Consider the following 142,206-nt stretch of genomic DNA (forward strand, 5'->3'; position numbering starts at 1 on the left):
CTCCTTATCACTTTGAAGGCTGTTAGGCCTCCAGATTGGAAAACAATTCCCTTAAGGAGAATTTTAACTACCTCAGAGTTTCTTTGTCGAGGTGAAATATGCTTTCATCCATCCTGCAAAAGTGTCCACAAACACTAAGAAGCATCTGAAGTTTCCCGCAGCCCCTCTGCTTGCCAGTCCTCAGTGGGGCAGGTTCCTCTCTAGGACTGAGTTCCCAAGGGGCAAGGGGGTGTCTAGAGAAGGCTTTGGATTATTTTTTAGCACAAATCATGCAATTCTGAGTGACTCGCTGGATGGTCCTTTGCAGATTAGGGCCCATTATATGCTTTGGAATCCTTGGTAAGGTGGCATCTCTCCCATCATGGGTTTTATTATGAAGGTGCCTCCGGAGAGTATCCAAGCCTCAGGGATCAAAACAATTCCTTCTGCACTGTATTTCCAGCCTGGCGAGATGTGATCAAGAGTGAATTCCTTTCTTCAACCCCTCCCTGGTCCTTTTCTAGTACACTGGCTGGAATTTTGACAGAGCTGAGGAAGATGTGACCCTCTCAGGGCGCGATGACTGCCTTCTTTGCAGCGTGGTCAGCTGTCTGCCTTTTACTGCATGAGTTTCGCCTCTTTGGTGTCCTGGGAGGGGCATTACGGCCACTTGTGAGGGCTTATGGGCTGCCTCTGACAGTGACAGGATTTCAGCAGTGTGATGTCTTTAGTATTTGAAGTAAGGAAGCCCCTCTCTTTCTAGATTGCCTCATGTACATATACTGCAAAGAATGCAGAGTGAGGGTCTGGTATATGTTTACCCACTTCCCTTCAGCAGCAGAGACAGTTCTTGTTAGAGCAATGATATCTGCCTTCTGGGCTGAGCTCCCTGGGGACAGGTTTCACCTCAACAGTCCTCTCTGGGGTATTTCTGCGTACCCAGTGCATCACCTGCCTGGTCCATGAAGTTGCTCCCATCAGTGAATACCTCCAACTCCGGCTCAGTCCAGGGTTGGTCTGTTAAGTCCGGTCTGCTAGAGGACACCAGCTCCGTGTTGTGTGGGCAGTGATGCTCTGGGGGTTGTGTGGCTCCCATCAGGAGCGATGTGGCTGGATTCAGGGCTGAAGGGACCTGCCGTCTTACACTGGGATTGTCTAAAGAGAACGGCTTGGTACTTTCCCATTTTCCTGGAGGTCAGCCAATAGCCCCCTTTTCATTTCAGTAAAGAAAGCACATGGTGAGGGACGTACATAGTGAGGGGCTGCCCCAGGGTAAATTTCTCAGCTTCCTGAAGTCTATCACAAGTAGCACCTACAGCTTGAAGGCAAAGGGACCACCCTTTACCAGGATGATCTAGCTGCTTTGAGAAGTAGGCAACAGGCTGAGGGATGTTTCCCAGAACCTGAACTAACACCCGAGACTTACCCTGGTCTTTCACAGACACATAACCTGAAAATTTTCTTCAGATGTGGTAGTCCAAAAGCGTGGGCTGAGATTAACTTCGTTTTTATTGTTTCAAAGGCTCTCTTGTACTCTTCATCCCCAGTAAGGGGTTAAAGATTGTGTCCTCTATGTGAATGGGAAAACATTATACATTGGAAGATCGGAGTCTTAAGAATGGGCTCTTGGGTATATTCCAGGCTACAGTCAATATTCTTTTACCAAAAGTGCAGAGCCCACAAGACTAAGCCCCAACAGTAGAGAACGAAACTTAGAGCTGAAGGAATTGATCCAATATGGAGTCAGGTCTGTTCTCTTTTACAATAGCTTTGGCCCAAATCCAGAGAACGACCGATCACAACCATGTGACTCGTTGGTTCATCTGGATAAGGCTCTGAGTGATATGGGTGTTCCTGCTGCTCCACCCTCTGCTTCCTGCTCCCATTTGATTTCGGCTGACTCCCACTGCTTCATTAATTTCAAACTTGTGTCATCTGGCTTTCCTTCTCACCCTGTAGATACCATCCTTCTCTTCATCTGTCTACATCTCTTTGTTTGGATACCAATATGTTCCTTTGCATCTCTTACACCTCGGCTCAAGCATATTAATTCATGAACATGGATGTCAAGACAGGTCTTCACACCCAAGCCCCCATGGCTGAGCCGAGATACTTTCCGGCTAAGGCTCCATCTCTCTCTCTGCCATCCTGGCTACCAGCAGCTCTTTGAGGGCGGAGCCAATGATATCAATGCTGTTCATTCTCCAAAGACCATCACCGCCAGAGGATTGTCCCAGAGACCAACCTTCCACGCTTCTCCAGGCTGCTCTAAACCCCAAAGGGCTGGGCCTCCAGGGTTGCATCACCTATCTTCCATGTCCTCTGATTTCCTGTGCAGTTTGGCAAACAGGAGTCACCAGCAGGAGGTCAGGGAGACTCCTTTCCTACCTCCCTCTTCTCCAACCATGACCCCCACCTGTTTCTGCCAGTTCCTGGGTCCCTCACCATGCTTGGTGGATTGATACCCTTAACCCTGCCCAGAACTCTAGAAGTTGTCCCTTGATTAAATCCTCTCTAGCTAGACTGTTTGTGCCATTATTTCCTGCTAGATAGAGAAGAACCCTGATATCTCATTCATCAACTAGTAGAGCTTCTGATTCAAAGTAGGTGTCTGATAAAAACCAGTTAAAGAGCAAATGAATCTTAGATAGAAACTGGACATGAAAGACACATTTTTTGCATGTTGGGAGGTTCATGTTGAAAAGCTTAAAATGGGAAAGCTGAGTATTGCTGGGTATTCAACAATGAAGCACGAAGCTCTGACCAACAGCTGGACCTAAGGCCTGGCCCTTTCACCCCACATTTGCTGATGGGGCTGTTTCAAAGGCTGTTTCAAAGTCAGATTTAGTAGCAGCTCTCCCCTGTGATGGTTCTGTTCAAACTTTCATCTCAGGAAATACACAAGGACAAAACAAAAATACATTACTTGTGGAAGAAAACAGTGCACCAGTCAGCAGAATGACTGCAGTTACAAGACACATTCAAAGGAAAAATTAATTCCTTGGAAAAGAGCTTTCTATTTTAAGAGGATGAAAAAAAGAAGAGATGTCCTCAAGTGATACATAATGAAGACACTTCCCAGGCTCCTCCAAGGCTGTGGCTTTTCAGATGTAGACTTGAAACAAAACCCATCACCAAGGGTGGCATCCAGGCCACATTCCGGTTACTTATTTTGTTCTGCGGTCAGTCTCTGCTGAACACGGCAGTTTAAACTCCAGCCACAGAGCTGCCGGCTGCCCTGGTCTCTAACATGCCTTGGACTGTCCTTGATGACCCTAACTTGGGTCGCAGTCCTCCCAGGGCACATTGCTTTTTTCCAGGCAACCTGAGTTTAAAGGGAACACACACATAGTGGACCTGAAGATGCCACTTTGCCAGGATTTGCTACGTGAAGTCGAGAGACCTCTAAGACCAATTCCAGGACACCTCAGAGCTAACAAGCCAGTGGTCCCAAGCATGCATTTGAGGCTGCCTCTTAAGAGCTAATAAGACCCAACTGTCAGATTTTCAGGAATTTGAGGAGCAGGGGGACACCTCATTAGTAGATTGAAATTAGCCATATGGGAGTGTTTACACCACAGTGTGGAACCCTATACCAAGGTCACGGGTGTAAAGCCTTGTATCAAGGTCAACTCTGGACTGAGCCCCATAGCAACTGTTGCCATGAATCCCTCCCCACCTAAATCAGTCAGCTCCCTGATTCCATCCTAGGTAAAAATACCCATCTTATTACCCACCTATAGCATCCTAACCAGTCACCTAATGCCACCCTTCCAGCAGGAATTTTGTCTTGAGGCTGTAAAAATTGGTTACCAACCCATAAAAGTCGTTGGCTCTCGCTTAAGCCAGCCAGCTGTACTAACAGCGTCTCTCACTCTAATAAACTCTATTCTGAAATACTCTGTGTCTGGAAATTCTTTTCCAACCCACTCACAGACCATGATGCACAGGAACTGACCAACACCATAAAGACACTCAAGGCACGTGCCCCCTGAGAGTCAGGTGTTCAACATTTACTCTATCACATTACCTGTGAAATAATACAGACCCAGCTCTCCAGTGACAGAAATTCATGGGGAGAAATTTTTAATGTCCTTTCTTCTGGCTCTGCCAACTCAAAGAAGAGAATCAGTCTTCCCAAGTATGTAAAGTGGTACCCTAACTTGAAATGCTCAGTTTAAGAAACAATTAGACCAGAGTATATAGCCTGAGAAAATGGCTTGTTTTCATGTCAAGTTGGCTCAAGAAGTTTCTGAAAATTAATTTACAATAAATTGCCTTACAGAGTTAAAACAGCTTCCAAAATGTTATGGGGCCATTTAAAAAAACTGGGGGAGTCAGCCAGTAAATTAAAGTGTAGCTCTATAAAGGAAGAAAAAGATAATCTCAAAAATAATGCAGGCCCAGCTGGAGGAATTAGTCTCTATTTTAATGGAATGGTAGATAGCGATCCTTAGCTAATCTCAGGATTTTTTTTTCCCCCTGAAATAATGGCTGACCATTGACTCTGTTGTTTTTGGCCAGATTTTCTAACCAAACAAGAATTTTGCAGCTGCAATGACCTAACTTGGGAAACAATTTGATAACATTTTCTAGAAAACACACAACATTTGTTTTACTCTTTCTGAAGACCAACAGAGGGACTGAGAAGAGAGCATAGTATTTTGCCTTGAAACAAAGAAAAACGTTAATAAGATCAGTGGCTGGAAGAATATTTCAGTTCAAATAAAGGTCATCCGAAGCCTGTGAAACGTTGTCTTTCAAACCAGTAATGAACATGCCTCACACAACCAGCTAATATCCTGGGTCCATTGAACTGGTTATTAGGGCATAAATGGAAAACCCTTATCATATGATAAATTGTAAGCTTGGTAGCTAGCTTCCACAAAAACAGCAGGAATGGTGATTAGCTAAAAAAACAGACATGTTTTAGAAAAACCAGGAGAAAAGTTATTGCTGTGGTTGGGGGAAAAAAAAAAGCAGCTTGCAGTGACTCAGATTTCAGTTGGATGGTAAGAGAGTGTAAAAACACAAACTGTATCAGCTCATCTATCAGCAAAATGCCCTCCCAAAGCTGATTGAGTACTCACGTGCTTCATCCCTAAGCTGGAAATGATATTAGCTCCCAAAAGATGTTGTTAGGGTTAAGTGATATGCTTACAATTGTTGTTACTGTTTAGTGGCTAGGTCATGCCCACCTCTTTGCAACCCACATGGACTGCAGCCTGCCAGTCTTCTCTGTTCATGGGATTCCCCAGGCAAGAATACTGGAGTAGGTTGCCACTTCCTCCTCCAGGAGATATTCCCAACCCAGGGATTGAACCTGTATCTCCTATGTTGCAGGTAGATTCTTTGCCACTGACCCACTAGGGAAGCCCTTTTGTGCTTACAATGGTAAGTTCTTAATAAATATTAGCCATTATTGTTTGCATGTAGCCGACTTACTTTAAGCATTTGTCTTGGCTTCAGTTCAGTTCAGTTCAGTTGCTCAGTTGTGTCTGACTCTTTGCAACCCCATGAATCGCAGCACGCCAGGCCTCCCTGTCCATCACCAACTCCCGGAGTTCACTCAGACTCACGTCCATCAAGTCAGTGATGCCATCCAGCCATCTCATCCTCTGTTGTCCCTTCTCCTCCTGCCCCCAATCCCTCCCAGCATCAAAGTCTTTTCCAATGAGTCAACTCTTCGCATGAGGTGGCCAAAGTACTGGAGTTTCAGCTTTAGCAGCATTCCTTCCAAAGAAATCCCAGGACTGACCTCCTTTAGAATGGACTGGTTGGATCTCCTTGCAGTCCAAGGGACTCTCAAGAGTCTTCTCCAACACCACAGTTCAAAAGCATCAATTTTTCGGCGCTCAGCCTTCTTCACAGTCCAACTCTCGCATCCATACATGACCACTGGAAAAACCATAGCCTTGACTAGACAGACCTTAGTCGGCAAAGTAATGTCTCTGCTTTTGAGTATGCTATCTAGGTTGGTTATAACTTTTCTTCCAAGGAGTAAGCGTCTTTTTATTTCATGGCTGCAGTCACCATCTGCAGTGATTTTGGAGCCCCAAAAAATAAAGTCTGACACTGTTTCCACTGTTTCCCCATCTTGGAGCCCCCCAGAAGCAGACCCTGAGGCAAGGATTCAAATATAAGTATCATTGGCATTCTGCGTCCGCGGGCTCCACCAACTGCAAATTAAAAATATTTGGGGGAAAAATTGGAGGGAATTCCCTGGTGGTCCAAGTGGTTAATATTTTGTGCTTTCACTATTGCAGGGGGCCGGCTCAATCCCTGGTTGGGGAACTAAGATCCTGCAAGCCTTGCCACGTATATCATGAAAAATTATACATATTTATATAGAAAAATTTTACATATATATGAAAAAAATTCCAGAAAGTTCCAAAGAGCAAATCTTGAATTTGTCCACGTTCAGGCAACTATTTACATAGCATTTATATTGCATTTACCACTATTTACATAGCATTCTATTAGCTATTATAAGTAATCTGGGGATGATAGAGAATGTAAGAGAGAATGTGCATAGCTTGTATGCAAATACGACACCATTTTATAAAGACTTGAGTGTTTGGGGAAGGGGGTCCTGGAACTGCCCCCACCATGTATATTGAGGGGTGACTGTAGTATACTGGGGAGAGGGTCCTGAGGCACCAATAGATGCTTCTGAAGAAGGGGGATAAAGAGAGAAGGCAGCAAGTTACAGGGATGTTCCCACAATGACCACGGAGGACAACTGGAGCTCACTGTGACTGTGTGCTCCAGGAGACTGAGCAGGACCCCCAGAAAGACACCCCACCGAGGGGTGAGGGGGCTGGGTTCTTATCCTCCAACTCCCTGTCTCTGGTTGAAGGCTGCTCCCGAGGGCAGCCTTCAGGTTTAGAGGAACAAGTTTAGGAACACGCGAGGCAGGGGTGGGGGCGGGTGGGTGCTGGCAGAGCTTCTGGAATCCGCATCCTTGTTTTCTGATCATTAAATGAGCTGAAGTTCCTCTACATATTCAGTGGGTCAACCCTATAGCGATAAGAATGCAACAAAACAACTGTGTTCATTCTCTGCTGGTTTTAATGGAGATTCTAAATAGGAAATAAATTATGTAACTTAAAAATATGTATAAGTTTCCATCAAGTCAATGCAGCATTGAGAATAATGTGTGGAGTTTAAACTCCAACTCTGCCTTGAATCGCTTAACATTTCCTCAGTACTTATCACCTGAAGCTAGAAAGTGTGGCTAATATTTTTTCACATTGCTGGGGAATAGCTAAGTTTTCATGAAAAAGAAAAAAAAAAAATCCGTCTTTTCCCCCCAAATCACCAAGCTTTGCTGCTGCTGCTTTAACAGATGCAATAACATGCTTCCCCAGTAACTGAAACCACTCAAGTTTTTAGGAAAAAGAACATATTAAGTTTCCAGGACCTCCCTGGTGTCCTAGCGGTTAAGACTTTGCCTTCCAATGCAAGGGGTGAGGGTTCAATCCCCGTTCAGGGAGCTAGGATCCCACATGCCTAGGGGGGCCAAAAAACCCAAAACATAAAACAGAGGTAATTTTGTAACAAATTCAATAGAAACTTTAAAAATGGTCCAAAAAATCTTAAAAAAAAAAACAAAAAACTTTCCCATGCATCCAGGAAAAGGTTCAGATACTAGAGTGATAATTAACACTTATGAACTCCATTCCTAAACTGAGAAATTTATGTTACATAATCTGATCATCTGTGTCTTTTTCATGTGAAAAGAGGAAAGTAGCTGACATTTCCAAAATAAATAACTGCCTCAGAGAAAAAGAATGAATGATTTGGCCACATAAAATACACTCTTTTGTGCTACAAAAAAACCCAAAAACACCCAAACAAAAAACCTAATGGCAACAACCCCAAAACAATGTTTAGGGGCTAATCAAAAACAGGGGGTAAGTTTGCATAGTAGATAAATGACCAAGTATTATATAAAGATTACAAATCAATTGAAAAGGACAAATATCTAATAGAAAAGTAGACAAAGATCAAAAGCAGTTGAGAATTTTTTCTGTTACAGAGTCTGACCATTTGTGATATTTTCGAATGAAAAGGAAAATCATATATAAATGGCCTAGGTTTCTAAAGGAAATAAGTATAGAGTTTGATATGGAATGTTAAAGTATAAGGAGGAAGGTGCATGCTCAAAAATATGAAAAGATGTTCAAGCTCATTATTCATCAAATATTGCAAATTTAAAATGAGAAAGTAGCACCTCCCAACAAATTGGTGAAGGTTAGAAAGATCATTGAGACCTACCTAACACTGAAGTGGGGCCAGGGACCCAGACATCCTTACACTGTTCCTAGGAATGTAACAGTTCTAGATGGCAAACTGACAGCATGCTTCATATTTCTTTAGATAGCTCAGGAATTTCAACCTAGCAAATTCTACTCACAGGAATTCAGCCTAAGGAAATAATTGGACAAATGTCTGAACATATTCTCAACAGATGCTGTGTCAGTCAGGGCTTTTCAGAGAAACAGAACTAATATTATATATATATATGTTTAGAGAGAGAGAGATGGATCTATTTTAAGGAACTGGCTTATGCCATTGTGAGGGCTGGAAGGCTGGCAATTCACCTAAGAGTTGAAGTGCAGTCTTGAGTTTGAAATCCATCAAGGCAGGTCAGTAGGCTGGCAATTCAGGAAGGATTGCTACCGTTACAGCCTTGAGGCGAATTCCTTCTCCAGAAATCTCAGTTTTTGATGTTATAGCCTTTAGCTGATTGGATGAGGTCCATCCAAATCAGTAATCAGCTTTACTCAGAGCCAACTGATTACAAGTGTTAACCACATTATTTTATTATATGTTATATCTACAAAATACCTTCACATCTACACCTTCAATACACGAGTATTGAACAAGCAACTGGGCACCACAGCCGAGCCTCAGAGACACATAAAGTTAACCATCGCAGATGGTCAAGACTGACTTCACAGATTAATAGGGGTCAACAAAAGACGCTCTTAGTTCAACACCCCATTTTCCCTTCTTGTGTCTCCTCACTAAAATTTGGGTGTTGACCACATGCCCTTACTTTTTTTCTTTCTAATTTTTAATGGAGTATAGTTGACTTACAACGTTGTGTTATTAATAGTCTCAGGTATACAGTACAGCGAATCAGTTACACATGTACATTTATCTACTCTTTTTTAGGTCATTACAGAGTATTGAGTAGAGTTCCCTGTGCTATACAGTAGGTCCTTATTAGTTATCTATCGTATATATAGTAGTGTGTATACGCCAGTCCAATATCCCAGTTTATCTCTTCCCCCTTACCCCCTGGAAACCATAAGTTTGTTTTCTACATCTGCAACTCTATTTCTGCTTTGTAGAGAAGTTCATTTGTACCCTTTTAATAGAGTCCGCAAAAGTGATATCACATGATATCTGTCTTTGTCTTCACTCAGTATGATAATTTCTAGGTCCATTCATCTTGCTGTAAATGGTGTTATTGCATTCTTTTTCATGGCTGAGTAGTATTCCACTGTCTATATGTGCCACATTTTCTTCATCCATTCCTCTGTCCATGGACATCTAGCTTGCTTCATGAACCACTCTTTCTTGGGTCCAAGATACCACATGCTTCTGGACTTCCCATTTCTTTACTCCTTCTTAGCCTCTTGAAGATATCCTCTTCAAATTCACATCTTTGAATTACTGGAGCTCTTGCATCCGGATACATGGAACAGGCACCCAACAATAGCTTAACCAAATACAGTGGGGTGTAGAAGCAGGCAGTTTAGGGCTGGCTTGGTAGACCCCAATTCCCTCCCACTCTCATTGTGCTGACCTGGGTTTGTGGCTCTGGTGCCCATGCTCACAAGATACTGCTGCCCTCTAGCAGTGTCTGCACCCACAGGGTCTACACCAGCAGTGTCTCCCCACCAACTCTTTGGAATCAGATTCATTTATTTACTCAACAGGTGTTCTTCACAACCTACGATGTGCCAACACTCTCCTGGCACTGAGATGACAGAAGTGAAAAAATATATAATGATCTTCGTTCTTGGGGAGCTTATATTCAAATGAGGGAAACAGAAAGTAAAGAAGATAAACAGATGAAACCTGCCCTGTGTCAGATGGGGGTAGGTAATATGGAGAAAAATAAAACAGGGAACTACGGCTTCTTGCTGTGCATTTTCACCTGTCACACACAGGTTTAGGGGTGGAGTGGACCCAACATTTTTGGGGGAACCTATTTAGCCATATTGGGTCTCTTTTAGCCTTGCTCAATGGCACCCCACTCCAGTACTCTTGCCTGGAAAATCCCGTGGATGGAGGAGCCTGGAAGGCTGCAGTCCATGGGGTCGCTGAGGGTCGGACACGACTGACCGACTTCACTTTTCAGTTTCATGCAATGGAGAAGGAAATGGCAACCCATTCCAGTGTTCTTGCCTGGAGAATCCCAGGGACGGGGGGAGCCTGGTGGGCTGCCGTCTATGGGGTCACACAGAGTAGGACACGACTGAAGTGACTTAGCAGCTAAAGCCTTCAGTACTCTCTACTCTTTTTATATGTATATATTTTTATCTCTGAATTTATAAAAGCCCCCCAAAGTGGGTAAAACCACTCCCAGTGAATGGTTTAGAAGGTGTGTTAAGAAATGGAGATGCTCAGAGTTCAACCTCATTGTTTAAGCAGCAAGACCCATCTCCCTACAATCCTCTGAAGGTTTTTACCTGAGTCCTTTTGCCTCTCCAGAGCTCTTTCCCTTCACATGGACCTTGGACATAATTTCTTGGACGTGACTAGAGAGACTCCCAGGCAGTTAGATCAGTATTAACCAGCTCTCACAGAGGTGTGCGGACATGCTTCTCGTACAGTTTTCCCCCATTTTAAAAAAGGAATATAAAATGTGTTTTTTCTGTAGAATTAAATAACATTAAAATGGAAAAAAACATTAAAAAGCAGAGGGGACAGGAAGGCTGGGGTATGGGTGGTAACTTCAGACAGGGTAGTCAGGGAAGGCCTTTCGGAGGAGGTGACATCTTAGCTGAGAACTGAGAGAAGTGATAGGCAAGGATCGGGGTTCTCCCCTGTACTGGGGTACTCGCTGATGATAGAATATGATGCTGGTCATGGTTTTGAAAAATCATAGGAATGCAAAACTATATCTATCGAAAGATCAGTCGTGTGTGTGTGTGTGTGTGTGTGGTTGTGTAAGTGTATAAACTGGAAGATACATTCCAAACCAATGCAAGGGCCTCATCTTGGTAAGGGGCAAAGAACTGCAGGAGAGAGAAATTGAAATTTTCTGTGTTTTTTTTTTTTTAAATGAGAGAAACTACTCCAGGTAATTTGTATAATTAAATTTTTTTAAAAATCACCTTCTAAAATGACTGGCTTAAGGCAATGGGGCAATGAGTGGGGAACATTTTCTAATACATTTTCAGAACTAAAAAAGTAAGCCTGCATTTTTAAACAATCAGGAAAAAAAAAGCAACAAGGTGATTTCTGACCTGTAATTATTTTTACAGTCCTTTGGCCCAGCCAGCAGATGACCCAGGGGAGCTCTTATCAGACTGCCTCCCTCCCACAACGTCTGGCTCTGTGCGGCCAGCATCACCATGGCTAGCTACGGGCACTCCTGCCACAGCCTCAAGGGTGGAAAGAGCTTCCCCCCAGCAGGTGACAACACTTCTTAATATAAGATGATGGAGACACAAAGGGAGAAAGAATGCAACAGGCTGGGCCTCCGGAAGGCAAAGTCCCAGATCTTCAGCACCCATACCCAGCCCGGGGCTCATGTGCCTGATAACCTGGTTCTCACAGCTTCCCTCCCTCCGGGAAACTGGAGATAAGCTTCCTGGACACCGGGGCAAAGGGCAGTCAGATGCAGTGTTTGGCTGCCCTCTCGCCATGGTCCAGGCTGGTTAATGGCTTCCCTACCGGAGCACAGATAAAGTCACTTCATCGTCTCTCTGCCCTCTGACCTCCCTTACAAACTGCTCCAGGTTCTCTGTCCTGCAGGTCCGCATCAATCCCACCATGGTCTACTCTTCCCAAGAAAGCCTTCGTGCTGGCCTCGCAGATGGACAGAGACATCTTTTCAGATCTGTGGCCTTGTCCTGGGTCCCTGGCTCAGGACCCTCACATGCTTGACAGTTGTTAGTCCATTTTCTCGGAGGCATGGAAATGTAGCCTGAGCTTTTTCTCACTGTTTTTAATTTTGGCAGCACCACATGGCTTCACTTTATTTCTTCATGCTATGCTATGCTATGCTATGCTAAGTCACTTCAGTCATGTCTGACTCTGTGCAACCCCATAGACGGCAGCCCACCGGGTTCCCCCGTCCCTGGGATTCTCCAGGCAAGAACATAGCTCCTCCTTATTATGGATTTATGATGACTCCAGACTGTAAAGTGTTTGTGTATGTGGAAAGCCAGTCCTGCATAACGCTGTTGTTGTTCTTGTTTTAAGTCTCTAAATTGTGTCCGACTCTGTGTGATCCCATAGACGGCAGCCCACCAGGCTCCTCTGTCCATGGGATTTCCCAGGCAAGTATACTGGAGTGGGTTGCCATTTTCTTCTCCGGGGATATTCCTAACCCAGGGGTCAAACCTGAGGCTCCTGCATGTCCTGCACTGCAGGCAGATTGTTTACCACTGAACCACCAGAGAAGCCTCCCTGAAGAACACTATTAGTAAGTAAAGCTGCTCTGTTAATAAACTTACTTTGGTCCCATAGGATAAAGCAGCTGAAAGGAAGATTTAGGCTACTTATTACCAGGTTTTGGTAAGCTGTGACATCAGCCTATGCACTGGGTATGAATATTTGTATATTTTCTTTAGAAAATATGGAGAAGGGAATTACTACCCGCTCCAGTGTTCTTGCCTGAAGAATCCCACGGACAGAGGAGCCTGGTGGGCTTCAGTCCACAGGATCGCACAGAGTCCGACACAACTGAGGGACTAACGCTGTAGATCCAATCAGCTGATGGAAGTTACATAATGCTGACTGTTTCACGAGAAATGAAAATCCTTCTCAGGGGGAGTCCAACCGTTATTTATGGCTCAGACTTTCTAAGTTTTCCCTGAAACGAGTTGGTATTCTGGATTCCCAACATTCTTCCCAGAATGCTTCGCTGCTTCTACACTGAGAGATGGAGGAATTTTTACTCAGGAAGGAAAATATTTTTCTTTTTTTTCTGAGAGGAAAATATTTCCAACTGTACCCACATCAATTTTTATGGTTGGTAAAGTATTTTCTTTTCGTTTTTTTTTTAGTATTTTCATTATACTAGTCAGAAACAGTCAGGCCTAAAGTACAAAACCAAAGGTATCTGAAATGGCTTCCTAGTCAGGAAGGTCTCGCAACAGCTCAGTTTCTGGACTCAGGAAAAACACACGAGGTCGTGGCTGGCCAAGAAGGCCACCTCACAAGAGGGCTGACTCTTTTTTTTCTCTGAAAGCTTGGAAGAGAAGTCCCAGTTTATTTGTTGACTACACTGTTCTTATTTCCTGTAACCATAGAGTCCGGTTTGGTTGAGTGTTTCTTCTGTCAAGGCTCCTGCCGAGCCAATATTTATCATTTTAGAAATTTCCGTGAGTCATAAAATAAACCCAAACTCCACTGTACCTTCTATGGGTACTTCTTTGCTAGAATTATTTAAAATAAAAAGAAAATGCTGGAATCCAGCACAGCATTTACCAGACCACATACACAATTTCTTCTACATTGAGGGTTCTCCTCTGAGACGCCACAGCCGTTTAAGGTGTGCGGCCTGCTGCCTGGACCCTTCCTGCTCACCAGTTCAGAGCCCTGGCTGGGGGTTGGCGGGGAGAGATTGGTGGGAGGGAAGAGGGGCAGGCTGGGGCTGGGAAACAGAGGAAGCTGAAGTTTGAAGCCAGGAAGTGACTCACTGGCTCACAGCACGAGAAATACAAATGAGCAAGTGATTCCTTCCAGCTCCAGGGTGGAAAACCTTGCCAGGGGACCACCTCTCAATGACTGAGCCTGAATTTACTGACCAAAAAAATAAAAATAAACAAATGACTGTATGATGTGACATGTCAGCCTCTCACTGACATGGATGAGTACGTGAACATTAATGCTATTTTCTCCCTTCGTGCCAATCAGCTCCTTCCCGCCAGGTGTGGCTGCCTGAGAGAGGCCCATGAGCCTGGACAATTATAACAATTTATTGATTTTGCTGTAAAAATAGGCCCTGTGTCAAGAGCCCAAGGCCCAGAGTTTCTCAACCAAAATTCAAGGGTCTGCCTTAGTAACACTAGAACAGGATGCTCTACAAATGGCTGATACTCAACACCAGATGCTCAATAAATCTTCTGTTTAGTGCAGGTATCACATTTTTGAGCTAAATAAGTTAAACTAATCAATACCTTCAGTTTGCAGGTGAGGACAAGGAGGCCCGGAGAGGGGCACTGTGCAAGGGGTTACACGGCTGGTCACAGCTGGAGCTGGTGACAATGGTATCAAACACCTCATTGAGAGACTGATGGCAGAAATACCGGTGTCTTACAGTAAAAGGCCCTCGAATTTCACATCACAACCACGGTCCCTCGGCTGTTGCCCGTGTGGGAGCTGTCATAGAGCCTGCCGCAAGCTCCTCGTTGGGCAGACCTGGATATCTTAGGCTGAATTATCATCTGGCATCCTTCCTCCCATCCCCAAAGGAAGGGAAAACTAGGAAGCACAGCAGAGCATCCCCTCAGAGGGGGAAAAAAGTCACATTTATATCTATCTAGGTATCTTGGTCTGTGGAATCTAACATTTTGGTAGAAAGGCTTGGTGTTCTTTCCTTCCAAACATCAATCTCTGAGCGTCCCCTCTGGACTCGTGTTCCCTAACCTCAGTAAGAAATCATGTTGGGAACAAATGCTTTCTTCATCTGTCTCCTGATGCCTCGCTCATTAAGCTCCAGTAACATCTCCCTGCTATGATCTGCCCCATCAGTGGGAGCTTGAGAATTCCCAAGAGATCTTGGGCAGAGTTTATCTTGGCATCGATCGGTTCACACTCGTGATCTCCTTGTGGCAGGGCCCATGACTTATTCATCTTCTTGTTCCTGGTGGCAACACGGCCACAGCTGGCAAAGAGTAGGATCCCAGTTGTCAAATCTAACTGAAAAAAAAAATTGCAAAGTAGTGTCCTGCTGTGAATGCAATGTTTTGCTTCCAAACACAAACTTTCATTTTTTAACACCTCTTTTTCATATGAGAAATTCGGGTGGTGAAAACAGATGGGATGGTGCAAACATCCTTTCAAAAGGCCAGGCTGCTAGGACTCCTATTTGGTTGGTGTGTATTAGACTGAACCATAAGAAAGTCCTGTTTTTGTAAGTCAGGGGTAGTTGAGTGTTGCCCATTTTCTTTGTTTAGATTAACAGAAGTAAAAAGAATATAACTGCAGATACATTGCTTTTTACTTTTCACCAGACTCTTGAACGGAGAAGGCAATGGCACCCTACTCTAGTACTCTTGCCTGGAAAATCCCATGGATGGAGGAGCCTGGTAGGCTGCAGTCCATGGGGTCGCTAAGAGTCTGACGTGACTGAGCGACTTCACTTTCACTTTTCAGTTTCATGAACTAGGGAAGGAAATGGCAACCCACTCCAGTGTTCTTGCCTGGAGAATCCCAGGGACGGGGAACCTGGCGGGCTGCCGTCTATGGGGTCACACAGAGTCGGATATGACTGAAATGACTTAGCAGCAGCAGCAGCAGCAGACTCTTGAAGGGAATGTATAGGCCAAGAGGGATGAAAACTCACTGGTCAGAATAATTGTGTGACATTCTACCCCATTTTCTCTAGTAGTACACTATCACCTGAAAAACACATGCCATAGGTGTTCAAATTTTATGTTATATAGCAGTATATGACTTTAAGGATTAACAGCAAAATTGATAGTGTTACCCTGTGGGACTATTCTGTTCCCATGAATATACTACAATATATTTAGCGCTTTTCTAAAATAGGCCCTTGGGGCTGCCTGGACCCGCAGAACTAGGCTACGGTAAAGGAATGCCCAGAATGCCATTTGCCTTGGTTTGTATACCTACCACCCGCTGGGATATTTCAGTTCAGTCGCTTAATCATGTCTGACTCTTTGCGACCCCATGAGTTGCAGCACACCAGGCCTCCCTGTCCATCACCAACTCCGGGAGTTCACTCAAACTCACATCCATCGAGTCCGTGATGCCATCCAGCCATCTCATCCTCTGTTGTCCCCTTCTCCTCCTGCCCCCAATCCCTCCCAGCATCAGAGTCTTTTCCAATGAGTCAACTCTTCGCATGAGGTGGCCAAAGTATGGAGTTTCAGCTTTAGCATCATTCCTTCCAAAGAACACCCAGGGCTGATCTCCTTCAGAATGGACTTGTTGGATCTCCTTGCAGCAGCAAAGGGTCCCCAGTTCTCTTGCTGGCACCACTGTGAGTGATGTCATGTGGCCTGATGATAATAAGCAGACGACTTACTCCTCTGGGCTCCTAAAGACCATCTCCTTCCCTCACCACATCGGTAGAACAGGACTAACAATTGTTTCTACCTGTGCCCATCACCACTGTCACCTCCCAATAGCCATGTTCCCTTCTTCCTCAGGAAAGGAATCCCAGGTTCTTACCCGAGCGCATTGCTGCTAAAAGAAAGACCACACTTCCAGACTCCCTTGTAGCCATACGACTGAGTTCTTGTTGGTGAGATAAAAGGAGAAGCCCCGCCTGGCACTTCTGGGAAGTTTCTTTAGAAGGCAGAGGTAGATGTCACATTTCTACTACTTCTGCCCTTAAGGAGCCTGGAGGCTGCCACTCTGTCCTAACCACAAGTCAGAAGCTGAACAGACTACTCTCCTTGGATCCATAACAGAGAGAACTCAGGGCAAACCGCTGCCCCTCAAAGTGGAGACAGACAGAAAACACAGGGAGCTGTGGCTTCCAGATCAGAAACTCACAAGGGGAAACCACCGTGGGAACCAGTGCCTGGTGGGAAACTCTGAACTGTGATGGCCACGTTGCTGGAGGCTCAGGGTGGACAAGTCTGACAGTGAAACGCTCCAAAGAGACAGTCGCAGGGGGACTTCCGCACCCTCTGTTTACCTCCTGGAGCTCCACCAGATTCCCACAATAAATACCAGAGAGAAATTCCCTCCTGCTTGCAGTTGGGGATGGGGAAAGGAGCCACTCTGAAATCCTTCAGAGCAGCGGTCTCCGACCTTTTGGGCACCAGGGACCAGTTTCATGAGAGGCAATTTTTTTCCATGGACTGGGGAGATTTGAGGATGCTTCAGCACACTACATTTATCGTGTGATAAATTTATTTATTTCTATTATTATTACATCAGCTCCACCTCAGATCATCAGGCATTAGATTCCCCAAGGTTGGAGCAGACCCTTGCTCCAGAGCATTTTGTTCTTCTTTTTTAAAATATCTATTTATTTGGCTGCACTGGGTCTTATTTGCAGCATGCAGCGCAGGGGCTTCTCTCTAGTTGCCTTGTGGCATGTGGGATTCCAGTTCCCTGACCAGGGATCGAATCCAAGTCCCCTGCACTGGAAGATAGATTTCTAACCAATGGACCACCAGGGAAGTCCCACTTTGTTTTTCTTAACAAGGCCTACCCTCAGGGTAAACTAGTTAACCAGAGCCCAACCAATCAGGATTGTACTGAAGCCTAACTCCTCTGGGTTAGGGAAATACCTAACTGGACACAGTTAAGCTAGAGAACATAGCAACAAAATCCTCAAAAACAAAAAGGAAAAAGAACTAAGACTGAAAAATACAGAACAGATAATTCAAGGACAGAGGGACAACAGCAAAAGGTGACATACAGGTAATGGGAAAAACCAGAAGAAAAAGAGAAAGGAATAGAAGAAAGAATAGAGACTGAGAATTTCCCCTAAGTATTTTCACCAAACCACAGACCCAGAAAGCTAAGAAAACACCAAGTGGGATGAATAACAACAACAAAACACAAAAACCTACATCTAGGTCTATCATTTTCAACTTACAGAATATCAAAGACCAAAAAAAAAAAAAAAACAACAACAAACACTGAAAGAAGCAAGGAGGATAAATCTTATCTATAGAGGAAGAAAGATAAGAATTACTTTTTCCACAAAACTCATTCAGGCAAGAAGAGGGTAAAGAGAAATATGTAAGTGTTGAGAGAAAAAAGCCCACCAACCTCAAATTCTGTACCTTGCAAAATCATCCTTCAAAAGGGAAAGAGAAGGGATTCCCTGGCAGTCCAGTGGTTAAGATTCTGCACTTTTTCACTGCTGAGGGTCTGGGTTCAATCCCTGGTTAGAGAACTAAGCCTGCAAGCCATGCTGCTGCTGCTAAGTCACTTCAGTCGTGTCCGACTCTGTGTGATCCCATAGACGCCAGCCCACCAGGCTCCTCTGTCCCTGGGATTCTCCAGGCAAGAACACTGAAGTGGGTTGCCATTCATTTCCTTCTCCAATCCATGGAAGTGAAAAGTGAAAGTGAAGTCGTTCAGTTATGCCTGACTCTTAGCGACCCCATGGACTGCAGCCTACCAGGCTCCTCCATCCATGAGATTTTCCAGGCAAGAGTACTGGAGTGGGTTGCCATTGCCTTCTCCTTGCAAGCCATGAGACACAGCCAAAAAAAAGAAAGAAAAAAAGTTGAGGAGAAATAGACTTTCTCAGGCTAACAGAATTTAAGAGAACCTGTTGCCAGTAGACCTGCCTTGAAAGAAATGTTACAAGAAATTCTTTAAAGAGAAGGAATAGAATAGAGGTCAGAAACTTGGATCTATATGAAAAAAGAACATCAGAGAAGTAAGTGAAGGGAAAAATAAAAGGTTTTATTTTTCTTATTCTTAATTTGATCTAACGATCGTCTGAAATAATAGCAACAATGTATTCAATTAAACATGCTTTTGTATATATTATACGCATGCCTATCTGTGAGTATATACAGATGAGATGAATCACAGGAACAATATAAGAGGCAAAGGGCAGCAGGGTTGTTAGTGCCAGGTGCTCCCACTATCTGTCAAGGGGTGTGGCTTTACTTGAAAGAAGACCTCACTGTGTGTCTTCTGAGGACCAGTTCCGTGTGAATCACCTGGGGCATGAGACCCCACTTCTAAACACCTGAACTTGCATTTTAACAATATCTTCAGGTGGTCTGGATGCTTATCAAGATTTGAGAAGTGATGAACGGTGGTACTAAGGAAGGACCCTCTTTTTAAAAATTTTAATCTTTTAACACCAAAAAATATTTTGTGTTGGGGCATAGCCAATTAAGAATGTTTCAGGCAAATAGCGAAGGGACTCTGCAATATGTATGTGTATCCTTTCTCCCCCAAACCCCCCACCCATCCAGGCAGGCACATCATCACACTGAGCAGAGTTCTCTGTGCTATACAGTAGGTCTTTGCTGGTTATCCATTTTAAATATAGCCGTATGTCCATGACCGTCCCCAAATCCCTAACTATCCCTTCCCACTGGCAACCATAAGTTCATTTTCTAAGTCTGTGAGTCTCTTTCTGTTTTGTAAGTAAGTTCATTTGTATCACTTAAGAAGGACCCACTCTTGATCCCTTGGAAAGTGGTCAGAGATCTCCAGACTCCTAGAAACATTCCAGGATGAGACTGGCAGGCCCGTGATCATGACAGAATAAGAAGAGTTCTGGAATGAGAAGTTTAGTGGGGAAGGAAATCGGGAACTTTGCAAGGTGTGGGAGACAGGACAGAAAAGGTAGGCTGAAGCCAGAGGCAGGAGGGCCGGACTGACCTGCTGAGATTTCTGGAGGAAGTCATAGAAAAATTTTAAGCACTAAAGAAACAGGATCAGATTCTTATTTCTGGACCGAACTCTGGTGGCAGCGTGGAGGACAAAAGACGTAAGAGAGGCCGAAGCAGGCCTGACTTGTGTCCTTAAATGATTCCGTTTGGGACTAGAAAGGAAGTCTTTGAGGACTCAAAGGTGGAGGGTGACTACAAGTCCCAGGCCAACACAGGCTCCAGTTGCAGGTGGATACAGGTGGGTTCTTTCATCTCAAAGTGCTAATACCCAACAGCCACATCAGCATCACCCAAGAATCCTTAGAAATTCCTGGGTCTCACCTGAGATATACTATCAAGAAACTCTGGGGTAGGGCACACAAATCTGATTTTAAGTTCTCGTTCACGTTGAAAACCACTGCTCTAACCTGCCAAAAATTCTGCAGTCGATGCTAAGGCTTAAAAATTGCCACTTTTAAAAACTTTTCCTTAAAAACAAAACAAAGAAAAAAACAGAACAGTAATGAGAAATGGGTTTCTATGCCGAGTGGCCAGAATAAAAAACCACATATAATCTAGACCTTATATAGTGCCCAGGAAAAACAAAAAGCGTATTGATTATCTCGTCCAAAAGCCTAACATTGGGAGAATTAAAATAGTTCCTGCTGGGGCTTCTCTTGTAGCTCAATGATAAAGAATCTGCATGCCAATGCAAGACGTGCGGGAGCCTCGGGTTGGTACGACTAAGCATAGCACAGCACATAGCTTCCCTGGTGGCTTAGATGGTGAAGACTACGCCTGCAACGCAGGAGACCTGGGTTCAATCCCTGGGTCAGGAAGATCCCCTGGCGATGGCAATGGCTACCCCCTCCAGTATTCTTGCCTGGAGAATCCCATGGACAGAAGAGGCTGTTGGGCTACAGTCCATGGGGTCGCAAACAGTCGGTGGCGACTGAGCACAAAGCACAAAGGATAGGCGTGTTATGCTCTGGGGAGCCTAAATTAAGTAAAACGTCATCATGCCGGTTGTAAATTCTCTGTTCCCTTTATCCTCCACTGAAACGCCCTCAGAAAAAAACGCTGGGATTCCTGCTGGCCCTCTGAAAAGTGTGTTTCTGATGCAACCGCCCATGAAACAAACGCAATCCCAAATTAAAAACCCCCAAAGCCGGGCAGCGGGGCCGGCGCCACCCTCCCTAGGCGAGCAGGCCGTTTCCAGCCGCACCCTGAGGGCGGCAAGGCCTTCCTTCCCCGCGCTGTTCCCGAAGATAAATAAATCTCTCCTTGTTTTTATTTTTTCCAGACCTGAAATTAGCGGTGACTCAGAGCACTCAGGGCTGCCACAGTCGCCTTGGGAAGGAGGAAAAATGCGCAGACTTTTCCCCTCGCCCGAGGGCCTGACATGCAGAGGCTGGGCCAATCACTGGAGGTTGGCGGGAATCGCACCAAAGTAGGTAAAAAAATGTGGCATGCGCCCCCCGCGAGGCTGGCGCCGGGCTCCAGCCGGCCCTCCCTGCAGTCTCCTCTGCCGCGGGCCCGCGGGTCCCCGGGCCCCGCCCCTCTGCCTTCCTCCGCCCTCAGGCCCCGCCCCTCGGCCCTCCTCGGCACCCCCCCGGCCCCGGCCCTCGCCGCGGCGCACACCTGGCCAGGTGGCTACTTCCATGTAAGGACAACGGCAGCGCAGTGGGCGGGGCGCCACGTGCCCCGCCCCTCGCTCAAGCTCCGCCTCCTCGTCCGAGCTTGGGGAGGACCTGGTCCGCGCCCCTAACTGATGAGGGGCACTGGGTCCACTTCCCCGTCTCCGGAAACTGAGGAGGACCCCGCCTGCCCGGAGTCAGAGGAGGGTGGGGGATGGAGGTGGGGGAGTGGGGCGGGTCCGCGGGGTCGGGGCGTTGCCAGGCAGTCTGGTTGCCTAGCAACAGTGGGCAGCGCGTGACGTGCGCAGCCGCGTAGGGGCCCGCGGCGCCCGCCCACCCCCGGGAGGCTCGCCCCGGCTGCGGTGAAGAGGACGCTCCGTAGACTCGGCGCCAGCCGGCTCCCTTTCCGCGCTCTGCGACCGCCGCGGCGAACATGGTGAGCGGGGTTCTGGGGCGCCGCCAGGTCAGGGCGGCAGCGAAAGGAAGAAGGGACCCCGGCTTCCACCGCCGCGACCCACTGGGCCGCGCCCCGGGGCGAGTCGCCGGCCGCCACATTCTCGCTGTCGCCGCCGCCGCGAGGCCTCCCTCGCGGCCTCGGCAGCGCAGCCGGGGCCGATCCCCCGGCGCCCCGGCTTCGCCGCCAGGGCCCTCCTGCCCTCCCTCCAGTGGGGGCCTCGTCGGCGCTGATTTGGCCGAGGCCGGGCGCGGGCGGTCAGCGACTCGGGTGGTTTCGGCCCGGTAGGTCTGTGCACCTAGGGAAAGGAATGAGGCCTTGATTGAGCCATCTGGGGCCGGGGAGGGGGGCGCGGGATGACCACCCGGCCTGACCCGGGCGATTCCGAACCTGGCCTGTGGCACTTGACTGCCGCCCCCGGCGGTTCGGTCCGCGTCTCTCCCGTCCTGCCGGGCGGTGGCCTGTCTGGCCTCCCCGTGTAGTCACAGATTTTCTTTTACCTGCAGACAGGTTGGCTCTGCCAGCCCTTGGCGTACAGCAGGGTGGCCCTGACGCTGGGATGCTAATAAAAATAAACGAAAAAGCTTTGTCCAGTCTGTCAAGTTATCCGAGTTGCTTCAGAGTAAACAGATGTTCCGCATATTCTAGATGTTGGACCTTTTGCTTAAAGTACCTATTTTCCCCTCCAAAGTAGCATTCTAGTTTGCTGTAGAACCGTGGTATTAACTGGACAACCAAGTAGAACATTTAGTCAATTTCTTTAGTCCGCTCACACTGTTACCATTTTTGGTCAGTGATTTGCAGGCGAAGGCTTACAAGACTTTGCTAGAAATATTACACTGTTATTGCATCTGTCTGCCTGAAAGCTGCTAGTACCAGTTCATCTGCATACAGATGTTTTCACTGAGTAACAGTTTGGGTTTTCTTAAGGTATTCTTTCATAGTTATGCCGACTGGCTCATTAGTGGAAGAAAAAAGATTAATCTGTAGTTTCATGATGACTGAGAATACGGAGTAAGAATTTGCTGTTCGATTTTTGAATCTTCTTTGGTTTAATTCTGTGAGCTACAGAGAGGATCAGCATCTTGCAACTTTTTAACTGCTTTAAGATTATACTACTTTATATATTACTCTACACTAAGACTTCATCCAACGGCTTTGAGCTTTCATCAATTTAAGACCATCCACTCCAGTGAAAGTGCTTTGAATCAGATTGGAGCCTGCTTTGGTGCCTTTTGATGTGACATAATTTCATTTTCTGTTTGAAAAAAGAATCAAGCCTTTTTACTTTAGTTAAATGCTTGAATTTTAAAGCTTAACTTCTTTATTTCTGTACATTCAAATAAAATGAACGGTCGGTTTTATTTATGGCTCAGGAGGAGGAGAAATAAAAATCAATCAAGATGGGTGGAGTCTGAATACATTTCAAACTTAGGAAGAATTTATGAACTACTCTTGTTTTGATGCTTTCAATGTGAGTTCAGAATGCAGATGACCATTTGTTTTTTTAATTAATGTGTAGTTGATTTACAGTGTGTTAATTTCTGCTGCCCAGAAAAGTGTTTCAGTTGTACCTATATATGTATATACATACACACATGTACATTCTCTTTTTAAATATTCTTTTCCATTGTGGTTTGTCACAGGATATTTGAATATGATTTCTTTTGCTATACAGTAGGACCTAGTTGGTTATACATTCTCTATATAGTAGTTTCCATCTGCTAGTCCCAAACTCCCACTCCATCCCTCCCCTAACCCTCTCCCGCTTCACAACCACGAATTGAATTTGTTCTCTGTGGCTGAGACTCTTCTGTAGATAAGTTCATTTGTGTAGATGACTATTTTTAAAGGTTACTCTTCTGTTTAGCCTTATGAGCACAAGAGCATCCTCCCTGTTAAAGAATATAGTGAAGATTGAAAAGACTGCAAGTTATTCCAGACTATAGCACTTTACCTCTGTGTTTGAAACTATTTAGATCTGTTGATTAGATGCTTGCTTCCAAGTTTCTTAGCTTTTTTTTTTTTTTAAGGATTAAATATTAACTGCTGATGAGTTTGTTCTACATTAACAAAATCACTTCCTGGTACTCACTAACTTCTAGGAGCACTTGGGAATAAAGTAACTTGAAATCAACTCCAGAAATCACCCTGGGCACTTTAAAATGAGATTTCATGTTTGCATAGTCTCACTTTACAGTGCCAAAAAAAGAAAAAAACAAAAAACACCCCATAAGCCTACCCTTCACAGGAACCATATACACACCCCCAAAAAAACTTTGGTGTGCGTGTGTACTGGGTGTGCCAGCTTCCTCATACGAAGATTATTTACCCGCCTACCATCAAATTCCTAGGGTTATCTGCTGAGTAGTTCTTCCTGTTGGGTATGGATCGACACATCACAGGAGACTGGCCTAGCTACTCTTACGATAGTGTAAATGCATTTGCAGCATAGCTGTGTGGCTCTCTGGGGAGTCAGTGTAGTCTTGCCTCCGAAACAGTAAAGGTCTGCGTGATAATCGCACCCTTCAGTCGCTCAGTTGTGTCTCACTCTTTGCGACCCCATGGACTGCATGCAGCTCGCCAAGCCTCCCTGTCCATCACCGCCTCCCGGAGTTGACTCAAACTCATGTCCATTGAGTCCGCGATGCCATCCAACCATCTCATCCTCTGTCGTCCCCTTCTCCTGCCATCCCCTTCTCCTCCTGCCTTCAATCTTTCCCAGCATCAGGGTCTTTTCAAATGAGTCAGTTCTTCACGTCAGGTGGCCCCAAAGTATTGGAGTTTCAGCTGCAGCATCAGTCCTTTCAGTGAATATTCGGGACTGATTTCCTTTAGGATGGACTGGTTGGATCTCCTTACAGTCCAAAGGGACTCTCTAGAGTCTTCTCCAAAACCACAGTTCAGAAGCATCAGTTCTTCCTTAACCTCACCCTGATCAGAACTCGGCTCTAACAAACTGAGCTGTTGGCTCAGAATGAATTATAAGTGTATCCTGCCACCTGATGATTAGCAAAAACGTTTTTACTTACAGCCGTCCAGTAGAAAAGGCTGGTCATGTATTATTCCTATGCCTATTTAACATATTTGAAAACAGTCTGTAAAGGATTAATTGACTTGGGGCCTTTTCTGCTCCATATCTGGTTTTAAAATAATTTAAAAATTAATTTGGAAACATTTTAAGCAGGAAGGTACACAGAATTAACAGGTTCCCTTGTACAAAAAAAGATTAACTTTTTGCCATATTTCAGGTTTTTATGTTAGGTAAATTATGCATCTTCTTCATCCCATTTCCTTCCCTCCCTAGAGGTAACGTCTCCTTGTCAAAGAAGTAATACACTTACTGGCCAATTAAGGAGATGATTTTTGCAGGCTATTGCAATTGAGAACATTAATTAAAATGAGGAACGTCTGCAAAAAGAAAGAAACCTGGGGCTGATAAACTGAGGAGTCTTGAGAAAGCCTGGGGGTGGGTCTTAATCTCAGGGTAAGCAAGGGCAGGGTCATTTTGTTACCCTGAACACAAAATGATGGGAGTGGATTTCTTAATCGTCTCTGCTTTCCAGGAGCACAGAGCTCAGGTACAGTTCAACATAGTCCCCTGCAGCTGATTCATTTGATTCTCATTGATGTTCCACACTTTGAGCTGTACATGTGTGTATCCGTATTATGTTTCCTTGATGTTATTTTTAGTTTTTATATAAATGTTACCATGCTTCACGCATCCTTTTGCAACTTTGAGAAAAAGAGCTTTGTGAGGTTTAGTTCTAGTTTGCATCCCATCAGCCAGTTTCTCTATTTCTTTTCATTACTTGGCATTATGTGACTTTGAAAACCAATCCAATAGGTGTGAAATGGGTTCTCAATCTTTTAATTTGCATTTCTCTCATTAGCAATTGTTGAGTTGAGTATATTTTCCTTTTTTTACATGCATACATTCTCAGTGAGGCTGACATTGTTTAAATACTCCTCATGTCTTCATCTCAGCTCATTTGTGGATCCATAAAGTAAATCCAACCTTAAAAGAATATTAATGAGAGAGTGTCAGAACCAGACCTGCGTAATGAAGACTGATGTCCCTCATTTCTGGCACCTGCTTTTCTTTAAGCTCAATACTCTTAATTCTAGCCAGCTGCCCTTGTGAGGCTCTGGTAGTGGTAGAGTGATCTAGAAGAGAGTTCCATGTTTGACTGGATGTGGAGATTAACATCCTTTGCTTTATCCGTATCCTTTTCTTTCTTTTTTCCTAAGCAGTATATTTAGCCAAGATATTTTAAAAAGAAGAAAGAAAACAGACACGGGAATAGATGGAAAATCTGTACTTTCTGCTCAATTTTACTGTGAACCTAAAATGTCTCTTAAAAAGTTTATTAAAAACAAGTAAAGCAAAAATAACCATTATCGTTTTTCACAAATAGAACTGGTTTAAGTCAAAATGATGTTTTTAGTATATAGGAAGGCTAAACATTTGTGTTTTTGTGACAGTGTAGCTATTTTCTTTCAGTAATAATTGAGCTGAACTCAATTTGAAATTTGAAAAAAAAGTTGAAACTCCTTAAAAACTGTTGTTTTAAAATGTACATTGTTTTTATCTACAGAGTAAGGCTCTAGTCTGAATAGCCAGGTCTAGTCTCTGCTGGACTCTTTGGTATTTGCATACCTAAATAATGCTTATCATTTCAGCATCTTGAGCTTCCTACCCACATAGCATAATATTCCTCTCCAGGTTGTCCATGAGAGACATACCCAAAGATGTGTATTATACGTCGCACTCAGAAATGTTTTAATTCGTTTTTCTTCTGTCCCTACCTCCTTGCCTCAGTGTTACAAGTGAGTTTTCACTTGGAATTGTCCTTCTAAAAGCTGTCCCCTATTCATCTTGCTTGAAATTTTACATTGGGAGAAGCATAGAAGAAGAGACGTCAGATTGGTCCATCTCAGTAATGCTTTGACAAACTTGTTGCTTAATTCATCATGGACTCTTCTGTACAAGGGACCCCATAGAGTTAACTCTTTTAAGATTGCCTTCTAGTAGCTGACATTGTAACGCTTATGTGCTCTTTACCCTATTTCACGATGTGTCTGCTGTGTTAAAATTGAAGAATCTATTTTTTGGTAGATCTTCAAAAAATAGCTGATTTCAGTAAAAATGCAATCAAAATTCTTAAAATTCATATTTTAGTTTGTATTGTGAAATAATGAGACTTTGGCTTTATTTATTTTTGACTTGACAAGGGACCATCAAAGAACTCTTACACTGTTACAACAAGGTTGAGGATGAGTGCTTGAAAGGTAGAAACTTCAGTGCATACTATAGCAGGAAACCTAATTTAAAACTAATTTATCTTTGTGTTTGTGCTTTTGGATCACGTTAAGGGAAGACTGTTTACTCCTTTCAACATTTTTGCGTTACTTTATGAGTTGTTGCTCCTCTTTGTCTTATCACAGGAAAGAAAGATGAATTTTCTACCCATATTCCTATCTTGATCTGCTTTCAGGAGATTGCCAACTTGTAAATGTAATTAGTGTTTATTTTTAAATTGTTTCATGTGGCCCATTTTTGCTCATAGTTGTTTTTTTTGGTAGTAATAGAGCTGAAAGTAAAGCATAGGCAAATATGGGTAAAACTTCTCTAGGTTGCTAGGGAGCAATCATGCAAGTCAGTTGTCGAAGCTCTGAGGAATTCTCAAATCACTGTGTTGAGAATGTTTTAAGTCATCTTTAGACCAGTGTTGTTGAATAGAAATAAAATGTGAATTACTTACGTAAATAAAATGTGAATTTAAATTTTCCAGTACCTCCATTAGAAAAATAAAAGGGAAGATGAAATATATCTGAAATATGTCAACATTTAATCAATGTAAAAATGAGACATTTTACATTCTTTTCTCATACAAATTGTTTGAAATCCAGTATATATTTTTATACTCAACACATCTCAGTTCAGACCCTCAGTTTTCATTGGACACATTTGTTATATATTTAGATATAAACTTTACAGTTGAAAAAGTAGATTCACATACCTAAGTTGCCCCAAGCATATTTAATTTTCCAGTAATGGAATGGATAATTGATTTTAAATTTTAAGTTAAAGAAAGTAAAAGTGAAGTCACTCTTTGTTGTCTGACTCTTTGCGACCCCATGGACTGTAGCCTGCCACGCTCCTCTGTCCATGGAATTTTCCAGGCAAGAGTACTGGAGTAGGTTGCCATTTCCTTCTCCAGGGGGTCTTCACGACCCAGGTATCGAACCCAGGTCTCCTGCATTGCAGGCAGACTTCTTAAAGTCTGAACCACCAGGGAAGTCCCTAAGTTAATTAAAGTGAAATACGATTAGAAATGCAGTTCCTTACCACACTGGCCAGATTTAATGGACTGAATAAACCACATATGGTTAGCGGCTACCTTGATGGACCAGGGTCAGACTTTGTGGATTGGCCTATTTAATTTGTAAGGGGAAGTTAATGTGGATACCAGCACTTTTGTTAATTCTCTGCATGTTTGCATATGCCTGTGCTGAGATAGCACTGTTAGTGATTGCACTGTTTTATGGGACTTGTTAAGATTTTTTGTGGAACCGGACTGTTGAGCTCCATAAGATAGGATTTGTGTATTTCAATAGCATGAAGTCTTTGCTAGTAGGCCCGCAACAGATGTTGCTGAATGAAAGTGAACAAGAGGAATTCTTCGTTATGATGGGGCAGGTTCCCATAGAGATGGATTGCTTTAATTTTTATACTTTATATTCTTCCTTACCTTTTTAAAAAAAATACAGTCGAAATTGAGTTTTAAGTACCTTCTCTTTGTTTAGTGTTATAATGTAATTTGAGTCTAAAGTGAAAATCCTTTGAGATAAGGCAAGTATTGTCAGAGTGGCAGCTTTGAAATAATTCTGGCATACAGAAACCCCCTCAGCAGTGCCAGTTCCCTTCTCTTAAAAATAATGATATTTGGTGCTCACTGAGGCATCTGGAACCATAGAAAAGCACTTGAAAGCTTACCAAATGAAAGAACAAGAAGTAATGCCGTCTCAGATAACTTACAAGTATTTACTGTGTGTCGGGCATTGTGTTACTGTATCTCACTCATCCTTACAGCAGCCCAGGGAAGGGGTATTGTATCATAGCTGTGAGACTACACCAGGTCTGGCTGTCTAGGTGTTTTGACTCTTGCCACTTATTAACTATATGACCTTAGACACATGACTGACTGTGCTGTGTCTCCAGTTCATCATGCTCCCAGATGGGGATGGTAATAGTACCTGCCATCACAGCATTCTGGGTGAGGTGTGTATGTAATAAACTAAAGCATACCTGGCACATGGTTAAGTGCTGCTTATCAGCATTGGCTATAATAGTCACATTAAACCACCTTTGATTCAAATACACGGATAGTCTCATTTCTTTATATTCTGATTACACTAGTGCATACTTAAGTAATTGTAGATAAAATGCAAACAGTGGGTGAGTGCATTAAAACATAGTCTTTTTAATTATTTAAATTCATGTTATTTTACTTGGAATCATTATACATGATCATTTTTTTATAATCAACTTTTTTATTTGACTTTTCAGGTGACTTTGATTCCAAATATAAAAAATCTTGTCTTCCACTCATATTTTTCCTGAAGTAATTAATGGAGATTGAAACACAGTTCTTCTTGGCCCTCAAGGTTTACAATGGAAGTGACAGTGTTCGTTGCACAGTCATACCCAGCTGTTAGCAATCCTGTGGACTGTAGCCCACCAGGCTCCTCTGTCTGTGGGATTCTCCAGGCAAGAATACTGGAGTGGGTTGCCCTGCCCTCCTCCAGGAGATCTTCCCGACCCAGGGATTGAACCCAGGTGTCCCGCATACCAGGCAGACTCTACCATCTGAGCCATCAGGGAAACCCCAAGGTTTACAACGTCAACAGTTTATTCAGTAAATACTTGAGAAATTATATGCCAAGAACTGACCTCAGCACTTAGGATACCGTCCTGGGTAGAGGGGGATTTTGTTAGGCAGAGGACATTGACAGAAATACCAGAGTTAAGGTGGTGTGTCATTGTGGTTTTGTTTCCCTGATGTTGAACATCTGTTCATGTGCCTCTTGGCCATTTGTATGTCTTTGGAAAAAACGTGTATTCAGAGCCTCTGCCCATTTTTTAATTGAATTTTTTGTTGTTCCTGAATTGTATGAGTGAGTTCTTTCCATATTTTAGATACTAACCCTTTATCAGGTACATGATTTGCAAATGTTTTCTCCCAAGAGTTCAGTTGGATGGTTTCCTTTGTTGTGCAGAAGTCTCTTCATTGATATAGTTCCACTATTTTTTGCTTTTGTTGCTTTTGTTCTTGTAGTCAGATCCAAATAATCATCACCAAGACCTTTGTCAAAGAGTTCGCCATCTGTGTGTTCGTTTAGGAGAGTCACCATTTCACATCTAACATTCAAGTCTTTAATCCATTTTTTGAGTTACTTTCCTTATGGTGTAAGATTCTTTTGCACATGACTGTCTGCTTTTCCCAGCACCATTTGTTAAAGCACTGTCCTTTCCCGTTGTACAGGTGACCCTTGAATAACACCAGTTTGGGTCCACTTAGCCACAGGTGTTTTTCAATAGATTTGTGCTGCCGTACTACACAATGTGTGGTTGGTTGCATCCACCAATGTGAAACAACGGATTCAGAGGGCTGACTGCAAAATTATATGCTGCTTTTCAGCTGCACCGAGGGTCGGGCCCCCTAACTCCCAAGGTATTCAAGGGTCAAGTGTATATTCTTGGTTCTTTTGAGGTAAATTAATTGACCATATATACATTAGAATATCAATTATAAGAAAAAATGTTAATAACAAATGTTGGTGAGAATGTGAAGAAAAGGGAACCCTTGTGTATTGTTGCTGGGAATACAAATTGGTGCAATCATTATGGAAATCAGGCTTCCCTAGTAGCTCAGACAGTAAAGCATCTGCCTGCCATGCGGGTTAGGTCCCTGGGTCAGGAAGATCCCCTCAAGAAGGAGATGGCAAACCACTCCAGTATTCTTGCCTGGAGAATCCCATGGACGGAGGAGCCTGGGAGGTTATAGTCCATGGGGTTGCAAAGAGTTGGACACGACTGAGAGACTTCACTTTCTTTCTTTCTTTTATTTTTTTCATTATGGAAATCAATGTGGAGATTCCTCCAAAAGTTCAAAAAGAACTACCATGAGATCCACTTCTGGGTATTTATCCAGAGGAATAAAAGATGTATACAAGCCCTTGTTCATTGCAGCATTCTTTACAATAGACAAGACATAGAAGCTGCCTGTGTTCATTGATGGATGAGTGGATAAAGAAAATGTGGCATATATATGTGCACTTATAAATACATAAGTGTAATATTATTTAGCCATAAAAAAGATGTTTTACCACTTGTAACAACATGGATGGAGCTTGAAGGCAACAAGCTAAGTGAAGTAAGTCAAACAGAGAAAGACAAATACCATATGATCTCAATTATGTAAGGAGTCTAAAGAAAAAACGCACACTCACAGATAAGAGAGCAAGCTGATGGTTGCCAGAGAGGATGGTGAGCAAAATGGATGAAGGTGATCTAAAGACACAAACCTCCAGTGTCCCTGGGATGTCATGGACAGCTTGGTGACTGTAATTAATAATACTTATTGAATATTTGAAAGTTGCTAAAAGAATAAATCCTTAAAAGTTCTTATCACAAGACAGAAGATGGTAAGTTTATGTTGATGGAAGTTAACCAGACTTACGGTGACTGTTTCACAGTGTATACAAATACTGAATCATTACATTGTACTGTACACCTGAAATTAACAAGTTTATCTATTATAGTGCAAAAAATATCTTTCAGTTTCACCATCTTTACAAGTACTTTCATGGATCCTTGATGTGATACGCAGTGAGTTGTCACTTATAAAATGAAGTAATGTGAAATTTTTCCTTCTTTAAAACTTTTTTTTTTGTCAATCAGTTATGAGGAACCTCAAAAACAAACATAAAATTTTGCAAACAGCATTCAGAGGACTGAAGTTTTGTGTCTTTAGGAAAAAGGCAAGAATAGCATGTCTCATCGGGAAAAAAACAGTCTAAGGGAGATGAACAGAAATTGCTAGAAGTGTTCTTAAAGTGAAAGTGAAGTCGCTTAGTCGTCTTCGACTCTTTGCAACCCCAGGGACTGTAGCCCGCCAGGCTCCCCCAGCCATGGGATTTTCCAGACAAGAATACTGGAGTAGGTTGCCATTTCCTTCTCCAGGAGATCTTCCCAACCCAGGGATCGAACCCGGGTCTCCCACACTGCGAGCACACTTTTTACCATCTGAGCCACCAGGGAAAAGGAAATTTAGAAAGGAAATTCCTTTTTTAAAAGGAAATTTAAAACAAAAATTATTTATTTGGCTGCTCTGGGTCCAAGGTGCGGCATGTAGGCTCTAGTTCCCTGACCGGGCATGGAACCCAGACTCCCTGCGTTGGGAGTGAAGAGTCTCAGCCTCTGGACCCCTGAAGTTCTGCTTACAACTTTTTTGCTTTTCTTTTTTCCTTCAGGAGACCCTAAAGTTTTGAGATACAATCTTTTCCTTGGTGTAAGAATTGTACTATAAAGGATGGGGAAAAATATCTTGAAGGGCATTTCATGAAAATGGAATAATCATATTCCAGAACCTAATCAAGTAGATGATACTGCTTCGGTAGAATAGTTAGTCCTTCCCCTTAAGGAGCGCAGTCTGGAGATAGTTGATCCCGTCCTTGGTGATGCTGTGCTAGGAATGATAATCCTCTGCGTTGGCACATGGAAGCCTTGAGTCACTCAGGTTCAGATGGTGGTTGAGGGACCAGGTAAGCCTTAACTTCCCAGAGGAGATGCCTGAGCTGAGCCCTGCGGGCTTTGCCAGAGGAGAGGAGGAAAGTGAAGCACCACTGGTGCCTGTGATGCGTCCAGGGAGTCACAGTTGTGCCCGACTGCAATTATGGGGTAGGCGTCGGGAAGAAGTGGGAAAGGAGACTGGAAAGATGCGGCAGAGGACTTGGCGTGGCGTGGGCTTATCCTGACGGAAATCAGACGCTTGAAAGAGAGCAGGAAAGCCCCAGGACTGTTTGCCCGTGTGCTCCCGCTCACCTGTCTACATTTGGGGAGTGGGTAGGAGGGGGAATGGGGACTTTTATTTTCTCTGTCAGGTTTATTGTTACTGTTTTTTAGTGTTGTTTTTATTTAAAGTTTTTGTTAATTATATTTATTTTATTATTGTTAGGTTTTATTTCTCTGTCTGGTTTGTTATTGTTCTCCCCACCCTTTCTGACTCCCTGCCTCCCAGGTGGGGTGAGGAACCTGTTAAACCTAGTCAGATTGTCTGTATGAGTGCAGGCAATCGGAGTAAGAGAGACTGTCTTTTAGCAGCTGGGCTTTTATTATGATTAGTCTACTTTGGATGTTGAAATAATTTTCCTGTAAGATTTGTTTTTCTTCTGGTGGGGTTATGGCTGGTGGTTCAGAAAATTTAGGTTTTTGAAGGAGAGGTGTTTTTTTTTTCCCCCAACAAAGTAAGGTGTATCCATAAAATCATTTTTGTGCACCTCTGAACTTTACCATATAGCTGGTAGAATTGCTGTTTGATCTCCATAGACTGTCTCAAGGACATGGTTTGTGTTTTGCTATAAGGTGAAGAAGGGCTTCTACAGGTAGTAATCAATTTAACGCTGTTTGGTTGCCCTGGTTTGGGAGAATGAAGCAGTGAGTTAGGGCAGGGAGTTAACTTGGAACGTTTTCTGGATCACTGATAGTTTGTGTAGTGACTGTTTAAATGACAGAATGGCCATCCCTTGGGGTGGGGTGGCCTTGGGAGACAGGCTCTCCCACATCGAGGTCCTGTGGGCACCTACCTATCTTGGCTAGTGGGGCAGGAACTTAATTAGCTCCTTCTTGCGCCCTTGGTCAGGTCCCCTTGAGCAAGGCACAATATATAAAAGCATCCTCAGCAGCTCTGGACAGTTTGGACTTAACAAGGGATCAAGGGATAGAGGATGCTGTGTGTTTGCTGGTCTGATCTATACTTACTGGGCAGGGACAGACTGTAGGACAGAAACTGTTAGCTCACCCCACAGGTCCAAGTTTTCACCATTGTGAATTGTGGTTTATTGCTGTAGGTCAGGTTTGTAAGTTTTAAACTATCTGGTGGTTTTGACTTTTTCCAAATTAACACAAAGAATACACCCCTCTCAGAGAGTCTATTATCTAAATTCCGCCCCCGCCCCTGAGATTGCCACCTCACCTCCAGCAGTAGTTGGCTATAATTATTGAACTCCAGTTGAAATCCTGACCTTTGGAGGCATTATTTTACTGCCTAGTAGAGTAACTGAGGTTCCCGATGACACAAGGCATCTGTAAAGCTAAATAGTTTTTCCAAGACAGAAAATGACATAATAGGCTTTATAAATTTGTTTACCCGAAGTGTACTGTTTTAGTACATATTGAGTTAATTTTTGTATGTTGTTTTATATTAAGCTATTTAAAGTCCTCAGTTGCATTAGCCGTAGTTCACATGCTCAGTCACCCCGTGTGGTAGTGGCTGCTGCGTTGAACAGTGCAGATGGAGAACATTTGTGTCATCACAGAAGGTGCTGTGGCTCAGCACGGCTCTCTGGAACAGTGGACTGCAGAGTTAGAGATGCGTGGTCAGGCTTCAGGGCCTGGTGGTAGAGTGACACCTACACACGGCCACCTGTTTTCCTGTTTTCAGCGTGATAACTGAGCCAGAAAGACTCTTCTGTTGACCTCTTCTGTTGACCCTCGCCAGAATTCCTGGAATGTGGGGTGGCGGCAGAGTGGCGTTCAGGAGGAGACCTGGGGACCTAAGTGCTTCTCAGACTTTCATTCATATTTATTTGAACATTCAGTGGCATTTTGGTAGGGAGATAGATGTATGTGTTCAGCACCCTTCTTGACCCAGAATCTGTGAGGCTTTTAAACCTTACATGTAAAAATGTCCCTGACATACTTGTCACTCTCATTTGTTATCTCAACATTATTGCTCTGAGGCACTGGTTGTAGTAGGCAGACGCCTAAATATTTTGTAGTCAGTAATTTTCTGTTTCTCCTGGCCCTTGTGCAAGGATAGTGTAGGTAAAGGATATTCATGAACTCATTTTAAAACTCCCCAATTCCTTTGATTAGCATTTATGCTGGGTGTTAAGAGTTGGCAGGTTGAGAAAGGATGTAATTAATGCCTTTTTTTCTGCCAGGTTTTTGTAAATTTGAAATTGTATTTGTCTTCTATGCAGTATCCTACTTTCAAATATTTCAGACTCTCAGCTTAGAGAAATAATTTTTTTTAAATATAATAATTTTCGGAGGTAGGAAGTAGCTCTCATTCCTGTTTTCTCCAGTGAGTGAGGGCTCTGTTAGGCACAGCTGACATCAAGTTTGGAGCCAGTCAGCCACCTCCTTGCGTTTGGTGGTGTAGGCATAGACCACTGTGATATTTTGGGGAAAGATGGGCTGCTGTGAACCATCACATTTTAGCTGGTTCAATTGTTTACAGTAATTGAATCAGAAACTTGAGCTTCTTTCGACGCTTACCACCCCTCCACTAGAATGGAGAGAATTGATGTTTTAAATGTGTTCACTCATCTGCAACTTTAAAATACCCAGTGTTTCACAGTCTTTGTAAAGCTTTTCCTTCCCTCTCTGTTAGTAAAGATTAGTTTTTAAAAAGAAGTGTACACTGAGTGAATGTTGAGTATAAAAGGCCGTGCCTCCATGTATTCATCTAGTCTCTGAATCAGTGTTTTACAGAAGCTCTTCTAGAGATGACTCAGGTTTGAGATCCATTTCAGTTGGTAAAGAATCCACCTGCAATGCAGGAGACCTGGGTTCAATCCCTGGATTGGGAAGATCCTCTGGAGGAGGGCATGGCAAGTCACTCCAATATCCTTGCCTGGAGAATCCCTATGTACAGAGGAGCTTGGCAGGCTAAGCACTCCCATGCTTCAAGAACAAGTTAAAACTGGTAGCCACGTGAGATAAAATACAGTGAAGTTAATCACTTAACAGCAACTATTTTGACATGGGGGTGGAGTTCTAAGAGCAACTGCTAATTCTCCAGTGGTCACTGATACAGAACAGAGAGAAACTCAAATCGTGGATAACATATCTTTTTAAGGTAATCACAAGGCTGTTGTAATAGCAGATCTATTTTTGCTCTCAAGATTTTCTTTCCTAACTGCAGCAGATTTTGGTCCTATTTCAGAGTATCCTTTAAAGGTCTTTATTGTTAAAACTTTGCAGTTGAATAAAAATAACTCTAGAAATAAATTTCCTTTTTTTTTTTTTTGGCCTTGCTGGACATCATGTGGAATCTTAGTTCCCCAACCAGGGATTGAACCGGTACTCCCTGCAGGGGAAGCACGGAGTCTTAACCCCTGGACCACCAGAGAAATTAATTTAGAATCCCAACTGAGCTTGGTTTTCCTTTAAAAAAAAAAATAGACTTTGGATTTTTTTTTGACAGCTGAGCAGTTAATATGTTAATAATTAACATTTTAGAAAAGTACTGAAAACTGGTACTTATGGGAGAGTATCTTTTCTGTTAGATAAAAACACAGTAAACAAGAGATTGTGTGTATCAGGGTTACACCTGTTTTGAAAATTCCTTGTAATGTCTTTTTGTGGTACCAGATCCACAGAACTTACTAGTTACAGAAATTCTTAATCATTATGATAGATGAGCCATATTTTAGAATAACTGGCTTCTTTACTGCTGTGTCTTCTGTTTGCAACACCATGTTGAGAAGAGACCCCTTTAGGCTTTACAAAGAGACTGTGTTCCCAAAAATGCTTTGACTTTGGGCCTATTAGTTTTTGTAATGTACTCTTATCGCTACTGCTTCATTATAAAAATTAAACTTGTAGGCAGAGAAGTAAAATAGCAACGAGTGCTAAGATTTTATCATGTTTCTTGAAACTTAAAGCAACAGTGTAGCGATCTTGGCCTGGAGTTTATTGGACATGTAAGAATCTCAGAGTCTGCCCCAGATACTCTGAATCAGAATCTGCACAATCTGCATTTTAACAGGACCCCCAGGTAATGATACTGATCTAGTGCTCGCCCCTGAATAAGTCAGCTGAGGGACTCATTTACTTTGGGGATGTTGAATGGGACGCCCGAGGAACACAGCTGGTTCGTGGGGAAGCTTGGGTGGGCCTGTTGCTCTCATGGTTCTGGTACTTTAACTTCAAGTTAGCTTCTTTTGGCCTCTAAAAAGTTAGTAAACTATAGTTACTTAAGGATTAGTTTTCCTTTTTTCCATCCCACCAGTCTTTACCCCAGCTTTGCAGTTGGCTCCCTGTTGCCTGCTGATGGAAGGCGGAAGAAGAGCCCTGCTGGTGCCCCGAGGCCGTGGGGGGTGCAAGTGGAGGGCGCGGGCAGAGTTGGTTGGGCTGGAGGAGTGGTTCCCTTGCCTTCTCAGTTGGCCCTTGTGGCTTTTGTTTTAGTTCAGCTTCATAAGAGTCATTATCAGGGGTCTAGGGACCAGTTGTTTAATCTTCCATACCAAATATATTGCAAGTATATGCTAAGTAAACCAAAGTCTAACACACTGAAGCATATTTTATTCATTACGATTGAATCTAATAAACACGTTGCCTTGTGCATTTTTTAAATTACTTTCAAGGGCAGAAGTTGGTGTTACAGCATCACAAAGAGATTGTAAGGCGATGGCATCCCACTCCAGTACTCTTGCCTGGAAAATCCCATGGACAGAGGAGCCTGGTAGGCTGCAGTCCATGGGATCGCAGAGTCAGACAGGACTGAGCGTCTTCACTTTGACTTTTCACTTTCATGCATTGGAGAAGGAAATGGCAACCCACTCCAGTGTTCTTGCCTGGAGAATCCCAGGGACGGGGAAGCCTGGTGGGCTGCCGTCTACGGGGTCGCACAGAGTCGGACACGACTGAAGTGACTTAGCAGCAGCAGCAGCAGCAATGTCAGGTTAGAGAAGATGAGTGTTCCGTGATGTTAGTCAGCCTCCTGCTGACTGAACACTTGATCCTGACTCACTCCTTCCGACCCTCCCTTCCCAGCCAGGGTGTGGTGCACAGGTGACTGTCCCCCTCTGTGTGCGCTTCCCCTCTTCCTGATGAGGTCTTCATCAGCTCTTGCCTTGCTGACGGAATCTGCCTTGCAGGTGACGGTCTTGCCACAGTTCTCTTCCTGCTTGGTTGTCTTATGCGTCATTTCATTATTTTCCAAAAGCACAACTCTGGTCACCTTTACTTTATGTTGAAAATATCCAGTGCCTCTCCCCTCCCCCCCGCCCATCCCCATTTCAGTCCCCTCTTCTCGTGTTGTGCACGCTGGGTCCTGTTAGTCAGGAACTGTCTTTTCATCCTTCCAGTCCCTCAGAAAGAGTGACTCGAAAGAGTGGAAACGCTCTGTGACTTTCCTGTGTGCCCACCTCGCCCCCAGTTGGCCTTCTATAAACGCCCTTCTGTTGGAGTTTATCAAGGAATAATGAGTGTTTTACCCCTGTCTTCGTCTTCTCCATCAGTGCATGTCCTTGAGAATCTGAATCATCTTTCAATTCAAGGGAATATAAAAGTGAACAAGACTTAAGAGTGTTAAGGCACTTACCACCCCTTTGGGGAGACAGTCAAATAATCTTACAGACAAGACTTGAAACTGTAGTGAGTGTCATGGGTTAGAGACACATGGAAGTATGTGGTAGTGGTTTTAACTCAGCTTGGTTTGAGAGAATTGATCTGAGGTATAAAGAGTGAATGAGGCAGAGAAGGATAAAAAATCAAAATAAAGATTCTCAACTTGCTTTACATAGATGACTGTGACTACTGGAACAATATTTCTCCTAAAGCAGTAACAGAAGGTTTAAGAAAGTAGTTTTTAGAAGTGGGAAAGTGATACTGTGCAACTTTTGAGGTAGTTTTCTGGGCTTAATTTTCTGTATCTATGTGGATCAGATTAGTTAGGATTGAAGTGAGTATGGTTAGATTTGGGTTAGATCAGGTGAGATTGGAGGTGAATTATGGCTTCCCAGGTGGCTCAGACAGTAAAGAATCCGCCTGTGATGCAGGAGACCTGGGTTTGATCCCTAAATTGGGAAGATCCCCTTGGAGAGGGGAATGGCTACTTACTCCAGTATTCTTACTGGAAGAATCTCATGGACAAAAGAGCTTGGTGGGCTACAGTCCATGGGGCCACAAAGCGTGGGACACAACTGAGCGACTGACACGTTAACTTTAGTGATTGGATATGGATTAGATTAGGTGGGATTGTGGTTCAGTCGCTCAGCCATGTCCGACTCTTATAATGAATGAATGATTAAATGGCCCAGTTACCTTTAACTGCTAGGATCTTTGTGTGTTTTAACCCCCAGCATTCTTACATGCAGTTTTAAGTAACAGCTTTATTGAGATTCAGTGCATAGATCGTAAAGTGCAATTCACAGATTTTCAGTTTATCTCCAGAGTTGTGCGCCCATCACCACTGTCAAATTCCAGAACATTCTGTCTCTACAGAAGGAGGCTCCGTAGTCACTCTCCATTCCCTCTCCAACCGCTCATCTACTGTCCATGGATTTGCCTGCTCTGAACATTTTATGAAAATAGAATTGTGAGATGTGTGGCCTCTTACATCTGGTCTTTCACTTGTTCAGTTGCTTAAGTCGTGTCTGATGATTTGCAACCCCATGGACTGCATCATGCCTGGCTTCCCTGTCCTTCACTATCTCCCGGAATTTGCTCAGACTCATGTCTATGGAGTGATGTCATCCAACCACCTCATCCTCTGTCGACCCCTTCTCCTCCTGCCCTCATTTTTCCCAGCATCAGAGTCTTTTCCAACGAGTCGACTCGACTCTTCACGTCAGGGGGCCAAAGTATTGGAGCTTTAACGTCAGTCCTTCCAGTGAATATTCAGGGTTGATTTCCTTTAGGACTGATTAGTTTGATCTCCTTGGTGTCCAAGGGACTCTCAAGAGTCTTCTTCAGCACCGCTGTTCAGTCTTTCACTTAGCAGAATGGTTTTCAAGGTACAGTGTGAGGCGTAGCAGGTGTCAGCATCTCATTGTTACAGTGAGTGATATTGCATTGTATGGATTTGCCACGCTTGGTTATCTGTTCACCAGTTGATAAACATTGGGTTCTTTCTACTTTTTGGCTGTTAGGAATAATGCTGCCATGAACTTTCAGGTACAGATTTTTGTATGGACATTCATTTCCTTTGTATATACAACTAAGAGTGGCATTGCTGGGTGTTAACTCCATGTTTAATGTTTTGAGGAACTGCAAGATGGTTTCCTGAAGCATCTGTGCTGTTTGACAGGTTCTTTCAGCAATGTTTAAGGGCCCTGTTTTCTCAACAGCCTCACGAAAATTTGTCGTTGTCATCTTTTTTGTTAACAGCCATCCTAGTGTGTGTGCAGTGTTTTTTCATTATGGTTTTGATATGCACTTTCCCAATGACTAGTAATGTTGAACATTTTTTCCAAGTGCTTCTTGGCCATTTTTAAATTTTCTTTAAAGAAATGTCTATTCAGATCACTTGCCTATTTTTAAATTGGGCTGTCTTTTTTTTTTTCTTTTTTTTTTTACTGTGGTTATAAGGTTTCTTTTTATATTCTACATACAAATTTCTTATTGGATGTATCATTTGCAACTATTTTTTCGTAGTGTGCAGGTTATTTTTTCATCTCACATGCATTTTAACTTCTTAAAAAACTTCATGTTAATTTTGGGTATCATTAACAATTGGTATTGTTCAGTAGTTAAACTCCATTAAGTTTACAGTTCTTGTTTTAGAAAAGCTAACATGCAAACCAAAGTAGTTAATGAAGCATGAAAAATTGTAAATAAAGTTAATGAGAATAGCACATCCCTTAAGATGAAAAGGTCAAAACCTAGTTTTAGATCTTCTGTCACCAACATCTTGTGTGACCACTTCTTCATTTGGGGATGGCAAGTATATAATATGATAAAAGGTTCTGTGTGCGTTTTTATTTTATTCTGGTCAGTAGAACCCCGAATTAAGCTAGCCTCTTTGTTATAGCAGTGAATGTCTACTTTTGATTAAGATAGCATTGGCATGTACCATGCCAGCTTAGGACCTCCAGGGTGTTGGTTTGGATGTGTTTGTGTGCTGCGATACAGTCATCACTGTCAGCCAGCTGAGGCCTGTGCCACGTCACGTAAATACCTCTTTACTCGCGGTGTGAGTAACTGAGGTCTAGTCTCCTAGCAGTCTCACTCACTCTGATTCTAATTTAAAGCTTGGTGATTTTTTAAGTGAAATTTTAAAGGTATGTGACTGATACATTACTGGATATTAATCATAATTCTGACATGTGAATGGAACAAAAACCTTTAAAATATTCTTATATTAGCAAAGGGTGTGCTGTAGAAGTGGAGTTTTCCCAACCCAGCCACTCTGACCATCTGCTATTCGTTATGAAAAGAATTTGGGAGGGGGTGTTAACACCTGACCTGGAGAGAGAACTCCCCACAGTCTGGGCTCTGAGCAGCCTCTGTGAGAAGAAGCTAGTCTAGCACCCCAGGAAGCTCCGTCTCCAGGTTCTGGGGTGAGAGGAGCCGCTGTGGCCACATCTTCCCTTACTCCCACGTAATGTGATGAACGGCTTTGTACATGTTATCTTTTTAAAGTTTAATGACTGAGAGTGTTCGCAGCTCAGATTTTCTAGTCTTCCTAGTAGGTGACATGTAAGTGCATACCAGTCTATAACCAGAAGCCATAGTGTTTTTTATTTGGCATGATAAAAGTTGTGCCCCTTTATGGCATTCTTCTCTTCTCACTCTAGGCCTCAGGAGTGCAAGTTGCCGATGAAGTATGTCGCATTTTTTATGACATGAAAGTTCGGAAGTGCTCCACGCCAGAAGAAATCAAGAAAAGAAAGAAGGCTGTCATCTTCTGTCTCAGTGCAGATAAAAAGTGCATCATCGTGGAGGAAGGCAAGGAGATCTTGGTGGGAGATGTTGGTGTCACCATAACTGATCCTTTCAAGCATTTTGTGGGGATGCTTCCTGAAAAAGATTGTCGCTATGCTCTGTATGATGCAAGCTTTGAAACAAAGGAATCCAGAAAAGAGGAGTTGATGTTTTTCCTGTGGTAAGCATTGTTAAAAATATCAAGCTTTCATAAACTCAGAGTTAATCTCTTGTTGTCAGCTTAGCTCCTCTCCCAAGTCTTCAACACACTGTGCCCAGAGCCAGCCCTCTTCCAGTTGATTTGTGCTTTTGAAGCGGGTGCGGTCGTCTTCTCCGATTGGGATTTCTTCTTTGTCCGCAACTCTCCAGGAGGGTAGCTGCTGGCCTCTTGGGGCTATTGACATGAGACAAAATCAGAAGTTCGGCTTTAGTTTGAGTTGCCACATTTCAGATGCCCAGTAGTCACATGTGATGAGTGGTCGCCTTGTTAGGCAGCACTGAGACAGAACATTCCTGTCACTGCAGAAAGCTCTGTCAACAGTGCTGCTTTACACAGTGGAAAAGAACTGTAAAGCCATTTACATGGCCTTTTTCCTGAAAGGCTGTTTAAATTATTCTGGTCTTTTCAAGTAAGTTCATACTTGAGATTAAGTTTGACTTGAACATCACCCTGATCCTCACTTAATCATATTACTGTACATCCCATGATATGGAATTGCCACATAGTGAGAATCTCTCTAGCTTCTAAAGGGGCAGGTGGTAATGGCCTGTGATTTGAGGAGCAGGGGTGGGCCCTGTGGGTCCTCTTGATCCTTTGGCCGGAGCTGGGCAAGGCAAGCAGGGGTTTAGCTCTTAGCTGTGCGCCAGGGAACTGGGAGATCAGAGCATTCTGGTTTCAAGGAATGTGACTCTAGGCCACCCCTAGTCCCCTGCGGCCCTTGGCTGCACCTGGGGGAACAAAGATGCCATGGGGTTGCAGAGATGCCTTGGGGTTACAGATGTGAGGTCATATTGGACTCTTACTGTGGAGCAGGCCTGGTAGCCACAGACACATGCTTAAAGATAATACTAAGTCTTAAACCGAGCATGTTGAATGAAAGTGCATCTGTTAAACTTTTATTTCTGCTACATGCCAGGTGTTGTGTTAGGGCTGGGAAAGTAGTTGTGAAAAAAGCAGGGTGAGCCCTGGCCTCTCTGGAATTTACTCTGAGCCGCAGATACAGCAGGTAAAAATTTAAGCTTTTATATTGGTGAATATTTCCTTTATTTGCACTATTTTTATCCTGGTTTTTTATCCCTTCTTTTCCCCACTAAGAAAATGATACATCCTCATTAAAGAACATTTGGGAAATGAATGAAGAGAAAATTCCAGTGTTAGTGCTGTGTTTTATTTTGCATTGTTACTTTTTAAAAGATAAAACCTTATCTTAGGAGTTTCTTATAAAAGACTCTGTTTAGGGCCCAGGGAATGGCTCTTCAAGTATTTTAAAGATCTGGTTAGAGTAAAATGAGAACAGCTAAAGCTTTTTTTGTCCCTGACCTATTTTGCATAAGAAAAGTACCCACTTAATTTTGTCACTTGTGTATCTGAGGTGCACGTTGTGGCTTTGCCACCCTCCTTGGACCCTAGAGTTGGGAGGAATGCACATTTTGTTCCCAAGAATAGACTTCGCCTGCTGTTGGCAGGCATCAGACTAGGTGAGGGCCACACAGGTCCATGGTGTTCATGACTGTTGATGTCCTGGAAATGTGGCCACTAAATGGAGTTGTTAAGTGCTTAAAAGTGTTTACCCTCCTTTTACCCTTTGGTGTCGTGTGGTGTAGAATGCAGGCGGGCCTGAGGTTCGGTGGTGCAGTGAGAAATAATGCATGTGTGGATGTGCAGTTTGAGGAGATGAGATTTTTCTGTGCGTTGTTAATATATCTGTTTTTCAGTATTGCTGCTAACAAATGTGGTAAAGTGTATGCCGTATTTTTTCAAGAGGGGGTGGCACTGAAAAGTTTGTGAATGTAACATAATAGTAATATTAGCAAGACGTCATTATCACTGAACTTCCATTAAGCTTAGAACAAGAAATTTTTGTGCTGTGTCTTGTGATGCTAGACCGAGATGGAAAACAGGTGCACATGGTCAGAGTTTGCTGCTGGAGTGGGCCTGGGTGCGAGGCTGGCCGGGAGGGCAGTGCGGGGGCTTGGGCTTCACTGACATTCTTCTCCTGAAAACAACCTGAAACAAAAATTGGGAGCATTTCTTAATTCTGGGTGGCAGATTCTTGATTTACAGATTATTCTCTATACTTTCCTGTACTTTGAAAGTTTTTCCCACCAGAAATTATTAAAAAACCTCTCACAAAGATGGTGGTTATTAAGCCTAAACTCAATCCTTAATTGCTACAAGTGATAAAAAGTTATTTTCAAGAAGACAGTTGATAATACAGTGAATTATCCGGTATTGTTTATTTTTGCCCCATTTACTGAATCTGATCATTGGTCCCTGACTTTTTTCCTTGGTCAACGCAAGTTGCTCTATGTATGCACGTCCAGCACAGTCTCAGAGGAGCGGAACTGGAAAACTGCAGTTAGAAAAGTTCTCCCAGAAGGTTGAGGGCCCTCCCCCACCTAATGCAGATGCGTAACACGATGTTAGCTGTGCTTTCTCTAAACTGGTTTTCTTCTTTTTGGGCCCCTCTCCTCTCCAGGGCACCAGAACTAGCTCCTCTGAAGAGTAAAATGATCTATGCGAGCTCCAAGGATGCCATCAAAAAGAAGTTCCAAGGTAAAGTCTAGCCTTCGCCAGGTGTCAGGGGTGTGGCAAGCCAAGGAGCCGGGGCTTCGTTTCAGAGCGGCGCCTCATCTCCTTGGCAAACCTCCACACAGAGCGAAGGGCACTGCTTGTTCTGAGGAAACCTGGAGGCAGAGCCGGCTCTCAGCACGTCTCTGCCTCCTGCAGGTCCTTGGGCCGGGAGGCCTGTACCTGATACTGCCCTCTCAACATTGTGTGTGGGTGTGTGGCTTGTTCCGTCTGATTTGAAACTAGTTTCAGACGTTGCCAAGTTTCTCTCAGGGCAGGTGGAGACAAATTGGTTTACATCAGTCGTAGTAAGTGATAAATCTGCTGTTGCCTCTGAACGTAGCCAAGTAGCAAAAAGGACGTGTTCATAAATGGGAAGAGATGCTCTTATTGCTGGCTTTTCTTTGGAATGGTATGATTTTTAGGTTATTGACTCACCTGTGTCCAAACGAGACTGGCCAGGGCTGGCCTGTTATATGTGACTTGCCGCTGGGTCACAGGGATCCTGAGAAGATGGCCTGGACCTGCTTACTGTCTTCAACCAGGTGGAGATGCTGGTATGATGGACAGAGCATGGGGCCAGTGCCCATAGCCCACTGAGGGCTAAGCTTGTCATCTAACTGCTGTGTGGCTCGGCCCAGACCGCATAACCTCTGTGGGCCTGGGTCCTCCCAGCTGAGAGTGGGAAGGCGCCTGCCTTCCTGCTGTGACTGGCTCCAAACCAAACCGCTGGGAGAGCCAAGGTCACAAGGGCTTGGCCTAGGGTCATGTTCATTTGGTTTCACTGTGACTGGTTTTATATTCTTGCAGTAGAGCAGATTTGCCTTAGCTTGTTTTACGTGGGGAAACAAAATTCTCGCTTCCTTCCCTGAAACCTGGTGCCGCCTCATTGCGTCTCTGCCTGGCTCCACACGTGCTTGTTTGGCGTGGGGTGTGTCCCAGCTCCGTGTCGCCGTCCCCCCCAGAGAGGAGCTGCTCTGTGGACGCGCTCTGGTGACTTGCGAGGCGTCCCCCTCCTGCCCTTCTCCCCAGCGAAAGCCAGTCCCCCTCCTGCCCTTCTCCCCAGCGAAAGCATCGCTGGCTTTCTCCCGGCAGTCCCGCGTGGTCTCGAAGCTGCCCCACTGTGCTGAAAGCAGCTCAAGAAATGGTCTCAAAACTATGGAAAACCAGAAAGCAAGGCAGCTGTTCGGAAGCGAGCAGCTGTTTCCAGAGCCTCTCTGTACACGGGACTCACGGTGCCGTGCGCTGTCCTCCTGAGAAGGCCGTCACTAGGCCGTCTCTGAGAGGGCTGCCCGGGCATGGGGTGTGCAGCCACCAGAGGGCCGCGTTCTGGGCAGAATGATCCCCTTTGTGCTCTTACTCCTCAATCCAGCAGACTGAATCAAAGTATCAAATTCATGTATTTCTGTATGTTTCCAAAACCAAGAAAAAGGATTCCTACTCCTGCTTTTAAACTTTTTTGTTGAAAACAGCGTACCTATAGAAAGCATAGGTGAAGCGAGGTTGTCTCCTGATCTGATGCCCAGCACCCCAGCCTCACTGCTGCCCCTAACAGCATAGAGTAATTCTGGCTGGTTTTGTTATGTGAGTGGAAGCGTCTAGAATGTGCACTACTAGGTCTGGTGCCTCTTCGTCAGCACTAGTTCGTGCGAGTCTCTCTCGCCGGTGCCCATGCTTTCAGATGACTCGTCACTGTGTACTCGTCCGCGGTTTGCTCTGCCACAGCTGTCCCACCCCTGTTTGAACCGGCCTTTTAAAACGGTTTGCTATGTTAAAGAAATAGGTAAACTCTGCCATAACTAAACATAATTGTTTTCTTTCCTCCCTAGGCATAAAACACGAATGTCAAGCAAATGGGCCAGAAGACCTCAATCGGGCTTGTATTGCTGAAAAGCTAGGTGGATCCCTAATTGTAGCTTTTGAAGGATGCCCTGTGTAGACCATCATCTGGTGCCACAAATCGAAAGCTTCCGTGTTTAATGTTATCCTCTTGCTATGTATAAGTAAAGCAGATAATGTTTAGGCTAGGGACTCACTGAAGGGGAGCTGTCTTGTCATTTGTGGGGGTAAACTATTCTATGAACATGTGCAAATGGCCCTAAATAAATCTACACTCTAAAACTTTATTGGTGTGAAATTAACTTCTTACTGGCCAAATGCCTGTTTGGATGAGTTGGCTTGTTATAAACATTTTTGTTAAAGCTCATGATTTTTAATATTTAATAGTGCAGTTCACAAACCAGTAGAAGGCCACATGAAGAGAATTACTGCATCTTTGTTAACCCCAGCAGGTATTTACTTTTTTCTTTTTTGCTTAGAGATTTGGTCATAATCTGGTTGTAATTTTGGCCCAAATGTCTTTATTCCTTTGAGATAAATTGAATCATGGAAAGTAGTTCTCCTCACAACATGTAACAACACTGAAGTACTAACTTGGTGATTCTACTGGATGCATGGTGGAGACCGCCTTGAAGGGTGTAGGCTTCGAACCAGCGCTGGCCTTGCAGAGCACTGTTGCAGCCCATAGTTGGCAGAGGAAGCCGCTCCCGAGCCTGGGGCCGCTCACTCACAGGTCTGGTCAGGAGGCTGTTCTGAGAGCGGCCTCGCACCCTGGATTCAGGAGAGTGTGCACCATCATATAACAGCAAATTGTAGCGAACCCACTTTGTTAATGAAAACGGTGAGGGTGATGTATTGACAGGCTGCGACTCTGTACTGTCTTTAACTAATTATGTCTCCTTCAGAACTTTGTTGCTTCTGGTATAATAAAGTATGGAAGAATGTTTTTTACTCTAGGGCCCGGGAGAACTTCTTCCTCTCCTAGAGTAGCTTGCAGCTGTACATGCAGTGGGGAGCAGGTATGATGGACAACACAGGAGGCCACGCTGAGCACCCCTAGAAGTGACCGTCCTTCACATCACAGGCATAACACTGAACAACCTAGAGATGCACAAACAGTGGAATTTAGAAGTAGCAGTACTGGCTTTATGTAATAAAGGGAGCATTTGTAACTTCTCTCCTGTGTAATTATTCATGCGTGACTTGGGAATAAAGGACTTTGCCTTCCACATGTGTGGTTAGGTGGGGAGGCTTGGCTATTTCAGACAATTACAGTTAAGATCACAGCTCCCTCCTCCTCTGATTGAATGAAAAGGTTGGTGTATATTTGGAAGCTGTTCTCTTATTCCAAATGTTTATCTAAATGCCAGGCTGTTATCTCTTGTTTGGGAGCCAAAAAAAGGTTATGCTTTGATCAAAATACTTCTTTGCAGATTATCTAGAAAACGGTGCTGGCTATTGGTTACATACAGGCTGCTTGTCATTCTTTCATCCTGAATTTCTCTGCTGCAGAGCAGTGCTCTCAGTATTGACAGGCGCCCGAGAAGCACTGCAGGCCCCAGACAGCCCTGGTGAAGAGTCAGCCTTGCAGGCAGAGCCAGGAGGTTCAGGAGGAGACCGTCTTCTTGGTGGTTTCACCTTGTGACGTATGGAGCCACTGGTACGAGCACCTGCCTCCGTGCAGGTGTGTGTGGGGTGCTGTGGGGAAGGTTTCGCGCAGTGCCCAGGGGTGTGGCATGTAAATAGCTCCTGGCACTCAGCTCCAGAAATTGGGAAATGCTAACAGTCACTTATCTTTCTGCCGGGGAGCTTCTGGATTCCTGAGGTTGGGGCCCTAGATTCTCGCTCACGGACACTACAGGTAACTCTTGCAAAATGAGAGCCTTAGACCTCAGCTGACCCTGGTGAGGAATAAAACTGCAGGTATTCTCTGCTTCCAGCACATATTACACTTTTACAGGTGTTCACACATTGCTGAAGAGTGGGTGGAAAGCTGACTCAGGGTTCATTGAATGACTGCTCTTCTGCCCCGAGGAAGCGGCAGCAGATACCACCACTGACGTTTAGAGCTAACAGACATTTAGAGCTGGGCTGTGAAGTTAGTTATTCTGAGAATATTAATCTCGGAGAAAACCATGAACACAGTGACTCGGGTGGAAAGATGGGGCTTGGTCGAGTGGGTTCCTTTCCTGGAGACCTTCACCCCTCAGAGTACGGCTGGTCCACGCGCACGTGTGGCTTCCGTTCTTTACCAGCTTGTCCTTGGACTCAGAGCCTGAATGGGCCTGAGGACAGACATGTTGATTTGTCATGATTTGGGGTATTTTCAAAACGTGGAAGCCACCTCCAGACCAAGTTCCAGCTGGGCTGGGGCTGGAAGGTCACTACATGGTTGGGGAGGGGCATTGGAAGGGGACTTACTGAGCCAGTGCCTCAGCCAATCCAGGAAGGTAAAGTAACTTGTCCAAGCTCACACAGCACTCGGGTCTCTCCCCCCCACCCCCCCAAGCTACTCCCATCACACCCCTGGTGAGTTATTTGTAAAATCTGGAATTCTGAGTTAGATTTTGTTCCATTTGAGGCAGGAAGGAAAACAACTCTTCTTTGGGGCTCTGAGTCCTGTTAGGCATTTGTGGGGAGTGTCTGGTGGTTTCACTGCCTGAAGGCCAGGCATCCCAGGGTTGTGCGTTTTATTGACCCCCCCACGCAAGTGACCAGAGGTGATCCAAAAAACTGCAATGGGGCTTCCAGATCTAGAGGGGCTGCTAATGGGCGGTGAAACCCTGAGCTTCAGGTCAATCCTGGGAACCTCTGAGTGTGGATGTTTTCAGAGCTCCCAGCTCTCCTGTCACCTGGGGTCTGGGGTAGGTGGCTGCCTCTCCATGACCCCATCTACCGCCCCCCCGCCCCCCATCCCCATCTTCCTGGGCCTGAGGGTGGACCTGGCCCCTGGACAGCAAGGTCCACAGGCTCCCCCTGCTGGCCGGGAGCTGCCGCTGCCAGGCCTCTGGCTGCTGTGCCCTTGGGCGGAGGCCCTCAACCTGCCCATCCCCAGACGTGGATGCTGAAGCCCTCCAGGCGGTCTGAGGATGGAGCCCACAGGCAGCAGCTTGGCACCCCCAGGGTCTTTTGAGCCTGCCTTCCCCAGAGGAGACCCCATTCCTTTGCCTTCAAGGGGCTTCTGCCCAGCTTGTTTATTCAGTCACATCCAGCTCTTTGTGACTCCACAGGCTGTATGTAGCCTGCCAAGCTCCTCTGTCCATGGGATTCTCCAGGCAAGAATACTGGAGTGGGTTGCCATTCCCTTCTCCAGGGGATTTTCCCGATCCAGGGACTGAACACAGGTCTCACCCGTTGCAGGCAGAATCTTTACTGCTGGAGCCACCAGGGGACCCCTGCCTAAGGGTCCCCAGCTTTTCAGCTGCGTGGTTGGGGAGGGGAGCTTAGTGGAAACAGACTATGTAGGGCCTGCAGGAGGTCCTGCAGGTGACCTGTTCAGGACACAAGGCCGGCTGTTCACCAGAAAACGGCCCTGAACCACTGCCCTTGGGTGAAGGTTCCTGTGTGTGGATAAGTGGTGAGCCCTGCCCCGAGTTGGGAGCTCACAGGGTTGTGGGGTGAGGGGCTGCTGGTCACGGCTTCCACAGTCGCAAGCCTCCCTTCCAGCCAAGGCAAGGGCCCAGGCCTCCAGACTCAACAGGTATTACAGGTGGCCAGAAGCTTGCCCTGCCTTTCACCAGGTAAGCTCCTCCCACTTCCTGGGGATTCTTTGCAGGATGGGGGAGGTGCCCCTTCCACGGGCACTTGAGATGTCACATGAGAACCTAGCCTGTGGCCTGTCAGGCATCGTCAGTAGCTTTTTCCCACTGAGGCTTCTGCCCAGAACCCATGGCCTGTGTCCCCCGGCCCTGGGCTTGCTTTCTCCACTTAAGCCACCTGCAGGGGTCTGGAACAGGTAGGTCTCATCTCCTCTCCTGGGAAACCTCAGTGGCTCTGGTGCCCTGGCCGTCCAGACCCCTTGCCTTCATGACCCAGCTCCACGGGGCCCTCTCACCCACCCTCCTGGCCCCTCATCCCGTTTCTCTGCACCCCTGTCCCCTTGGCCCTGACCCCTCCCTCCTGGCAAACTCCAGGTCCTGCTCTGTCTCTGGAAAACCATCCCAAAATTTCCAGCACCATGATCCCAACATAGTCACCACACGTTAAGTGCCACTCAGCAGTCAGGTGGCCTATGGACCAAGTGCCCTCTGCAAGCCAGCACCTGGTTTTGGTTGTGCAGCCTGAGGTCAGCACTGCCCAGCCCCTGGCCGCTACCTGTGCATGGTGCCGAAGGCAGCTAGAACCTTCCCTCCCCGAGGTCTTCAGGTGCTGGTGACAACCATCCTGGAGGGCAGTCAAACCCAGCCTGGAGGTATGGGATGCTGAGGCTCTCAGGCAGGGGTGAGACCCCCACTCCCTCCCATCTGGGTGCACCTGCCATCCAGATGCTTGTCTTCCCCCAGCCACACTCAGTCCATCAGACCCCTCTCCCAGGTTTGAGTCTTGAGACTGAGCTGGAAGTACCACCGAGACCCCTGGGGGCTGCTTCAGTTCACCGTTTCCAGGTTGATGTGACCACTCCCGTGACCATGCCTCTAAATACACTTTTGGCTTAAACCCCAGGTTCCTTATGAAGCCCCCAACTCACCTCTTGACCAAAGACTCAGATCCTCGAAACATGAGGGTCTAACAATCATGGCAAGTTAAGCTGGCCGCCCTGTCTCCAGCCCTCCTGAGGAGTGGATGTTTGCCCAGGTCCGGCCAGGACAGAGAGTCCCTTGTTCATTCCTGGAACTTACTTCACACCACGGCCTGGGCCACCTGCAGCCCTGTTCCTCAGGGTGGGGACCAGTCCATGCATCCATCAGGCCCCCAGGTATCTCAGGCCCTGCTCCCTCACCCTGCCCAGTGGGCACTGGGGACCAGAAACCACACTCATTCTCTCCCAGAAGGAGCCCCCAAGGAAGATGGGACGAGACCACAGTGCCGGGCGACACGCGGGTTTTAATGGCATTAACACCCAGGAGTCACACGTCGGTTCTGGGGGCAGCATCTTCCGGGGACTGGGGCTGCTGCCTCGCTGGCTGTGACCTTCCAGTCTGCTCTGCAGCCTTAGGGACTCAGCACCAGAACCACCTGACCCCCAACCCCGCGAAAGATACAATTGCACTGATTGACATACAGACCCCGGGCCCGCCTCCCAGAACAAGCCCTGGGTCTGTGGCACGGCTGACGAGGGCTTTGGCGTCTGCTGGCTGGTGGTCCAGGGCCGGGCCAGGGCGATAGTGTTTCTCGAATGTGACAAAGGTTCTTCTTGTACAAACTGGGTCTGGAAGATCTACTTCTGGTGCTAAGAAACTCTTGTCTTTATGGCTTCTCAGAGCTACCGAAGTTGGGCCCGGATAACGCTGTCGGTTGGTTTATTTGTAAGGAATGTGTAAGGCATTTTGGTAAGTTGAACAGTAACTTCTTTTTCTGCAGGAGACTCAGACAGAAGTGCCTTCTTTTGAGCTGCCGTCCTCCTGTGGACAGAGGGTGAAGGGGAGAGGCTGGCCAGGGAGTGGGGGTGGGGCACTCACCCCCGGCTCCTAACCCACCCTAACTACGGCCTGCAGCCCAACACCAGAGTGGCCTGGGGCTGGAGAAGACACGGAGGGCTTGGCAGGGGACCAAGGGCAGCTTTCAGGAATCTCTGTTCTCACCCCTCCAGCCCGAGTCCACGTCTCCTCCTCGCTGTCCTTCTCCAGGGTCCTGGGCACCCCTACCCCCTGCCCCATGGGGTTGGCACTCACTGGTCTATCCAGCCGTTCCTGCAGCTTCTGCACCGTGTCCTTCTCTTTCGCTAGCTGCTCCTGGGTCGTCTTCAGAAGCTCCTGCAGCTTGGTGGCCGCACGTCCCAGGTCACCGGTTAACTTCTTCTCTTTCTCTAGCCTCTCCTGTGGTTGGAGGGTTGAAGGGGATCAGCCCACGCATGACATGCAGCAGGACTGCCCCCCTGGTTGTGCCTGTGGGGCCACACCAGGCCCAGGAGGACACGGTCTCCTGGCCACAATCAGGAGCATTTCTACAGGGCTGTTCGAAGCTGTAGCCCCAAGGGTCATGTGCTGGCTGCTGAACACTGGCCTTAAGTTCTACTTGATCCAGTTGTCTGTGATACTGGAGGCTCAGGAATACTCCCCCACCTCACCCACCCCTAAACTAGGGTGGACTATGCCCAAGGGGCCTCCAGGGATGACAGGGAGCGTGGGGTGATGGTGCCCCAGTACCTTCAGCTGCGCAGCCTCCTCCACCTCCGAAGACCCAAGGGCGCTGGTGCAACGGAGCTTCTCCAACTCCGCCTGCAGCTGACTTGCCGCGAGCTGAGCCTGGGGGGTTGGGTGGGGGGGGGCGGTGCATCAGGACCCATACAGAAAGCGAGTGACAGTCCCCCAGGTGGATTGCAGCTGGCCCAGCCCTGCCACCCTGACCCACGAGGGCCCTGATGGACAACTATCAGCTGAGCAGCACCCTGACCTCCTCAAACTCGGCTGTGAGCTTCTGCCGCCGCGTCTGCTCGTCCCCCAGCAGGGCTTCCGTCCGCTCCAGCTGCGTCTTCAGCTGCAGGCAAACACGTTTGGAATCTGGGGCAGGCGGGACCCTCTTAAGCACTCAGGGCAACCCCACCCTGCCCTTGCCATGGACACACAGGGTGGCCTGGGCTCTATAGCCGGTCCGATGCTCCCCTGGGGGAGGCAGGGCCCAGCCGCTGGGGAAGGGAGCTGGGTGATGGGGGAGAGATGCCAATGGGACGTGGGGTCCTCTGGTGAGACCCCAGGACAGAGAAGCCTCAGCCCCATGTGAGCCCCGGCCCAGGAGGCCACCCCACCCTAAGGCTGCCACCACCACGGAGAGGCTGTTGATAGCTGGCTGGATCAGGGGTCTGGAGGGCGAGTGCCCCACCAGACACACCAGCCCTCGCCCTTCCTTCTACTCTGCGTCTCTTCAGAAGCGGCGTGTCTGGGCAGAGCGGGGCTGGCGATCATCAGGCGTCGGGGCTGCTGTCCCCGGCCTGCACTGGGTGGAGGAGCCCGCGCAGTGTCAGTGGCCAACACCCGGCTCGCCCCTCTAACCTCGGCAGGGTCCTGCTCTGCTCGGGGGGCCTCAGCCACATCGCCGTCCTCCACGTGGCTCTTCATCTCACTCAGCTGCTGCCTGACCTGGAACGGGGAAACTGGGTCTGTGTTGAGGCATGGCTGGACACATGCAGCTCCCCAGGACCGCAGGCATTCTCGGCAGCCACGGCCCCTTGGAGGACCTGCTCTGATGAGCGTGGCCTGTGTGGGCTCCCCTGCAGGTTCTTGGGGGGGCAGGAAGCCAGCACCAAGACCCTTTGCCCAAGTCAAACTGCAGCTGAGGGACACCCAAGGGGCCCAGACTGGCCTTGTGCACACACTCCACTCACTGCAAGGCCAGCGGCATGGAGCCCAGCAACTCCCGGGGAATGTGGTACATGTGGCACTGAGGTGCACAAAGCAAGGGAGGGGACCTTCCGGCCCACACTGTGGTCCCAGCAGCCATAGGCCCAGGGTCGAGCAAACGTGCCAGCAGCCCCTTCAGCACCCCACCCACACCCCCTCTGACTGGGCGTGGGAACATGCATACCCGGCCCCCATAGCACAAGCGGTCACACCATGGCCACTCACCAGGGCGAGCTCGTCGCTTTGTTTCTGGGCTTCGCTTTTGGCTGCATCCAGCTGAGACTGAGATTCTAATAACAGCTGCCTCAACTGAGAAAATGGAGCCAGGTGGTGGGAGAAAGAAGAGAGGACCAGTTCTTGTGAGCACCTCTCAGGGAACCCAACACATGCAAGCACCCGCCCCGGGAACCTGCAAGGGAGGGCGGGGGGAGGCAGCCTCCGGCAGCTTCTGCTCTTTTTAAGACTTGGGAAGCAGGGCGTTCAGGACATGGCTTCTCCCAGGCCTTCACAAGTTTACGGAGTGTCTTACAAAGCAAAGGCAGAAGTCTTAGATCACATCAGAATTGGGGTGCTGAGCTTGTCCTCTCTGCTGCCTGAATGTCACGTTTCAATGCCTGCCCATGAGGATGGTGTCGCTGCACCAGGTGGAGGAATTCCCGTGCTGCCAGGCTGGCCGGCCTCACCCAGCCCTGCCTTCGGGGCTGCCGGGGACGGGACTCACCCCCGCCACCTCCTGGGCATAGCTCTGGCACTCGGCGCTGGCAGCCGCCACGTGCTTCTCCAGCTCGGCCTCCAGGCGCCAGGTGTGCTCCCTCACCTGGACAGGACATGCATCAGAGGGCACAAACGGGTGGGATGAGAACGGGACGACCACAGGGACCAGGGCTGGCCGGGCCGGGGACAGGGGCTGAGGGGGGGCGCCTCTGTGGCCCGACGGTTCCAGGAGGCACCCAGGCTCCTCGGCACCTCAGCGACACGCAAGGAGGCACACGCAGGCACCCCGGGACAGGATGAGCTCTCAGGCCTCGAGATTTACTTGCAAGGTGGGTGCCGGGGGACCTGCTCCAAGGTCAGGGTGGATGGACAAGCATGGCAGGGCTACCCCGCACCCTCCCCCCACAGTTCCTGAGGCCACGGCAGAAGCCACGGTGCACCATGCCGGGCATGCTGCCGCCGGGCATGCTGCCTCCAGCCACCCCGAGGCCGCAACCGCTCAATAAGGAAAAGCAGGGACATGTGGACCAGGAAAGGAAACAACCACAGGAGCCTCCGTCAGAGGACGGCGCACTCTGCCCAGAGCCCCCACGCACCTGATCAGAACTTTCGAGTTCCCCTTTGAGCTTCTCGACAACCTCTTCGAGTTGTTTCACGGTGACCCGTGACTACAAAGCACAAGGAAGGGGCAGTCAAGCATGAGCCCTGGGGGATCTGACCGGGGACGCGCTGCCGCGGCTCCTCACAACTGTCCTAGGATCCATCCCAGGAAGCCCATGGTGCCCCTGCCCCGAGTGACCAGCCCCTCTTCCTGGGGGTGGGGTCTCCTGGAGACCAGGATTCAGCTGTCGAGTCTTTCTGCAACCACACTTCATGTGGCGTCACCAAAACTTGACCTCCCCAAGTGACCCAGATGACCCTGTGGGCGTCCCCCCGGCACTGAAGGCATTCCGCCCTGGCAGCCTGGCGCGGGCAGGCGGACCCTGGGTGCCTCAGGCAGCGTACCTCCCGGAGCTCCTCCTCCGCGGCGCTCACCCGGGCCTTCCACACCTGTTCCTCCTCCTCCACGCTCCTCTGCAGGGCCTTGAGCATGGCCTCCTGTTGGGGCAGCCATGAGCACGGCCTGCAGACCCCACATACATCCCCCAGCTCCCTCCCCACCCCGGTGGCCACTCTGTTCAGATCCCAGCCTTGCCGGCCATGCAGCGGGGAAAGGGCGGCCCTGGAGAGCTCCCCCCAGCCCCCGCCGCCCGGCCAGCATGCAGAAGACAAAGCCGTCGGGACTCTCATCTCTGATGGGTCTGCAGCAGGTGGGCCTGAGCAGCCCAGGAAGAACCGGCCTCAGGGCAAGGGCTGGGCTCCTGGTGTCATAGAAGAGCCAACCACTCCCCTCCCGCCTTGGACTCGCCCCAGACCTTCACCCTGAGCACCCCTCTTCACCATTCAGCCACAGGAACAGGGCCCAGAGCGGGGCCATGCCCACCCAAGGTCACAGAGCCAGCAACCCGGTCGGGACCCCCAACCACTAGGCTTCCCTGCCGGGCCTCACCGTCTCAGCCAGGATGCTGCGGTACTGGTCGCACTCGGCCTGCAGGCCGCTCTGTGTCTCCTCTGCCTCCCTCAGCTTGGCAGCCAAGTCCTAAGGGTGGAGGCAGACGGGGAGGGGTGGGGGAGGCTGGTGAGCCAAAGCCTGATGACCGGCTCCAGGCACCCCCGGGGGACAGTGCAGGCTGTGAGGCTGGATGGCTGTCCGTGCTCACCAAGGGCTCTGGGCTCGCCTGCGGCTGCTTCAACAACTCCATGCAAGCGTTCTCTTTGAGCTCCTGCAACCACTCAGCGTAACTCTGCAACAGAAATGTTTTGCTGTTGGATGGGATACACCTCTCCATGGGCGGGAGGCACCCAGAGAAGGCACCCCGCCTCCTACCTGGTTGGTGGGGGTGGGAAGCCCCGGGAGCAGGGCCAGCAGGGCCTCCTTGGTCTGGGCCTCCGTCAGGCTGAGTTGCTTCTCCGACTCCTCCTGTGGGGAGTCCGGGCAGGGTTAAGAGGGGAGTGCGGTGGTCAGCCCGGGCGCTCAGGGGGACCGTTCAGACAAGATGTCAGGGCAGAATAGCAACACCAACAAAGTCCAAGCAGACAGACCAAGCCTGGCGCCCCTGTGGCCTTGGAGGGCAAGGCCCAGCTGAGAAGCAGCACAAAGGACTCACTGCTCCCCACTTCTCCAGGGGAAACAGGCGGGAGGGTGGGCAGAGGGCACACAAGAAGAGGCAGGGTTGGGCCCCGGGTGGACTCTGGAGCTGCTCTGAGCCCAGGGCTGCCCTGCACACGGCTGCAAGCTCTGCTGACCAGCTTGACCAAGGCCAGCCTGGAGCCCACACTGACCTTGGCCTGGGTCAGGGACCGCAGCTTCTCCTCGCAGCTCTTCTCAGCCGAGGCCAGAGCCTCCATGGCCTTCCAGTTCTTCTCTCGGAGGTCCTGGGAGGAGAGGGGCATGGTCAACAGCTAGGCTGGTCTCTGCAGGGCAGGCGAACCTCCCTGACCTGCCTCCAGACCCCACAGGGCATGCTGGGCAGCACTGGCGCCAGACGGCTTGGGGTGACCCAGTGCCTTTTAGGGAGACTTGTCTGCAGAGCTGGGGGAGGGGAGAGGAGGGCAGTCACTGGCTCCTCAGAGAAGAGCTTCCCGCCACCCGGAGGCCGACTCTGGCCCAGCCAGGCCTCGGGAGGCACAGGCAGAGGCTCTGGGAGATGGCCTGGGCCAGGGATGCGGCCAAGGTCCCTGCAGACGCACCCTGTCTACACAGCAGGCGCCCCAGCCCCATACTCACGTTGTTCTTTGCCTTCTGCTGCTCCACCGTCTCCCTGAGCTCCGTGGCCTCCTTCTCCAGGCACCACACCTGTGACTCCAGCTCCATGAGGCTGGGGACAGATGGCAGGTCACCTTCTGGCTCTCCAGGCCTGCAGCCCCCACAGGGCCTGTCTTGGGGCCCCTCCTTGTCGCAGGCACCCAGCGGCACACACGGGGTCTGGGACAAGGGTCAGGCCCCTCCCTCACAAGGCACAGGTTTCAGAGGAGCCTGGGCAACTGCCTAGGCCCCTTCCCTGAGAGCCCAGAGGCCACCAGAGTCCCACTTGGGGACAGAGCTGCTTGGACAAGAGAGGTCAGAGCAGACGCCTGGCCAGTGCCAGTACAGGCCCTGGACCGTTGCTTTTTGGGGTGCTCTTTCTTCTGCTAAGGGCTTCCCTAATAGTTGGTAAAGAATCCACCTGCAATGCCGGACACCCCAGTTCTATTCCTGGGTCGGGAAGATCCCCTGGAGAAAGGAAAGGCTACCCACTCCAGTATTCTGGTCTGGAGAATTCCATGGACTGTACAGTTCAAGAAGTCGCAAAGAGTCAGACACGACTGAACGACTTTCATTTCACTCCTTCCACTGCCTGGTCCCATTCTGTCCCACAGCCTGCGGCCCTGGCCCTTCCCTAGGACCTCGCTGCCCTTGAGAGACGCGGCTGGGCCTCCTCGGAGGACACTAGGCAGCACCGTCGCCTGCAGCCCATCAGGAACATTCCCGCTCTTGGCGGTGCCCGGCAGGCCCTGGCTTCCTGCCGCGACCACCCTGTGTCCAAAACCTGGCTCTGCCGGGACCCGAAGGCTCCCCCTCAGTCCTGCACCCGGGCTCTGAGACGTTGGCCCAAGAAGACCCCAGACACCAGGGGAGCTAGCAGGACTCAGCCCCACTTCCTCACGCTTCTCTCCAGACTCAAGGCCGCGTAGTTCTGTCTGCCCCCATCACCCAGACGGCTCGGGGTGGACGCTCTAGAACGTATCTGGCTGTCCTGAGAAAGAGGCTGCAAATGGACACTTTAACATGTCATCTTTTGAGTCTCAACTTAGAACAGTACAGGAAGCCACTAGCGCTGACCTGAAGTAGCACAGCCAGGATGGCTCAGGGTCAGGAAGGAAGTCCCTCCGAGGACGCCCCTGGTGGGAACACATGTTCTGATTTTCTCACCAGGGGCCACAGTGAACAGCTTAGGACCGCCAGCCTAAGGAAGTGTGTGAAGACTCAACACCCTCGGGAGGGCTGCGTGCTGCCTGCCCTGACCCTCACCTTCATTCTAAGTACAGTTTGCACCCAGCCTTGAAGATGGCTGGTGTGGACTTCTAAGATGCTAGTTTCAGGCCACAGAACCTGACCCCACCCTCAGAGCACCACTGGGACCCCTCAGAGCTTCTCCATCAAGGCGCCAGCCTTCTGCAGCAGGTGGCCCCCTGTAAATCCCTGCAAGAGTGCCCCCAAGGAAGAAGACACAGCCAGCGGGTGACGAGGACACGCTGACAGTCACCCCGCTTGGTGGCCACTGCCTGAGGTATGTTTTAGAATGTATGGGGTTGGATCACTCACCTCCACCCCAGAATAGGATGGCCTGGCCTAGTCACAACTTCCAGATAAACAGTCTGAGAAGAAAATTTTTAAAAACCCCTCATTCTGTCAAACATCTGCAGGATGGAAAATACTAGAATCGACCCTATTTGCCACATGACCCAAGTACCTATAAATTAGCTGTGTGGTCCAAGAACCTGATCCTGAAATACAAGAACAAAACGCTAAATAAACACAACCTCTCTACCCCCACAAATGCCAAGAGGAACAAAGTTGCCCTGAGCTGTCTGGAAAGCCGCATGGAGAGGGTTTGCTTCTGAGTCTCCAACAAGGCGTCGTGGGGCCTCTGAGAGGCCAGCTTCCTTCCCCAGCCTTCAGATCTGAAGCCGGGAATGCGGGCCGTGGCCTGGAGGCACCAGGGAGGTGACCCACCAGCAGTAGCAGCCAGAACAAGGGAGCCTGGTCAGCAGACAGCCCAGGACAAGGCCGACCACCTGCACAGGGATGGACGACATTGCCAGGCCTCACCCCACGTGGCTGCCCTGAGGGCCCCCAGCTACAGCAGCCAGGACCACCCCGTGAGCCCGCAGGTACCTGTTGAGGGACACACACTCCAAGGTGACGGTCGCTCCAAGGGATCCAGCCCCCTGGCCTGGGGCGCCTCCCCCAGGTCTCAGTAGCCTGGGGCTGCCCGCCGACATCACCCAGCACCAGCCCCTGCATCTGGTCAGCTGGGACCCTGCACCACGGCCAGAGCTGTGCCGAGGTTTGGGCAACCTCCCAGGTTCTCCACTCGGGGTGCGTGACCCATTTTCTGTTTGAGTTATGACTTCAAGCCCTAAAATCCCTCCTCCCGTAGACATGGAGAGAAACCCCCGACCAGCCAGTCCTTCCCATCCAGAGATGGATGGAAGGATGAACGGATAGATAGCCGGAGGCCCGGCCACTCTCCCCATGGGCTGGGTCCTGCCCTCTTTCCTGCTCCCCACAGGCACTGGAGGAGGGGTGGGGAAGACAGGGCTTCTCATGGGTCCTCCCTGGATCCTACACCCAGGCTGGGCCCCTGCCCCCTCTTACCGGGCCTGCTGCTGGTCAGCCTCCACTCGACTGGCCTGGAATGAGAGAAGAGCCCCGTGGATACCAGGACACACGCCTCGGACAGTAGGTCGTCGGGCGGGGGGCCCCGTGGGGTGGGTGGAGGGCCCCCAGGAGAGGGGTGCTGACCTGGGCATCCTGGGCCTGGCTGGCCTCCAACAGGGCCTCGATGGAGCGGATTCTCTCCGTGAGCTGCGAGTTCTGTGCCCGGGCCTCATCTAGCTGCCCATGGAGACCACGCAGCTCCTCACACTTGCCCCTCACCTCGGCCTCGGAGGACTGCAGCTTGCCGTGCAGCTCTGTAGAAGGGGCGGCCGGTGGGTCAGGGGTGGGGGGTCGCCGGCACAGATGCTCCCAGGCTGCCCAGCACACACCCGTGGGCTCGAGACACACATTGCACCCGGGGCAGCCCACCAGCTAGCTGGTGGAGAGTCACCACCAGGCTTCTGCACACCGGGGAACAACAAAGCGCCCCCGCCACTTGGCAATGATGGGATCTGAACGGGTGTCTGCTACAGAGTCTAAACCCTGCTCCTGGGAGACCAGCTCACGTTGCTGAGACAAGGGCGGGGGCTCCTAGCATGTCCTCTTGCCTTGGCGACTTCCACAACATCCCACCACGGCTCAGAATGCTGGCCACGTTCTTCTGACTCTGCACAGCCCCTAGCCCGGGGCTTGCCCCACACGTATGGGGCTCTACTGAGGGCTTCCTCCTCCTGCCCACCCCTCACTCATCTCTGAGGCCTGGGGATCCATGCCCACTGCTGGTCCAATCCCCCAGGGCACCTCTGTGGCTGCCTGGCCCAGCCCTGGTCCCCGGGCCACTCTGCCCCTCGGTCCTCTCCTGGGCCAGAGCGGGAGCATCCGGAAGGGCAAGTGGGGTCGGTCCCGCCACCCCCACCCATGCTCCCAGCCCTCATCACTCCACTGACAGTCACCCAGGCCCACCTGTCTGCCCCCACACTGGCCACTGATGCCACCTCCAGCCTTGAGCGCCGACCTGCTCGGTCTTTCTTGTACAGTCCAAGTTCAAGTTTGTCCCCATTTCTCAGGGGCTCCGTGCCGGCCACTTCTGCCCTTTCCTGGCCTTTGTGAGGCAGGCCTCTTCCCGTCATCCAGACCTTTCTCCCCAGAGGCCTCCCCTGACCACCTGAAGCCACACCAGGCCCATCACAGCAGGGGGCAGCAGCCTAGAACCCTGAGCCATCCCGACCCATAGCCTGTTTTTGTCAATAGAGCTTTCCTGGCCCACGGCCAAGCCTGTCTGTCCTGGGCTGTGTGGGCACTGTGGCAGCAGAGCTGAGCAGCTGTGACAAACACCATCTGCCCTACAAAGCCGAAATCACTACTGCGTGGCCCTTCACAGACGCTGCTGGCCACTTCTAGGACCTGCTCCAGGTCACAGCGGCCACTTGGAAGTCTGTCGAGCACAAGGCTGTGCGACCTGGTCAATGGACTGCCTGCCCTGCCTCTCCAGGGGCCCGCAGTGCCCTGGGCGTCTCACCACCTCCTGAGGGGGCAGGTGCCCTGAGCACGGGGGACCATGGCCCACTTCTAGACCTGGCTCTGGGCCTTACTGAGGAAGGAGAAGGCCAGCAGCGGCCCTCGTGGCAGTGTCTTCTACCCGAGCCCACCTCCCACATCCAGCCCCCACGGCCAGTCCTCCAGACCCCAGGCCTGACCCCAAGCACCCCCGTGCGTCCCCCAGCAGGTGCAGGAGTCCAGGGTCCTGGGTGCTCTTGCCCCGCGGGGCCGGCCCCTCACCGCCCTCACCGGCCATCTGCTGCTGCTGCTCCCGGGCCTTCTCGGCATCTGCCCGGAGGCTGGCGTGGCTGCTCTGCGCGCGGCACAGCTCCCGGCTGACCTCGTCCAGGCGCTTCTGCAGGGCCTCCTCGCTCTCCTTGTGAGATGCCTGGGGACCAGCCGAGGGAAGGGGGCCGTGAGGGTGTGGGCGGGACGCTGGGCTCTCTTGGCTCTGCCATCCAGAGCTCTTCACTCCCTGCCACCCCACACTGACGAAGCAGAGAAGCTGCCTGGATATCCGGGTCAGTTCACCCCCTAGACAAGGCCAGGCGGCCATCCTGAGCCCTGAAGAGTGGGCACCCAGGGAAGACGCTGCAGGTGAGACCAACAGTCACCCCATTTTCACTTGAGTGGGACCTGGAAATGGTCACAGCTGCTGAGCACTTCTGGGCAAGGCGCTGTCGAGGCGCCCACGTGTCAGCGTGGTGAGTCCCGGCCACCCCAAGACACAGGCACCACCATCACACCCACGTTACAGCTGGAAAAACCAGGGCCTCAGGGTCAACACTGTGGGGACTCTGTGTGACCGAGGATGGCAAGACTGAGTGGGAGGAGATGCGCAGAGCCTGGGGCTTCCTGATGAGAGTGATGATGACAACTTGGTACGGGAGTGGTGGCTCCAGCCCTGGAAGCATCGGGGCACACGCACCAGGCCCTCCCCAGAGGGCCTAGTCCCATCTCACTGCTCAGGCCAGACCCACTTTGCATCAAACTATCTGCCTCAGTTCCACCCAAACAATCCCCCTGTTTATCTGTGCCTGTCCTGGGTCCCCTGTGCACACAGCAGTCTCAAAAGACTTCTGGTCCTTTCCGTGACATGGTACAATGTGCTGCAGCTGAGCTTCAGTGACTGAGCAGAAACAGGAGCCAAGCCGTGTGGGTCTCCTGGGTTCATGTATTTTCCCGAGAAGTCACACACACAGCGGGTGACAACTGCCCTGAGACAGGCCGGCTGGGGGGTGTGAGGCTCGTTCTGCCAACGGGGAGCTGCCCAGTGCCCTGTGGGGGTTCCTCCCTTCGGGGCACGGGTGTCCCCCTGGGTAACTATGAGCTCCCAGGCCACACTCAGGGCTGAGAAGGAAGAAGCCCCACCAGGTGCTGAAGCCAGAGGCTGTGTGGGGACCTGTGATGACACAGGGTGGGTGATGCCTGGGGGCTTGTGTCCTGGCTCCGAGTGAACTGGGGGGCCTTGCTTAACTCTGTGCCTCCTGCTCCCTTCTGGAGAAATGGCACATAATACCAGTATCTACCCCTTGGGGTTACAAGGGAAATTAGCTGAGAATTAACGCTGGTGCGTGTTTAGAACAAATGCCAAGCACACAGATGGCGCCCACTTGATGCTGACCAGGCATCACCAGTAACAAGACTAAGGCTAAGGGTTCCAGTCCCAGCCCTGCCTGGGTCTCCGGCGGCCACAGTCACAGCTGAGGACAGACGACCCCGGGTGGCCGGATGGGCCAGGCGGAACGGCCTGGTGGGCGGGGTGCACGGGCATGAGGGGGCCGCCGCCCCTCACCTGCAACTGCAGGACCTGTTTCTCCACAGCGGCCGCCTTGGCTTCCAGGGCCTTGCGCTGCTGCTCCTCCTGCCGCGCAGCCTCCGACTTCTCCACCAGCTCCTTGCTGACCTTGCCCAGCTCCTGCCGGAGCTTGGCCAGCTCTGCATTCTGCCTGTAAGACAGTCACCAGCCCCCGGAATGATGGACAGGAGAGGGCTGAGTCGGCTCCCATGTACCCTGAGAGCTGCCTGGGGTGATGGGGACAGGCGGCCCTGAGCCCGTCCTCCGGGGGCCCAGCTCTTTCTTAAGTCGTTGCCCGAGTCTTGGACCCCACCCCGCTGAAGCCCCTCTGTATCATTAGCCACGTGGGGTGGGATGTGTTTTGTTGAAAATGGTATTTCACGAGCAGGGTGGGTGGCTCAGTGAGAGCAAAGAGCAACACAGGCCTGAAAGCAGCCCACAGAGCCGACAGCAGCAACTGATTCTTCACGGTTGATCTGGGCCCAGACGAGCCCTGGGAGACAGGGGGACAGGCCTCTCCACCCCGAGGGCAGGGCTGCTGGCAGGCTTGAGTCCACACACAGGACTCACCGGCCAGCGGGACCACGACCAGGCTGGGAGGCCACATAAAGTGGGAGGCTGTGCCATTTTACAGAAGAGACCCCCTCAGTGCTGCACAGAAGCTGGGTCTCGGGACCAGGCAGGCAGTCCAGGGGGGGCAGGAGAGCTGAGGGGGCAGGTCCAGGCCCACCTTTTCCAGTGCGAGGAGGTTGTCAGCCTGCCACCTCCTTCCCTGGCACAAGAGACACTTCCTCATGGCAGAACTGACTGTCCAGCCAAGCAACAGTACCAGACCAGGTGAAGTAGACAGACAAAACTGTCCCCCAACCCTGGGAGGCAAGAAACCTGGCCAAGACCAGCTCTGCTCTGCTTCCCCGGGGGGCACAGACACGGCCCCCAGCCCCTGGGCCTGGGGTGGGAGGCTGGCTGGCGGGCCCTGGGAGCCAAGTGCAGCTTGGGGCGCACGCAGGGCTTACTTGCTCTCCACCTGGCTCGTGGCCTGGTTCAAGGCGTCCCTCAGGATGGAGTTCTCCTGCTGCAAGCGGGCCAGCTGCGCACTGGGGCCGTTCTCTAGCTGCTCCTGCAGCGTCCGGATCTAAAAGGGCATCCGAGGGGCATCAGAACCTCGCAAGGACAGCCACTTCGGGAGCAAGGTCGGCAAGCTCACAGCTCACGGACAAAAGCCCCAAGCAGAGCGCTCAGCCCAAAGCCCAGGCGTGCTGGTTCGCTCGGCTGCTGACCAAGGTCCTGAGACAGCACAGAGCCCACAGCCACCCCAAGGACACCTGTTTCCTGCTCTCTGACCCCTTGGCACAGCCCCTGCCACCCCGGGGGGGTAGAGGAGAGACAGCAAGGCTCCAAGTCCTCAGGCCAGAGCTGGCCAGGCACTTCACTGGGACCGTGCAGATTTCAGGCCCCTTGTTTTGCTGGGTCCTCCCAATCTCGTAGGGAGAAGGCAGAGCTAGCAGGACTCCAGGGGCATGGAGAGGCTGCGAACTTGACCGACAGGCCCCTAGAATAAGGGATGGTCATGTCCCAACGTGACCACTTGGGACTGGAGTATTTTCAGAAAGTGCTCTTTAAACACATGCACATCTCGCCAGCCAGACAGAACAGCCCCTCGCCCCGCCCCCACCCCGCCCCGTGACCGTGCCCACCTTGCCCTGCAGCTGCTGCACCTCCTTCACATGCTCCCGGTAGCTGGCCTGCATGCGCGCCTGCACGGCCGTGATCTCCTGCTCCCGGGCTACCAGCTGCTTCTTCACTTTGGCCTCCCCAGCGGCTGCCTTGGCCTTTTCCGCTGCCAGCTCCTGGAGAAAGCAGAGGGCAGGGAGGTAGGATTGCATCAGGTGAAACCAAGGCCAGCACCACCCAGAGCATTTGATAAGCCCCCCACTCCAGCTGTCTGTCTGTCCATCCCCCACCAAACACACCATCCCCCCTGGCTTGGAGCCAAGGCCCTAACTCAGGACAGAAACCCAGACTGCTCGTGAATCAAAGGATCCAGGGCTCAGGGCCAGGGGTGTCCTGAGGCCCCGGCCACGTCCCTGCACCTGCTGCCCCGCAGAGAGGCCAGGCACAGAGAGGAGGCGACAGGCACACACAGCGCTTTGTTGGGAAAGCACGGCTGTCTCAAGACAAGGGATGTCGCCAGCCCCTCAGAGACCCGGGCTTCCTCCCCAGGAGAGACGAGGGCAAAAAAACCCCAGATGAGCTGTGACAGGAGCGGCATGTGCCAACTGCCCCTGAGCAAGACCCCCCCTCAATGTCGGGGTGGCCCGGACCCCCAAGACGGAAGCTCATGGGCACAGCCCAGGCTCCTGGAGTCCTGGGTCTTCACTGGGCCCAGACCCCGGCCCCACCTTGTTGAGCTCCCGCAGCTTGCTCTTGGCGACGGCTGCGTCCTCCTGCTCCGTGGCCAGCAGCTTCTCCTTCTCTTCCAGCTGGCGTTTCAGAATCACCACAGGGTCGCCCTTCTGAGTGGCCTGGAGAGGCCCACAGAGCCACATTTAACAGGAGGTGAGCAGACACAGGATTTGAGCCCCAGTCCAGCCCTCAAACCCTGATCCACGAGCAAAGCCCTGGCTGGATAGTGCGGGAGTGGTTCCTTGCCGACTGCACACACACGCGGAGGCGAGGCCCCACCTCAGCTGCCCGGCCCATCAGGCCTCGGGCCCGCGGGTGCAGGAGCTGCCTGAACCCAAAGCTCTGGACCCCGGGGGCAGTTGTGGGGAGCATGGTGTTTCCCTAACCCAGGTTGATGGTGGTCAGGGCCTCTCCTTGGCCTGCTGGGGGCCATTGGCCATCATTCCCGGCTCAGTGCCCAGCCCTGAGCGGCTGTGTGGGGCCAGCTGAAGAGTGGAGGCCGGGCTGGGGGTGGGGGAGGGTGTATTCTGGGTGTACTGGCCTGAGGCCAGGCCTCTCTTGTGGAAGGGTGTGGTTAGCATGACCTCCAGCCACTCAAGCCCAGGAGACGGACAGAAGCTCACTGAGCAAAGAGCTCCTGAGACCCCAGGGCCCGTCCCCCTTCAGCAGGGGCCAGGGCTGAAAGAACCCAGTGGCCTTGGGACAGGGGCCACCAGGCTGGCTCACAGGACACTCCCCAGACATCTCTCACCTCTGAGGCACCACAAAATCCTCTGGCAAAATTACCTATGATGCAGGCTCTGTGTAAGGAATAAATGTGCCCCACAGCACTTCCTGGGGGCAGCTCATGGCCCTGCACCAGAGGCGGGAAATCCAGACAGGCAAGCACCTTCCCTCCTGCCCCAAGCCCTGGCCACAAACCAGCGGGCCAGCTCCTGCGCCCACCTTGATGCCCCTCCTATAGTGGCAGCCGGGCTGATTTACCCAGCTATCCCAGGAAGGGGTGGCGAGGAGGCAGGTGGAGGGGTTTCAAGGACCTTCTGTGCAGCTGGGCAAGCCCCAGGGAGGCCGGGGCCCTGGGACCAGGTGGGGTACGGGGGTGGCCCCTGGCCAGCTACCCGCAGCCGCAGTGGCACCAAACATGGCGGGGGGGCCCACCTTGTGCCATGTGTCCTGCATGATGCCCGCCTTGTCGGCCAGGATCTCCATGAGCCGCTGGGCTTCTCCCTCACTGAGCACCATGCTTCCAACAGCAGAGACCAGCGTCTTGTAGGGCAGGTGTAGAGTGCCATTGGCATCTGGGGGCCCTGTGCATGAAGGGGAGGGTGGGTGTCACACACGGGCACAACAGCCAAGCCCAGCATCTCCCGGAGCGGGAGCCAATTGGGGTCCTGCCCAGACAGTGCAGAGATGGTCCCCAGTAGAGAAACATTGAGTGTCCCTGGGCTGGAGGAGACAACCCCTGACCTTTTCATCATCAGGAGCAGACGTGGCAAGGTACACTCTCCCTAGCCAACAGCCCGGTCCAGCTCTGGCTCGCACCACCCAGAGAGGCTCATGGCCCTGCCAAGACCCAGCCCCGTGGCTCTCGGGTCCACACTGACCAGCGAGCCCATCAGCCCGATGGCTGCAGCCCCACATTGAGGAGGGGGAGGCCACCTCCCACGTGTCCCGGTCTAGACCCTCTATTTGCAGCTCTCCCTGGATGCAGAGTAAGGCAGGTTCCAGGAGGGATGGCTGGGCCAGTCTCATCCAGGCCTGGCCACCTGCTGGGCCAGGAGCACCTAACCTGCTAGAGGACACAGCGCCAGGTGCCAACAGCCAGCTGTCACCCCTGGATACCCCCAACATCCCCACAAGAGCTCCGCTCTCTCACAGGCCCTCATGCAGCCCCAAAGGCAAGACGGGGTGAACAGGGACGCCCCTGTTCTCAAGCCGTGGCTCCAACCTGCCCTCAGCAGAAAACAGGGCCCCAAACAAGCCAAAACAAAGCAGAGCAGCTGCCCACAGCGGCACCTGCCACCAAGCCCACCTCGCCGAGGATGAGCGAGGGGGAGGTTTCCATGGCAACACGAAATTCTCTGCCTGTCACAATATTTTCATCACACGTGAAAACACTTGGCAGGATGCCCTTGTAAAGGGGACGAGGGAGTTGGGGGTGTGTGGTTGCTACAAGCACCTTCACTCCGAACTCCTCGACCCGCAAAGCTCGGGAATGAAAGATAACCAGGCTAACGTTCAGGCCTAGAGCTCAAGGTGTCATGAAAACTGGGGGTGGAGGGTAGGGGGGGAGGCAGGGTAGCGCCCTTCAGTCTTCACAGTTGTCACTGAAATATGTATATTAAATAATTTTAATGGAGAACTTCTGCACCCAAGGGGCTTCCGTTGTGGCTCAGCTGGTAAAGAATCCGCCTGCAATGTGGAGACCTGGGTTTGATCCCTGGGTTGGGAAGATCTCCTGGAGAAGGGAAAGACTACCCACCCCAGTATTCTGCCTGGAGAATCCCATGAACAGTATAGTAGTCCATGGGGTAGCAAAGAGTCGGGCACGACTGAGCACCTTTCACTCACTCACTCTGCACCCAAGAGACAGCTCAAGGACAGCTAAGCCCAGAGAGAAGGAACCAGTCGGATGAAGACCCCACAGTCAGCGCCTTGGTCTCTGGGCTTCCTCTCATCCAGTCAGCTGGAAGCCCGATGTTCCTGCCTGGTTTCTCCAGAAGAGGGCGCCCGCTGGGTCAGACCTGCCAGAAAGGCCTGGCTGAGGCCAGCCACTCAGACCTCCTTCCTGCTCTCTGGACTCAGAGAGGCAGGCCTGCCCCCGCGCTGCCCACACGCAGCCACCAGCCTCGTGGGCACCTGCCAGGGGGCTGGTGGTGGGAACAGGAGTGGTTCCTGGAGGGGCACACACCAGATTCTGAAACCTGGTATGAAAAGAATGTCAAGGATCTGCAATAATTTTTCATACCGATTGCAAGCTGATGTGATACAGCATTTGGGGTAAACCAGGTTACATGAAATATATTATTAAAGCAAATTCCACTTGTCTTTCGTTCGCCTTTCTTAACGTGGCTCGCTGTATTTCTACTGGGCAGACTAGCTACTCTGTTTCAGCCCTGCGGACCCCAAGCACTGCCTGCCCCAGAGTGCCTGTCCTCCCAGGCCCGGGAGTGGTCTGGGGAAGGGGACTCAGCAGCTGGACGATGCAGCTATGTGTCCATAGGGAACACCCCTCCCTTCACAGTGTCACCCCATGGGTCTCACACGTGCGTCTCTTCTGGAGGGCCTGCTGCACAGACCATTCCTCAGAGTATTCTGGGAGAGTGTCATCCTAATACATGTCTATTAAAACCATCTCACATAATTACACTAAATTGTATCAGACTTCCTAATCAAACAAAGTAACATAAAACTTGTAAAGCTATGCAGTAGTGAAGTTTACTTCCTCTTGCCCACCCCAACAGAAAATTTCACAGCCTTCTCCACCACCATATAAATACTTCAAAATTATCTTCAGAGACGTCACGTTATATTTCTCCATTAAGGTTAAGGACGATACCATCTTTAGTCTCCCCACATCAGGGGAAGTAAAACTGAAAGAAAAGAACTGAGAAGCAGGAACCTGAGCCCCACATAAGTGGCATTTATTTCTGGGTGTCAAGGTCTTCTGCCCAAACCCCCAGCCCTAAGCTCAAGCCCACAGGGGCCGGGGACCAGGTATAGGGGGCGGGCAGTGGGCAGCACGCTGACCCACTCATGGGACTAACATTCCTCCAGCAAACACTCCAAGGCTAGAAAGAATCCTTGGGGCTGGGAAATCTTAAGGCCCTGAGATAAATCTCTCGAAGACTCAACATCTGTTCTGTGAAGCCACGGGCCTCACCAAGACCATGTGGCCGTGAACTCCCTGAAGACAGGAGCAACCAAGGCTTTGTGCACGACGGTCCGTCTGAAATTCCAGGTGTGGACAGGCCGGGAGGCCTAGGGGAGGGAGCCGGTGGCAGGAGGGCACGGTGGCCAGGCAGGGCCAGTGTCTCACGGCGTCAGCTCAAGGCTGAGCCTGTCCACGGGCCGGTTTCAGTCTGCAGGCCTGCAGGCAGTGGGCACCCTGTCAGAGCAAGGACCCTGGAGCCCTGGGCTTGAATTCCGGCTCAAATCCGTGCCAGCTGGGCATCCTAGGGCCAGCAGCTTCACCTCTCTGTGCCGATTTCCTCATCCATGAGGCAGGGTGACAATCACTCCTCCCCCACACAACAGGTTAAATGGCAACACGCTGGGCACAGGGCAAGCACCACAGGGTCCATGAGCAGGGCCAGGCACACCCCAGACCCAGCCCCTCCCTGAGCAGACAGCACCCCAGCAGGGAACTTATTGGAAGGGGTCCCCTTCCTCTGTCCCCCCACGATCACCACAGACAAATCATGCCAAGCCAGCGCCAGGCACCTTCCCGAGGACAGAGCCCCATGGCCTGTGCCCCTTTAGCCCCTGCCTTGCACACAAGGTCACGGGGGCAGCACGTTTAGAAAAGCTAGGAACCTGTGTCTCCTTGGGCCCTCAGCCCCAAAGCACACACTGTTCAGATAACATGCGCTAGCCTCAAATTCCAGAACTGCACTCCCGTCTGTGACCACGCTTGGAGGCTTAATCACCCAACATCACGCCAGTCCTGCAAAGAGGGCACGGGAGTTTCCCTCTCGGGGTCCCTTGGGGAGAAGCCCGTGAATGGTCTCAGCCAGTGGGCGCTCGGCGGGCTCCCCGTGCTGCTTCAGTCCCTGGAAGCTCTGCCCTGCTCATGCTCGGCTCAGCCCATGACAGGGTGACGTCGGAGCTGCTCCAGGAACCACGCTTGCAACAGACAGCTGGGATCCAGCCGGGATCGTCGCCAGGCCCCAGGATGGGCATCAGGAGGTTCCAGCTCCACGCCAGCCGCTGCTGCAGGTTCCCTAAGCCCTGCCTAAGGGGTCTCCCGACCGCAAGTAGGCACCAACTATGTACCCTGCAGTCTGCAAAATGCAGGTGGGAGGGACTCCCAGGCAGGAGAAGGAAGGAGACCCCAGACACGGAATCAACAGAGCCCCACGGACCCCCGGGAGCGGCCATGGCAGCAACACTGGGAGGGCCTTCATTGCAGGAGATGCTCATGCCAAATGCTCTGGGCAGAGAGCAGTGAGGGCTGGGGCTCCAGGAAGGGAGGAAGCAGCAAAGACAGGCACCAAAGCTGGCAGAGCAGAGGCAGGCAGGGCTACAGTGGGTCCCAGGCGTCACAGGCCCTGCGGGTCCGGGTGTCACCTTGTGGGCAAGGGAGCATCACTTGGGAGTGAGCCGGGTCTGCACCTGAGGACCCCGGGGGACCAGGCCGGTCAGGGACGAATCCAGGCCAGGGGTTGAGCGTGCTTAGGGAACTGGGCGGTGACAGAGACCCCATGTCAACCCTGGGGCTTGGAGGGCAGGACACAGGGTGCAGTCTCGGGGCGAGGGGACATCCAGACCAGCTCCCAATGCCTCTGCACAGGTGTCACCCCAACTGTGTGGTGGGGGGCCGCACATGGTCCCCTGGACAGGGGCAGAGTCCAGCCTCGGGAAGCCCTCCAGGACATCCCCAGTCACCTGAGCCACACGCAGGCCACAGGCCCAGGACCCCAGGAAGGGCCCCCTGCCCTCCCGGAAGCCAGCACTTCTCGAGCAATCGTCAGACTCAGAGACAAGACAAGCTCCTGACTCCCGCTGACCCCAAGGGCAAAGGGCGGCTCCCGAATCAGAGTGGCCGGCAGGCCACCCGTCTCCAGAAACAGGAACCTGAGCCAGCACCACCACGGCCCCCAACCCCCAGGAGCACGGACAGTGGCCGTGAAGGATTCTCCTGAGCCTTCGGGAAAGGGGTCCCCCCAAGGCCCTCGATGGAAGAGCCCCCAGATGTGGCAGAGGCGCAGCTGTGGCTCCAGCCAGGTCGCGACTACAGCAGTGGAGGGCCCCGGGCAGCACACAGATGGTCGACCGCAAGGCCATCTCAGGCCGGAGCCCAGCACCGCCCGGGCCGTCTGCCCCCCGACAGGGTGAGGGCCCTGCACGGTGGTGCGCTGGCCCCAGGCAACTGGCATCTTGAGGGCACTGGAGCAAAGCACAAGCAATGTCGAGAGCAATCCTACCGGGGCCCCTGAGTCGGGCCTTCTCATCTGGTTAGAGACAAAAGTCGTCTGCTGACAGACTGGGAGCTTGCCCATATAATGATGCCTCATGGAATTTTTTTTTTAATTCTACAAATTGAATGACTTTATTTTTCTCTTTATATACTTTTGCTCCCCCACACCAATTTTAATAAAATCCATTTTAGATCTGAAAAAAAAAAAAAGAACACATCACATTATTTCTTAAAGAAATGCAACCCTGGAGGGCCTCTGGGCAAGATCCTTCCTCGGGCCTGAGACAGCCATGAGGTCTGACCTACAGCCGGCAGAAAGGACGGGGGACGACAGCCTTGGGCCCCTGTCCCGGCAGCGACGGGAGACCCGGTGCTGCCACGTGTGAGAGGGCTGACCAGGAGTGACCGGGAAGTTCTGGAAGAATGTCTTCCAGCAGCTTCTCTAGCCACGACAGTGCTGCACTGACTCAAGACTCGCTTCCCCAGGGGATGTTTTGTTCTTTTGAAAAAGAAGAAAAGGAAAAGCTGGGTTTGAAAAACTTACACAGAAAGTGAATTAAATAAAGGCTCATGAGCCAGTAGTTTTCTTCAGAGCTTCCAACCCTGAGAAACTGAGTTTAGTTTGAAAGAGAGGATAAAGCATGGTCTCACCAGCCCCCCTGTCTCCTGGGGAGAGGGACGGGCGCAGACGGAGACCCAGGCCCAGGGTGCCCCACGCCCCCACCCCTTCTGGGAAATCTCAAAACAGAGCTGAACTCTAGTTACTGCTGTCAGAGAACAGGCAGAGATACAAGCCCACCTTAGAGAACGCTGGGGGGTAAACGCATAGAAGGACCCCTGCCCTCACCCCAGGCTGGGGTGCAGCAGGACCCTGGGGTGCAATTCCCGTCCAGTCATACAGCCTGAGATGGGGCCCTGCAGACTACACACACCCGGCGTGATGTTCTGGCCACTCGGGGTCACAGAACACGGCTCCACTCCTGCGTTTCCCGGGGTCTGGCAGTGGCAGGAGGCCTCTCACAACACGGAGTTGACAGCCCCAGGATGCAGAAACCTCCTTTCTCTCTCATCCGACCTCAGTGCCCACCATCAGCTGGGTGCCCAGGGGTGGGGACACATTGAGAAGGACACACTGCTTCCTTCCTCACCCTGGGCCCCCAAAGAAGCAGGAGGCCCTCTCACTGCTCAGAGGCCACTCGGGGTCCTGAGGTCAGGGCTGGGCTGCCTCCTGACACGCAAAGGGGTGCAAGCTCCACTGTGGTCCAATGAGGGCCTGTTTCCTCAACTCAAGAGACAAATGCGGAGTTTTTCTCTCCCACTAACAAGAATACATGTTATAGAAAAACTAGAAAGTGCAGAAGGGTGAAGGGAAGAAAATAAAAGTCACCCACAGACCTCCCCCCAAAGACAGCCTTTCTCCCACGTAGACCTGTGCACATCTGACTCAGCCGTCATGGGGCCTAAGGGTACCTCCACCTCCCAGAGGCTGGCGGGGCCCAGCTGGGATGGTCTCTGGCCCAAGGTTTAGGCCCAAGTCTGCAGGATGGATGGCATTTGGCATAAAGCCAGGACACCGAGTCTAAGAGGAGGGCCGCCCAGTCGCCCTCCTGCCCCGCTCCCCGCCTCAGTGACACCCACAAACCAAGACCCCTGGCAGCATAAGGACTCGGGCCCAACTCAGAAGGTGCCTCCTGTTGAGCCCAAGCCCACATGTCCGGTTCAGGGGGCCTGGCCTGCGCCACATTCACGTGGACGCAAGTCCAGGAGCTGGAGAGACAGCCCTGTTAAGAGGGCCCCAAAGCACCCCCACGGGCACACACTTCCTGGGCAAGAAGCTGCTTTAATGCAGACGCTGGCTGCAGTGACTCTCAAGACAGCAAACCAGGGGAGGCCTGGATAGTGCCGCCAATGCTCGGGAGCTTCAATTCCAGAAATTTCTACTTCGCAAGGATTCCATGAATTCCCTCTTCTCCAGACACTGGGAAGAGAACCCAATCTTCTGTTTCATAACCAAGTGTTTTCCCCTCGTCCACAGCTGGGTTCCTAACAGCCTCCAACGTCACCGCCATCTCCATACAGCCATGTGAGATGCTCGCGTGGGCTCATCACCGAGGGGACCGTCTGCCGCGCCAGGCCTTTGGTGGGCAAGGTGGACGGGGCTGTCTCCCTGAGTTAGAAACGCACCTGCCTTCTGACGAAGCAGCAACACATCTAGGGCCTGACGCTATGGAGGCCCTCACCTGGTGGGACACGGGCGTCACTGCAGCAGTTAATTTTAGCAGCAACAGAAGGGCCCTCTGCTTCAGAGCATTTAAACACATTACGTTATGCTCAGGCCAAGGACGACAACGCAGCCTACTCAGGACCAGCCTTCTTCCCGACCTGCTGGCCTCGGGCCAGCACCCTATTGTCATTCTAACAGTTTGGGAAAGTGTTCACATATCAGACAGACCCCGCCTTCCAACAGTCACTTAAAAATCTATTCAGTATTCTTACTTATTTTTCCCTCGAGAGGTGACTTTCAAGCTCATTGAAACTTTGGCAGGAAGAATAATAAACTACTAAGTTAACCAGGGAGTGATAATCATTCTATCACGTATAATCTTTCTTGTCCTGAACTGTGGTATTTTTTTCCTGTTCAAATTTCCTCTTATCCTACACCTCAGGTGAGCGGCTTTGTGGGTTCACACAGGTCGGAAGTTAGGTCTTCCTCCCAACAACGCTTTTTGTTACCTGCCAATTTAGTCTTCCTTTCTAATGTGAAGTTTCTGTTTCATACCTTATTTCAAATGTCCAAGGCCTTATAGGGTCATGACGATCCCAGAAAGCTCTGATGCGGGAGAAGCCAGAGAACAGACCGGCTCTCACCTACATCCCTGCCGTCTGCCTCCAGGGCCCTTGGCCCTGGGTCAGGTAGAGCATTGCCTTGAAGACAGGGAGGTGTGCTCCCTCCACCCGTGGGGCCGGGGCCAAGGCTGAGTGTCTGGGTTTTCAAAGGCCTGAGAGGTTGTCATGACCCGTGGGGCAAACATAGCTGGTCCCTGAACCTCACACAGAGCACAGTGTGGTCTGAGAGAATGTCCCCCCAGCAGAAAAGCGGATACAGCTTCAGAAAAAGACAAGAAAGGGGAGCCAGCTACAAACAGAGGGCCTGTCTACTTGGCAGAGGCCCCACTATTTCAGGCCCCTAAGATGCCTCACCAAGACAAATGCAATTAATCTTCCGAGTCGACTAATGGCTAACCTAAGAAAGAAAGAAATCTAGCAAGAGAAAAAGAGAGAAAGGGACGGAGGGAGCAAGGAAACACTGGACTACTCTATCAAGTGAGGGGTGGACATGAAACAGGAACTCACAGGTCGAGTTTCTACAGTGATCTGCTCTGAAAAGATAATGGGAAATCCATGTTCTGTGCATTATCTAACAACATGTGTATCTGATACATAATATCTATTTTAATGTTCTATAATGCTTCCTTCCACAACTGGGGTGGGAAGTAGCAAAGAGGGAAACCTGGGAGGCAGGGGGTGTGGACACCACTGCTTCTTAGGAATAGCATCCTGCTGTTATTCACTCAATAAACATCGAGAAAAGAACAAAGCTATGCTAAAGCACCGTGGGAGGCAAGAATGCAGAACAGGTTGACAGAACGCGGCCAGACATTCAAGAGAGACTGCAAGACACAGAACCGTTCTCGACTGTGTGTTGGAAGGAATCGTCACCTCTTCTGAACTCACACCTTTCCCCACTGGACTTCCTCTTGTTGACTCAGCCTCAGTCTCACAACTTGCTCTGGGCAACAGGACCCTGGTTTGAGAAGTGCCTTTTTACAGCTCTGCCACAACCATGAGAAGGTCCTCTGCCCTCGAGAGTCACTGATGCCTTGGCCTGGGCCCCAGAATGAATACATGGAAGTTGACCCAAGAGTCAACCTCTGGCAGGAGCCAAACCAGTTAGAGGTAACACAGACCAGTCAACCTCCACCCAAATCAACAGAAACATGAGCAAGATCTTGAATGACTGATGCTGCAGGACCCTCAGTTCTGGGATGTTTGTTATGCAGCCTTGTTGTGGCAATAGCTGACTAATACAGATGGCTTCCCCAAAGGGAATCTACAAGCCACTTAGAGACAGCTCGTCTCTCCACATTCATAAAGAAACCAAAGCTACTTACCAGGCTCACCCTTCTTCTTTGACCCAGACTTCTTCTTTGCAGGAGCCTCTTGCTTTGGTGCTTCCTGGCTCTGGACCATGTCTGCATTTTTGCCCTGGGTAGCTGACTCTGCCTTTTTACCCTGATTGGCAGATGCATCCACCTTCTTGCCCTGGTTGGGGGACCCTTCTGACTTTTTGCCTTGGTTCAAGGTTCCCTCTGCCTTTTTCCCTTGATTGGGGGTCCCATCCGCTTTTTTCCCCTGGTTCGCAACACCCTCCACCTTTGTGCCCTGATTAGCAACTGAATCTGCCTTTTTGCCCTGATTCTGGCCTGCCTCCGCTTTTCTGCCCTGGTTCTGGGCCCCCTCTGCCTTCTTGCCCTGGTTCTGGGCCCCCTCTGCCTTCTTGCCCTGAGTGGGGGTCCCTTCTGCCTTCCTGCCCTGGTTCTGGGCCCCCTCTGCCTTCTTGCCCTGGTTGGGGGTCCCGTCTGCTTTTTTACTCTGGTTTTGAACCACTTCTACCATTTTGCCCTGGTCCAGGGTACTCTGTTCTTTCCTGCCCTGATTCTGGTTCCCCTCTGCCTTTTTGCCCTGGTTCTGGGCCCCCTCTGCTTTCTTGCCTTGGTTCTGGGCCCCCTCTGCCTTTTTGCTCTGGTTCTGGGACCCCTCTGATTTCTTCCCTTGGTTCTGGGCCCCCTCTGCCTTCTTGCCCTGGTTGGGGGTTCCCTCTGATTTCTTTCCCTGGTTCTGGGCCCCTTCTGCTTTCTTGCCCTGGTTTTGGGCCCCCTCTGCCTTCTTGCCCTGGTTCTGGGCCCCCTCTACCTTCTTGCCCTGGTTCTGGGCCCCCTCTACCTTCTTGCCCTGGTTCTGAGCCCCCTCTACCTTCTTGCCCTGGTTCTGGGCCCCCTCTGCCTTCTTGCCCTGGTTTTGGACCCCCTCTGCCTTCTTGCCCTGGTTGGGGGTTCCTTCTGCCTTCTTGCCTTGGTTCTGGGACCCCTCTGATTTCTTGCCCTGGTTCTGGGCCCCCTCTGCCTTCTTGCCCTGATTCTGGGCCCCCTCTGCCTTCTTGCCCTGATTCTGGGCCCCCTCTGCCTTCTTGCCCTGATTCTGGGCCCCCTCTGCTTTCTTGCCTTGGTTCTGGGTCCCCTCTGCCTTCTTGCCTTGGTTCTGGGACCCCTCTGCCTTCTTGCCTTGGTTCTGGGCCCCCTCTGCCTTCTTGCCTTGGTTCTGGGACCCCTCTGCTTTCTTGCCCTGGTTCTGGGCCCCCTCTGATTTCTTGCCCTGGTTCTGGGCCCCCTCTGCCTTCTTGCCCTGGTTCTGGGCCCCCTCTGCCTTCTTGCCTTGGTTCTGGGCCCCCTCTGCTTTTTTGCCTTGGTTCTGGGCGCCCTCTGCTTTTTTGCCTTGGTTCTGGGCGCCCTCTGCTTTTTTGCCTTGGTTCTGGGCCCCCTCTGATTTCCTGCCTTGGTTCTGGGCCCCCTCTGCTTTCTTGCCTTGGTTCTGGGCCCCCTCTGCCTTCTTGCCTTGGTTCTGGGCCCCCTCTCCCTTCTTGCCTTGGTTCTGGGCCCCCTCTGCCTTCTTGCCTTGGTTCTGGGACCCCTCTGCCTTCTTGCCTTGGTTCTGGGCCCCCTCTGCCTTCTTGCCTTGGTTCTGGGCCCCCTCTGCCTTCTTGCCTTGGTTCTGGGCCCCCTCTGCCTTCTTGCCCTGTGTAGAGCTAGTGGCAGGGGCACTACCTTTGGCGCCCACTGGGGACACCACCACCATAGGCACCTCCTTGGGAGCAGCTTCCAAGATGGCAGCCTTTGAGGCAAGAACCTGGATGGAGTTCACTACAGAGCTGACTGCTGGTTCCACCTTTGCCACTTTTTTCTCCTTCTTCTTTTTGTCCTTTGGGGAAGAAGCCAGCTTCTCTTGGGGAATGGCTGGTACTGTGGCCACAGGGGCAGTGGCCACAGGGGACTGGACTGGGGTTGGAGCCACCGCCACTGCCGGTGCCCACACTGGGTCCTTGGGGAGGATGGTCACGCCAGGGGTGGGCTCGTGGTCAGGTATTTTCCCGTTGGGCTTCTCCTCCTTTTTCTTGGTCTTTCCTTTCTTCTCCACTGTCTTCTCCTTCTTCTTCTTCTCCACTTTCTGGTGGCTGGTCTTCGCCATTTCCTTGCGCTGGTTGGCCAGAGCTTCTTCATATGACGTCTCCTTCATGGAGAAGGTTGAGACCAGGAAGATGCCGATGGCAGAAACCACCATGAATCCACCAAAGACCACAACCCCCAAGGTCTGAGTGTCGTAAATATCCATCCTGGCTGGTTTTCCTTTCACCTGCCAAATACATACATGGCAATTACTTTCTACAGAAACTGAGGCATTTGACAGTCACCGTCCCCACTCGCAACACCTAACATATGGTTCCACTAATCCTTCAGACTGATAAAATCAAAGAAGAAACAAACCAGGCAATCTCTGCTGTCACCTGTTCTCCCTGCCCCCTCAGAAGCGAGCAACTTTTACACAAGCTGGGACACACGAAGCCACAGGGAGACGGCAGCAGGCAGCTCCATGACCAGGGCATGTGGCACCCATGCAACTCAGAAGCCTGACCCCAGGTAAAGATGTTCCCCACCGCAGGGTCAAAGATGCACGTGAACACAAGCACAGGCCAGTGTTAGATAACTGGAAGTGGCAAGGACGGGGTCAAAGTGCCAACCACATCAGGAGCAGGAGTCCCCCGGTCATAGGGGATGACTGTAGAAATGGGAGCACTAGGCTGATGTATCTTTTGCTTTCTCATATCAGGACAGATTCCCCCGCCGCCACCCCAACTCAAGTTGGCTGATATTAAGAATACCATGTGAGTCAACTCAAACACAGCTGCTGGCTCTCAACTCAGTGTGCGGGCCAGTGGGTCTCATGAGCACTCTTTCTCTGCTGCCCCCTCTTCCCCAGGGCTGATAAACACAAGTACCCACCTAGAGGCAGAGATGAGAACCTACAAATTACAATCCCAAAGGTGATCAACATGTGGTGAGGAAAAATGGAGCCTGTGAATCTGCACATGAGGAAACAGGACCTATCAGCTCTGGGAGGCTGACCAAGTAAGGCCTCAGGTCTGAATTCCACAACCAGAGGCTGCAATGAGGGAGGGGGACAGCGCCACCAGGCCCACTCCTCACCCTGGGGAGAGGACCCTTTGTCTGATGACACACTCCCAACCACGAGGATGAACCACCCCTCTCGCTGGCTGGGGACCAAAGTCCACAGGGTTGGAGGTGGCCAGGTCCACACCCAACAGCTGTCAGCCGGGCTACACTTGACTTCAGCAAGGAACTCAAGGGGTCCATTTCTTGGATACACTCAACGCTTACCAACTAATTTTGCTGCTGCTATCACAGTTCCAGTCCCCTGACCTCGGGAGTGACAGGCAGAGCCCAGCTCCCCCAGGAGGACCAGCAGTGCAGCAGCTATGGGAACGCGTGTGTGAGAGGCTGGGGGAGGGCATGGGGAAAGGAGGAGAGCTAAGTGGTCCCCCAAATCTCTGGAGCTGGGATAGGCCAGGCCCAGGCTTCTCAGTGGCTTAAAACTTGAGATTTCTCTTCCTACACGAGTGGGGGCTTCTAAACAGCCATGGAATCCAAATTTTGACATTAGGGGGTTTGAGAGGAGGGACTGAGCTCAGCATCCTATTCTAAGGAAAATCACTCTGATCATAGGAAAAACGTATGACTTTGCTGTCTTTCTACAAAACCCCTGCAGGAGGAGGGCGGACTATGCCCTGCTCTCCAGGGCAGCACCTTCCTCAGGGGCAGCTGGACACTTACTTCTCCCAGATTGTTGCCGGGGGCTGCAACTCTGGGCCAAACTCCACATCCTGGTCCGCAAGCCCGAGGGGGCTCATGGAGCCTCCAGGTCTTGGGGCAGCGAGTTCTGACCTCTGGCCGTGGATGCCACACACACAGAAGTCAGGAGCCTTCAGGACCACACTCACAGTTGAGTGCAAAAAGCCTGGAGGGAGGGGTCCAGGAGGCAGGAGGGTGGGGGACAAGAAGCTGGAAGGTTCCACCATCCCCTTCTAATCCCTGCTGCTCGGTGGGCATCCACAACTGAAATGCTGGGTCCTCACAAGGACCCCTCAGAACTCTGTCAACACAGACACGTTTCAGGTACGAGGCGATAGCATAATCATGACATCCATCCTATTCAGGTGACAAAATCCTCCGACCTACTCTGCAGCACAGGAAACTCTACTCAATATCCAGGAAAAGAACCTGAGAAAGAGTAGATACAAAAACCCTCTGCAATGCCCTTCTCCAGAGGCAGCACCTGGCCAGGGGCCCGGGTCACCCAGCTGCAGGTCTGCAAGCCCTGGGTCCCCAACGTGCCCTGGAGGGCAGGTCCCATGGAGGCCCTGGGCCCCCAGCCCCCAGAACAGGCATTGCCCTGCCCCATCTCAGCTCCTTCCCCACACCCCCAACTTCATCCCCTTTCTAGCACCATGGATTCTGCAGCCGAGTGGTTTGGGCAGAAGAGCCATGGATGGAAAGCTGGCTTTGGCTCTCAAGTCAGGCAAACACAGGATGCAAGATATTCTCTGTCGGGGGCAGAGTGGAGAGAAGTCAGCTGCGAGAGCGTTTCCCTCTGCACGGGCAGACGGACATCTGAGGCCATCACCTCCTAAGCCTCCAAATACGCTCAAGGTCAGTCTTCAAGGTTAGCCTGCCAGGTGCTCCACACACAGTCAAAGGCCTGGCAGAAACCTCCCACAAGGTTTTAAGACTGTGCTGTGTGCCACTGCATCCTGAGTGGGCTGACCACGAAGAATCTGTGCTGTCGATCCCAGAAACTTCTATGAAATGTACACGTTTATTTACAACAGCGGATCTGCTTAGAGTGTGAAGCAGAAGGCCAGCCAGCACAGGGAGCAGATGGCCGGCCCGAGGCTCAGGAACCACTCCCAGGCTCTGTGGCTGAAACTCTGGGCCCACCTTGGAGGTGCTGAGGGCATGGCTTTCTTCTGCTCCTGGGAGTAAGGACTGGGGAACAGAGGTTGTGTGGACACCCCAAGCATGGACTACTGCTGCTGAGTCACTCGGTCTGACCAGGCTAGTGCAGTTTGGCGAGGTCAGTCCAATCTGGCAACAGGGATTTGGGTTGGTTTTGCAAAAGGACTCTCAACAGCACTCCTCGGGCTGGGTCGTGTCAACACCCAGCTGCGCCGTGGGGGGCCATGTGAGGGCACTCTGAGAAACTACAGCAGGGGGTGGGGAGGGGGGTGTCAAAGAGACCCAGCCCCATTTCCTGGGTGTAAGGTGACTTACCAGGAAGGCACAAAACTAAAACAGAATGACAACAGAATAAGGACATTAGCAGATATGACTGCATCATCAAATATTTCAAATATAAAGAAGATTAAGAAAACCATTCTGAGCAGCCATTTATCCACCACCCAGGTTTAGGAAATCAAAAAGTCTCCCCCATTTACTTTAGATAAACATTCAGTGTCTCATCTTTCCTTCCACAGAGGACCAACACCCAGTGTGCCCCCATGCTCAGCCATGAGTGCCCACCAGACAAGCCCAGGACCACCCTGGCAAGGGCTACATGGGACCAGCCCTGCGAGTGTCACTGGGCAATGTTTTATCCTCCAGAACACACCACTGGCCCAGGGTGGGCACTGTGCCACCAGATGCTGCCAACTGCTCCCTGGGGCAGCACGAGGCCACATCCTCTACTCACCCTCTGGACATGTCCCCACCAGATGCCAGCGATGCTGGGCCTCCCACAGAGATGAGCACTTCACGCTTCTCCTATGATGTAGCCTGCTCACATGCTTGGCCTGTCTTCTGAAGGGTTGCCTTTTTCTTTGATTTACAGTTGTCCTTTACATAGCTTGGATACGAACCATTTGTTGTTTTCAATGTATCCAAGTCTATGGAGCTGACTCCTTGGGAAACACCCTGATGCTAGGAAAGACTGAGAGCAAGAAGAGACGGCGGTGACAGAGGATGAGATGGTTGGATGGCGTAACTGACTCAACAGACATGAGTTTGAGCAAACTCCAGGAGATGGTGAAGGACAGGGAAGCCTGGTATGCTGCAGTCCATGGGGTTGTGCCAAGAGTTGAACACAACTTAGCAACTGAGTAACAAGTCTCTGGTTTCATTTCCAACCATCTTGTTTGTTTTTACAGTGTTTTCTTGTATCACAGCTATTGCCCCAGAGTCTGGGACTGCCCAGGTGGCACTAGTGGTAAAGAACCCATCTGCCAGTGCAGGAGATGTAACAGACTCAGGTTCGATTCCTGGGTCGGGAAGATCCCCTGGAGGAGGGCATGGCAACCCACTCTAGTGTTCTTGCCTGGAGAATCCCATGGACAGGGGAGCCTGGTGGGCTACAGTCCATGGGGTCACAAAGAGTCGTACACGACTGAAGCAACTAAGCACACAAGCCACAGAGTCAAAGGTAATCTGTTTCCTTTTTCTTTTAAGGAAAAGACTTTTGCTCTCCTTTCAATCTAAATAATCACTCAGTCCTGTAAAGAGGCAACGCAGTCCTAGGGGTCAAAACTTAAAAGGCATAAAACGGCTGATACAGAGTAAAAACCTCCCTATACCCCTGCCTTAGCCACCCAGGTCCCAGCCACTGGGAGAGAAGTCCTTTACTGTTTATTTTCTTCCACACACTTCAGAAAGCTTTTCGCAGTTCGGTTTAACCACCTGGGATTTACTCTGGCATATGACAGGAAACACTGTCAGCTTCTCTCACGGCTTAAATTACCTGGCACCCCTTCTGAACTGGTCCACCCTCCTCCCTTCTCCTCCCTGCAGTTGCCTCTGCGCCACCAGGTTTGATGAACTTACACTCTGTCCCACCTGCATATTTATCTGTGCCCAGCATCAATACCATATTTTGGCCCACGCATCCCCTCCAAATCCCAATTCCATCGGGATTTTTGGAACAGACTAAATTTACAGATGAAGGTGGGGACAGCTGACTGTACACCATGGGAACTGTCACTGAACAGAGTGTGGTTGTACGGCACTCCATTTATTTAAATGTCCTTTTATATTATACTTGCAAAGAGCTTTAATGATCTCTATAGAAAGTCTTACACGTCTTTTTTTTGTTGTGAAGGTTACTGCTATTTTTAGGTGTAGAAGAAAAAGATACCTTTTTCTATTTCTAGCTACAGGCATCCAGCAAAGTTATTCATATTTACACGTGTTGTTTACCCAGATAATTACGCTAAACTTTCCTCAAATACAGGAGTTTGTGGATTCTCTTCAAGAAAAAAAAAATCACCTATGAAAAAAGCCAGCTGTTTCTTGCTTCCTAAGCCATATCATCGCATCTCTTTTTCTCATGTCCCTGAGCCAGGCAAGAACTCTGAACAGGCTTGCTGGTCTTGTCGCTGAGTCTCCATTTCTGATGTGTCACTATTAGATGCTGTGTTGGTAGAAAACTTTTTATGGGTATCAGGTTAAGCTGTCTTATATTCCTAGTTACCTTTCCTTTTTAATAACTGTGTATTAAGTTTGAGCAAGTGCTTTTTCTTTATCAGTTGACATTTTCTCTAGTCTGAAATGGGTTGAACTAAAATAACATACATTCTAGTGTTAACTCACAGATGGTTGTGAGTGTGCAGACACTTCTTGATGGTGGGTCTTTTCCTTCTTAATCTCTCACTGGATTTGGCCTGTTGACATTTTCCTGGGGGATTCGGGGCTGTGAGCTCTCACGTGAGGGGAGGCAGAATCATCCTCACACTGTGCTTCCACAGTCTCGGCAGCAAGGTCGCCTCAGTTTCATAAGCTAAGGGTCACCCCCTTCCCTCTGTTCTTTGCAGATTCAGAAGAAATGGCCTGTAAAACCATCAGAGTCTGGTTTTTCGCGATCTGTTCCTGGAGGGGGAGGAGTGGGTATAGAGCTGCTTTTTTTAAAAAGTTGAAATATAGGTGCTGTATAAGATTATATAAGTTACAGATGTACAACATAGTGATTCTCAATTTTTAAAGGTTTTTTAAGTATAAAACTGCTCTGTCCATAGTTATTATAAAATATTGGTTATGCTCCCCATGTTGTACAATATACTCTTAGGGCTTGTTTTATTTCATTTTATTTTTGTAGTTAAGGCAATGGCACCCCACTCCAATACTCTTGCCTAGAAAATCCCATGGATGGAGGAGCCTGGAAGGCTGCAGTCCATGGGGTCGCTGAGGGTCGGACACGACTGAGCGACTTCACTTTCACTTTGCACTTTCATGCATTGGAGAAGGACATGGCAACCCACTCCAGTGTTCTTTCCTGGAGAATCTCAGGGACGGGGGAGCCTGGTGGGCTGCCGTCTATGGGGTCGCACAGAGTTGGACAGGACTGAAGTGACATAGCAGTAGCAGTTATACCTCTTAATCCCTTTCCCCTGTCCAGCCCCTCCCCCTTCCCATCCCCCCACTGGTAAACACTAATTTATTTCCTATTATTTGTGAATCTGCTTCTTTTTTGTTATATTCACTAGTTTGTTGTATTTTTTAGATTCCACACGTAAGTGATATCGCGCAGTATTTTTCTTTCTCTGACTTATCTCACTTCACACAATACCCTCTAGGTCCCCCCATGTTGTCACAAATGGCAAAATTTCATTCTTTTTTTAATGGCTAAGAAGTATTCTATTAGTATTTCACTATATTCATATTATATATGCATCTGACGTCGTCTTTATCCATTCATCTGTCTGTGGACATTCATGTTGTTTCCACGTCTTGACTACTGTAGCTAGTGTTGCTATGAACACTGGGGTGCATGGATCTTTTTGAACTAGTGCTTTTGTTTTCCTTCTGATACATACCCAGGAGCAGAACTTCTGGGTCATATGGTTGTTCTATTTTTAGTTTTTTGAGGAACCTCCATACTGTTCTTTTCCACAGTGGCTGCACCAATTGACATTACTACCAACTGTGTATGAAGGTTCCCTTTGGTAGAGAGCTGACTTTAACTGCTATTTCAATTTCAATGATGATTCCAGGACCCGTTCATGGGTTTGTGATTCAATCTACATAATTAATTTTCATCACTCCTTCTTCTAACTTTCATTGGGTCATTCTGTTCTTTCTAACTGCTTAACATGAACATTTATAAACCTTCAGGCCTTTTTTTCTTTTTTCTTGTAGCAAATACTTAAGGTAATAAGTTTTCCTGTAAAGTACTACTGCAGCTTCATCCTCCAAGCTACAACGCACTATTTTCATCGGTGCTCAGTTTGAAGTATCTTCCAGTTCCCAAAAGACCTGACTCACAATGTGGCAGCGTTAACTTAACATTCCTAACATTCTTAACATTCCTAACATGTGAGGGTTTTGAATTACCATCAACAATCCTAATTCAACTGCACTGTCCATCAGAGGATCTATTCTGTGTGATACAGGTCGAAGCTTTTACACTTGTAACCATGAACCAGGAAGATAACTTGACCCAGGACACATACATGCACCCTCTTATATGCACAGTATGTATGAACGTCAAAGTGAAGTCGCTCAGTTGTGTCCTACTCGTTGCAACCCCAAGGACTGTAGCCTGCTAGGTTCCTCTGTCCATGGGGTTCTCCAGGCAAGAATACTGGAGTGCACTGCCATTTCCTTCTCCAACAGTATGTATATGAACATGTAAATAATAAGACTTTCATGAAACAGTAACTCAGTATTAGCATGTGTCCTGCACTGGTATCTTCTAAGCCATCAACATTTTTTTGAAGTTTTTCACAACAAATTAAATTGACTTGGAGGGTCACGGCATGCTGGGCCTGCAGTCTGACAAAGCACTGGCTTGGATTATAACGTTGGGGTGTTTTGCTAGATAGTGGTCAGCTTTTACAAACATGTACTATGGGAGAGATTGCAGGCAGGAGAAGAAGGTGGCAGAGGATGAGATGGCTGGATGGCACCACCGATTCAATGGATGTGAACTTGGGCAAACTCCAGGAGATGGTGAGGGGCAGGGAGGTCTGGCATGCTGCAGTCCATGGGGTTGCAAAGAGTCGGACACGACTGAGAGCGACTGAACAACCACAATGTACCCTGTGGACTGAAGACTGCATGTTCCAGTGCATAACCTTCTGTAGAACCCCATTCATTTTCTGTCTATTTAACCTAACAGCTATTGAGAGCTTTAAGAATCTCCCTCTATGAGCATGGATTTCAGTTTCTCCTGGGAATCTGTCAATCTGTGCCCTATCAGGAGGGCATCTTATTAGAATATAAAATCAGAACTGCGACATCTTCCTGATAAAGTGCCTACTATTTTATCCTCTATTATAAAGTGATCCTCTTTATCCCTAATGATTTTCTTTCACTTCATTGTCTGATTATTTTAAAAGTTACATCAATTTCTGGGGGGGTTAATATTGGCCCAGAATCATTTTCTGTTCTTCACCTGCAACCTTTCTGGGGTCATGTTTTAAGTGGAACTCTTAAAAATAGCATATAGCTGGATTTTCTTTTAAGACTAGCATGGCAATTTGTCTTTGTAACTGGTGGGTCCAGTTCATCAACATCTACTGTGATTCCCTATGTATTTGGACTCATTTACACCTCATCTTGTTATTCTTGTTTACAGTACTTTTCCTTTGCTTATTCCTCATTTTCTTATTTTATTTTGCATTCCACTAGACATCTTGTCCTCTGCGTGTGAAAGTTACACTCTTCTGTTTTTGTGTGTGTCTATGTGCAAGTGCTCTTTTAAAAAATGGTGATTAATCAAAAAAAAAGTGTGATTAAAATGCCTTTTCCCGTCACATTCTCTTAACACACACACCTGACAGCAGACACTTCCCAACAAAGGAAGAGCCACAGAAGCCTTGGGTCTGGGGCCTCCATGAAGGGGGGTTCCTTTCCTCCCCACCTGCTTCTCCCTCACACACACCTGGACCACCTGCAGGTACTCTGCAGTTCCAGACACTCATGCTTATATTTCCCAAATGGTCCCCCGTCTGTCTGCCAGTCACTGCTTCCTGCGTTGAAGGCCTCCTGCGTCTCTGAGTCTCTCCAAAGTACATGCTTGATCACTTACTGTTTCAGCAAGAATCTCCTCTTAGCAACATTCTCAGTCCTTGCAGCCCTGAAAGGACTTCTTTTCTTCACTGTCATGCAGCATGAATGGTTAGCTGAGTACAGAATTCCATGCTGAGAGCTACTTACTCTCACCACTTTGAAGATACTGTTTTATTTCTCTGGCTTTGTTTTTTTTTTTTTTTTTTTTGGTGGGGGGAGGGGCGGGAGTGCTTAGTATTAAAAGGCATGTTGTCAATTTATCATTTGTAAGACCTTTAAAAAAAAGATCTCATTACTTTTAAGATTCATCTTTTGGGTTCTGAGGATTCAACAAAACCTTTAGGTGTGTAGTTATTTTTATCATCTAATTCAGGCTCACCATGCTTTCTCACATGTTTCATGGGTTCTGGGAAGCAATGTTCCTGCTTTTCTGCAGTAACTCCTAACTGCACCTCAACCTCTGCCACCACTCAGGAGAGATCCTCAGACCTGTGTTCCACTTCACCGACTGTCTCTTCAGCTGAATCTAACCAGCTCTGTAATCAATCAGTCCTTTGAGGTTCTTTTGCTTTTTTTTTCCAGGTTTGCCTTGTTTTTTCCCTGGTGCTATTTTTTCCCCATTATTGGTTTTCAGTACTTTTATACCTCTTAATAGTGACTCTGGGGGGATTTTATCAGTGGCAATCCTGTCTGGTCTGAATTTCAGGCTTGTCTCCAAAGAGCTATTTTATCTCTGCTTCAACAAGGCCTTAGGAGAAAGCAACAGTGAGGACAAATTTTTAGAGGCAGTATCATCTCCAGTCAAACATTCCCAGCCTCTCCTGCCTCAGGACAAATAGTCTTATCATCTCCACGCCCCTCAACTAGCAGCCCTTTTAGCGCAGGTTTTACATGGGAATATGGAGGGGGATTCCATTCCCTTCACACAGCTCCCACCTGGACATAAAAGCCAAAGACCCAAGACCCAGACTGGATGGTGACACCCACTCCACAGGGCCAGCTTACATCTGTGTCCCTGCCACTTACCCTCCTCCCCAGGGGCTTATGGCCTCTGGCAATCTCTTTTCCTACCCTGCAAGCCCAGCTATATTTTTTAGAGAATGCTTATTTGGGCTTCCCTTGTGGCTCAGCTGGTAAAGAATCTGTCTGCAAAGCGGGAGACCTGGGTTCCATCCCTGGGCTGGGAAGATCCCCTAGAGAAGGGAAAAGCTACCCGCTCAAGTATTCCGGTCTGGAGAATTCCATGGACTGCACAGTCCATGGGGTCGTGAAGAGTCGGACACAGCTGAGCGACTTTCACTTTTGGAGAAGGAAATGGCAACCCACTCCTGTGTGGAAAACTCCATGGACGAAGGAGCCTGGTAGGCTACAGTCAATATGATCGCAAAGAGTCATACATGACTAAGCAACTTCACTTCCCTTATTAACTCCGATCTAACATGAAATCTTCAGATCACCTCATCTTAAATTTTAAGGGTAACCTCTAATTCTTTTTTTTTAAACTAGAAAAACTAAGAGAAAAATTGGTAACTGAAAGATATGTTCAGAAATAATATATTTCATGTTCTAAGAGGATGGAAATAACTGACTTCCTATTTTCAAGAAACAATGCTATTCATTTTAAAGAAAGCTAAAACACCAAAAATAGAAATGTACTCTATTCCAAGCCTTGGCTTATTCATTGGCCATTTCAGATTCAATTTCTTTGCCTAAGGAAAAAGAAATAAATAAATAAACCACTGACATGTTTTTGTGTTTCTCCAAAATAATAGTCTTTGGAAAAGTTAGGTACATAAATAGATCTAAATTTTCTTGCCTCATCAGTGAAGACCATACCCCACAAGGTAGGAATCAGGAACCCCGACTCCTCAAGACACACACAGGCCATTCAGACATGCAGAGTTCTTCCTGCAATGGACACGGGGCTCCCAGGGAGTGGGATCAATGCTTTCCCACTGCGTTCAGTCTGACCCCAGCACATCCATGCTCCTGAGCATCTCTGAATGCAGGTTCTGTTAGGGGAAGCCCACTGACTGAAGCCGCCCACCCTGGCCAGGCCCTTCAGTAACTATTCGCATGAGTTGTTTTATGACAGGAGATCCTGGTAAGGAATATGGAACTAATAAGCCACCATCATCCGAAAGAGTTCAGGAAAGGTCAAAAGGAGACACCGCCTGTCTGTCCACTTCCCAGAATCCCTCTCGCTAGCATCCATCTTGGCTGAGTGATGCGAGTGCCACCAGGAAAGACTCTGAATTACAATGATTGGCCAAAGACCACCCGGAAACTAATCCCATCACCATAAAACCCAAGACTGCGAGCCATGTGGCAGAGCTGTTCTCCTGGGTTCCCTTACCCTACTGCTCTCCACCCGGGTGCCCTTTCCCAATAAAATCTCTTGCTTTGTCAGCACGTCTCCTCGGACAATTCTTTTCTGAGTGTCAGACAAGAGCCGGCTCTTGGGGCCCTGAAGGGGGGCCTCCCCCTTCCTACAACAGTTCTGCTAAACATCGGTCAGGTGGGAACCATTGATACCACATCGCAAAAGCACAGGAACCTTGGTGGAGGAAGAAAACGCATGCCACGCAGTCTTACTGGGGAAAGGTATTTTTCTTGGTTTTTCCATTTTTACACTATTGCAAACATTGCCTCTCTTAAGTTTCATTCTCTGTTGCTGGTGACACCGACAAGTAATTGATCTTTGTTTGGTGATTCTTGCCCACCCCCCCACCGCGGGCAACCTTGCCTGTTTCTACTAACAGTGTAGATTAAAACATTTTTTCTATACATGTAAGCATATTGCCTGTAGATCCTGTTCCTTTCTTTCCCATCTTTCTATCTTCAGCTTCACTTTTCTTGAGTGTTGGCACAGGGCAGGACCGCCAACACCGTGCATGAGGAGTGTCAGCAAGCACCCCATTCTTTCTCATCTCAAAGTGAAATACCTGAGTGTCTTGCTATTTAGTATGATGCTCAGTATAGAGCTCCTGAAGTCACCCCTTTCGTCAGGTTCTTGGTTGTCTTCTTAGCTCAGTGTTGTTAAATTACATTTTCCTAGAAATTGACTTATGTTGCTAAAAGTTGCAAAACCGTTGCCACGTTGGGATGAAAAAAGATGTCTAGTACCTACAGTGCGGTGCAGCCTCCTCCCCTGGATCCTCCAGGTTCTAATAAACACTTAGGACACTGGTAGACTCTTATTGAGCACAAGTAGTTCATGAAAACCACTCATCTTTTCAATGTCACCACATCTGTAGTGAAGTCCCATTTGACACTCAATATTATTTTCCCTTTCCATGACCAATTTTGCTTGATACGTGTCACCATGACTTATCTTTTTTAAAAATGAAGCTCTGGCTTTGTTGAACTCCTCTGCGAGCTTCTCCCACATTTACAGCGAGGGGCTTCCTCTGCTGGGACAGCATTTGCTTGTGGGCAGAAATGCCATGGACAGCGGAGCCTCGTAGGCTACAGTCCCGGAGGTTGCAAGAGTCAGACCAGACTTAGCAACTAAAACACCACCACTGGTAAAATCTGACCCTTCCACAAGCCTTTTGCAAAGGCTCATATTTGATGAAGAACTCTGCAGCCAAGGACTGCCACCTCTAGGACAGGGCGAGGGTGGCGCGAGAAGTGGTAACTCAGCCTCACCTGGTTCCTTTCTACAGTCAGCCACTGTGGACTACAGTCCAGGCTCTACAACGCTGGCGGGGGTACAACAGAGGATCAGCGCTGGGGGGAGAAGTCCGCGCTGTCAGTCATCAAAGTCAGGGGCAAGACTACACTTTATAATGTAATTTATTATATATCGTAACAGAAGCCCCAAGTTGGAAACTACCTGAGTGCCCCTCCAGAGCGACACGTGGAGAACACAGAACGCAGGGATGACCCACCACAGCCCCAGAGCACGGACAGACCTCACGTTCACATGCAATGTCAAGTGGAGACCCAAAGAGCAACACGCGTGTGAGTCCACTCCCCCCGAGTTCACCTGGGGTCGGAGGGACCCGCAAGCTAAAGGTCAGGAGGGCAGTGACCCTCCAGGAGGGGCAACAGCTGAGGGGCACCAGATGAACTGCTGGGGGATCACATTTCTTGGTCTGCTGGTTAAACAGGGTGCTATCCCCATGGACCTTTACCAAGCTGTAGACACAATGGTACATTTTGCGATATTTGTATTTTACTTTAGTAAAGAGTTTTACTTTAGTAAGGACTTTCTGGTAGCTCAGACAGTAAAGCGTCTGCCTACAGTGCTGGAGACCCAGGTTCAATCCCTGGGTCGGGAAGATCTCCTGGAGAAGGAAATGGCAACCCACTCCAGTATTCTTGCCTAGAAAATCCCATGGACGGAGGAATCTGGTAGGCTACAGTCCACGGGGTTGCAAAGAATCGGACATGACTGAGCGACTTCAATTTAGTAAAGAGTTAATGCATATAAATATACGTACGCCAAACGTATGCCAACTTGGTAGGAAAGTAAGTCCAGGTGGCTCTGGAAGGAGCATCTCTGATGCCTGGCGGGTCTGTACCGGCTCAGCCACTCCTATACCACTCAGGTTGCTCACATGCTCTGACCACGCGGCTCCCATGAGAGGGGAAGCGGAGACCAAGGTCCTGCGGGCGGGCACTTCCTGCCTTAACTCCCCACAGCCCACACTGTCCCTGGTGGCTTGTGACACCAGGCTGTTCAGAGCAAGGCTTGGGGTTTCCAACCTAAGAGGGAAGAAGTGGCTGGGCCTGGCCATGGGTACTGCCGCCCCGTCCACGCCCGACATGTTGCTGAGACTGCCGGTTCGGCGTTGGTCACCCAGTCACTCTCCTGTACTGATTCCCTCCCCCGATCACTGTGGTTACTACAAAATTCCCCACAGCATTATCTTTCTTTCTTATGACTACAACTGGTCTAGAATTCCCAGGAAACGAAAACATACTCAACAGAAACAAAGTTACCTTTAATTCCTATGCAGGGTGAGTCTTAATTAAAAAGGAAATCGGTTTTGCTACAGTTGAGTTGAACCTTTTAACCACTGAATGAAAAGTGCCAGGAAAAGGTACCACCTGGGCTGAGGGCCAGAACCTGATCTCTCACGTTCTTCCTGAAATGAGTGGGCCAGTTCCTCCCATCAGAAGGGGTTGGAGTGTAGGATCGACTGTTCCTCTGCCTAAAAGCAAAGGCAGGAAGAGACGAGGGCTGTGGACTCAGCCTGGAAGGGGCTATGACCAGCCAGACCCCCTGCTCAAGCACCCCCCTCTCAGCTCCCATGCCCCTGCCTCAAGGACGCACGGTCGGGGAGGCAGGAGGTTAGCTTCATCAAGCCCTCTTGCTCCTCGGCCCCACAGAGTCTGGCTAAAAGGAGCAGGGATGGAATGCCAGCTACCTTCCTGCCACTAAGGAACGCTCTTGCTCACAAAGCACCAAATCCACCTCTTTTCGGAGGCAGCACATTGTTCAAACCAAAGAGAGTGTTTTGGCTCCTGGTAAGGGCGCGTCACCAATATGCTCAGCTGCCCCAGGAGCCAGTCTAACTCCTCAGCTTGGCCGGGAGGTAAGGATACTCATGGCAAATTCTCCTCCCAGAACAGGCCGGTCCAGCGAGGCCCCACGTGGGTGACAGACAGCAGAGAACAGGTGGCATTGAGGCCAATCTAACGGCCTGCGGGTGAGGGTGCTGGGGGGAAAGCAGATGCCCGAGCCCACTGCCGAGGATCACTCCAGAGCCCTGGGCTCTGCTGACCAGAGGACAGCCCACATGCGGCAGCGTGGCCACGAGGAACTATCAGCTCCCGGCGGGAGCCAGGCTGAAGGGAACCCCACCGTCCCTTGGCTTTGGAATTTTATTTTTCGTGTTTATATTTGACACTCGAGGAATCCAGGCTACTTGAGACAGAATCATAATACACTCACAGAACTCACGCACTAGAAAATCACCTCTCCATTAGCCCGGCAGGACAGGCATCTACCGTGCGCTGCTGTTCTAGGCGCCAGGGCTGCCTGGGGAAACCGAGCAGACACGTCCCTGCACTGGGAGAGCTTATGCTCCGGGGACAGAAGTGACAAAGTCAGTCACACACGCGACACATCGGGTGGTGATTGTGCAGAGAAGGGGGACGGCTCATGGGGCTGTCACTGCACAGACCTGAGGACAGTAGGCGGAGTGGCCACGTGGCCGTCGGGGAACCAGTTCCCCTGGGAGAACCACAGCGCATGCAAAGGCCCAGCGGCCAGAGCACGCCCAGGAAACAAGAGGGCAGCGGTGTGACCGGAGTGGAGCGGAGGGTGGGGCCAGCAGTGAAGCAGAGGGAAGGCAGGGCTTTGGAGCGTCTTAATGCAGGGTGGCACGACCTGCCCTGGGAACAGACCAGAAGGCGAGGGTGAGGACAGAGCAGGACCACCCAGAGCCAGTGAAATACACCAGGGGATGAGGGTTCCACACCCAGCCAGCCTGGGGGGACGGGGTGAGTGGACGGAGCTGGTAGGTTTGCCAGCATGAAGGATACACATATGAGAAAGCACGGAGTGAAGGATAAACCAAGGTGTGTGGCCTGGAAGATGGAGCCACCTGGCCCAGTTTCATTTTACATGAGGAGGAAACTGAAGCCCTGGGAAGGCAAAGTCATGTCCAAGGTCATACCACTTACTCTGGGGATTAGAGTGGTAAGCTGCAGCTCGGGGGAGACCCTGGTGGACTACTCAGGTCACAGGCAGATGAGTAGCTCTCAGAGGTGGGGGCAGACAGTGCCCCCAGGGACCCAAGCAAGGTATAGTGAGGGGTGGGGGCTGGGAAGAGAGCACAGGCCCTGCTCAGGGAGGCGACTGCAGTCCACGGCTGCCACCAAGAAACAGATCCAGTGGGCCCAGAAATCCCCATTGTCCCCAAGAAAGCTTCAAAATCTAGATTTTTAACAACAGCTTCTCCAATTTTAAAAGGTGGCTCAGTGGTTTAGCAACATGGGGCTGGACAAACCTCATGCGCTGGCCAAGTGCCCTCCATGCAGGTGTGGCCCCAGCCAGGAACCAGTCTCAAGTCAGCCCGAAACACACCTGGTTCACTCACACCTCAGCCAGGGTCAGGGCACAGCATTAAAGCCCTGAGTCTAAGATGGTCTTTTATTCCAACTTTGAGGCCAGCAGACGATGCTCACGATCACAGTAGCTAGCTGATCACTTCCAGCATGGCCTCTCCGACCAACACGAAGGCAGCTGCCAGTCACTCTGGGATCTGTCTCGGTTAACTGGGTTGATGCTGCTCTACGTGCAGGCCTGACATGAGGCCACTCACTCAGAAAAATTCTCTCCAAATACTAACCAATGATCCTTTCGAAGTCACATGGAGTATAACGAAGTGCTGCCAATAGCCAGGGCACACCTGATGCCAGCCAAGCAGGCAAACACCAGGACACTGGACCAGGCAGGGTTCGGAGACCGGCTGCTAGCGCAGCCTTGCTAAAATAATCCAACGTAGAAATTGCAAAACCTTCTTTATAAATTACAGTTGCTCTGAGTTGCTGAGCGGGTGGGAGAGACACATCACCCATGGCACTTAAAGGAAACAGGCCATATGTGCCTGGCCTTTGGCCATGGGAGTCAGCCTGCCAGTCTCAGGAAACTCACCTGAACTTTTGAGCCTAAGGAAACAGCCTCCAAGAAGTCCCCAGGTTAATTTTCGGTAATGTCAAATGGCACTGAACTCTTGCCCAGGTTCTCTGACTTAGAATGAAATATTTACTTTCCCATATGCTTTCTGCCCAATATCGATTTTCCATGTCTGTTACACTGGGCCATTTTGATGGTGCTGCTTTTAGGCAGGAATCTCTCCAGAGCAGGACCCTGCTTCCTGCTTCTTGCCCTGAACATGCAATTTGTAAGGTGCACCCTAGTCAGTCCAAAAGTACTTTCTAAGGTGACATGTCAGTAGATGGACATGCATGAACTGCCATTAGTCAACTGTTCCTGACCTACAGAATGGGCACTTCACAGGGTTCAACACAACACTGTCTCTAAATGATCAGGAAAAACAGAGGCATCAATGTTCAGGGGGAGAAGGCACTGGCACCCCACTCCAGTACTCTTGCCTGGAAAATCCCATGGATGGAGGAGCCTGGTAGGCTACAGTCCATGGGGTCGCTAAGAGTCTGACATGACTGAACGACTTCACTTGAATTTTTCACTTTCATGCTTTGGAGAACAAAATGGCAACCCACTCCAATATTCTTGCCTGGAGAATCCCAAGGACAGAGGAGCCTGGTGGGCTTCCGTCTAGGGGGTTGCACAGAGTCGGACACGATTGACGTGACTTAGCAGCAGCAGCAATGTTCAGCGAACACCAGCCACCTTCAGACCAGTGCTGTTCAGGACTCCCTGTGGCAGGGGAACGGATTGAAATCTGGGCTGACCATGTGGCACTGGGCACTGAAATGTGGCTTTGTAACTAAGAAATGAACTTCCGTTTAATTAAAGTTTGAATACTTCTGTGTGGCTACCCTACTGGACAGTTGTAGACAGGAGCTTTTGCAGACACGTGTGAGATTCACTCGTCTGCAGGGTATGAAGGCCCGGCACACAGGAGATGGTGAAGAAAGATGTGAGATGAAAGCATGGTCTTCACACTCACTGCCATGCTTCACACTGACTCCCCACCTTCCCTCCACTGAAACTCTTCATGTCCAGATCGAGGTGCTCCCTTGGAGTGTGGAATTACAAGGCCTGTTGGTGAACATTCAGAAGGCTGTGCCCACATCACCCAGCAGCTGGGCAGCAGGAACTAGCCTAATGACTGCCTGACCTGCTGGGCCTCCACATTCTCACCCACTGGATGGACGCCCGAGATGGAGATCAAAGTTGTGAATCCATTTCTAAACGGTAAACCTTAAAAATCAAGTTGGGCTGAGCTTCAGTTGTCCAGTGAGACAGCTGGAAAAAATGTACCAGGTTGCTGGTCTGCCTCATTTCATCCACAATTATTCTGTTATGTTCAAAGTGTCAGTTGCTCAGTTGTGTCCTACTCTTTGTGACCCCATGGACTGTACAGACCAGCAGGCTCCTCTGTCCATGGGATTTTCCAGGCAAGGATACTGGACTGGGTTGCTGTGTCCTCCCAGCTACTAAATAAACCAGTATTCCAATCATCAAATTGTTTGCATTCAACCACTTACATGGAATTTGGTGCTGTATCATCACTATAGCCTATTGACCTAGGGCCCCCTTTAGCAAAGAGCATAACTGCTCAAATGTGACTCCGTGATTCAGGATTTATTTAAAACTCTCCCATCACCAAAAAATATTCATGCACCAAGATACCAATCTAATCCCTTACTCTCTGTAGAGATGTTCAAAGGCACACTCCTAACTCTGAAAGGAAAGAGTTCTGTTACAGCACGGTACCTCCGGCTCTGCACACAGGACACAGTTTCTAGTCCCAGAAACACCTTTCTCATCCCCCTCTCTGGTCCTCCCCCCAACCCAATCTCAACTGGCCCAGAAACCCTGCATGGCTCCACCATCTGCCTCCAGCTTTCCTCCTTCACTTAAATAGAGAGGGATGTGGCATGTTTAGGACCTCAGAACTGGAAGCTTCTTCCTGGAAGGAACACGAACTGGCTGTCTGTGGCAGGGCTGACCTCTGGAGAGTTCACAAAGGAGTGGAGACGTCACCAGGACTTCCCGGTGTCGGGTTAAATGGAAGTCAGGACGACCCAGCACAAAGGACAGCATCAGGGGACGCAAGGTGCTCCCCAGCCACGTAGGTCGTGAGTAAAGCACACAGCTGCCCTTCTGGAAAGGCTGGACCAAAGACCTGAGTCTCTGGGGACATTCACCAGTCAAAAAGCTCTGTTAAGCTCTCTGGCTGTCCCCAACTCCAGAAAATGCCCAGACAGTTTCAGCACACCAGGCAAAACCTGGGAGGTTCCCAAGAGCCTGCAAAGTTTCATTTCCTTGGTGCTTCCTAGACTGATGACCTCCGACCTCCAGGAGTTATTGCCAAACTGCCTTCGTTTGCACAAGGTCCCCCGTATGTCGCAGCACCTACCAGGAGCCTGTCTGACCCCATTGTGAGTGAGTGGTTCTATCTCCAGGCCACAGATAAGGAAATCCGAGTTCAGAGAGGTTGAGAACCCTGAGCAAAGGGTCTGTGGCGTGGCACGGGGTGGGACCCAGATTCTGGGACGTGGCAAGGCTGCGTCTGCAGCGGGCTGGTTGGAGGCAAAACCAGACCCCACCTCCCTCCCGGCCTCTGAACACTCTAGAAACTCATGCAACAGTAACCTCTCACACCTGTGGCCCACTCCCACGCGTGCTGGGTCTCCATGGCTTCTCTCTTCAGCAGCCCCTCTTTCCGACGTGGACCCGCACCCCGAAGTTTAAACAGCCTGGCCGACTCTCCACAATGCGGGCTTGCGGAAGCCAACCCCTTGACCATGATACCACCCAAGCTACCGATTTTTATCTGCCATCGGGGGAAGGCTCCCCGAGGCTTCCCAGATGCTGCACTGGAAAGCGCGGACCGCAGCCCGCCCTCCCCAGCCCAGAGCGAGGCTGGGTGCCCCGGGCAGGAGCCAGACCGGGTGCCAGCGCCGGGCGGCCGCGCCAGGGATGCCGCTTCCTCTGGGCCTGGCACTGCCGGCCCATTCATCGTCCCCGGCCGGGCGCCCTCGCGCCGGGTCCGCGCGGCCAGCCGGGAAAACGGCGCTCCCCGGCCCCGCCGCCAGGGGGAGCAGGGAGTCGCCTGCCACCCCTCCGGGAAGTTGCCACCGCGGCCCACCGGGCGTCTGGCCCTGGACGGTCCAGGTCCCCGCACGGCGGGCCACCCCCACCTCCGCGGTCCCGCGCCCGCCCCGCCCCGTCGGCGCCGATCGGCCCAGCGGAGCCGGGGCCGCAGCCCGAAGTGGGCGCGCTCAGCCCCGGCCCCCATTCAATCCCGCCCCCTCTCCCCGCCGGCCTCCGCCGCCTTCCGCCCCCCCACCCCCAGCCCGGACTCCAGCCCGGCAACGTCATCCGGCCGCTTCCCGAAGCTTAACCCCTTCCTCTGCCAGCTGCGCGCCGCCCCGCCCCGCCGCCAACTTTCTTCGCCCAACTTCGGAGCTCGCGGGCCGGCCCGACGGCCAGGCAGAGACGAAGGGAAGGAAGGGAGCGGCGGCCACGTCGCGCCGCGGGGCCGCGGCCGGTCCCGCCGACGGCGAGGACGTGGGGTTCACACAGCGGGCGCGCTCGGCCGACGCCCCCCCGCATGGGGTTCGGGCCCGGCACACGCCACCCCCAACCCCGGGGCCCACCGGGACCCCCCACTCGCCCAGGTCCGCGACCGCGGCGACGGCGGGCGGCACCGCCGCCGGGGGAGGGGCCGCCAAGGAGACGTGTCACTCCCGGCGCGGCCCGGCCCGGCCCGGCCCCGGCGCCCCGACGGCCCAGCCCGCGCGCCGCCGCCGCTGCTGCAGGGCCCGGCCAAGTTTCTTACCTGCAGCCGGAGACGCGGGAGGGAGAGCGAGAGGGCAGGAGCCGCCGCCGCCGCCGCGGAAGCGGGAGAGAGAGGAGCCGGCCAAGCCTCTGCCGAGAAGCCGCCCCCTAAGCAGCTGCAGGCGCCTCGATCCCGACGCTGCCCGCCCCGTCCGCCGTCCGCTCTGGCCGCTCGCTGGCTGCGTGCGCGCGTGTGGAGTCGTGGCACTTTCTGCCTCGGAGCTGGCGAACGGCCCCCTCCGCAGGGATCGCCGCCTCCTGCCTTCCCCACCCGGGCCAGCCATTCATCGAGCCGCCTTTCCCCATTGGCTCGCACCCCGCCACTCCGTCGGCCGCTAGCCAGTCAGAGCGCCGGCGGCCGAGCCGCGGCGGCGCCCATTGGGCTAGGAGGCGGGCCTCCGCCTCGGCCAATGGGAGAGGGGAGGAGCTGCGGGGCGCCGCGGGGGCGGGGCCGGGGTAGGGGGCGGGGCGGGGGCGGGGCCGCGTGGTGCGGCGCTCGGCCCCGCGCGGGGCCGGGGCGAGGCGGGGCCGGGACGCTCGGCCACGCGCAAGGGAGGGGGCCCCGGCCGGCCCCGCCCACCCCGGGCGCGGGCCCCGCGCGCGGGCGCCGACCCCGGCCAGGCTCTGGGCCGGCGGGGCCATGGAGGTTCGAATCCAGGCGGCGCTCCGCCCGCGCCCCTGGCCCGCTCCGGGCTGATGTGGCGGTGGGTGTCACCCTGAGCAGATGGTTGCGCAACACGGGAACCGTAGGGAGAAATGCTTCGTCTAAAAACCAGCTAACTTACCCCCGCAGCAGCGCCCCCTCCGGGCGCCGGATGAGAGGACAAGTCCTGCCGGCGGTCAGTCCCGAGAGGGCTCATCCCTATGTTCACTGCAATTGGCCCCAGAAAGAATTTTCTCGAGTAAATGGAGGATCGAGGGCAGAAAGTCCAGACCACGCGCAGAGAAATGGAGGGCGGGCCTCACTTGCACCCATTTTCAGAGTGGTTACATCGAGGCACAGTCCAGACCTCAGCTGGCAGCAAGGCCGCAATTGCAGTTCTCTTTATGACTGCAAGGAGATCCAACCAGTTCATCCTAAAGGAAAGCAGTCCTGAATATTCATTGGAAGGACTGATACTGAAGCTGAAACTCCAGTCCTTGGCCATCTGATGTGAAGAACTGACTCATTAGAAAAGACCCTGATGCTGGGAAAGATTGAAGGCAGGAGGAGAAGGGCACCACAGATGAGATGGTTGGATGGCATCACCGACTCGATGGACATGAGTTTGAGCAAACTCCGGGAGTTGGTGCTGGACAGGGAAGCTTGGCGTGCTGCAGTCCATGTGGTTGCAAAGTCGGACACAACTGAGCAACTGAACTGAACTTACGGCGTTTACGCCGCGCTGAGGGGAGGAGAGAGGTCTGAGCCAAATAAACTCGCCCACTTCCCAGAAAACTGAGCAAACCGGCTTCCTTTGGGACTTCCTCCCTGACCCCCATCCCAGCCCCACCCCCACCCCACTCCCAGCCCCATATAAGTCAAAACTCTCTCTTCATACCAAATTAATCTTTCAATTAAGATAATTTTAGGCCTGGTGTTTAACCATGATATCAGTGCCGCTTAAAAGCTAACTCTTTAAACTTGGGCCAAAGCCAATTTCTTTGAAATTAAGGTTTCTGAGAGGCCAAGGGGTCTGCTGCAGGCTGTTCTGCCCCACACCGCTTCCCCTGCCTTCCCCACCCCCCCCCCACCCCCCACCCCCCCCCCCCCCCCCCCCCCGTACTCTTCACAATATCTGTTTCTTGGACAGTTTCACATACTCCCTCCCCCTTTGTCACTGGTACTGTACCCGTTGTTAGAAAGATGTGCAAAGATAAGCCATCAGAGAATAAAGAGGGATTGGGTTGAAGTTAAACTGTTCATTCCTATTTTTAATCTCAGCAGTTCCCTAACATATTAATGATTAATCAAGGGGAATTAACCTGGATTAGCTTTGGACAGTCAGTCTTTTTTCCAGTGGTGAACTCCGCTCCACATAAAAGTCAAAAATTCCAGTTTCCTGCTGCTATATGTTACCAGCTAGTTCTAGTTGACCATAGGTAAACCAGTTAAGCTCTCTGAACATGGGTGTATCTTCTAAGACAATCACTATCCCCTCTGGGTTTTGGAGGTTCATTCTTCCATTCTTCTGTTCATTCATTCATTCATTGGTGTTTGTTGAGTGCCTGGAATTCATTACCAGGCTGGCAAACAGCCAGGAGTGATACACAGACCCAGTAAAGACCCCATTACCCTGGGAAGCCTTGCTGTGGGCAGAGATCTCCTTCTTAAGACTCATTCATACTGTTTAGATTTTCCCAGAAGCAGATCCTGACTGGGAGGGTTTGGATGCAAGGGACTCACCTGGGAGATGATCCCAGGAAACACTAGTAGGGACCGCAGGATGGGAAGGGCTGATGAAGAGTGCAGTGTCAAGCAAGTGACCTCTGCAGGCAAGCAGGGCTCAGCTGGGAACATGGGTGCCATGTGGAACTCGCCCAGGGGTATTCCGTCTACAGGGTGGGACTCCCACCAGTCCTTGTGGGTGGAGGGCTTCTTCTGGAGGGACTTTAACTCACCCAGAGTTAAAGCCAGAGACAGCCTTTCAGCAGAGAGAAGCAGCTGTTTGCAGCAAGAAGCCTTTGGCAGAGTCTGAGTGCCTGGGGCATCTGGGGTCCAGACAAGCGTCTTCTACTAGCTGTGACCCCAAGGCTGACACAGCGCCTGCACAGAGGAGGGGCTCCATAAGTGCATGTTCCATAAACGTTGTTAAATGAACCACAGGGTTACAAAGTCCTTGCGAGTCAAGGGTATTTACAAATAAAAGAGCTTTCTGTCTGCTCCCTCCTGTGATTGACGCCTGGTTTGGCCCCAGTGCAACATATGGTTTAGCATGGACGAGTGGCCCGGCCTTTGCCTTCTCCTTTCTTTGGTCCCTGCCCCTTGTCCAACCTCCATAAGGAGGTCACCCCCAACCCCCAATGCACCCCTCGTCCAGCCTGACCTTCCCTCACAGCCACTGCTATGCCCATGGACCTAGCCTCAGCCTGGTCCCACCTCCGCAGTACATCTCAGCCCAGTGCTCGCCCCAGGCATGTCTGTGGAAAAACAGGAACTGAGCCAGGACTTGATGGACGGGGGTGCTTGTGAGGGAGCCAGGGGCTTCCCCAGGCTCAGAAGGCCCTGCAGCAAACCCAGAACTATCAAGTCGTTCCGATTGCACAGCACAGCCTCCGGGGTCTGTCTGCTCAGGGCAAGCACCAGGCCAGAGCTCAGGAATCAGGTCCCTGCCACCCCCTAGGATGACAGTCCAGTGAGGGGCTGTCACGTGCAAGCAAGTCAGAGAGATGTCAAGGTGCACTCAGACAGAGGAGAGCAGAGGGTGACAGCGGTAGCTTGAAAGAGAACGGAAAGCCAGCCTGACCAGAAGGTGGGAAAACAGGACAGAGGCCTGTGATCTAGCCTGGCACAGTGCACGATGGGTCCCGTGAGCTGTGGTGTTTTGCCAAAGCCTGGAGGGTGAAGGAGAGGGTCAAGAGAGATGCGTCTCAAAAGGGAGCATCACAGGCCCAAGGGACCCGTTTAGAGGTGATTCAAACATGCCGCACCTTGGTGATAGTGACAGTTATGCCATCAAATTATGAGCTCCTGAAGAGGGTGAATTTGGTTTATAAGCAAATTATTCTGCCATCAGCCTAACTCTAGGGAAAAAAAAAAAAAAGATGTCCTTTTGGATCTTAGTTGTATATTAAAAACAAACATTCTTATTAGGAAAAACTAAACATACAAGAATAATAACCTTGTACAGCCCATTAACTCACCACAGGGCTTTGCTTTCTAACTTGCAAGGAATTATTTTTTTACGAGTAGGCAGAAAGAGAAGAAGATACCTTACAGTGTAAAAAAAGGTTTTTACTTTATCAACAACTATAAAAGGGTGATAAATGACAAACAGAAGGAAAATGTCATGTAAAAAATAAAAAAAATGCAGCAGGGCACAGTCTCTAAGGGCATTTGGGCTTCAGGAGTTGCCATTTCTGGGCTCTAGAATACAGGCTCGATAGCTGTGGCACCTGGGCTTTGTTGCTCTGCAGCACGTGGGACCTTTCTAGACCAGGGATGGAACCCTTACTGCCTGCATTGGCAGGCAGATTGTTAACTAATGGACCACCAGGGAAGTCTCCAGGTTCCTTATTAGAGCTCACATGTCTATGGGTCAGCTGAGGCTTGGCTGATCTTGGCTGGTTCCTGTTGTAGGGTGGGCTGTGGGGAGCGGTACACCTCTTGTCTGGGTTTGATTGGAGCATCTCAGACGCTGCTTCACTTGGCTCACTCCTTTTTTGGGATATCAGAGGCTAGAGGGGGGTTCACTTCTCATGGTGATGCTGAGAAAGAGAAAAAAAAAATAAGCAGGAGTACACAAGGTCCCTGAAAGGCTGAGAGCTGTTTTGTTTTCTACCTCATTCTGTTGGTCAAAGCATCTCACGTGGACAAACCCAGGTTCAAGGGAGGAATAAACACGAACAGGGTGAAGAAAATGTGCCACTGGTGCAACCTACCACTGAGACCAAGAAACACGAGGAAAAGGTGAATCAGGAGAGGGAGGGGTTGCAGAAGAGAGAGTTTTAAAAAGTGAAGAATGGTTAATGCAGCCTGGAGATTCAGCAAGATGAAGGCTGAAGTGTGTATCAAACATGGCAACTCAGGAATCATGAGGGACCTTCACAAAACAGCTTTAGAGGAAGGGGCAGGTGCAAAGGTGGCCACCAAACTGTGGGGGCTGAGAAACGAAACAGGGGATGAAACATGATCCATTCATCCAACAGATGAATTCAACGCGGTACCTATTACATGTCAGTCCTGTTCAAGGTGCTGGGGAGACAGCCTTGAATACAGCAAAGGGTTCTTTTCATGGAGTCCACATTCTAGTAGGAAAAGAAAAAGACGACTGATAAATAAGCAAGGTGAACCAAGATGGTGCCAAGGGCTGCAAGGAAGGAGAGGGGGCTCATGTAGTAGAGGGGTGGGCCTTTGGGGGTGGGGGTGCCGAGGATGCAAGAGGCTGGTCAGAGAAAACGCTTCTGGGGAGGTGATGGTTGAGTTGAGAAGAAGCTGATCTTATGTAAAGAAGGAAGAATAAGTGAAAAAAGCCAGTTCTGTGCCCTGAAACAGGAGCTTGGCAGCTGTTTCAGGGGACAAAAAGAAGGCTGTGTGGGGACTTCCCTGGTGGTCCAGAGGCTGAGATTCTGTGCTCCCAATACAGGGGGCCTGGGTTCAGTCACTGGTTAGGGAACTAGATCCCACGTGCTACAACTAAGACCCAGTGCAGCCAGATAAATACATACATACATATATTTTAGGCTGTGTGACTGAAGCTCAAGGAGGAAGGGAGAGGAAGGCAAAGGCCAGGAGGCAGAAAGGTGCTAGATAGGATAAAGGGCCTCAGGATCCAGCCAGCCAGGGGGAGTGGGAACCTGGAGCAAAAGAGTAAGGTCATCTGATCTGCATATTAAAAGGGATTTTCCTCGAAGTCCTGGAGGTTAAGACCCCACTTCGAATGCAGGGGGGTGCTGGTTCCATCCCTGGTTGGGGAGCTAGGGTCCCACATGCCTCTCGACCAAAAGCCAAAATATAAAACAGAAGCAGCCATACCATAACAAATTCAATAAAGACTTTTCTAAAGGTCCACATTAAAAAAAACAAAAACACTCTAAAAAAAAAAAAAAGATCTACTTTATCCATGGAGGGCAGAATCGTTAGGATGTGTGATAGAGGATTCAAGAACCAGTTTGAAGGCTTTTGTAAGATTCCAGGCAAGATACGGTTGATGTGCTGGTAAATATTTAACAGTTGGCAATGGGAGGTGGGGGGTAGGGGAGCATTCCTAATTTGTAGCATTTGGCAGTTTCTGGGGTGTGAATACTCCCATCAGATAATCTCATAAATCATCTTAAAGGCAGATATAATAGTAAAATGCAGTCAGATAATTAGGATATGATGAGGATGAGTATCTATTACTTTTTAAAATATAATATATGCCATTGTAAGTTTATATGATAAAAATGTTTAATAGTGACTGTGTTTAATGAACTGCTTTAAAAATTCCTGAAAATGCAACAATCAGCTCTTACGAGGCAGCTGACTCCTCACACCACTGAATATGACAGTAACCTGGGGACTTCCCTGGAGATCCAGTGGTTAAGCCTTCACCTGCCAATGCAGGGGGTGCTGGTTTGATCCCCTGGTAGGGGAGTTAAGATTCCCACATGCCTCCTGCGCCCCCCCACAAAAGAAACATAACAGAAACAACAGAGCAAAATTGTAACAAATTCAGTAAAGACTTGAAAAATGGTCCACATCAAAAAAAGAAAAATCTGAAAAAGAAGAGTCACCTGGACTGGAATGGAGGGTATGTGTGTGTGTGTAAGACAGACTCAACAAGATTTGAAAATGTCAGAAAATGAAATATGGCACGTGCTTATGGTGACATTTCAACACACGTCACACACCCTCTCTGAACAGTGGACTGGTTGGAGGCAATAGCTTGTTCTGATGGATCCTTGTGTGCCCTGAACCCCTAACCTAATGCCTTGATTCTAGTTTAAAAAAAAAAAAAAACACCTTAGGTTGGCTTTCCTCTAAAGAAGACCTTAAGAAGAAGATGTGAGTGAAAGCATTTTATATGGAAGGTGATCCCAGGAATCACTAGGAAGGGTATGGAGAAGTGAGCTGGTGAAGGAAGACAGCCAGTAAACAGTGTGTCTGGTGAAGGAAGACAGCCAGTAAACAGTGTGTCATCAGCAAATTTCCACCATGGGCAGCTGAAGCTTAATCCTGCTGAAGAGCCCTGGGAGACAGAGAGCTTTATGCCTCAGAGGTACCCAATCTGAGAACTGAGGAAGCCAAAATACTTATTCACCAGCTCCCAGCCGTCGCTGGTTGAAGACTGCTCCTGGCGTTTCCAGCCCATGCCCCTAGAGAAAAGCCCGAGAGAGATTGCTGGCAACTGCAATCAGAGGCTGTGAATATGCAAAGGAGTGGCAGAAGAGAGGTGAACAGCATACCAACTGAGTTGATCCAAAACTGATAAATGTTTCTTGAATAAACAAATGAATGAATGAATGTAGGGCCCTATAAGCTCCTTTAAACACGAATTTAGGATTTAAAGGTTTTGAAACAGTAACACTCCACAGTCAGCACATTTATCTTATAGTTTTGCAAAATCTCAAGCAGGGAACCTACAACATCCCAGACGATTTAAATTCTGCAGCAGCGTTACTCAAAATCAGAATAATGTTGTACACTTACAAAAAACCCTCAGTAGATAGATTACGTGTGCATACTCAGTCGCTTCAGTCATGTCTGACTCTTTGGACCCTATGGACCATAGCCCGCCAGGCTCCTCTATCCATGGGATTCTCCAGGCAAGAATACAGGAGTGGGTTGCCACTTCTTCCTCCAGGGGATCTTCCCGACCCAGGGATCAAACCTGCATCTCTTACATCTCTTGCATTGCACGCGGACTGCTGAGCCACCACTGAGCCGCCAGGGAAGCCCATAGATAAATTATAGCAACTGGCAAAAGAAAAAAGAAAACACACAAAGAAAATAGATGGCAAGAGAGATCCCAAATTACTAATTTTTATGCTGGCTAGTGGTAGTAAAAGATAACTTGAGTCAAAAATGTTTGGTTTATTGTGTGGCTGATGTTGGAAGTGAGCTTAGAGATAGAAGCTTTTGTGAAAATGAGGACTGTCCCGATGCCGGCTGAATCCCCAAAGAAAATATGGAGGGGAAATAGATGGATGATGTTTGCCTGGTACTTTCCTATTTCCAAAGTGCTTTGCAAGCAATCTTTACTAGAACCATGAGAAAGAAGCGTTACTATTACTACCTGCTTACAGTAAGGCAGCTGGTGTTCAGAGATGTGTTAAGTAGCTCACTCAAGACATTACACTTATAAATAACAAAGTTATTGCTGTGGAAAAGCCAGGGGGATAATGAGCAGGTATAACAGACCCTACAGGAATTAATGAAACCTTCCTCCTGTCAACTATTCATCTGGGATTCCATGCATTCCCCGTTAAGCTTGCTCCTCAGGTAACAGCAAGCATTTGGTGAACTGCAGACACTGCTCTATCAAGCTGCTCAGGTCCATTGTCCTAGGAATCCTGGAATCATACCCCTCCGTCTCAGGTGGGATGCACCAATCATAAGCAATACCTTGTGGCTCTGAGGTCACCTGGCTTGACTAGATGCCTCACACTGGACATGCAGATTCACAGTCTGAGGCCCATCAAGTTGAAAGGCTCTCCCTGAGCAGAAAGCCTCCTTAACTAGCCTAGCTCATTAGACACCTTGACTCTTTTCTTCTAAGATTACCAGCGACAAAGAGCTCAGGATGTCAGAACTTCATCCCCGCTACCTGATTTTGTTGCTTTGATAAACATTTACGGAGCCCTGCTGCACACTAGAGTCTATGCTCAGGGCTGAGAACTCAATGGAGAACAAGAAAAGCAGGATCCTATGCTCAGTGAGCTTGTGGTAGGCGTGGGGCAGGCAATCAATAATTCATTAGACTAACGTCCAGCTTGAAGTAGATGCTCAAGTAAACAGCATGAAGTGTGTACAGAGCCACGAAAGGCCCAACTGTGTTCTCTCTCTTTCCAATCAATCCCCTCACTTTGAGCAAATGCAACCCTCCAAAACCACTGTCTCCGTCTCACACCTGCTTCACCTTCGGGAGACTCAGATGGTTCTCATGATGTCAGGTCTTCCTTTCTCTGCCTGACTGCTGTGGATTCCCCATAGCCCGGTGCCCCAGACATTCAGTAGGCCCTGCCCCTCGCCACCTGTGCCCACGCCGTGCCTCTGCACAGTCTCACACCCTCCCCTCCTGCCCCCTTTCAACGGCTATCTTTGCTGCTTCATTCTGGAGCCATCACTGCATTCTCCAGACCCTGCTTCGTGGTGGGAGCAGAGCTGGATCAACTCTGGTTTCTCTCTTCCTTTGAACAGCTCATAGGACTAGTTCCTCCACCAAACTTCTGAATACATTTTCCCCCATCACTGGCCCCCTGGAGAGGCTGCCCCAACACAACTGAGCACTAGTTTGCTGGGAGATTCTGTGTACAGGAATCTTTACTGTTAGTAACTTATAAAAGGCCCAAGTCATGTATTGGTCCTGCTGAATCCTCTGTGATTTCTGGTTCTGCCAAGGATCTGCTTTTTGCTTTGGGAAGTCCTTTCTCGTGTCTGTCTTAAATCCCTTCTACTTCCCTGTGTACTTTTGTCTAAAGTCTTATTTCTCTTGGCTTTAGGGCACAACTAAGGCATGCCCACACGACTCCAGTGTCTGTTCAGTGTTCACGGAGTGCATATTGGTTGATTAGTGACTTCCTGGCACTTAGTAATCATTATTCCATCCCCTTCTCTGGGTTCTTTTCTCCAGGCCTAAAAACTGCAGCTCCTTAAGCCTTTTTTCCCCTGTGTCTTTTCCTGAATCTCTTAATCATCACGTGGCTCTTCTTGAACTCTGTTAATCAGCTTCTTCTCCTTTTTTAATCATTAGTGAGAGTTTTGAAGAACGTCTTTAAACCAGAAGCAAAAAAGAAAAGAAAATCCAGAAAGGGCTTACGAGGGTGACTGGGCTCAGCTCTCTGCCTCTGGCCTGGCAAGCCCTTCCACCAGCTAATAGATCAAGCAGACTGTCTCAGATCAGCCCAAGCATCCAGTCTCCGATCTGAATGTGAGCAGCAGACAAATTAGATCTGCAGGGATGAGGACAGAGCCCATGGCCCCATTGACATTCTTCTTTAGACTGCTGCTGGCCACTGCGGGCAGAAAACTTCAGTCCTCAGCAGAATTTCATTAGCCAGTTTAATTTAGGCAACTTTTATTCCTTCTTCCTTTGTAAGTTCACAGACTCTCACAAGAGTTCTGGGTGCCACCTGTGGTATGTGTGTGTCTGAGTGTATGCCTGAGTGTGAGAGAGAGAAAAAGAGAAGGAGATGAACTCAGAGTAATTCACACTAAAGTATTACTGACTTACCATGCAATGCCCCTAAAGGCAGAGGAAAGTGAAGGCAGGCAGTGAGAATGGGGCACCAGCCTCTAACCCATCTGCATCAGGAAAGCATTCAAGTTTATATTAAAGATCCATGTGATTTTTGCATTCTTCTTCTCCACAACATATACACAAAGGCAGATTTTCTAAACAAAAATATCATTTCATTGAATGCTTAAAAAATCACCTGAAGAGACTTCTGTAGTGGTCCAATGGTAAAGAACCTGCCTGCCAATGCAGAGAACACGAGTTCGATCCCAGATCTGGGAAGATGCCACATGCCATGGGACAAATGAGCCCACGTGCCCGCACTACAGGAACCTGGGCGCCCTGGAGCCCGCGCTCCATGACAAAAGAAGCCACTACAGTGAGAAGCCCACACAGCTCAACTAGAGAGTAGCCCTCGCTCTCCACAACTACAAGAAGCCTGTGCACAGCAACGAAGACCCAGTGCAGCCAAAAATTAAATGAATTAATTAATCAAAAGTAAAGCTAGGCACTTAGGAATGGAAACTTCTATTTTAAAAAAAAATCACCTGAATTCCCAAAAAAATCACCTGAATACACAGCCCTCGCCATGTGGCATTGTCCACTTTTTCCCTTCTATACTACTTTCTTTTATTTTTAAAATTTTATTTGTGTTACTTATTTTGGGCAGTGCTGGGCCTCCATTGCAGTGCACTGGCTTCTCATTGCAGTGGCTTCCCCTGTTGCAGCGCCCAGGCTCTAGGGCACTCAGGCTTCAGTAGTTATGATACATGGGCTTAGTGACTCCATGGCATGTGGGGGATCTTCCTGGATCAGGGATCAAACCCATGTCCCCTGCATTGGCAGGCAGATTTTCTACCACTGAGCCACCAGGGAAGCCCCCTTCTATACTATTTTCTATTAATGAATACACATAGTTTGTTTCAATACATATTAAATATTTAACATTATAATATACATTTCATCTATATATAAATAAGATAAAGTTTTACATTATTTACTGCTATGTAAAAAGATCCTGGCAATTTACACAGTGGTGTCAGGTCCAGACAGGGGAGACGGCTCACCTGGCCTCAGGTATGAGCCTTCCAGGAGCTGTGCACATTTTAGAAGAGGAAGGAAGAGAGGGCAGAGGACTTTCTGGAAATGCACTGGGTGGGCACTTGCTCAAGGCCATCAGGCCACTGCAGTGGGCAGCCTCTGGTGTGGACAATGCCTGGCGCTGGCCAGCCTGTGAGCTCTGTGGGTCCGCTGCGTTTTTCCCTCTAATGATCCACTTATAAACCTAGATTCATCTTTCTTGCAGAGATGCCTCACTCTCTAACAGAAAGCAAAATCCACCAATTCCTAAAGAAGTGTTTTCTTGCAGACACGAAAGTTAATGAGCTCCATCTTTGGCCTGGGTTAGAAAATTTCACCATGGCCTTGGCAAGGCTCGCGCCAACACCAAGTCGTTAAAGAAAGCCCACGTTGAGAGCCGGGAGGAACAAAGGTAAGGCTGGCTGGCCTGGTTTCCTCGCTCACAGTCGGGAGAGAAAAAAGAGAGAGGAACAAAGCACCTGGCTACAGAGGTGCTTCCCCAAGCTGTTCTGGAACCATCCATCTCTGCAGGCAGCACAATGCCCTCCTTATTCCCCGATCATCACCACAGCTGACGTGGAGCCTCCCCGGCAAATGTTCAGACCTGCGGCCGCCAGCACATCTCAGGCAGATTCCTTCAGCCACTGGGGTGGTTTCCACTCTCAGCAGAGGAGGAAAAAGCCATGTTTGCCTCACAGTCTTTGGTTTTCGGAAAACAGTTGGCAGACTGACTGAATAAACACGACATGTAGCCTAGTTATCAATAAGTATTTGTTCATTCTCAGCATGTGGTTTTTGAGCACCACCTATGCTCCAGAGGCTGGAGACATAGCTGTGAACAGAACAGACACAGACCCTCCGTGAAAGGAAGTTTGGGATGGCAGGGGTGACCATCGGCATTAAACAATCAAAATAATTTCAGGTACTAATAAATAGCACAAGACAGTGAGACAGAAAATGAGAGTGTGCGGGGGGAGCTTGTCTCAGGATTCTCAGTGGAAGCTTCCAGTGACACTGTCACTAAAATTAGAATCACCTGAAGGAGCAGCTAAGGGAAGATGCGGGGGCACCAGTTTTCCAGGCAGAGGTTGTGCAAAGGCCCTGAGGCAGCAACATGTTTGACAACTTCAGGGGACTGAGTGAGAGCTGATGAGGAAATGGTGGTGATGAGCACCAGGCAGAGACCAGGTTTATTAGAGGAATCATCACGTCTAACATTGTAGAGTGTGTTACAGTTTGCAGAGGGCTTTAAACATATACTATCTCCATTCAGTCATTTTCCTTATTAATATTCCTTACCAAACACATGAAGAAACTGACGCTGAGGAGGTAACATCCTCAAGGTCACTAACTAGGAAGTGGTGGGACAGGATTCTGACCAAGGACTCTGTTTGCACAACTCCAGAGGGTGCTATCCACACAGCCGGGGGAGCCGTCTGTATCATTGCTTGGAGCTTGTGCAGTGCACGGCCTGTGCTACTGTGCATTGTGACCCTGTGTCAGCTCAGGTCTATTTTCTCCAAATTTCTGTTCTTTTTTTTCTGTGCTGATGCTATTGAAAATACAAAGAATAAAAAATATTATTTTAGCTGTTGATGAGCATAGGATATAGTTGAAGAGAAATAACATAAAAAAAGGTAGTGGGTAATAGACAGTATTTGTTCCAGCAAAGACATTATGAGTGATTTGGTAGGGGCTGTGAGGTTTGTACCTGGTTTGAAGATTTTAATTGGTGGACATATAGGTGAAAAAAAAGAAAAAAAAAACTCATACAACTTCACCACAGGAACACACAATGAAATCTTGGTCTGTTGTAGACCATCACAAGAGCCTGTCTCCAGCAGCTGCCAATTTTTTAAAATGAACATTTATTATTCTATCAAGTGAAAAATGACCCATACAGACAAAATTTTGGCAAACCTAAGAAGAGGAAAACAATCATCTATAATCTCATTCATGAAACAACTACTTTTCACATTTTAGTGTAGTTCCTCCTGGTTTTTTGCCCAGGGAAGTAATTTGTGTGTGTCTATTTATGTATTTATACATATATACAGAGAATACCTATATAAGAATGTGTGTATGTATGCGTGTGTGTGTGTGTGTGTGTGTGTGTGTGTGTGTGTGATATGGACTTCCCTGGTGCATCAGATGGTAAAGAATCCACCTGCAATGCAGGAGACCTGAGTTCAATCGCTGGGTTAGGAAGATCCCCTGGAGGAGAGCATGGCACCTCACTGCAATATTCTTACCTGGAGAATCCCATGGACAGAGGAGCCTGGCAGGTCACAGTCCATGGGATCGCAAAGAGTGGGACACGACTGAGTGTCTAAGCACATTATATGTAATATGTGTTGTATATACACACACTACAAGTACAAATACACACATAGTCTCAGCTTTATTGATGTATAATTTATGTGCTTTAAAATTCACATATTTTAAGTGTGCAGGTTGATAAGTTTTGACTTTGTCAGGTGTGCACCTGAGTAACCACTGCTGTGCTAAAGACTGGAGTGCTTTCCTTTCCCCCAAAAGTTCCCTTTACCCTGTAGCCCATTCCCCCCGGGGCTCCCTCCCTCCTTCGGGTAATCACTGACTCACATCTATAGCCCTGAACTAGTTCGGCCTGTTCCAGAATTCCACATAAATGCAGTCAAGTGTGTGCTCTTCTGTCTCTGGCTTCTGTCACTCAGGGTGCTCTTGAGGGTTATCATGTTAGCATGCATGCACCAGCAGTTTATTCCTTTGTATTGCTGGTTAACGTTCCGTTTAAAGAATACACAAGAATTTGTTCATTCATTCACCTGTTAATGGACATGCGGGTTGTTTCTGGTTTCTGGTCTGGAGATATTTTGAATCTAGCAGCTATGAGCTTCTTGTGCATCTCTTTGTGATGCTTTCCTTTCTCTTGGGGAAATACCTGGGAGTGGACATAGGGTAGGTCTGTATGTATCACTTTGTGGAAAACTACCCAACAATTTTCCAACTGGTGCAGCATCTACAATGGATGGAATCTAAGTGCTCCACATCTTCACCAGCACTTAATATGGCTGCTTTTTTATTTTAGCTCTTTCTTGGAGTGTGTGGTGATGCCGGTTTAGTCGCTAAGTCGTGTCCAACTCTTGCAACCCCATGGACTGTAGCCTGCCAGGCTCCTCTATCCGTGGAATTCTCCAGACAAGAATACTGGAGTGGGTTTCCATTTCCTTCACTAGGGGATCTTCCCGACCCAGGGATCGAACCCAGGTCTCCTGCATTGCAGGTGGATTCTTTACTGACTAAGCTACAAGGGAAGCCCCCTTGGAGTGTGTGGTAGTTTTAATTTGCATTTCCCTGATCACTAATGATGTCGAGCGTTATTTCACAGGCATGTGTTTTCATAGTTGTAATTCTTTGTGTTCGCTGCTTTTAAAATTTACCCTTAATATTACCATTCTTTTCTGCTACCTTATAGTGTTCATGATCACTGCATTAATGGCTTCTAATCTTTCAACAAGGGAATTCTATATAACTGATTTAAACATTCCTCTCTTATACATTTATGGGCTTTCCTAATAGCTCAGTCGGTAAAGAATCTGCCTGCAATGCAGGAGACCCCAGTTCAGTTCCTGGGTGGGGAAGATCTGCTGGAGAAGGGATAGGCTAACCCACTCCAGTATTCTTGGGCTTCCTTTGTTGCTCAGCTGGTAAAGAATCCACCTGCAATGCGGGAGACCTGGGTTTGATCCCTGGGTTGGGAAGATCCCCTGGAGAAGGAAAAGGTTACCCACTCCAGTATTCTGGCCTGGAGAATTCCATGGACTATACAGTCCATGGGGTCACAAAGAGTAGGACACAACTGAGAAACTTTCACTTTCTATTAGACATTTATAGGACTTCCAGCATCCCACATTTCTGAATAACACTGAAATTAATGTATGAGTACATAGATTTTCCCCCATATTATAGATTATTTATTTTATATTAATAGCAAAATAAAATGACCAGGTCCAAGGCATTTTTGTGGCTTTGGGAGCATAAAATATGAACTGAACATCAAGACTAATGTCTTCAAAGGCACAAGCTAAGCCCCCTTCCCATCTCAGCTCTGGGCTGGGGTCTCACAAGGGGGCCCTTTTCATGAATGCAATCCTTCTGTAGAAAGGTAGAGCTGATGGCAGCTTTGTAGGCAATTTAAAAAATTTTTTTTATTGGAGGATAATTGCTTTACAATACTGTGCTGGTTTCTGCCATACATCAACATGAATCAGCCACAGGTATACACATGTCCCCTCCCTCTTGAACCTCCCTCCCATCTCCCACCCCATCCCAGCCTTCTAGGTTGTCACAGAGCACTGGATTAAGCTCCCTGTGTCACACAGCAAATTCCCACCAGCTGCAGAGAACAGTGTGAAGATTCCTTTAAAAACTAGGAATAGAAATACCATATGACCCAACAATCCCACTACTGGGCATATACCCTGAGAAAGCCATTATTGAAAGAGACATATGTATCCCAATGCTCATTATGGCACTTTTTACAATAGCTAGGATATGGGAGGAACCTAGACATCCATCGACAGATGAATGCACACTGAATTTATGGTACATATATACAATGGAATATTACTCAGCTATAAAAAAAGAATGTGAGTCAGTCCAATGAGGTAGATGAACCTAGAGCCTAGTATCAGAAAGAGAAAGTCAATTACGTTTTGAGTCCTGGGTGATGCTGAGAAGGTACGGACTCATTGACCTCACATGGCAGTACAATGGGCTTCATTCTCCCTCCAGCCACAAGGAAATGTGAGACAAGAAGAACTGTGGGTGCCTCGTTTCCTAAGAATCACCTGTGCAGTTGCCCAGCCAAACAGCCATTGGGCTCCTCAGTGGCAGTTCTAGAATTTCCATACATGAAGCGTTCGACTGAGGGGGTGAAAACTTGCCTTGAAGGATATTTTGATGCCAGGCACAGTGTTTTCATTCAAGCTACATGTTTGTTTGGGGGACCCTGGGAGGACTGGTAACAGTGTGGAGGGGTGAGAGAAAGGAACTGGGGGGACCACAGCTCCCTGCAAAAACAGCCGGTTGATCCTGCCTCAGTGTAGACATGAGGTGGGCACCCGGGAAAGCATATTCATCCCATCGGGTCAGCAGAGACTCTTATCAACTCCCCTCCAAGCATCCGAAAGCTGTCCAAACCTAACAAGAGCCATATTTTATATGGTTCCAGGTCCCCCTCCAAATTCTTCTTTCAGGAAGAATTGTCCAGGAAGGTGAAAAGCAGGAGGAATTTACACAGCAACTCAGTCCCCTGCAAGTACCACATTCAGGCCTCCTGGGCAGAAAAAAAGGCCTCGGGCCAGGTTGCCGAGTCCTTGTCCCCACTGGCCTCCCCTGGAGAGTCTCAGCTGAGCTCCTGCGCTTCCTCGGGGCACCCTCATGACGCCCCAAAGGGCCACCAGCAGACCACCTGCCTCTGCCCTGAGACCCGACACCTGCCAGCAATTCCCAAAAACTCCCGGTGCTACTCAGCCAGTTTGTCTCCTCCTCTAAATGTGACCTTATCAAGGACAAAAACCATTTCTTGTTCATGATGTTCTAGTCTGGGTTCCCCTCAAGCAGACCCTGAAATAAGAATTCAAGGGCAAGTCATTTATTTAGGGGGCTGGTCCTGATGGGGGAGGGTGGAAGTGAGCCAGGAGAGGGAGCAAAAAGACAGGGTGTATAGTCAAAACGGTTCCCTGTAGGCTGTAGGCACCAGGGGCTTCGTCCTGGGGGACCTGTGGGGGATGGTACACAGCAGTCCTCCAAATGACCACACCTAAGCAGAAGGGTGCCAACCACCAACAGTCATTGGTTGAGAATGTCCCCTGGGAGACTTTAATCCCTGGCCTTGCAGCTGCACTGCCTGCAGGCAGGGTGGGCTCCAGCAGCTGGAGAAAGCCACCCATCAAAGAGACACAGGCGCTAGCAGCTGGAGGTCAGGCTCCCTCAGGCACTGAAAGGGTAGAACCAGGAGGCCACGTGGCGCTGTGCCTCCCTAGTACAGCTCAGCACCAGTGAGGAACAGGGGCAGGGTGGCTGAGTCCAGAGGGCTGAAAGCTACGTGTGCCGTGCTGTGCTTAGTCTTTCCATCGTGTCCAACTCTTTGCGACCCCATGGACTGTAGCCTACCAGGCTCCTCTGTCCATGGAATTCTCCAGGCCAGAACACTGGAGTGGGTAGCCATTCCCTTCTCCAGGGGATCTTCCCAACACAGGGATGGAACCCAGGTCTCCTATATTACAGGCAGATTTTTTACCATTTGAGCCACCACGGAAGCCCAGGAAGCCCATGAATACTGGAGTGGGCAGTCTATCCCTTTCTCCAGGCAATCTTCCCAACCCAGGAATCGAACCGTGGTCTCCTGCATTGCAGGGGGATTCTTTACCAGCCGAGCCACCAGGGAAGCCCCTCAAAGCTATAGCTCCTATCCATTCTCCTGGAGCCCCTCAGTATGGCCAGCAGGCAGCAGCACTCCTTTAGGACCAGACCCCGGAGATCAGTAGTACCCTTTACATTTTTGAGCAATTGATTCTCAAAGTGTAGTTCCTGGACCACCAGCAACACCCAGGAACTTGTTAAAAATGCAGATTCTTTGGCCCTACCCCAACCCTGCTGCATCAGGATCCTCAGGGGTGGGGCCCAGGAATCTGTATTTAACAAGCCCTCCGCCAGGGCTTCCCTGGTGGCTCAGAGGTTAAAGCATCTGCCTGCAATGCAGGAGACTCAGGTTTGATCCCCGAGTTGGGAAGATCTGCTGCAGAAGGAAATGGCAACACACTCCAGTATTCTTGCCTGGAGAAGCCCATGGAGAGAGGAGCCTAGCAGGCTACAGTCCACTGGGTCGCAAAGAGTTGGACATGACTGACCGACTTCACTTTCACTTTGCAGCTGATTTGACTCCACTCCCCACCCTCCAGTTTGAAATCCACTATTTGAGACTCTAACATCCAGGACAGTCTCTAAGGCAAGGCCATTTGCCCTTTGGTTAGACTGTTCCCCACTTCCAGCCTCCAGCAGCAGAGGCAGAAGGAGATGGAATCACTAGAAAACTTGGAGACTTCGGCCCCTTTTTTGTGTGTTTTCCTTTTCTCTTTGGGCTTATCAGACAGAAGTTTTACCTGATTACCAGTGGCCTCGAAAGGAAAGCGGTGAAGGTTTAGTACTATGGAAGTTAAAGGTCTGTGCTTGATTTGACGAGGGACAGAGAGGGTGGGGGATGTCTCTGCTCCTGTTTGTTTTCCTGAGCTAATATTTAAATTCCTCTGCTTGTCCTCTGAACACACCAGGTGGGCAGTAGGGGAAAGAAACCAGGAGTTGGCTCTGTATATTTAAATCAATCAGACAGGACATGAAAAGGGAATAGATAAAGGTGGGAGGTACCCCCTGTAGTCAGTTTATGTTGGAAATTTTATGTATAAAGGACGAACGGTCTAACCGTGTTGGGAAATTGGTCTAACTGTGTTGATCCTGGCCCGGAGAACACCTGGTATCTGAAGGTTTAAAGCTGCTTCCAGGCTTGCGGGGCAGACACCTCGCTGCTTCTCAGCAGAGCTGGCCCAGGCCAGCACCCAGATGAGGTTCAGTTCTAGGTGGGGTTGGGGGGAATCCTCTGATACAAGTGGGGACAGCAGGTCGGGTGGAGGCTGCCCCAGGGTGTGACATCACAATGTAGTCCATTCAGGGTCTGGGAGTTGACTTGCCCCTGGGCTGAGGTATAAGCTGACCCTCCCCAGGGCTGGCCCACGCTTACAGGCCAGGCAACCCAGATACGCTGATCTTCAGCGCCGAGTTTCAGGCACCCTTGGTGAGTACCAGGCAGGCAGGGTGGGCCAAGCACTGGGGGCGTCTCATGGGTCACGACAGCATCATCCAGCCTGGGGACCCTTCCTGGGAAGCTGCTTGCCCAACCCCTCACCCCCTTTCCAGCCTCTGCCTGCGGGGTTACCAGCTGCAGGAAGTGATATTCTAATCACCTCCAGGCCACTCTGCCACCTGCCCCAGCTCCCTGGGCAAAGGCCAGCAATGTCTTGATAGACACCAGGGGCAGGGAGGCAGGCTGTCAGATGGCAGGTCCACCACAGCACCCCTGACCTCCTGGTCCTGGTGAACGGAGGTCATAGGCCATCTTCGGTCGAGGACACACCTCATGGGCGCTGAGCAGATGGAGCCTTGGGTGTGCACCAGATGCCAAAACCACCACCCCTCCAGAAACATGCACCAAGGCCCGCCCTCTCTGAACACTCTGTGTCTCTGATTTTTTTAATTAATTAATTTATTTATTATTCTTGGCTGCACCGGGTCTTCCTTGCTGCTCAAGGACTTTTCTGTAGTTGAGGGGAGCTGTGATGCACAGACTTCTCACTGGGGTGGCTTCTCTTGTTCTCTTGTTTTGAATGTGCGCTCTAGACACAGGCTTAGTAGTTGCGGTGCACAGGCTCAGTGGCCCCATAGCACATGGATTCCTCCCAGACCAGGGATGGATCCCGGGCCCGCTGCACTGGCAGGCGGATTCTTAACCACTGGACCACCAGGGAAGCCCTCTGCAGGCTTTAAATCCAACTCGCCACAGCCCTCAGTGTGTCAGGTCTCCTCCTCCCCTTCCAGGACAATGAGGGAGATGTGAGCCGGTGGTGGGAAGAGCGTGGATGGCTCAGCACACCAGGAGAGCAGGCAAATCAGAGGAAGGTGGTGGGGACAGGAGCCACCTCTCCAAGAGGACCCTGGCTCTTCCAGCTGGGCCAGCAGCCCTTGGCTTAGGATGGTCTGCAGCCAAGAGCTGGACTCCATGCAGGGACGCCAGGGCGCAGGGCCAGCCTTGCCATGCCACCCCCCACGCTTTTACTCTGCCATGCCACCCCCCACGCTTTTACTCTGCCCGCCCATCCATCAGTTTCAGGCATCCAGACGGCCACTCGCCTTCTGTGACGGGTGCCCACAGGCCGGTTGTTCTGGGGCCCGTGGTTTTCAGTGGCTTCTGGCTTTACCTGAGCGCGTCAGGCAGTAAGCGAGGAGGGTTCATGGAGAGACCTTTGACCCTGAGGCTTTGCCATCCCGCCTCCCTCTTCCTGGGATGGCTGACCCAGATCTTGATGTTGACGTCTCACACTTGGGTCCCAGGTGTCAGTTGTCAACAAGTCTGCTGAGAACGCTTTCTCCACCCGAGGTCCACCAAATGGGAAGTATAGTCTAGGGGCCAGAGGGCCCCGGGGGCCAGCTGTATCCCCGCCTCCCACCTCCCTCGTGCCAGCCCCCAGTTGGAGAGGAGGGCGGGAACACGTATGAGGCACCCATTGTGTATCAGACCTGCCGCCCCATGTCCTTGCCTTAAATCCTGCCAACAGGAAGGTAAAGCTTATAGACACAGAAACCAGGAACTATGTTTTAAGAGGGGTTTTAACCTAGAATTTATATATACTCCATGTACAGGCGAGCTGTCCAGCATGAGAGAGCTCTGAAAATAGAATGAGCTGCTTTGCGAGGCAGCCATTCGAAGCGTCTAGACGAGCTGGGTGCCTTCCGCCAGCAGGGCTGGGGTGGGACCCTTGTGATCAATCGGGAGCTGGACCAAAAAGATCTTGAAAGGCCGATCTGTATCTTGGATGCAGGATCTGGGTCTCAGCACCTGGCTAACTTTCCATGTTTCAGTCCAACTGGGTCAGGCCTCCCAGGGCGGCTGCAGACATGGTTAGTGGGGAGAGCTTGAAGGAACCTGAGGGATCAGCTCTGCTGGGCCTCAGGTAGGAAACCGGGGCCCCAGGCTGGTTAAGGGGAGAGGCCGCAGCCAGTCTGCAAAATGAATACTTGTTGAATGAATGAAGGAGTGACAGCGCCAGGTTGGAACCAGCCTGCACATGAATCTAACATCTCTCAGCCTGACTCTCCTCTCCTAAGATTCTTGCTTATCTAATCACGATTCGGCCGACACTCACTGAGCACCTCCTGTATATCAAGTGTGTGCACAGAGATTATTTCATGCAGTCCTCCCCTAGCCCTTCGGGTGGGTATTCCCACTGTGTTTCTCAGATGAGGATGGTTGGGTGCCTGCCCAGAGTGGGGTGACGCTGTGGAGACGTCACAGACACCAAGGACCGTGCAGTCCTTTAACTCGAGGGAAGGCCTGCCCTCTGCCTGCATCTCCACCTGCTGCCTCCCAGGTTGGGCAAGGAAGCACGGTTCTTCCTACCCTTCCAAATAACAAACTGCCTCAGGGCTGTCTTAGCCCCCGCCCCCAACTCTGAGCTAGCTGACACCAATGTCCAAGCCCCCCATGGACCCGCCTGGTTCACTGCCTGTGCGTCTGGCTCTGATGGGACCCCAGCAGATGTTTTGTGCTGAGGAAGAAAATACGGCTAATCGAAAACAGCTCCAACTAATTGTGGTAATTTCCCTTCTGCTAGTTGCCCTGAAATAGTAGCCACACTCTGTTCTTTTTTTTTACATCAGGGAGCCCCAAACTGGCAGCTTAAATGAGCTTGCAAAGAAGGCCACTAAACAGCCTCTTTAATGCCAGTTACCTGGGATAAGGCCTAGAATGTGCTCTGCAAGTGACACCCCGGCTCCGCTATCCGTGGGCTTGGCTCTTGCTGGGGGTCACAGGGCTGGAGGAACCTCAGTGAAACCCAGGGAAACCCAGAACTTCACAGGATATAATGAGGTACCAAGCCCCAGAACACCCGGTCTGACCTTGAACCCTGGCTCACTACTGATTTGCTCCATAGCCAGTGCCGGCCAGTAGGACTTGGTGCATTGCACTCCCATCCACGCCACCCTGTTCGGTAGCCACGAGCCACACGTGACAGTTGAGCTTTTGAAACGTTGCTCGTGGGGCTGTGGAACCACATTTTTGATTATACTTCACCTTCATGTAAGCTTGGAGAGGGAAATGGCAACCCACTCCAGTACTCTTGCCTGGAAAATTCCATGGACAGAGGATCCTTGTAAGCTACAGTCCATGGGGTAGCAAAGAGTTGGTCACGACTGAGTGACTTCACTTCACTTCACTTCACTTCACTTCATGTAAGTTTAACTTCAAAGTAAAATAGCCCAGTGTGACCATCGGCTGCTAAACTGTAAAGTGCCGCTGTAGCCCTGCCAGCTTCTGTGACTTCATCTCTTGACCTAATCCCCACCCCCAACTTCCTCTCTCTCTTTGCATTCACCTACCAGACCAGCTGCCCCTGCCCCAAACAGGCCTAAGCGTTTCCCCCATCCCTTGGTGACACCCCTTTCCTCTGGCTCAACATTGGGACCTCAGGTCAAGTATGTCCCCTTGAAAGGCCCTTCCCTACACTGTCCAAAGTCATGTCCACCCTCCTCTCCAAATCACTGCTTATCCTTCTGAAATCATCATGTGTCTTAGTTCAGGCTGTTGTAGCACAATCCCATCGACTGGGTGACTTCTGAACAATAGAAATTAATGTTTCCCAGCTCCCGAGGCTGAAAGTCTGGCAGTGCTGGCCGGGTCAGGGTCTGGTGACGATCTGTTGTCAAGTTGCAAGCGCCCACTTTCCCTCTGACCCTCACATGGTGGAAAGAGAGGGGGAGAGCTCTCTGGAGTTCCCTCGATAAGGGCACTGATCCTGTTTACAAGGGCTCCAGAAACATTACTTTGCCGACAAAGGTCCATATAGTCAAAGTTATGGGTTTTCCAGTAGTCATGTACAGATGTGAGAGTTGGACCATAAGGTAGGATAAGTGCTAAAGAACTGATGCTTTCAAATTGTGGTGCTGGAGAAGACTCTTGCAAGTCCTTTGGACTGCAAGGAGATCTAACCAATTAATCCTGAAGGAAATCAACCCTGAACATTCATTGGAAGGACTGACACTGAAGCTCCAATACTTTGGCCACCTGATTCGAAGAGCCAACTCATTGGAAAACACCCCGATGCTGGGAAAGATTGAAGGCAGGAGGAAGAGGGGATGACAGAGGATGAGATGGCTGAATGGCATCACTGACTCAATGGATATGAGCTTGAGTGAACTACCAGGAGATGGTGAAGGATAGGGAAGCCTGGCGTGCTGTGGTTCCTGGGATCGCAAAGAGTCGGACACCACTGAGCAACTGAACTGAACACCTTAATCACCTCCCAGAGGCCCCACATCCTAACACCATCACATGGGGTTAGGATTTCAACCAGTCCATTTGGAGGTGACACAAACATCCAGATGCCCTACATTGGGTTTGTGTGTTCTCCTGTCTATTGCTCTTCCTGGACAAGAATGTCAGTCCTGCCGAGCAGGGTGCTATCTGCGCTCACCTCTCCCCCCTACATCTGGAACAGCACCTGGAATGGCAGCTGGCAAATAGGAAGTGCTCAGCACAGTGTCTAGAGCAAGAGAAACCCTTCAGAAGGCTGGGCAGCCATTCCTCAGCTAAATAACAAAATAATCCTTAACTTAGTGGCTTGCTGCTGTTGTTCAGTTGCTCAGTTTTGTCTGACTCTTTTTGACCACATGGACTGCAGCACTCCAGGTTTCCGTGTCCTTCTCTATCTCCCGGAGTTTGCTCAAACACATGTCCATTGGGTCAGTGATGCTGTTGAACCATCTCATCCTCTGTCGCCCCCTTCTTCTCCTGCCTTCAACTTTCCCAGCATTAGAGCTTTTTCCAATGAGTCGGCTCTTTGCATCAGATGGCCAAAGTGTTGGAGCTTCAGTTTCAGCATCAGTCCTTCCAATGAATATTCAGGGTTGATTTTCTTTAGGATTGACTGGTGGCTTACAAGAGCAATAATTAGCTACTTCACCTGATACTGTGGGTCAGCTCTTTGGGCAGGGCTCCTCTCCATGTGGGATTTTTTTGTGTGTGTGGCAACTGTGGCCCTGTGAAAAGGTGGCCACCTCTCAGCCACCAGCCACACTGCAGCTGGCTTCTACTGGAGGAAGCTAAGCCACCAGACTGCTGGAGGGCCAAGCATAGCCCAGCAGCGCCACTTTCAGCACATCCTGTTGGCCCTAGCAAGTCAGGATGCAGCCTGAATAAAAGGGAGGAGGCCACATGGCCATAATCCCATGTGGCCTTTGTAGGCTGGAATCTGCACCCAGACCACCTGGGGTCTTGTTAAAATGCAGATCCTGATCCAGTGGGTCTAGGGAGTGTCCTGAAACTCTACATTCCTCTACAAACTCCCAGGAGGTGCCAAGTCTGTGAGGGCCCACACCCACACAGGGTGTAGCAAAACTCTCTTTGAGTACAGCCCAGCGGGGAACAGGCAAGGGCTTCAGTAATGGCCGGATCCAGGCCCTCAGAGGTGCCAGAAAATTGTTTGTCCCCATCTTCAGATCTGCCTCTCCTGAGATCTCACTGGCAGACTCCAAAGTAATGGAGAGATGCCCCCCTCCCCTCGCCCTGCTTTGCACCCACAGCAGGAAGGAGGCCCCACTTCTTCACTGATCTTTCTGGCTAATATGCTAGAGTTCTTTCTGGTTGACCTCATGGGGTCCCCATCATCGTGGCCAGGAGGCTGTGTCACCTCTCGACCAGGCCTGGGTTTCATATTGGCCCTTGGAGCCAGGCAGTGAGGCCCAGAACCCTTGAGCCTCATGGAATGAGGGCAGGAAAGGGGAGATTCTTCGTGGAAAACTAGAAAGGAGAGAACACTGCTGGGAAGCCAAGACATTAGCACGGTTGGCAAGAGACAGGTGTTCTGTGACGGCTGGTGAAGCAGAGGGCAGGACCCCTATCAGTTCTGGAGAACTACCCAGGCCTCCTGTCTCCCAGCATGGACTCAGAGGGGCTGCAGATTTAAAGAAGAACTTAAACTCCAGAAGAGACTTGGAAATTAGCCATGGCAGTTTCCTCAGAACCTAACAGTTAACAGGGATGCTAACTGACATTATTTCAAAGGCCGAGTGGTCCAGGAGAGTCAGGAGACAGTGGGTTAGGCCCCGTCAGCTGCTCTCTCTGTGCAGGACTTGTCGGGGCCTTGAATAAGCTGGCGGACATTGCGAATCTCTAAGGGTTGGGGGAAGATTAGATACCATAGTCCTGTTAAGCGCACTTTGAAAATTAACCTAACTCCATCCCTCTCACCTGATGGACGAAGCAGCTGAGGAAGGGAAGTGACTTGGACAAGGTCATATCGCTGTTTAATTTCAGGCTGAGTCCCAGCTGCTATCTCAGTGGCCTAAGTGACGCTGTATAGAAGCATCACCTTGTACCTCGGGGGCCCCGTCCCCAGCCCTGGGGTTTTCCCTTCCACTGGAGAGTGTTCTTTTTCCTCCCAGACATTCCTGCACAAAGGTGCTGTGAGGGGCGGTAGGCACCCAGAGGACCTCCTGTGCCTGGGACCGGCCCTAGCATTGCAGATCTGGACAACTGCAGAAAGTGCAGGAAGCCCGTGGCCACCTGACTTGCAAGATGCCCACATTGTGAGGCTGAAGAGCCTTGATGCCTGGGCAGATGTAGAAGAGTTGGCCACCACCAGCGGTGCCAAGTGCGCCAGGCAGGAGGACCCCAAGGGAAGGTCGCACTCAGGAGATAAGCATGCATTCTAAATCCAGAAGTGGCTGTGCGTCACTGCGGAGGAGCGCTGACGTGCGTGAAAGCTACAACAACATTGTTGCTGAGGACCTGGTCCTGGCCCTTCTCTGCCACCCCAAGACTCATGTTTATCAAGAAGAGAACACAGCCGTTGGTTAGTCGGTGGGGCTCACAAATATTAGCCACACAAGAAGGAGCCACACTTTACTCCCTGCTGAGCGTACCATCTCGGCTGTGTAGACTCTCTAAGCCTCAGTTTCTTCATCTGTTAAATGGAGCTGAAATGCATTCCTGCCTCCCAGTTTTGTTGGGAGGATTCAATAAGATTTCGGGCATGCTAAGTCACCGGTTGTAGTCACACTTTTTACAACCATTTGGATTGTAGCCCACCAAGATCCTCTGTCCATGAGAGTCTCCAGGGAAGAATACTGGAATGGGTTGCCATGCCCTCCTCCAGGTGGATCTTCCTGACCCAGGGACAGAACTTGCATTTCCTGAGGCTCCTGCATTGCAGGCAGATTCTTTACCGCTGAACCCCAGGGGAAGCCCTTAGTAAGATTACGCCTGTGAAACAGGAACGCTCCTGGTCCATCCACAGCAAGGGCTCCTGAAGGGATGGCGGGAACAGAGAGGTGGGATCAGGGCCAGCTTCCAAGGTGCTAAGGGGCAAAGCCAAAATCAGACCAGGTCCAGCCAAAGCCTTGGTGTGGCTCCCTCCTGCCCTGGCATGGCTACTCAGAGAGGAGCAGCCTTCATGAGAAGATGGCAATGGCTTAGAGCCCAGAAAGGACAAAGGGCTGGTCTGAGTCTTCTGTATACGGGGCAGGGTGCGGGGGGTGGGATATGTGTCTCTGGTCACTTTGAAGTGACCTGGTCCAAAGGCCAGGCAGAGAAGCAGATGTCATGAGCAGAGTGGGGTGTTTGTATCTGACCTCTTAGAGCAGAGCCCAGCGCCAAGCGTGGCTTAATGCTTGGCCATCAGCCCTCAAGGCCGCCCAGAGGGAAGGGACCGGGGACCATGCCTTAGCCTTTCAGGCCTGGTTTGCAAGCCCAGGAAGTCAAGGCTTCACTGGCGGATGCTTTCGGGTGAAAGTCCCAGGGGGATTGAAGGGGAGGTGCTGTGAGCATCTAGCCATTGAGTGGGGAAGGGAGTAGAGGCAGGCACGGTGGTTACCTGCTTGAGGATACACTGCTTGGGGAAGGTCAGACATGTCCCCAGGAAGCCACGTCCAAAGTTGAAAATGAGTGCCTTTCTCGAAAGATCGACATGGCAGCAGAGGTGCCCAGTCGGAGGCACTGGTTCCCAAACCCTGAAAATGGACATCAAATTTTCTTTCTATGTGTGAGTGGGGCATTTTTCTGAAAGGAAAGTCTATAGTAGGAGAGGTAAGCTGGTGGCACAGCTCAGCTTTGTTGGGTCCACACTGTGTTTCAATTATGTGAATTCAGGTCCAACATTTAAAAATTAGGAACCTGTACATAAAAATAAAAATTTTGGTGTCTCTCGAAATAACTCACAAGCTCTGGCCACCTGGGACCCACACCCCTGAGAAGGGCTCCCTGGTTGAGGTGGGGGTGGGGCCCCTGGTGGGGCATCTGCACCTTCTGTGGCCTCCCCGGTCAACCCCAAACATCAGCCCACACTTACCATCACCCTTACCTTGTTTTTCATTGCGGGTTTATTATGTTCACTTGCTTGGATCCTCTGGCTTTTGTGTTTGTAACCTCTTAATATGAACTTGGAATAGAGGCTCCACATGGTGTCTGGTTTCAAAAAGATCTCAGGTTCAACTGAGATTGCTTCCAACCTAAACTCTTCCCTGTTGATCCAGGACGGAGACTGACCCTTAGTAGGGGCAGATTACAGCCCTGCCAGGGCATTTGGAATCTCTTCCCTTTAAGGAATGTGTGTTTACAAACGGGCAGGCTTATCTCGGGATGGCTACGAAACACCCAAAGGTGTCCAGAAATTCCTGAAACTAGTCTCTGCAAGGGTCCTATTTACAAGACAGATAGTTCATGTTCTACTCAGATAATCAAGCAGTGAGTGAAACCAATGGTAACCTTTGGGCAATCCTTTCTTTATGACTTTTGAAAGGGGACAGATCGGAAAGCGAACAGAACTCTCTGGCTGAGAGCAGCTTTCTGAAGCCAGAATTAACAAGACTCTGAGTCTTAAGCATGCATGCTGTGTCACTTTTTCAGTTGTGTCTGACTCTTTGCGACCCTATGGACTTATAGCCCACCAGGCTCCTCTGTCCATGGGATCCTCCAGGCAAGAATACTGAAGTGGGTTGCCACGCCCTTCTCCAGCAGATCTTCCCAACCCAGGGATTGAACCCAAGTTTCATAAGTCTCCTGCAAGTTCTTTATCAGTAATGCCACCTGGGAAGCCCTAAGTCTTAAGCAGGACTTTGCATTTGGGAAGATAGAGCGAGTCACTCCCAGCTGATTTCACACTGAGACTCACAGGAGCATAGTCCCCCAGCTCACAGCCCCTGGAAGGGGCTGGACCTGCAGTGCTGAGGATCAGACATGGGCAGGAGCACACATGTGAGCCAAGGGATAAAGAGGAGTCTTAGACCAGAACCTGGACTAGAGTCTAGGAATCTTGCCAAAGGGCAAGTGGAAGATGCACACATACGGGTTTTGTGTGTCTGACTGACTATACGGCTCCCAGCGCAGCACATCACTGCTTCCCTCTTGTCCCACGGCTGACAGCTGCAGACCTCGCTGGTATCTATCTGCACCCAAGCAGAGGAATTCAGTCCAGAGCTGAGGGGGAGAGAGTGACTGTCCAGGAATGCAGCAAAAGCCTTTCTTGATGACTCAGTGTTTGGGAACCAGATGTTAACTTGAGCACACGTGGCTTTGAGGCCTCTCGGTGCCCAGGGCCTGTTCATGCATTCTTATCTATAAAAGGGGATCATTGTAGACCCTACCTCCACACCCTGATGAGGAGATTAAATGAGATGATATAGGAGAAGAGTTTCAAACACTGGAAGCCAGCTGTTAGTTAGCAGTCACTGAATCTGACTTAAATGCAAGAAGCCATTTGGGAGGGGATACGGGGATGGAGGGTGGGGGCAGAGGCGCCTGGGAAGGGAGGGTGGGAGGCTTGTATGCTTGCTCAGTCATGTGCGACTCTCTGCGGCCCCATGGACTGTAGCCCGCCAGGCTCCTCTGTCCACGGAATTTTTCAGGCAAGAATACTGGAGTAAGTGGCCATTTCCTACTCTAGGGGATCTTCTTGATTTAGGGATTAAACACGCATCTCCTGCATTGGCAGATGGATTCTTTACTGCTAGTGCCAACTGGGAAGCCCATGGAAGGTGGAGCTGCGTTCAGAGCAGGTGGCTGCCTGGGGCTGTCTACCTGCGGGAGTTGGGGGGTCAGGATGGGGGAGGAATTGGGTGTTTATCTACCTGCAGGTCCCTGCGGTGGAAGCTTCAAGCCCCAGGGGATGTGGGTGAGGCAGGGACTGCCTCTGAGAAAATTGCCTTCATGGTTCTGACTACTCGAATTCCGATCCTGGAGCAGCAGACCTCAGCTCACATCCCCTCGCGGCCCTTCACTGGCTTCGTGACCCTCTTTGCCTCTCTGGGCCGCAGTTTCCCCATCGCTCAGAAGGGGAACAGTCCTCTTGTGCTGCCAGGTTAATTCTGAGGATTAAGTGTGACCATGACCGTGAAGAGGCAGCAGGTGCCCAGCAAACGTGAGTCCCTGGGTTCTGTGTCCCTCACTTGCCCACCGCAGACATTCTGTTCCCTCCCCAGGGGGAGCCGGGCTGGCACTGACCGTCTCTCCAGATGAGCAGGACATGCTAAATCCAGACTCGTGTTTGCCTCCGAGGCGACTTCTAAGTGATGGGTCATCTGTGTGCTCAACCGCAATTATCTCCCCAGCCTTGTATTATCAGCTGGTTTCCCCTCCAGCTCCGTGGTCTGTGGCTTTCAGATGCAGAGAGGGAGGCAGAATGCTGGCCCGAGGGAGGCCGAGCCAGGAGCGAAATCCCAACTGGAAGAATTCCTGACTCTGCAGCTCACTGGGCAGCTCAGGGGCCAGAGTGTGGGTGGATGGAGGGGTTTCCGTGGAGTCAGAGGTGGGGAGAGGGCGGCTCGGAGACATGTGGGAGGCACCGGTAGAATCTGACTTTCAGATAAACTACAAATAAGTTCTTTAGAGTAAGTATACTTTGTGAAATTCTTGGATCAGGCTTATACTAACAAGTTATTTGTTTATTTGAAATTTAAATTAAACTGGGCACCTTGTGTCTTTGTTTCCTAAACCTGGCCACCCTCGTCAGGGGGGCACAAACCCTCACCAATGGTTTGAGTTTGAAATCAGCCCAGCAACCATCCAGTTAGCCCTGTAGTCCGAGGCGGGTGAGAAGGGTCATCGGCCGCCTGACAGCGTCTCTGTCTCCAGGGGCTTCACCCCAGGGCCTATGACCCCTTAACCGGGTCACCGTGACCGTATTGTCGTGTGCCTGGTGTGCTGCAGTCCATGGGGTCACAAAGAGTTGGACACGACTGAGCGACTGAACTGAACTGTCGGTCATAAACGCACTCCACGGCACCTAGATGTTCAAAGAAAATGCACTTTGTTCTTCCGCACTGGGATCCAGGCAAACACAGGCTAGAGGTCAGTTCCTGGAAGCCGACCTGAGACCAGGATGCAGGTACACCTGGCCCAGGGGAGGAGAGAAGCAGGAGGGGGAGGAGTGAGCAGGGCTGGGAGGCTGACCTCGCAAGAGCCCGGGAGTGGGAGCCACGCCAGCGAGCTGGTCCCGCCCCAGGACGAGGGCACCGGGCTTTGCACTCAGTGTCAGGGTCGCTGCTGCCCTCAGCCTCCCAGGCGTCTCTGGGTGTGGTACATCCTCTGCAGGCAGATAACCCCGGGAGAGCCTCCGCTGATTGTTGGAGGCAGCGCTTTTAGCAGCTGGGCCGGTCCAGGGGATCTGGGCCTGGCGCCAACTGCACCTAAGGCACATTCTCTGTTCAAGTTCAGGCTGTGTCCCTTCAGTGTGAGCGGTCCACTGTCCAGGCCAATTTAAAAGGTCTGTTTTCAGAGACAGTCTTCTTACGACTGCTCTCCACCTCTCCAGCCTCTCTAAGGAGTTCCGGGCTGTGGGGCTGGGACGACACTTACAGGTCTTGATGGCAGTGGTTGGGGGTGTGGGGAGCTCTGAGTCCTCGTGGTATCTGCAGGATGATGGCCTGACCCCTGAGGTCTGCAGGGGTGACCAGCCCCTTCTGGTCTTCTAGGGATATTTTGGCACCCAGTGCTGTTGTCTATGGCTCGGCCATTTGCCCTAATTGTTAGGTCCCCGATCCTGGGACTGCTTCATCCTGACTCCAGGCTTTGGCTCACCCATCAGCCCTTAAGGAATCTTCTGCCTGGTGCTCAGGCTCACCTACCCAGCCCTTGCTCTTGGCTGCTGCACCCCTGGCAGGAGCCTGTTCTCGTCATCACCTGGGAAGCCCAGGGAAGCAGGCCACTGGGTCTCATGCAGTATCACCATGGCCCAGCCAGTGAGCCAGAACTTTCCCTCTGGAATCCAATGTGTCTGCCCACTTTAAGAATTTTGTCCCTTATTACCTGCTTCTCAAACATCCTGTTTCCTCTGGTGAATAATGGGGTGAGCTCTCTTTTTCCTCTTTCTAGAATCTTCTTCCATCTGGGGAAGCTCCTCCCAAGACAGCATTGCTGCCCCCTCCTCTCTGGGGTTATAGTGGCAGTGAGAGGAGGAATCTGAAAGCTTTGTATAAATTAAAAAGTTAAAACAATGTGTCTGTTATAGGACACCCATGTTCATAGCAGAATTATCCACAATGGCTTGAAGGTGGAATCAACCCAGAAGTCCATCAACGGGTGAATGATTTTAAAACGTGGTCCGTGCACACAATGAAATATTATGATTCAGCGTTAAATTCTAACACATGATACAGCATGTGTGTATGCATGCTAAGTCACTTTAATCGTGTCCAACTCTTTGCGACCCCATGGACTGTAGGCCACAAGGCTCCTCTGTCCATGGGATTCTCCAGGCAAGAATACTGGAGTGGGTTTCCAGGCCCTCTTCCAGGGGATCTTCCTGACCTAGGTATCGAGTCTCTTATGTGTCCATTGGCAGGTGAGTTCTTTACTGCTAAAGCCACCTGGGAACCCAAATAGATAAACTTAAGGACATTAGTTGAGTTGAGTTCAGTCACTCAGTCATGTCCGACTCTTTCTGACCCCAGGGACTGCAGCATGCCAGTCCCTATCTATTACCAATTGCTAGAGCTTGCTCAAACTCATGTCCATCAAGTCGGTGATGCCATCCAACCATCTCATCCTCTGTCATCCCCCTCTCCTCCTGCCTTCAATCTTTCCCAACATCAGGGTCTTTTCAAATGACTCAGCTCTTCACATGAAGTGGCCAAAGTGTTGGAGTTTCAGCTTCAGCATCAGTCCTTCCAATGAATATTCAGGGCTGAGTTCCTTTAGGATTGACTGGTTTGATCGCCTTGCAGTCCAAGGGACTCTCAAGAGTCTTCTCCAACATCACAGTTCAAAAGCATCAATTCTTCGGCGCTCAGCTTTTTTTATAGTCCAGCTCTCACATCCACACACGACTACTGGAAAAGCCATAGCTTTGACTAGACGGATCTTTGTGGGCAGTAAGGACATTATGCTAAGTGAATTAAGGCAGCCGCAAATACTGTTCGATTCCATTTCTGTGAGGTCCCTAGAGTAGTCACATTCTTAGAGACAGAAACTAACATGATGTTTGCCAGGGCCTGGGAGCTGTTGTTTAATGGATATGAAAAAGATTTGAGAATGGGTCACAGAACAATGTGAATAGACTTAATGTCACAGAATTGTACACTTGAAAATTGGCTAGGATGGTAAATTTAACTTTTTTTTGGTAGCATAATTAAAAATTAAAAGTGAAGGAAAAAAGGCATCTGTAACCAAAGCAGATGTCTTGTCTATGGAGGGTAGCTAATATACTCATCTATTCCTTAGGTGATTTTTTTATTAGATCATCCCTGGATCCTTTGGAAAGAACAGGCCCCTGAAGAAGAGGAAATATTTTCATGACAGAAAAGTATAGCCAGGCACAGTCCCAGCTAGAACCACCCTCAGACAAAGGCTGTGTGGCAGACAGGATTTCAGACAAAGGGGCAAGTATTTTTAGGGAAAGGGGGTCAGGAGGCTGAGAGTCATGGACAAGAGAGGTGATGTCTGGGTGAGCAGGGGAGATAGGTGTCTTCTCCAGGGGACCGTTGCAGGTGGTCTAGGCTGCAGGCAGTGATCTTAGCTCAGGGTCTGTAAAGCCTTTCTCAGAACCGCTGGGGGTGGAAGTTTTGGGGGATTCAGATTTTTTTTGGATTTTAGAAAAGCAATACAGTGCCTATTCTGTGTGTCCGAGACCATTCTCAGTGGAGTCTGGCTCAATACCCTGTAAACAAAGCCATTAATATGCCTGTGGCAAAATGTATAAATATTCACACCAAGTGGCATAATAAAGACTATAAATAGCCTCATGTCAGTTCAGACTAGGTTTCGCTGCCAAGAAGTTTAAAAAAAAAATCTGGTTTCCAGAGCTTTTTGGATCTGGGATTTGAAAATGGCAGAATAGGGATTGGAAACCTGTGTGAATTCCGTACCATCCGCAGACTGTAAATTAACAAAGACACACCATGTTGGAAGGGACCAGAATGGTGTGTTCCAGTGAACCCAATATTCTGATTTTATAAATATGAAATGAAAGTTTCTTGCCCAGGTTCACACTGCTAGTCATGGGCAGAGCTGGGCTGAGACTCAAGTAAGTCTCTGACACCCAACCAGGATGCCCAGCAGGGGGCTAGCCATGGCCTTCAGACCCAGATTGCCTTTGGAGTGGGGTCTACAATCCATGGAGCCAACCCGCCTCCTCCTTTCTAGTTCCTTTAAGAGTGGCCCTCTTGCCTCGGGGAACAGCCTCTCTTATTGGACGGGCCAGTCAGGCTTCCTCTGGGCAAGGCACCTATGGGAGGACTTGTCCTACAGGTTCATAGACAGCTCACAGAGCCTTGCATACCGATGGTGCTCAGTAAAGACCTGCAAAATCATCGAAGTTATTTGGGTATGCATCAGGGGTAGACCCATCCAGAGAAAGAGCTGTAATTAAAAGATCATGTGTAAGACAGCCACCAAAGACGTTTGCTATCGTAGAACTGGAGCTAAGGGCAAGGACTTTCTTTTTTTACTTTTATTTTTTTAAGATTTGGTCTTTATTGAATCTGTTACAACATTGCTTCTGTTACAATATTGCTTCTGCTGTTTGTTTTGTTGTTTTTTTTGCCCCAAAGCATGTGGGATCTTAGCTCCACAACCAGGGATTGAACCCTCACCCCCTGCATTGGAAGGTGAAGTCTTAACCACTGAATCGCCAGGGAAGTTCCTCACCATTATTTTTGAATGATGAACATTAATGGTCATTGAAAATGATCTTTCCATCCCTGATGCCTAAGTTATGGGACTGATTCTGCCCTAAGACTGGGCAGAATGAAGATGCTTTCATACCTATAGTAGTACATAGCACATAGTAGGAGAAGGCAATGGCACCCCATTCTAGTACTCTTGCCTGGGAAATCCCATGGATGGAGGAGCCTGGTAGGCTGCAGTCCATGGGGTCTCGATGAGTCAGACACAGCTGAGGGACTTCACTTTCACTTTTCCCTTTCACGCATTGGAGAAGGAAATGGCAACCCACTCCAGTATTCTTGCCTGGAGAATCCCAAGGACAGAGGAGCCTGGTGGGCTGCTGTCTATGGGGTCACACAGGGTCGGACACGACTGAAGTGACTTAGCAGCAGCAGCAGCAGCACATAGTAAAGTGAAAAAGTGAAAGTGCTAGTCGCTCAGTCATATCCAACTCTTTTGCAATCCTATAGACTATTTCCAGCCAGGCTCCTCTGTCTATGGAATTCTTCAGACAAGAATGACTGGAGTGGGTAGCCATTCCTGTCTCGGGGGGATCTTCCTGACCCAGGGATGGAACCCAGGTCTCCTGCACTGCAGGCGGATTCCTTACCATCTGATCCCCCAGGGAAGCCCCAGTGCACCACAAATGCTTGTTGAAGGAGTGAGTGAAGGAATGAACACCAGAGGGTGAATTTAGTTAGGACTCTTTGCTGACAAAATACAATTTCAACTGAAACTAATTTTAAAAAGTGGAAAATATTGCCCGATGTAGTTAAAAAGTTGAGGGGCTCCTGCCTTTAGGCATGGCTAGATGCAGGCCTGCAAATGATTACTGGGGAATCTCTCTCCTTATCTCAGATCTGACTTTCCTATATGTCATCCTCCATCAAGGGAAGGTTCTTGAGAACAGGTGATGGCAGAGATGGTTACAGCAGTTCTGGTGTGACATTCTGCCAGCTGAGTAACCGTTGCAGAGAAAGGAAGCCTCTTTACCAGCAATTGAAAAAGAACTGGCTCCAGCTATGGAATGCACTCACCTATGAACCAGTCCCTGTGGCCAAAGTGATCACTGGTTTCATTGGCTGCTATGTTTTGAGGACATAGGGATGTATCCTGAATTTATCCATAAATCTGCTTAATTTAGGAACTATTTATGTTCTCCATAACTTTCAGGCATTGCACAGCTTTTTGATACAGAGTGTAAGAGCTTTGGATTTGAGTTTTTAAATGAAGGTAGAGGCAGTTCCCTGGTGGTCTAGGGATTAAGACTCTGCGTTTCCACTGCAGGGGGCACAGGTTCAATCCCTGGTTAGGGAACTAAGATCCCGCAGGCCATTCAGCCAAAAAAATAAAATAAACATAGAAAGAGAGAATAGAGGCATTGAGTAAAAGAGGCAAACAAGATATGTATGAAGAGGGGAGGTTTTATTCCATGCTAGCTTCTCTAGTTGATGTTTTGTTTAGTTGCTAAGTCATGTCTGACTCTTGTGCGACCCTATGGACTGTAGCCCACCAGGCTCCTCTGTTGATGGGATTTCCTAGGCAGAATACTAGGGAGGGTTGCCATTTCCTTCTCCAGGGGAAATTCCCAATCCAGGGGTTGAATGCACATCTCCTTCTTGGCACGCAGGTTCTTTACCGCTGAGCCACCAGGGAAGCCCGTTCCGCCTTGTGTCCTCCCCAAGCACTTGGAGATTCAGAATGAAGTCACTGGAAAGAACACCCTGTAATACAGGAGTCTTTGATGGGACGGGGTTTTGTTAAGGCATTTGCAGTGGTTTTCTCATATGACCGTCTAGCTCTTAGTCAGACCCTACTGGAGCCTCCACTCCTGACCTCCCCCTCCACCCCTCCCCACTGCCCAGAAATACCACTGACTAGAAGGGGATGTTCTTCCGGGGACCAGAGCCAGCCATGCTCTGCTGGGTGCGTGGTCTCGAGCTGGCTACATGCATTTTGGGGCCTCTGTGTTCTCATGAGTGAGATGAGGGGTTTAGGCTGGACAAGAGGGGGACCAGGGGGCAGCACCAGGGGACCAGGCCATGGATCCACACTTGGGGCAAGCATTAGTGTTCTCGGCTCGTTCCCAAGTCAACAGAATAATTCTGTCTTGATCCATTGTATATAAAAAAGATTCCAGGTATAATTTCCTTTGAAGTAAAGATCCCCCCCTTTTTCTAAGTTTGAAAAGGGGGGCATAGGTCATTATTGAGATCTGCTTGCTCTGAGATTCTCTGACATCAAAGCCATCAGTGAAAGTCACTCAGTCATGTCCAGCTTTTTGTGATCCCATGGACTGTAGCCAGCCAGGCTCCTCTGTCCATGGAATTCTCCAGGCAAGAATGCTGGAGTGGGTAGCCATCCTCTGTCTCCAGGGATCCCCTGTCCTGACCCAGGGATCGAACCCGGGTCTCCTGTATTGCAAGTGATTCTTTACCATCTGAGCCACTGCGGAAGCCCTTCAAAACTGTCAGGGTCACAGTTAAATCTTCCTGTTGATGGCTAGTGAGGATATGATGTCTGGTGATCGGGGCAGGGTGTAGACACTGCCATCGTGTCATCGCTCTTAGGCCATCTAGCGACACAGATGATGCAGAGACCTTGGCAAAGCCTCTTAGCTGGAACCCCATCCTCCTAGAAAACCTGCTTATAATTTTATGAGAAAGAAGCCAGTGACAAGGCAGCAGTGGTTCTCAAACTTTGCAGCATACTGAAATCACCTGCGGAGTTTTTAAAAATTCCAGTATTCAGGGTACACTTCATGCTAATTAACTCAAGTGCAGAAGGAGGCACCCAAACATCAGTAATGTGTCAATTTCCCAATGTGATCTATTGTGCTGTCAAGTTTAAGAATAAATGCCATTGGTATAGCCAACATGGGAGACAGGATGATGGTTCTTCAAAATATTAGACATAAAATCACCATGGAATCCAAAACTCCCACTTCTGGGGACATACCCAAAAGAACTAAAGCAGGGTCTTGAGATGCTTGTATACCTGTATTCATAGCAGCATTATACACAATAGCCAAAAGGCAGAAATGGGCACACCCCACTTGCACATGAAATAAAACTTGAATAGACTCCCCCCCAAAAAAAGGATTTCAGTTTTGGAAGATAAGAGACTTCTGGAGATCGGCCACACAACAACATAAACGTATTTAACCCTACTGAACTGTACCCTTAAACATGGTTGAGATGGTAAATTTTATGCTTTGTGTATTTTGCCATGATTAAACATCAAATAACATGAAAAGAATAAGTGGCATCACGCCATGCCTTGCTGCTCAGTGTGATGTGTGGGCCCCTGTATCAACATCTTCCAGGAACCACTTAGAGATACAGCGTCTCATATCCACCCCAGACCTGCTGCATCCAAACCTGCAGTTCTCAACAAGACCCCCCATGTGACTGGTGTGTACCTTAGTTAGTGTGACTATTAGTCCAGGATTTCGAATATGGAGCCAACAAGGTCATTCGTCTACCTGGGTCCCTCCCTCTCTACTTCCTGGAGAACCCAGTGTTTTCCAAGAGGCCACATGCTCGGGAGGCTGACCTCATCCCCCTCTTGGGATCCCACTACCCTGGCCAGTGACTGGTTCAGGGCTGGCATGTGGTCTGGTTCTGGCCAACAACAGGAAGGGGAGTTTTGCTGCAGAGGTGCTACAGACATCCACGCAGACACGGCCCCTCCTTCCTTTGGATTCTCCCACGTCAGGAAGTGTCCCAAGCAAGTTCTGTAGGCATACTGGGACCTTGGGGGCAAGCTAGCCTCGTTCTTGAGAAACAGAGCCTGGGTCCACCTCACTGTGGGTTTCTTGGTTATGAGATTAGAAATGTACTTATTGTATGGTCGAGTCAGGGTTCTCTGCTCCTTGTAGCCCAGCCTCGGACTACAAGATGGCATCAGACAAGATGGCAGCCCCCGGTTTTGGATGTTGGTGGATCTCCCGTGTCCACTGCCTGGTTAACGTCCTAGTGGGCTTGGGGTCAATGCCGCCGTCAAGGAGAGCCACTGCTGTAGCACTCTGCTTCTGTGGGCACGAGCTCAGAGACTGGCCCGAGGGACAGGCCATCTGAGGTCACGAGGGTCACCCTTGAGGTCACCCCAGGGTTCCTCAGCCTCGACGCTGTGGACGTTTGGGGCTGGATGATCCTTTGCTGTGGACAGGCTCTGCAAGCATTACAGGGTGTGTGGCAGCAACCTTGACCTCTACCGTCAGACTCCAGTGGCGCATCCCCCTCAGCTGTGACAGTGTCTCCAGACACATTGCCAAGTGTTGGGCTAGGAGACAATTCACCCCCAGTTGAGAAACCCTGTCGCAGACAAAGGCTCCCTAACAAATGCAAGGACGTTTTCTCAGTGAGCCTGGGGAGGGTAAAAACCGCCGCCTATGCGCTGGTGTCTTGAGGACCAAAGTGGAGTCAGGTGTGCGAGAAAAGCAAACACACTGGTGCTGCTCTTCAGTGGCTCTTTCGTGCCACTGGGGCTCTGATAACAATGTTGTACTTTCCGTGTATTCTTTAAATAGGCAGCGATGTTTAACTTAACAGATGGCCAGTGCAGACAGTGAGTGGAATTTTCCCTGGGCAAAGTGGCTGACCCGGCCTGCACTCTTGGGCTCCTCCTCCCGCTCAGAAATTCTGTGTCTCTCTGCCCTCAAGTGAGAAGGACAGCGACCCTCGTGGAGCAAAGCAGCAGGTTCTGGTGGGCCCGCTTCACCCTGTATGGAGGCTGGACCCCTGGAGATCTGATGGGGTACTCAGGATACTGCCTACCTCTGCATCCTCACTGAGACCCCAGGAGGCTCACATTCAGGGGAAGGAGGCCCATCGGAAAATGTGGAGAGATGAAAATGCAGTTTTGTTAGGAGAGGGCCTTTCTACCTGTGACCTGAGCATGTCCTGTTGGGTTGGGAAAAGGGGATGTAACCGACTAAAGTTAGAAAATGAGGGACAAGTCAGGTGACTCAGTAAGAGAAAGGATAGGGGGGCCCAGAAGAACATTGCCCCCGGGTTCCCAAGTCTCTCCTGAGCAATCTTGTCTGAAGGAGGTCATGCTTGATAAATGGGGCATTTGCCTTCCTGTGAAGATGCCCCCTGGGATGCAGTGGGGTGAGGAGGAAATCTGGGGTGCCTCCCCACCTCAGAGATGTGGTCAGATGCTCCAAGTCTGAGGAGCAGGATAGCAGGCAAGGCACAGAGCAAGGATACAGACCTTTGTCAAGCCCTCCACCTCAACCACCAGCCATGGCTTTGGATAGAAGAAACCCAGCTAATGAAGGGAGCTGAGATGCCAAAGGAAGTGGCCAACTCGTGACCTCAGATGGCCTGACCCTCGGGCCAGTCTCTGAGCTCGCACCCCCAGAAGCAGAGTGCTACAGCAGTGGCTCTCCTTGGGCGGCATTGACCCCAAGCCCACTAGGACGTTAACCAGGCAGTGGACACGGGAGGTCCACCAACATCCAGAACTGGGGGCTGCCTTCTTGTCTGATGGAAGACCTGCCTTTACTGTCAGGGCAAGCAAGCTCCAGTATCATAGGTGCTATTGACCAGTGGCAATGGAGTATGTTTCCCGTCTTCTCCTTCTCCAAAGGGAGAATTCTCCCCTAGAAATCTTTGGTGCAGGTAGCCTGGTTTTTCCCAACATTGCTGACTATGTTGATGACTGTGAACTTCAGAACTTAGTTCGTAGGTTACCATCCTGTGAGTAGATACTTCCAGACATGATGGGGAGTCTGATGCATCTCCCAGAAAATATGAACTCAAATCTGAATGCAGTAATTGAATGAATCAGGGGGTTTCACCCTTTGGGGGAGGGGTTAAGTCTATTTAAATACCCAAGTATGGGTATTTCTGATGCTTATGTAAGGGAAAGTGAGGGTACCAACATTAGTTCGTCAAAGAGGTGGATCATATGGGACATTATGGTTACAGCCTTCACACCACCTGCCCCTCTATCCATAATAATCCTGATTTTGTGCAGGTAGCTGTGCTTGAACTCACAGCTCCTACAGCTCAGGGAAAGCTGACTCCACCTCCAGATCTAGGACGGGGAGTCCAGCTGGATGAAGCCTGCTCGGAACCCCTAAGAAACACGTCCCTTCTCTTTTGAAACTTCTTCTTTTGGAGCAGAGATGTTGGTGGGGATGGTGAAAATCTGAGTGCTGGAGCAGCCATTTCACCACCATGGGGGGAACCAACCCCAACTGAAACCAGGTTGAAAAACTCAGAGAAATGAATCCACAATCCTGATTGTATCAGACCCAATCTCACTCTTGGGCTTCTGCCTTATATAATGTTTCTTTTAATATTTGAGCCAGTTAGAGTTTTCTGTTCCTTGCAACCAAACAACCAGCTATTATAGAGTGTGATAAAAGCTAAAATAAAAATATGAAAAAAATGTTGGAGAACATAGATTAATTAGCTCAGAGAAGCAAGCTGTTTCTTCAAGCATTTAGGGTGGGAAGGTTGGAAAGGAACCCAGCAGAGTTCTTAGCATCAGGGGTCCCCGACCTCCGGGATCTAATGCCTGATGATCTGAGGTGGAGCTGATGTAATAACAATAGAAATAAAGTGCGCAATAAATGTAATGCCCTTGAATCATCCCCAAAACATCCCCTTTCCTCCCCCAGTCTGTGAAAAAATTGTCTTCCGTGAAACTGGTCCCTGGTGCCAAACAGGTTGGGGACCCCTGCTTAGCATCCAGCCCACCCTTTTCATGGGGAGTTACTGGGCTCATCTGAGGCCACTGTTACCCCTCTCTTAGTCCACGCAGGTAGGGATGGGTATGGAAAGGCTTGTGAGCAGGGCATTGCCCTTGGCATCTAAAAATTTCTAGTAAATGCTGGATATGGGAGGACGCCCACTATCACTAGCCCCAGCCCCCAGCCCTCGGAAGTCTGAGGGTGTTCCCCAGCCTCCTAACGCCCCTGCCCCCACTGCTGTCATAGGATATGGACCACATGTCTCCCAGGCTGAGAGCTTTCCTCTCTGAACCCATCGGAGAAAAGGATGTTGCCTGGGTGGACGGGATCAGCCATGAGCTGGCAATCAACTTGGTTACCAAAGGTTTCAACAAGGTAATCCCTCTTTTCCTGTTACTCCACCTTCTCCTCCTAACCTACCCCCCCTAATCCTGCCAGGTGGCAGTGGCTGCCACGTGTCCCTGCCAGCGGCCTTCAGAGAGCAGAGCTGCCACTTGGCCGGGTGCCACAGGCTTCAGTGTCACTGACCTGCGTGCTTAGGCAGCCACCAGGGTCTGCAGAAGATGCACAAACTGAATCACTGTGTCTCAGAGCAGCTGGGCTGTGCAAGGTTCACGTGGTGCTCACACACCCAGGGGCGGACAGAGGTGAGCCGGCCACAGAGTCTGGAGCCGAGATGTCAGGATGGGTGACCTGGGTGATCTCCCCGCACGCCTTGAAGAAATTCGGATTGGGGAGGCAGATCCCTCACCTCCTATTAGGCCTTGGCAGGTGGAGTAGTAGCAGCCTGGCATCTACACCCGAGTAAGAGGAAGTGAGTTGTTGTAAGATGTCACTAGCTGTCCAGGCATGGCCTCGAGGGTGGCCGATGGAATCAGAAAGGTCTATGTATGAATAATTGTTTTTATGATGCTGTTACAAGGCTGTGTGTACCTTAGGAAGGACTGGGAGCTTTTCCCGGAGAAAGTGGGCGGGCGGGAATCCACAGGCTCTCGGTCGACAGAGGCCCCACCAGCAGGGCCGCGGCTGGTCATTCCCTTTAGCTCTGAAAGCCAGTCCACGGCTCAGGCAGAAAGGGGCTGCAGAGACACCCAGGAACACCGGTGCCACTGCGTGTGTGACTAACAGTCTGGTTTGCACTGGCCCAGTGCATGGCTGTGTCCAGGGACGGTGGGATGGCTGGTTCTGTAGTTTTCTGATTGACACGCAGCCCTGAGCCATTCGTTAAACACTCTGAACATCATCCTGCTGCTGCTGCTGCTGCTAAGTCACTTCAGTTGTGTCCAACTCTGTGCGACCCCATAGACGGCAGCCCACCAGGCTCCCCCGTCCCTGGGATTCTCCAGGCAAGAGTACTGGAGTGGGGTGCCATTGCCTTCTCCAATGCGTGAAAGTGAAGTCGCTCAGTCGTGTCCAACTCTTAGAGACCCCATGGACTGCAGCCTACAAGGCTCCTCCATCCATGGGATTTTCCAGGCGAGAGTACTGGATTGGGGTGCCATTGTCTTCTCCGAACATCACCCTAGTCTGCCACAATTGAATGTCTGGTAGATGGGATTGTCAGGAAGGTGGAGAGAGGTGAATTTGCTTCTTTCCTTCCAGATAAAGGTGGGAAGGGCATTTGGGAGCAGGAATAAAAGCAGGCAAGTCTGACTAGGGGAGACATTTGAAATTCTGTTATTTTTTAGAAGAAATTATTATCCCTTTGACTTTTCTATTGTGGTGTCTCACATCCACACTGATGTGATGGTTCAGCTCAGTGAGTTTTCACAATGACACACATGCACAGCCCCACCACCCTCATCCAGTGATCAGGCTCCTCCGCAATTCCAGACAGTTCCCCCGTGTGTCTTCCAGGTCAACGCCACCACCCCACTCCCACAAATAACTGCTATTCCGGCTTCTACCACCATTGGTTTAATGTCTCCGTAATTGTGAGGTTTTGTTCTTGTTCAGCCATACTCGGTTCAAAAAATATTTAAATTTACATGTGGTAAATTTCACCCTTTTTAGTACCCAGTTCTGCATTTTTTGACAAATGCTCACAGTTGTGTAGCCACGACCACACTCAAGATCTGGAGCAATCCCATCGCATTAAAATATTTCCCCTTACCTCTCACATTTCTCCCCCTCAGGCCCTGGCAACTACAGATTTGTTTTCTGTCCCTATCGTTTTGCCTTTTCCAACTTGTTTCAATTGAGATAGATAGGATGACAGGCATATTAAAGACAAAGGAATGAATGAATAATCGGAAATTTCCAGGTATCTGAGAGCTTGATACACAGAGTTAGGGCTACAGGGAAGACGGAACTGGCTAGGTCTCTGGAGACTTGCTCCTCTGTGTCCCCCACCTCCTGGCTTGCTGTGACCGGCTCTCCACATCTACTCATTGCAAGGGCCATTGATTCCAGGCACTAACGCCAGGGGTTTCACCTTCTGCCTTAGTTTTGAGCTCCTCATCCAGCCATGAATGAGATGAGAGGTTGCCATCTTCACTTTACAAAGGAAGAGACAGAGGCCCTGGAGACTGAGTGCCTTGGTCAAGGTCCTGAGTGAAGACAGAACGGCCATGGGTTATTCCATCAAAAATCACACAAGAAGACTGCTGCCAGGAAGTTATCCCAACAGGGAGGGGGCTTATGCTGAGATCCTGTATCACCTCCTTGAGCCTGGCTGAGCCTCTAAGAGGATCCAGGAGGTGACCCCAATGTAGTATCTATAAGATGAGCAGGTGCTTCAGGGGGGAGGCCAAGTCTGTGGGTGGGGCCACAGGTCTGTAGAGGGAAGGGGACTGTGG

At 50.0% G+C, this 142,206-nt stretch overlaps 3 protein-coding genes across 4 annotated transcripts in view; 2 read left to right on the top strand and 1 right to left on the bottom strand.

Moving 5' to 3' along the window:
- Positions 1–21,679: 21,679 nt before the first annotated feature.
- DSTN (destrin, actin depolymerizing factor) lies at positions 21,680–47,554 on the top strand. 2 transcript variants are annotated; one of them, XR_008200464.1, is made up of 5 exons: positions 21,680–21,794; positions 41,628–41,935; positions 44,454–44,530; positions 44,999–45,102; positions 46,375–46,502. XR_008200464.1 is itself a non-coding variant. In XM_052650854.1 (4 exons), the coding sequence occupies exons 1-4, from the start codon at positions 21,792–21,794 to the stop codon at positions 46,482–46,484; spliced, it is 498 nt and encodes a 165-aa protein (XP_052506814.1). In that variant the 5' UTR covers positions 21,680–21,791; the 3' UTR covers positions 46,485–47,554. The 2 variants fall into 2 exon arrangements, 1 of the variants encoding a protein (XP_052506814.1); XM_052650854.1 differs by lacking the exon at positions 44,999–45,102 and having other exon boundaries at positions 46,375–47,554.
- Positions 47,555–51,407: 3,853 nt separating this feature from the next.
- On the bottom strand, positions 51,408–98,773 carry RRBP1 (ribosome binding protein 1). The gene is made up of 24 exons (XM_052650808.1): positions 98,579–98,773; positions 76,113–78,408; positions 66,960–67,108; positions 65,798–65,920; positions 65,093–65,245; positions 64,412–64,530; positions 63,393–63,546; positions 61,847–61,985; positions 60,203–60,372; positions 60,056–60,090; positions 57,422–57,512; positions 56,977–57,069; positions 56,522–56,614; positions 56,355–56,438; positions 56,144–56,233; positions 55,600–55,692; positions 55,191–55,262; positions 54,602–54,697; positions 54,106–54,189; positions 53,533–53,619; positions 52,937–53,020; positions 52,690–52,788; positions 52,216–52,359; positions 51,408–51,945 (listed from the first exon to the last, which is right to left on the bottom strand). The coding sequence occupies exons 2-24, from the start codon at positions 78,385–78,387 to the stop codon at positions 51,910–51,912; spliced, it is 4,563 nt and encodes a 1,520-aa protein (XP_052506768.1). The 5' UTR covers positions 78,388–78,408; positions 98,579–98,773; the 3' UTR covers positions 51,408–51,909.
- Positions 98,774–139,657: 40,884 nt separating this feature from the next.
- The window catches only part of BANF2 (BANF family member 2), a 6,001-nt gene continuing 3,452 nt past the window's right edge, over positions 139,658–142,206 (top strand). The window contains exon 1 of the mRNA XM_052650816.1: positions 139,658–139,783. Coding sequence (XP_052506776.1) covers positions 139,658–139,783 — 126 coding nt within the window. The remainder of the gene's footprint in view (positions 139,784–142,206) is intronic.

This window comes from Budorcas taxicolor, chromosome 13, assembly GCF_023091745.1.
Source record: "Budorcas taxicolor isolate Tak-1 chromosome 13, Takin1.1, whole genome shotgun sequence".
Classification (NCBI taxonomy): domain Eukaryota; kingdom Metazoa; phylum Chordata; class Mammalia; order Artiodactyla; family Bovidae; genus Budorcas; species Budorcas taxicolor.

Coding starts and splice junctions, on each gene's coding strand:
- RRBP1 (XM_052650808.1), bottom strand. CDS start 78,387: ATGGATATTTACGACACTCAGACCTTGGGGGTTGTGGTCTTTGGTGGA. Junction 55,263..55,599: donor CGGAGGAGGAGCTCCGGGAG/GTACGCTGCCTG, acceptor TGTGCTTTGTAG/TCACGGGTCACCGTGAAACA. Junction 53,620..54,105: donor AAAGCGACGAGCTCGCCCTG/GTGAGTGGCCAT, acceptor TCCCCGTTCCAG/GTCAGGCAGCAGCTGAGTGA.
- DSTN (XM_052650854.1), top strand. Junction 41,936..44,453: donor GAGTTGATGTTTTTCCTGTG/GTAAGCATTGTT, acceptor TCTCCTCTCCAG/GGCACCAGAACTAGCTCCTC. Junction 44,531..46,374: donor CATCAAAAAGAAGTTCCAAG/GTAAAGTCTAGC, acceptor TTTCCTCCCTAG/GCATAAAACACGAATGTCAA.